A 121,896-nucleotide genomic window follows, 5' to 3' on the forward strand; every position below is an offset into this window, starting at 1 on the left:
GGTGTACCTTCCATATACACACTACTGTATGTAAAATAGATAACTAATAAGAACGTACTGTATATAGCACAGGGAACTCTATTTCATACTCTGTAATGACCTATATGGGAATGGAATCTAAAAAAGAGTGGATATATGTATAACTGATTCACTTTGATGTACAGCAGAAACTAACAAAACATTGTAAATCAACTATACTCCAATAAAAATTAATTTAAAAAATAAAAATAAGATTTACAGTAAAAAGAAAGAAAGAAAGAAAGAAATTCCTGACGGAACCGTGCATCACTGGCATGATTTCTTTAAAAATTGTTTTAATATGTTACTTGCTATTTAATAAAGATTAATTTCTGATGTGAAAAGGAAAGTGTGTATGTTTCTGCCTCAAACACGTATTTTTGAAATTTTGCCTCCTTTGAAAATCTCCACCTGACCAAGCTGTCTTTTCCACTATCCCTGCCCACCTCTGCCTGCCTAGTGCCCTCATCTTTGTCACAGGGCACCCTGGCTGCCATCCAACATAATATTTCCCACATTGTATTGAAATTACTTGTTTCTAGGACAACCTGTCCCTTGAGATGAAAATTTCCTTGCAGAGAAGGGACTATTCTATCTCATTTACCTTCATATCTTCATACCTCCAGCACTTAACCTCACTACTTAGCATATAGTAATGATTATATTAAACCTGGTGTTGTAAATACATACCCACCATTTTTTTTTATCACCACCTCATGATGAAGGGTTTAAATTACTCTTTGGAACATATCAGTTAAATATGGAAGTGGAAATTACAATACTAAAGTAACTAATTATACCACAATCACTGTTTAGCTGACTCAATTAGAATAAAATTCTCAAAAATGGAATTGCTGAAAGGTTTTTAAAGCAAAATCATTCCCAATTAGCAGGCCAATGCCTTTACTTTTAAATACATCTTAACAAAGATCAAATCATAGGAATATACTTTGACAGACAAGGCTTAATTTATCATTGTAAAATTCATATTGCATCAAAGGATTTTTTTTTAAATTTGGTTCATTTTTGCATGAAAATGGTTTGAGGTCAGTAATTTCCAGAAGTTTCTCTCCTTGAGATGAAAAGCAAGGTCTGGTGCAAACACAGAGCCTAAGCAACCAATTATTCCAACTGGCTGTGTTTCAGCATCAAAAAATAAGTTTGCCTTCTGGGACATAAGTAGATATTAAATCAAATATAAATTTTTCCAGTTTGCAAAGAGAAAAACATGCAACTTAAAGCATTGCAAGCAGGTGCCATTTGCAAGTACTGTAGGAGAATATTTTCATTTCCTCAAATCCCTAACATCCATGATTCTCCCTCCCACTCCTCAACTCTTTGCATGCATACTTGTGAAATTTCCAATTCCAAGTCTTCTCTAACAAAAGCCTCCCACCCTGCATACTACTAACCTTCTTCCTCTCCTACTTTATGATCCCACGTATTGACAAAGCCTTCTCTAGCTCTTCCTTATAATTGTCTTTGCCATCTGACAGGCATGTTTCTCTTATCACCCCTCCCCTTTTAATAATGGCTTTATTGAAATATATTCATATATTTCACCCATTTAAAGAGTAAGATTCAATAGTTTTTAGTATATTCAGAATTGTGCAACCAGCATCACCATCAGTTCTGAATATTTTCATCACTACAAAGGAAACCCTGCACCCATTAACAGTGACTCATCTCCCCCACTTCCCAACCCAGCCCTAGGCAACCACTAATCAACTTTCTTTATATATATAGATGTGCCTATTCTGGACATTTAATTTAAATGGCCTCTTTCATTTGGCATGATGTTTTCAATGTTCACAATCCTTTTCATTTCTGGAATCTTGGTAGTAATAGCTCCTCTTTATAGTTTATTTTAGTAATCTGAGTTTTTTCCCCCTTGGTCAATCTAGCTAAAGACTTGTTAAATTTGTTGATGTTTTCAAAGAACCAACTTTTAATTTTGTTGATTTTCTCTATTGTTTTTCTATTTTCCACTTCATTTATTGATGCTCCAGTCTTTACTATTCCTTCCTTATGCTTGATTTGGGTTTAGAAGGTGATTATTGATATGAGATCTTTCTTCTTTTTTTATGTAGACATTTACAGATATAAATTTTCCCCTAAGCAATGTTTAGCTGTATCCCATAAGTTTTGGTATGTGAGCCTCCATTTTCATTCAACACACAGTATTTTCTGAATTTTGGTTATTTAGGAGTTTGTTAATTTCCACCTAATTGTGATTTTTCCAAATTTCTTTGTGTTTACTGATTTCTAATTTTACTTCACTGTGTTCAGAAAACATTGTATGAATTCCATCCCTACAAATTTACAGTGACTGTTTCATGGTTGAACATATGGTCTATCCTGGAAAATGTTCCATGTGCACTTGAGAAGAATATGTATTCTGCTTTTGTTGAGTGGAGTATTCCAAGGATGGCCATTACATCTAGATGGTTTATAGCATTGTTCAAGTCTTTTTTTTTTAATTTTATTTTGCGGTACGCGGGCCTCTCACTGTTGTGGCCTCTCCCATTGCGGAGCACAGACTCCATACGCCCAGGCTCAGTGGCCATGGCTCACGGGCCCAGCCGCTCCGCGGCATGTGGGATCTTCCCGGACCGGGGCACGAACCCGTGTCCCCTGCATCGGCAGGAGGACTCTCAACCACTGCACCTCCAGGGAAGCCCCTGTTCAAGTCTTTTATTTACTTCCTGATCTTTTGCCTAGTGGCTCCATGCATTATTGAGAGTGGATATTTACATCTCCAGCTATTACCATTGAATTGTCTGTTTCTCCCTTCAGTTTTTCCATTTTTGCTTCATGTATCTTGGAGCTCTGTTGTTAGGTACATATATAGTTATAACTGTTATATCTTCCTGATGGATTGAGCCCTTTATCGTTATAAAATGTCCCTCTCTATCTCTAATAACAGACTTTTGTTTTAAAATCTTTTTTACCTAATATTTGTATAGCCACTCAGCTTTTTAAATTGACTACAGCTTTTTCATCCTTTGCAGGATATATTTTTATCCATCCTTTTACTTTCAACCCATTTCTATCTTTGAACCTAAACTGTGTCTCCTATAGGCAGTATATAGTTGGATCTTGTTTTTTATTTTTTAAGCCAGTTTGACATCTCTGCCTTTTGATTGGATTGTTTAATGCATTCACATTTAGTTTTGTTATTGATATAGTTGGATGTACATCTGCCATTTTATTTTGTGTTTTCTATATGTCTCATGTCTTTTTTTTCCTTCTTTATTCCTCCTTTATGGCTTTCTTTTGCATTAAGTGTAACATTTTATTTCCTTTAATTGTTTTCTCTATATTTTTATGAGTTATTTTCTTAGTGGTTGCTCTAGGGTTTACCATATACACCTTAACTTATCAAAACCTAGGTTGATTTATATTAACTTAATTTCAATGAGATATAGAAACATTACTCTTACACATATCTATTTCCTATTCCCCTTTTTTGTGCTATTGTTGTTATATATATTACATCTCTATATATTACAAAACCAACAATATATTGTTACAAATGTGGCATAATATAATCTTACGTCTATTAAAGAAATTGAGAAATGAAAGAAAATATTATTTATAGAGTTTGATATAGTAACATTTTTATATACCACTTCTGGTTCTCTTCATTTTTCTCTTGTGGATTCAAATTATGATCTGGTGTCATTTCCTTACTTCAATACAGCTTTATTCTCACCTACTTTCATTGTGCTGTTATGTTAGATGTATTACATTTCTACATGTTTTAGGTCCAACAATTGCTTTTTAGATCAGTTAAGAGTAGAAGGAGGGGAACTATGCATTTATATTGTCTTTTATAATTACACAATTACTTTTACCAGTGTTGTTTTTTTCATGAGGGTTTATATTACCATCTGCAGTCACTTGCTTTCAGCCTTAAGAACTCCCTTTATTATTTCTAGTAAGGTGGGTCTGCTAGCAATAAAATCTCTCAGCTTTTATCGAGATCTATCTTTATTTGCCTTCATTTGTGAAATATAGCTTTGGTGAATGTAAGATTACTGGTTGATAGTTTTTCTCTTCAACACTCCAAATATGTCATTCCACTGCCTTCTTGCCTCCATTGTTTCTGAGAAGTCAGATATTAGTCTTAGAGGGATTCCTTTATATGTGATGAGTCCTTTTTCTCCTGCTGCTTTCAGAATTTTCTCTTTGTCTTTGTATTTTAACATTTTTACTGTGATGTGTCTCTTTGTGGATCTCTTTGTGTTTTTCCTGCTTACAATTTATTGAATCTCTGAGATATGTAGACTGACTTTCATCAAATTTGGGGTGTTGTTTCTAGCCATTATTTCTTGTGATGTTATTTTCTGTTCCCTTCTCTCCTCTTCTTCTGGTACTCCCATTATGTGCATGTTTATGCATAAAGGTGTTGCACATTTCTCTGAGGCTCTGTTCATTTTTCTTCATCCTTTTTGTTTTCTGTCCTTTGGACTGCAAAATCTCTATCCATCTAACTTCCACTTCACTGATTCTTTCAAACTTGTTGGTCCCTCTAGTGAATTTTTCATTTCAGTTATACTTTCAACTCCAGAGTTTCCATTTGCTTCTTTTTTATAATTTCTTTCTCTTTATTGATATTCTTTGATGAGATATTGTCATCATACCTTCACTTATTCCTTAAGTATAGTGTCTTTAGTTCTTTGAATATATTTATAATGGCTGCTTAGAAGGCTTTGTCTATTACATTTGAGATCTAGCCCCTCAGTTTATATTGACTGCTTTTCTTGTATGTATGGGTCATACTTTCCTGTTTCTTTCCATGTCTTGTCTTTTTTTTTTTTTTTAATGGGACATTTTAGGTAACATATAGCAACAATTCTGGATACTGATTTTTCTCCTCTCCTTCTGGGGCTTCTTGTGTGTGCATGTGCGTGCACTTATTTATTTGTTTAGTGGCTTGGCTATACTGCTTTAATGAAATCTAATTCTCCTTTCCCACCCCCCATAATGTGAAGGCTTGGCATGAACACAGTCATCCTGGGATGACAATGGTTTTAGCAGGGCTCTCTTTGACCTTCTTTTCCTCTGATCTCTCTGTCTAGTTGTCTATCTCTTTTGTACCACACTTGGCTGTTAGGCTCCACTAATTACATGAGATTGTCCTATTCTTTTTGACAATGCCCTGGGACATAAACTGCTCCTCAGTTTTATCTAATTAAATTCACGCATGGGTAGTTTGAGGCAAGTCTTTGAGGCTTTTTTTCTCAGATCAGGAAGGCTCTTAGAAGCTGTCTCTTTTCCTGATTCTAACAAACTACCTGGCCTATGGTTTAACTTGATGCTCTCAGAGCTACCAGCCTCTCTTAATTTCTTACCACCAAGCCTCCATTGTTTTAGAGAATGCCTTTAGGCTTGAACTTCCCCTCACTCTGTTTCAAATAAAGTCAACTCTTTTCAGGGACAGGCTCAGAGCTCTTTGTTCTTATTGGCTGCATCTTCCCCCCTGGGCAAAATCTCTGAACCACTGTTCCAGGTGCTGGACAGTGACTGTGGCCTGCTTCTCTTGGAGTGACACCTCTGCTTTATGAGCAGAGATCTGGGGAGGGGTAGTAGCCACTGGCCTTCTCAGCTTGCCCCTTCTGGCATGGAATCTTCATCCTATGAGTTGGCTGGGGTGGCAATAATTGGTGCTGCATTATTCTCCTACTGCCATGCTTAGGGTAAGCTTCCACCCTTTACTCTGTGGGGGAGGGAGTGGGGAGGAAAGGTTGGCAGACAGAGGTAGCCAAATTTGTGGATGCACTTACCAGGAACTTAGCCTCTGTGACGTGAAGTTGGATGGGATTAGAAATGTTGTTGGCCTGTTCCTTCTGGTAAAATACTGCATCCCTTGAATGGGAACTGAGGGAATGGGAATTCTGTCTTTTTGGCCACACCTGCCTAGACTAGAGTTTTCTTCAAGCTCAGCTAGTGGGGAGACAGAGTGAGGGAGAGGGTTATGATTCAAGTGCCACTGATTCTCACTAGTCTTACATATTTGATAGATTTTGCCGAATAAATATTTCTCCATTTGCTATATGCTCCTAGGACAATTTCCAGAGACTTTAAAAAATAATAAATTTATTTATTTATTTTTGGCTGCATTGGATCTTCATTGCTGTGCACGAGCTTTCTCTAGTTGTAGCGAGCTGGGGCTACTCTTTGTTGCAGTGCACAGGCTTCTCGTTGCGGTGGCTTCTCGTTGCGGAGCGTGGGCTCTAGGCGCAGGGGCCTCAGTAGTTGTGGCTCACGGGGTCTAGAGCGCAGGCTCAGTAGTTGTGGCGCACGGGCTTAGTTGCTCCGCGGCATGTGGGATCTTCCCGGACCAGGGCTCGAACCCGTGGCCCCTGCATTGGCAGGCGGATTCTTAACCACTGTGCCACCAGGGAAGTCCCTCCAGAGACTTTAAATGGTTGTGTTTTTTTATCATTTTCACCAGCTATGGTTGTTTCACTAAAGAATGGGTCTGTAGATCTCTTCATACCTTTCCAGAAGTTTTAGCCCCTTTTTAAAAATAGAATTCTGTAAGCTAACATTATAATTGCCAGTTTTTGTTGTCACTGTTGTTGACTGTTTCATTTTTAAGTTGTAATGATAATTGCTAGTAAGGTAGATGCTATTTTTTCCTGATCAAGTTGACTTGACTCCTCTCAAATAAATTTATATGCAAATCTGAAAACAGAAATGGGGAGAGGGAACCAAGTGGGAATGACATTTTATAATCTGTCAAGTTAAGAGTACAGTTTTTTTTTCTTTGTAGTGTTAAAAGGCAAATACCAAGACTTAAAGTGAATTTATATTTTACAAAAGAAAGCAAGCATGTAGGAACCGGCTACCAAGCTAAGACTCCCAAGTTTTTATTCTGATCCTATTATATTTGAATGTGGGTAAGTCACCATGAATCCACACTTAAATTTCTGCATCTACTACAGGAGAATCTTGTTTTCAACATGGCTTAATTAATTGGAGCCACTTTTGGCAGGGCACATATAGATTAATAAAAATAATTAATAGTTGTAAAAGCTAACATCTGTTGAGTGCATATACCAGGGCTTTACAAAAATTGTTTTAATTGTATGATTTCAATTAATTCTAACAACATTACTATGAGGCAATTTGGATTATTATTATCCCTTTCTTACAGATAAAGCAACTAAGGCACAGAGAGATTCAGTGATTTACCTAAGGTCACACAGCTCATCAGTCAGTGGTGGAGGCTGGATTTGAACCGAGACAGACTAGTTTCTAGAACTTTTACTGAACTTTTGTACTATACTGATACCAAAAATGTATACAGTAACCTCCTAAGCGTGGTACTTGAGAATTTTCTTAAAGAGAATTATTCCTTCACTCATTCAACAAACTTACTGAGCATCTACTATAGTCATGAAACTAGATTGTTCAGTTAAGCACGGAAACAAAATACTGACCTTGCAGGATAAAAGCTGACTCCTCTCTGAATGGAAAATAACTTCATCAAAATCTAAACCTGAGAATTATGTTGTTAGGCGTTAACAAGGAGCTGTGGTTTGGGGAAAAGTCTTAACACTTTAATGAGCATGTACTACAAGCTGGGCACAACACTTTAATGAGCATGTACTACAAGCTGGGGCACCATGCTAAGCTAAAATGCTTTATATAAGTAATTTCATTTCATTCCTCCGCAAACCATAAGGTAAGTGGTTAAGAGCTCAGGCTCTAAATTCAGCCTTGTGGGGTCTGAATTCCAGTTCCATCAATGACTAGCTATGTAAAGCAGACAAATTATTCAACATATCTGGGCCTCAGTTTCCTCTGAGATAAGAATGGTACTTCCTGTAGCAGTTAGGAATGTATTCAACTTCAAGCAAAGGACTATATGAATATCATGGCTTAAACAAATAACGGTTTATTCTTCTACATAATTGACAATCTGGAATATGGTGAATGCAGAAGTTGGATTAGCTTTTCAACAATGTCAGGGGGCTGGTATCTGTGACTCTTTCAGCCTTTTCTACAGAAGCACATGATAGCTGCTGCAGTTCCAGACATCATGTCAATGTTTAAGGCAGAAGAGGGTATGAGCCATAAGCGTCCTCTTTTTATCAGGAAAGCTGTGACAGAACCCCAGCAGATGGCCAGGGTTCTGTCATATAGGGCCCCTTGAGCTGAAGTGAAGCTTGAAAGGAAAATAAGTAGGAGACACATTTTCACGCACACACAATTAAGGTTCTGTAAGCAAGAGGACAGAACGCATACGACTGGGTGGGCACCTAACCAGTGTTTTACATCACAGAGGCAAGATTCAAAGGCAGCCTTGTGGACTCCAAAGCCTAAGCAGTAACAATGTAAAGAGTCATTAGGACAACTGGGTAGAGGTTTTTAACCGGTTCCATTGCTCCTGAATTACTTTTTGTACTCTACTTAAGATTCACATTTTTTCCCCCTTATAGACATGCGAAGGCACGCCTCAGCTAGAGCCCCTGCAGGAATAATTGGAAAAAGAAGTGAAGAAGTAGCCAGCTCTTGCGTTAAGTCTTCTGAAACACCAGGCAATCACCTAAGATGCAACAGAAGGACATCTGTTTTAACAACAACAAAAAAAACCCCTCTGTATTTAATAGAAAAACTGTCATGAAGCTCGATTGCTTGATTAAGCATGGAAACCAAATACTGACCTTTTAGGATAATAGTTGGCTCCTCCTGGAATGGAAAACAACTGCATGAGAATGAAAACCTGATGTGTGAAGTGTCCCCTCAAAGCAAGATATTCAAAAGATGTTAGAAGTTTTCGCCAGGAAAATAGACATCTCCATTTTTCAGTTAAAAAAACCCCTTACCATTACTAATTAAAACCACAGTATTTAGAGAATGATGCCTCCCTACCGCATGAAAGGACTTGGTCCCATATTTGCAAGGTGTAAGGGACATGTGAGGTCTGGTGACCTCATATATAACTCTATGCATATAATGACTATGTACAGAGGTGTCTGGAGAGCAGATTTTTAATCAATGCCAGGACAAGCCTGTATTACATTAATAGAAAATGTAGAACACATGGTTCCAACTCTGTTTGTTCAACCATAAAATGAGCAGAGTATTACTGGCTTTACTTCCTCAGATAGGGTGAAAGAGCAGAAGATAAGTTCCATGGAGACATAAGCTAAGTCTTCATAGCACTGACAGCAGTGGTTACTACACTTGGGGAATTCAAGGATTATCAACTTTGACCTTGCCAAGTAGGAACATTAAAACGACAATCATAACAATCTACCAGCCAACCAAACAAACCACCTACCACTGTCATCATTTCAGAAAAGGACTTTTTAACACAAACAACTAGGATGGACATACTTATCCTCCAAGTAAAAGGAATGAGTTTTATTAAAATTTCACTCCCTCATCCTATTTTTTTTTACTTGATATGCACAGATTAACAGTGAAGAGTCATAGGATCTGTCCTGGCATTGTTCTCTCAGTCCTGGATAGACTTCCTAGACACTGGATTTCAAGGGTAAGAGGGCTCTCTGGTATAGAATTACAGGCAGGGCCCAAGAATTTTAGAAAGTATGCAATTAAAAATCTTCACCAGGAATTTTTAGAGCATATCTGTAATTGGAGAAGAGAACTTGGCAAGGTTTCCCCTACTCCCTTCATGGCCTGCCTTAAAGTACTGAAGGTCCCCAACTTTCAATGGTTCACTCTATGATTTTTTGACTTTATTATGGTGCACAAGTCATATGTGGTCAGTAGAAATCGTACTTCGATTTTTGAATTTTGACCTTTTCTCGGGCTAGTGATATGCAGTATGATACTCTTGTGATACTGGGCAGGAGTAGGGAGCCCCAGCTCAGCCATGTGACCACGAGGGTAAAGAACCCATACATTTACAACCATTCTGGACCCAAACATTCTGTTTTTCACTTTCAGTTCAGTATTTAATAAATTATATGAGCTATTCAATACTTTATTATAAAATAGGCTTGTGTTAAGATGATTTTGCCCAACGGTAGGCTAATGTAAGTGTTCTGAGCATGTTTAAGGTTGGCTGGGCTATGATGTTTTAGTAGGTTACATTCATTTTCTATCTACAATATTTTCAACTTAATGATGGGTTTATTGGGATATAGCCCATAACAAATCGAGGAAGGTCTATCTATATCTCAATAGTTGAAGCTTAGACTCCAGGTTCAAGTTCCTATTACTGCTACTTATGTATTGATTTTAACTCTACTACTAGAACCTAGCCACCTTGAAGGCAGGGGCTTTATATTCTCCATGGAATCTCTCACTCAGCAGGCATTCAATGACACCTACTGACCTGGTGTGGGTTTGATGACTGTGGAGTCTGTAAAAGTTCTAAAAACGAATCATAGCAGCTGATGAGCATCACTGGGAGCCGGTCTTGGGAAAAAGATGAGTCTCTCCAAAAAGACAAGAAAAAATAGTTTACGGTCATTTGAAAACTTTCATGTTCACATATCTAACTACAAAATGTCTTAGGCATATGCTCCTAGCATTTGCAGACAGTCTGAAGTGGAAATATAAGTCCTTTTTAGAAAGTTCAAATAAAACCCATCAAGGCTACCTATATTTAAAAATGGAAATAAGGACTCTACAACCTAGATTTCTTACCCAATGTGTAAATTTCCCTACGCATTTACTCTAGAGTGGTAACAGAATAATCACAGGATTTTGGAAACTTTGAGCCAATCTTATCCAGTCTTCTCATTTTTCAAGAAAACTGGCCCCAGTGAGGTTGGGTGATATATTTGAGGGCACAACACTAGATATTCCAGTTGGGACATAGAATCCAGGTTTCCTGTTTTCCAGAACCATGATCTCTCAATATTATTCAGAAGGTGATGAAATCACCTTCTGCTCTCATAGTCAATTCAATACAATCTGAGCCCATGTGAAGTTCCAACAGTGACTTGCAGTGATACTAGATGGTTAAGGGAGAATAAGCATCATAAACAGGATAGTGACATGACCTCTACCCTCAGTGACTCATAATCAAATGGGAAGGACTTCACATAGCCAAGGAACATGTTTTAGGGGTAAAAGTTTATCTTGAGAAATTAAAAATTTTTTAACCTTTCTGACCCATCCCGTTTGCCGAGTCCTTTCCTCTGTCTCTACTATATGCATAATAACTAATATGTGCATGTTACATAGAACATCTGATATAGGCAACTAGCTGAAAAAACAAAGCCCTCTAGAGCCTACTCCTCTATGTCTGAAAGTAAGAAAATGAAATAATATATTCTATGCAATTCTCCTTTGTACCAAACCCTGCACATCAGCCTATACACTGGCATACAAACTTGCAGCTATCATGCCAATCAAAATAAGAAAGTCACGTAAGTGAATGCCCATCAGTGTTACTCTAATCAATGTTCCAAACAAATGCCATCATAGTAAAGTACTGAAGGGCACACTAGTACCTAATAAACTATGCAGCACTATATGAGTTATACACACGATGAGAAAGGTGGGAGTGGAAAGACTAGTTCTGAGAGGTGTGACCTTTGAGGATAGGACTGTCTATCTTATTGACACTATGATCACAGTGTAGTGGGCATTCAAAAATACTCGTATGCATGAGTGAAAGGAAGGAAGGAAGGACGGATGGAAGGGAGGGAGAGAGGCAGGTTGGTTGATTAGAACATGAAAAACCTATGGGTCAGAGGAGGTATTTTAGTGGAGTCTCAATACAAGGTACAACTTCCTTAGTCAGGAAAGCATTGTATAGGAAAGGGGAAAGTATCCCAGGCAGAGATGTCTCTTGCTCATTTACAGCCGTGCAGGCTGTACACTGCACTACCCTCAAGAGGGCTGTTCACATGGACCCCAGCAACCCTAAGGAGGAGAAAGAACGGAAAGCTTACTGCCGAGTGCTGTTTGTCACCTACATAGATTTACAGTTCATCAGTTACAATGACTCTGGCTGACTAAATTCTTCTTCAGGAAGACAATTGGGGTAGAGGTAGTGGTAGAAATAGGAGACAGTTTTAGAAATGACAGATCTGGGTTAAAATCTTCATGCTTCTTATTGAGCTGTGTAAACTCAGGGCAAGTTCATTGAGGGCAAAATGTGTCTATCTTGTTCATGAATTTATCTCAGTGCTTAGTACGTAGAATGTACTTAACAAATATTGGATGATAAATTTTAATCACATATTATGCATTTAATAATTGTTTCCTCATCCATCTGTAAAATGAGAATACTGCCGCTCATGTCACATGTTACAATGAGTATGAAACAAGAAGATGCACATAAGGTATGTAGCACAGTGCCAGGCTCATGGTAGATGCTTAATGAGTAAGAGCTATTGTTAGAAATTATAAGGCTTTGTTTTGTTTTGTTTTTTATGAATGGAAATTTTTATTCAATTTTAACTAGAGATTTGTCGTAATATTCTCTCCCTTAAGCTGAGAGACAGTAATGAGAGTCTGGAGAAAATACTGATAGCCAGACAGTCCACAACCCGAGCAGCACCCACTCCAGGGGAGGCATTTGAAGATAGGTAAGAAAGTTCTGACTGTTGCAATGACTGGGCCTGTTATCGGGCTGGGACCAGAGTGTTAAATGTCCAGTAACACGTGGGACAGTCCTTCACAAAATACCCCAGCTGCCTAATCGTGCTCCCATTGAGAAGCACAGTGTATTCTCAAGAGATAATGAAGTCTACTAGTTTCATGTCACCTTTCACTTTAAAACACTACACAGACAACTGTTTGACAAGTATTAGCAAAGCTCAACTACTGAGCCCGCATGCTGCAACTACTGAAGCCGCACACCTAGAGCCCGTGTGCCGCAACAAGAGAAGCCACTGCAATGAGAAGCCCGCGCACCGCAACAAAGAGTACCCCCGCTCGTCGCAACTAGAGAAAGCCTGCGGGCAGCAACGAAGACCCAACACAGCCAAAAAAAAAAAAGTATTGGCAAAGGAATTACATTAATCCCAATTTTATTGTCTCATACACATTAAAAAAACAAATATCAGGCCCTATCAATTGTGAAATAAATTCAATTAAAATGTCATATTTTTTATGATTGCATGGAGGAATTTCTAGTGAAATGGTAAATAAACAGAAAATGTGACACTAAGTTTAATACAAAGAAAGAAACAAGACTCAGACATAGAGAACAAATTGGTCATTATCAGCAGATAGAGGGAAGAGGGGAGAGGCAACATAGAGGTAGGGGATTAAGAGGTACAAACTATTATGTATAAAAGTTACAAGGATATATTGTACAACACAGGGAAAATAGCCAATATTCTATAATAACTATAAATGGAGTATAACCTTTAAAAATTGTGAATCACTATATTGTACACCTGTAACATAAAATATTGTACATTAACTATACTTCAATTAAAAAGAAGTTCAAAAAAAATTATCCACCAAAAAAAAAAAAAAGAGTGGTGCTAAAAGAAGAAAATGTGTTTGCAAGAAATGTTAAGAAGAAAGGATTTTTATCTTGCCAAAGAAGCAACCACAATTTTTCTTAAAAGAATCAAAGAAAGCAACTTTGAAGAACTCTTATTTTTATCCTTTTATTTATTGTCTCCTTCTGGCCCTGTATCCCACATAGTAAACATCTGTGTCCTGTTAAGATTTCAGTTCCCCTGCTGAGCAAATCCTGCTGGTCTCAAGCCCTAAGGTTTGCTTATTCTTTTGCAAAGCACAGGCCAGAGGAACAATGATTTAAAAAGCGAGGCACTGAAGAAGGATAAACAGGTCAAAAGTGTAAGGTCAAAGATCTACAGTAGGGACCTTACAAGTAGGGTGCCTATGTACTACAAGGAGCATGCAAGAGATCTAAGAAGACTGTTTAGAACATCTGCTTATATGGATCTATCTACATACAAATGACATTGAGATTCTCACTTGAATCCTGTGTCAGACAATATGTGAGGTATTTCACAACAGCAAGGGGTTGGGGACAGTGGTATCCTCGCTCGTTCCTGTATTTTGACATATTGCAGTTTATATGTGCCCAGTTAAATGGACTTATGGGTTATATCCTCTAGGTTTAACTAAACCAAACACAACAAAGTAGACAACTGTCTTGCAAAGATTCCTATAAAAAAAAAAAAACACACTGGATTGAAGACAATACCAATCATATAAGCACAGACAAACAACTGAAAAAGAGCTACGCCCATGCTTGTTTCATAGCATGAGCTCTTCCAAAGCCACGCTGCAAGATAAAAACATGGTGACCGATCGTGTAAGTCAGTGCTGTCCAATACAACTTACTGCGATGATGGAAATGCTCTTGATGGGCGCTGTCCAACATGGTAGTCACTAACATATGGTTATTGAACAGTTGAAATGCAGCTAGTGCAACTGAGGAACTACATTTTTATTTTTCAAATATAATTTAAATTTAAATAGCCACATGTGGCTAGTGGCTACTACATGGACAGTGCTAGTGTAAGAGATAACAACTCTTAGGTTTGAGTCCAAATGCTTTCCCTCACAAGGTGTGACTTTTGGCTTAACGTTTCTACGCCTCAATTTCTTTATCATAATCACAACGCCTATCTCATATGGTTGTTGTTAAGATTAAATTAGTTAATGCATAAAAAGTACTTAGACTAGTGCATAGTACATAGAAAGTTTTTTTATTATCTCCTAATCAAATCAGAGAAGAAAAAAATAAATTATTAATTTGAAAGATGGAGGGACAAATACATGTTACTAATGAAACTTGAACAAAGTTTATACTGGGCTTTGAGATATTAAGTAGTTAGTACAAGGCTATCACAAATTGCAGGACATATACAAAAAATTTATTTCATCTTTATCTGATGCTTTCTTGTATACTTTTTTTTTTTTTTAACGGTACGGGGGCCTCTCACTGTTGTGGTCTCTCCCGTTCTGGAGCACAGGCTCCGGACGCACAGGCTCAGCGGCCATGGCTCACGAGCCCAGCCGCTCCGTGGCATGTGGGATCCTCCTGCACCGGGGAACGAACCCTTGTCCCCTGCATCGGCAGGCGGACTCTCAACCACTGCGCCACCAGGGAAGCCCCTCTTCTATACTTTTTATAATGAATATGGTAGATATTAATACAGCTATAAACTATATAATTACTTTAAATGTGAATGATATGAATACACTATTGAAAAGACAAAGCTTGTCAGCATGGATTAAAGAAAAAAACCACCACCCAGACTGAACTGTTATGTATTACTACATACTTATAAACAAATGTACGTACATCTGATATATGCACTTAATTTCTTTTTAAACTAATGGAGTGAATAACAAAAATATTTGGAGATCACTGGGCTAAACCAGAGGAAATACATTTATTTTAGCAAAAAAATAAATAAATGTGGTGTGTATAGTCATTCAATTATTGTGCTTAAGTGACATAGATAATTATTAAGTTAAAAAATTAAAAAAATAAGAATGAAATAATGCCATTTGCAGCAACATGGATGGACCTAGAGATTATCATACTAAGTGAAGTGAGCCAGACAGAGAAAGACAAATATCATATCGTTATGTGGAATGTAAAAAAAAAAAAGACACAAATGAACTTATTTCCAGAAAGAGACTCACAGACACAGAAAACAAACTTATGGTTACCAAAGAGGAAAGGGGGGTGGGAAATAAATTAGAAGGCTGGGCTTAACATATACACACTACTATGTATAAAATAGGTAACCAACAAGGACCTACTATAGAGCACAGGGACCTATACTCAATATTTTGTAACAACCTGAAGGGAAAAGAATCTGAAAAAATATATACTTATATATATGTATAACTGAATTGCTGTGCTGTGTACACCTGAAATTTATACAATATTGTAAATCAACTATACTTCAATAAAATTTTTTTTTAATAAAAAATAAAAAATATAGACCACTGTTTGCCAAGAAACTTTAAAAGTCACAGTACTCCACCAGTGTGATAAACAAAGAAGGATCTCAATAATTAGGTTTTGTTTTATTAAACAGTAAGGATATTTTTAAGTAAAGCCTGATTATTCAATGACAATAAATTTTCTAGAATAGTTGGTTGAGAAATCCCTATTTTGGTGATAAAATAGTCAACACAGTATAAATATCAGGGTAACACTGAAAATCATACCTATGGAATAGAATTTTCCAAAATTCTAACAGGAAAAAGGTCCACAGTCCAGTAAGTTTGGGAAAATGTTGTGTTAAACATGTTTCTTTACTACAAGAATTCTTGGAACTGAGACTCAGAATCAGAAAGTCCTCATTTTCTTACAGCATCTTAATTGGAAACTTTAAAATTCTTTTTTTTTTTAAAGCTTCTCAGCCTTTTCTTCTCTTCTTTAGAAAAAATTATTTTTTTAATATTTCTCCTCCTAAGTTTCACAATTTTCAACCTTCGGGTCTTTATCCTTTGACCTCTCTTCAAATATTCCTCCATTAAGTACATACATTTTCTTCTAAAATCATGAGGTGAGGAAAATGAATTTTTATATCTCTTCATGAAGTAAATAAGGTTACAGAAATGATCAAAATACACTCATAGCTTAGAAGGATTACAACTGCATTAGTAAATTTTCCCTCTTAGCAAGTATTCCTATCTATCTTTCATCCGGTTACCCCTATTGTTAGCATTCTACGTTACCACCAAACATTGGTCAAAGCTAAGAAATCATCATTGGTACATTAACAAAACTCCAGAATGTATTTAGATTTCACTAGCTTTTTCACTAATGTCCTTTTTCTGTTGCAGGATCCAATCCAGGAAAACCCATTATACTCTTGTCATACCTCCTTAGTCTTCTCTGATCTGTGACAGTCTCTCACATAATTGTTTTTCAGAACTCCAATCGTTCTGAGGAATAATAATCAGGTATTTTGTTGTGTGTCCCTCAGTTTGGGTTTGTCTGATTTTTTTCCCTCACGATTAGACTGGGTAGACTAGGATTGTGGGCTTTTATACCCACAGAGAAGTATATCTATAGAGGTACCCTTCTCATCACATCAGAACATGAGGTGGACATGACTTATCACTGGTGATGTTTACCATGATCACTTGGTTAAGGCAGTGTCCTAACACCTTTCTTTGCTGTAAAGCTACTATTGTCCCCTTTCCATACTCTATTCTTTAGAAGTGAGTCAGTAAGTCCAGTCCAGTCCTCAAGCGCTTGGGGCTTGGGCTGGAGCACATTTGACATGAAGAGTTGCATTTATTTACAGTAAGTTGGAAACAGAAGAAATGAGTCAGGAGAAGAGGATGGGAAAACTAAGAAGCTTTCCAGCTATTTACCAGACAAGGATTTCAATAATTTTTATCAAAATGTCTTTTTAAGGAGTTTACAAGGCTTGTGTAGTAAAGTAGCTTTTCCATTTCCTCCTTAAGAATCATCCAAAAGAAATAAGAACATGAAACAAAAATTGTAAACTTCGACTTCTAAGAAATTAGAAATGCAAACCCACAACACATGAGGAAGGGCTATCAAATGCAGAGTGAAGATGTTGAGGAAAGATGCCCATCCCTGCAGCTCTCAGGCAAACTTAGCAAGAAAAAGAAGTCAGACAAAAGAAGAAATCGGAAAATGAAATGCACAAACCTTAGAAAAGAGGTAATAAAATTACCCATCATTTCGGCTTCCCTGGTGGCGCAGTGGTTGAGAGTCCGCCTGCCGAGGCAGGGGACACGGGTTCGTGCCCCGGTCCGGGAAGATCCCACATGCCGCGGAGTGGCTGGGCCCGTGAGCCATGGCCGCTGAGCCTGTGCATCCGGAGCCTGTGCTCTGCAACGGGAGAGGCCACAACAGTGAGAGGCCCGTGTACCGTAAAAAATAAATAAATAAATAAAAATTACCCATCATTTATAGATGTGATTATTTTCAAGTAAAACCCAAGAAACGCATTTAAAATATTGAGAATTTAGTAACGTGGCTGTGATGGTTAATTTTACATGTCAACTTGACTAGGTCAAGAGATGTGGGAATAGCTGGTTAAACATCATTTCTGGTTGTGTCTGGAGGGTGTTTCAGGAAGAGATTAGCATTTGAATTGCTGGACTAAGTAAAGCAGAAGGCCCTTCCCAACGTGGGTGAGCAATCGTCCAATCGCTGAGGGCCTGAACAGAACAAAAAGGTGGAGGAAGGTTAAATCCCCTCTCTGCCTGACTGTATGAAGGCTGGGACGCTGATCTTCCTCTGCCCTCGCAGTCTTGGTTCTTAGGCCTTCAGACTGGACTGGACTCTACACTGCGGACTCTTGCTCTCAGGCCTTTGGACTACACCACTAGCTTTCCTGGGTCTCTAGCTTGCAGGTAACAGATTGTAGAACTTCTCAGCCTCCATAATCATCTGAGTCAATACTTTTTAACAAATATATATTACGTTTCTCTGGAATTGATGAATACAGTAACAAAAGCACAAAATTAGCATAAAGGACTATATAACCTTATAATGAAAAGACATCATTTATAGAATACTAAATGAAAAAAAATAAGCTACTTTATAAAACTAAAAAGAAATATTATATTAATAGTTATACTGACATCCCTAATAAGAATAATCAACACCAAGATATTAATTCTAAGTTAACTCCTGACTTAACACACAGCCAATATCAACCTACAGATACAATTTCAGGGAAAGGCTAGAAAGATTGATTCTAATATTAATATAGAAAGATAAATCCACAAAAAATGGCAAAATAACAGGAGTGGAAAATCAATTCGTGGAAGCCAGGGGTTGGGTGTTGGGGGAGTTGACTACAAAAGAGCAACATGAGGGAGTTTTGGAGTGATGGACTGTGCTGGTTGGATACACAAGTTCAAGAATTTGCCAAAATCCAGAGAAATGTACATCACAAAGAATAAGTTCTACTGTATATGAATAAGTGTGCCAGAAAAAGAATATAACCCACAAGAATAGTCAAAAAGTTCTGTAAGAGAAAAGTAACGAGGAGAAACTAGCTCTACCATATCAAAACATACCACAGTGCTAAAATAATCTAAACAGTGTGGTGCTGGCAGATGAGTAGGCAGATCCATGAAACCGACAACAAAGTCCAGAAATGAACCCAAATATATAAGGGAATTTAGTACAGAACACTTGCAGTCAAGAGAGAAAAGATGGAGTTTTAAACACATTAGGTAGCATCTTGGAAGGAAAAAAAAACGTTGGATCCTTACCTCCTACCTTCTATCAAAATAAATTCCAGATGGATTCTAGTTAGATAAAGGATATAAATCTGAAACATAAAACTTTAAAACCAATAGAAAAAAAATGGCAGAATTATTTTACAATCATGGAATAAGAAAAACCTTTGTTGGTATGACACAAAATGTGGTCATCAGAAATGACTATTAAAAAAACTACATAAAACTATACAAAAATAAAAAATTTCTGCAAGTATCATTTGTTAAAAAAATGCATACACTGTATAGATATATGTATAGACTAGATCTAAACATGTAATACTGGCAACAGTGACTACCTCTGGGGGAGGAGACTGAGAAAACTAACACTAGAGCTTGTATTACTTATGTGTAGTTATCTACAAAAATATGAATATTTTTCGTTGTTTACTTCTATGCAGCAACTTAAATAACTGAAAGCTCCCCATAAAAAAATGTTCCTCGTAAGAAACATCCAATATAAATATCCAATTTAGAAATACCATGCATACCATACAGTTCCTAGTACAATGCTTGATATACAAGAGGTGCTTAAATTATGTAGGTAGCTATTATTCGTCCCTGTCTTCAGACAATACATAATTATTTTGAAATTTATCCTTACTATTTTCAAAGTTGAGAATTCTATAGATGGTATCACTAAACACTGTAATAAAAAATATTCCTTTTTCCAGAAATAATTTCAGTTGGCCAACACTCAGTTAATGGGAATATTTAAACAACTGCCATTTAGGCTCTTCAACGTCTGATCACACACCCTTTGCACTTACACTCTCGGCCAACTGCACTGCTTTACAATTCCTGACTATGTCCTTGCTTTCCTCCATACTTTTGAAAATACTGTTTCTTCTGCTGAGAGAACTTTACCCCATCTGCCTACTGAAATCACTCTTCCTAACAGGGCCAGCTCAAATCCTGCTTATCCACAAAGCTCTCCTCAAACTTTGTGAACAGGTGTATTACATACACACACAAAGAGAAAGGCAACAAAAGATATAAGAAAATACAAAGGCAGAATGATCAATTTAAAAAGTTATTTATTAAACAAGTATATTCAAAAGTCCAACTTTACTGGATCCCTTTGAAACATCTATTCTGGGAAGAAGTATTTTGTCCAACTTTCTAATGATAAGGGAAATGATAAAAATAGAACAGGTATGAATAACATTTTAAAACAAACAAACAATAAAGCACATGGTAAATTTAGAAATAAAAATAAAAACACACAAACATACAAACTACTGAAGTATGAAAGCAAAACATTTCGTATGTTTTTAAATGCTTCTGGTATACTCACATGAGAGCCAAACTGTCTGTGTCCAAGTTAATAAACAGTATATAAACACCTTTTTAAGGTACCATACTTAGAGAAATAATTTTAGAATATGTATTGGGCATTTAAATTGTCCACATTTGGCAAACATATTCTACACATGAATGTATTCACTCATACTTAGTGAAAAAAGGAACTTAAAATTTAAACATCTTGATTTGAGAACTGTGGATTTGATAGTTCTGTTAAATTCCAACATCATAATCACCAAATGTGCTATCAAAAAAGTGATTCAAATTTCTTTTTAAAGCTGCTTCTGAAAATTCCAGTATTTTAGAGCAAAAGAAAACATCATGTATTCTTGCTTATGAATTCTGATGCTTAGTTTCTATGGTTAACACGCAAAAAAATATGTAATAGAGAAGATTCCTATAGAAAAGCCTCTGTCTTTCAGTAGTTCCAAATGGTGTTATACAATATTTCACTGGAAATAGTGGTTTTACCACAGATTTGGCTGTAGCTTCTGTTTAAAACATAACTTTGCCCCATAACATCCATCAAAGGCTTTAAAACATAATTGACTTTGGCAGTACACATGGAGATCATGATGTGAATGGGGACTGCCAGTGGATATAAGGGCCTTATGAAAGGGTTTGCTGTGTGTGTGTGTGTGTGTGTGTGTGTGTGTGTGTGTGTGTGTGTGTGTGTGTGTGTGTGTGTGTGTGTGTGTGTGTGTGTGTGTGTGTGTGTGTGTATTTTAAGGAGGAAACAGGATGAAATGGTTTATTCAGAACTATAAAACACATTTTCCTAATTAGATTTCAATTGTATAAATAATGTAAATCAAATGTTTAGAACTTGAATCTCTATGGGAGGCAACTATTTTTTTTTCCTTTTATCATTCTTTATAGCTGACAAAGCTTTAGTTACATATATTCTTCTGAACACTGAGGAAAAGGTCTCCTTTGTCCCCTTCTCAGTCTGAAAGAGAAGGAGAACGAATAGACCTGCCACTGGCGGGGCTGGAAAAAGTGAAAGGCTCCTTGTCCTTTTCTTTGCTATCATGCTTATGCTTGTGCTTATGCTTATGTTTGTGCTTCTTCTTCTTTTTCTTGTGCTCATGGTGATGGTGGTGATGGTGGTCGCTGTGTTTGGAGGACGTAGATTCTTTAGTAAATACTGAGAGTGGAGCTGCTGCAACTGGATGCATACTCATCTCCAAAGGTGATTGTTCTTTACCTTCAAGATTAAAAACACCCAAATGAATTCCTGTTAATAACAAGGAAAGTGAAATGAAAGTAAGAGGGAGTTGGTGACAGTACAGAAAAGACAATGGATTCCCAAGCGTTTATATCACTTCCATGAAAAAAATCAGGAATGGGAGAAGTATCCAAGTAAGACATCCAATTAGTTACACACAGGTAAGTTTTCAGCATTGTGACCAGGAAGTGAGTATTTCAATTCCTTGTAGTCTATACAGATTATGATATATACCAGTGTGTTATCCAACCATCTTCTAAAAATTAATATTCAATATTTTAAAGTACTATGAAGTGACAATGACTAGATGTGTGTGTTAGAGATTAAGACTGACATCGGTCAATGAAAACATAGCTCCTTAACCACAGTTCTGCTCTATGGTATTCGGGTGGGGGGGAGATTAGCACTACAGGCATAGTTCGTTTCATTGCACTTTGCAGATACTGCGCTTTTTACAAATGAAGGTTTGTGGCAACCCTGCCTCGAGCAAATCTATTGGAACCATTTTTCCACCAGCATTTGCTCACCTCTAGTCACTCTGTCACATTTTGGTAATTTTTGCAATATTTCAAAATACTTCCACCAGCAAAAAGATTATGACTTGCTGAAGGTTCAGATGATAGTTAGCATTTTTAAACTGAGGTATGTACATTTTTTTAGACACAACACTACTGCACACTTAGTAGACTACAGTATAGTATAAATATAACTTAGATGCAATGTCAAACCAAAAACTTCAGCATGTATTTTATCTCACCTAGAAATGGATCAAATGTCTTTGAAGGTTCTTTCCATTTCCAATGTTCTATCAGCCTAGGAATCTATAATAGTGAGTAGTTCTCAGACTCTAGTGTACGGGAATTTCTTGCTTCCTCCATACCCTACAATTCTTGGGCCATACCCAGAGAATTCTCTCTCTCTATTACTCTAGGTTAATGACACTGCTTTACATGCAGCCAAGTAAGAAAAAAACTTAATCATCTCAGGTGCCCTCCCTTCCAGATCTAGCTGCTTACCAAATCTTGTTTATTCTTACTTACAAGAATCTCTTTAATCTGCCTCTCTATCCCGCCTGCAACTGTACTAATTCAGACCACCTCATCTCATTTGGATCACAGTACTAGTCTCCTATGAACTGGTTTCTTTGCCTGAAGTGTCTTACACTTGAATCCACACTTTACATAGCTTCACAGCAGCGGTTCTCAAACAGGGGCAACTTTTCTCCCCAGGGGTTGTTTGACAATGTCTGGAGACGTTTTTGTTGTCACGATTAGGGTGGGATGGGGGGAGGAAGTGTTAGCCTGACTGTGCGTAGAGGCTAGGGATGCTGCCAAACATTCAAAACACAGGACAGCCTCCTAGAGCAAAGAATTCTCATGGCCAAAAATGTCAACAGTGTTGAAGTTCAGAGGCCCTAGTGCATAGTTATCTTCCTAAAAACAAAGCTATCATGATTACTTGTTTAAAAACTCAGGTAGTTCTACTGGCAGAACAAAATCCTTAGACTTCAATGCAGCAATTTCTGAAAAAAAATATATTTTTTATTCAGAGTAGTCAAAAAACCAAGCTTTTCACTAAAATGGACTTTAATGCAGTAGTTTCTTTTCCTTTTTAAAACGTAAATTCTCAGTGCTGATTTTGATCCAATCCGGCCCCAAGCCATGTTTTTACCAAAACAAGCATCACCATAGAAGTTTTCTAAAAATCACTTTCACCACTAATTTTAAGGACAGTTTACAATCTCTCTTGAATTTATCTTATCTTCCACTATTCCTTTCTATATATTCCAGACTAGCCCTTTCATAATTCTGTGTATTTGTAAATGCTATTCCTATGCTTGGAACGCCCTTCCCTTATTTCTTTTCTGACTTGCACATTCATTTACAAATATCAGGAACTACATGGGAACTGGAAAAACAGGGATAAACTGGACAGATCTCAGTTCTCCTGGAGCTTACAAAGTAGCAAAGAAGAACGAAATTGAATAAGTACTCCCGATTAATAAAAAGACAAAACACAGAGTGAAACAGGAGCATAACAGGAGACTTAAATTAGTGGGGCAGTGGGAATCAAAGACAAACTTCTCCAAGGAAGTTATGTTTAAACTGTAACCTAAAGGAGGAGAAAGGAAAAGAAAAAAACATTTTAGGTTCTTATTAATTTAAAACAGCTTAAATGTCATTTTTGAGGGAAGTTTTCCCCAAACTGCCCAAAAAAATTAGTTCCCACAACATAATACAGACGAGGAAATTAAGACACAGAGAAATTAAGTGACTTGCCCAAGGTGGTACTGGCAAATCTGAGCTACGAAACCAAAGAGGCTGGACTCCAGAGTCTGTGCCCGCAGCCACTCTGCTCATCTGCACATGGCATGGTGCACACTGTCGCACACCTTTTTATCTTGGGGTCTCTTTCATTAGACTCATAGCTCCTTGAGGATAGGGCATCATCTCTGTATCCCAGTGTATTGCACAGCATCTAGCATCCTCATACCTCCACCTCCCCAAAACTTGCTAAATGAATGAATGAATATAACAGAATTATGCAACTGTTGTGTTTCTTTTTAAATAGGATGTCAGGTGAACTTAGTCAAACTAAATGCATTCTGAAGGTCACTGATTTTGAAGAGAGAGGAATAAAGTAGAGAAACTATTATAGACCATTCATTAAACTGGTATGGACTACTGTACCTTCTTTGTGTCGGGCACTGTTCCAATATTTTAGAACAAGCTAATGTGTTACAGTTCCTGTTCGCAAGAATTATTCAGATTTTACTACCGCAAAATTACATTTTTTTTTTTTTTGCGGTACGCGGGCCTCTCACTGTTATGGCCTCTCCCGTTGCAGAGCACAGACTCGGTACGCGCAGGCTCAGCGGCCATGGCTCACGGGCCCAGCCGCTCCGCGGCATGTTGGATCCTCCCGGACCGGGGCACGAACCCGTGTCCCCTGCATCGGCAGGCGGACTCTCAACCACTGCGCCACTAGAGAAGCCCCCCCCCTTTTTTTTACATTACTGTTAGTGTTAGCTTTACCAAAAAATCATGAATATAAAAAATGTAATTTGCTCTGCAACGGGAGAGGCCACAACAGTGAGAGGCCCGCGTACCGCAAAAAAAAAAAAAAAAGAGAGAGAGCGAGCTTATATATATAAGCTAGTTTGGGGACTCTATCTTTTGCAATAATTGGTGCCCAGATATTCTTCAGAAAAAGAAAAAATTTGAGAGATATCTGATTTATAGTTAAGTTAAATATGCCACTATATAATTTTAATTTATATTTTAAATGAACTATATAAATATATTCTCGATTCTATAAATACGGGAATATAGGTCCCTACCTAACAGAGTATAGCCAAGTGACAAGAAGGAGTAATAGAGCTTCATAAACAAATTCCTTTAACTCCTATCTCATTATTTAGTCAGTCTACATCAAGAGATTTTGCAGCTTTCCAATTGGCTGTCTGCACTACTGGGAGTCTGAGGTCCTTTTCTGCACTGAGAGAAGTTTCATCATCTAATCCTAAACACCTACTTGGATTGCAGAAAAGCCAACGATTATACTAGAAACTGTACTTCCCAGTAGAGGCAACTGCCAAGTATACAACTGAGTGTACTCTTTTCCAAGGAATACTAATAGCCACTTCAAAAGTAAATTCAATCTCTTGTCTAGCAATCTTACACTTTGCATTCAAGATATACTGATTAGAATTCTTGCATTTCTCTTGATTTGTATGAAGTCTATTAAGAAGACAATGGATTAGCTAGATCCAAGGATAAAGGTGTTAGAAACCAGGACTCCTAGGACAAATGGCTGATTCCAGGTCTGGCTAGAATATTTACAAGATGAGCCTGAAACATCTGGTATAATAATAGAAAGGAAGTTTAAAGCCTTCTCAAGAACTCAAGAGTCAAGAGTTCTCACCAATCAAAGCTGGGAAAATCTGAATATTGATAATATTCTGTAATTGATAATTGATAATTGATAATATTCTGTAATGGACTAGAACTAATTGATCACCATTGGAGGATGCTAGCCAAATTATTATTTTGAAAATTATTAAATACATAGAGAGAATCAAGTCTTTATCTTTCTTTTGCTATATGATCTATACCAATGGCTAACAGCAGGTGAGGGGCAAGTTAGCTTTATAGAAATAATCAGCTTATAAATAAAAACAGAAAGATGAATTAGAATATCACCATCTTGTAACCCTTAATGAATTAATGGATCCAGGCCTTGAACACCTTAGTGGCTAACCTCACAAAAAATCAACCAGACATTGTATGCTTCCAGATGGAAGAACACACTACCATCTATAACCCTGAATCCAATTAAGTTTCTAGATATAATTACAAATTTAAAGGAAATACAGAGGACTCTAACATGTTAATTACACCACAGGTATACAATTAGCAAAATACAGACTTGAAAACTACAGATCAAAACCCTGGAGTTTATAACACTGTAAAGGGGAAAAAACAATGGACTGGAAACTTTTAATTTTAAAAGATGTAAAGGATATATCAGCCAACTGCAATGTGTAGACCCTATGTGGACAGTGATCCAAACAAATAAATTGTTAAAAATTAAAATAAAAATAATGGCATTTATGATTCAACTGAAATGTAAACAGTGACTGTATATTTAATGATATGAAAAAGTCATTTATTTTTTAAAGTACAAGAATATTATTGTGGTTATGACTTTTTAAAGTCCTTATCTTTTAGAGATACACACAAAATTACCTATGCATAAAATGATATGTGGGATTTGTTTCAAAATAATTCAGAAAGGTGGAAATGGGAAAGGGTATAGATAAAAAACAAAGCTGACCATGAACTGATTGATCATTTCTGCATCTGAGTAATGGATACATGGGGGTTCATTATACTAGTCTGACTACTTCACAGTTTTCTATAATAAAAGTGTTTTTTAAAAAGGAGAAGTTAAGGCAAATTGGCACTATTCGTGAAAATGTTCAATGCTCATATTTTTTAAATTAGAAAGCTCATTTCTAGAAACATATCCCACAAACGTGCTCATGCATAAGTGCAAAGAAATATATACAGAAATATTCATTAGAATAGTGTTTCTAACAACAGAACATCTAATAAAACCTAATGTTACCCTAGCATCACCACTAACCTTTAGCTCGTAAGTTTTCATTTATTATAGACAATATATATTTTTTATTTGTTTAATTTCTTTCCTGAATAATTTTTACCAGGTCTAATTCAAGGTGATAAGAAAGTACAATTTCCCTCTCATGTGGACCTGTATAACAGTAAGATTTGGGACACATACGAGCTTACTTTCACACTAGCATAATGAGGTCAACTATAGAATCTCTATTGAGAAAAATGCATACATTACCATCCCTGTGACACAATGCATAATCCCACATATCATTTTAGGGGTTTACAAGATGCCTGGGAACTTGAGGCCCACCCAAGGTTAGGTGCCACTCATTTTAAGGCTAATGAAAGCCCTTTTATAATTAAACCGCTTTGCTGTACACCTGAAACTAACACCGTAAATCAACTAAACTCCAATATAAAACAAAATTTTAAAAATATTAAAAATAAAACTAATGAAAGCACTTTTAGTGACACAAAATATATGTCTCTATTGCAGATAGGAGATATACCAAGAAAAGGAGATAAAAATAATTCACAATATTATGATTTGCCTATTTCATGTTATAGGGAAAGAAAAAAACATGTTCAGTTTTGTTGTTCTATCTAACATAAAATCTTTCCTAGAGACCTACTGAATTCACTATGGATAAGGGTTAGCTGCAGTCAATTTAACAAATGCAAAACAAACAGAAAGGGGTACTTAATACACACCTAAGGTGGAAGCTTTCGGGCCCATCTGATAAAAGTGCTGGTAACAGTGAGTAACCTGCTAATTCTATTAAATTTATCGCACTAGGTATACATTTAAATTTAACACAAAACCTGCAGTTTCTATTAGGAAATGTGTGAAGTCTGTTCTTCAGTTTCTTTAGATCAAAAAAGTAAAGTGTAGAATTATATCATTATAATTTAAAGAAAAATATCAAAGTCTTTTTCATATTAGACTTTCAAAAGAAAGAACTCTAGCTTTTTTTTTTTTTTAAACGGATTTCTATACCAGAATAGTGCTTTTCTGACTTAGGCAAGAATTTGTCACATAGTACAGCAGCCCTGGCTAGGCAACTGCAGCAACTCTTCTTTTCTTCCCTACAGAAACCACCAGGGACTTCCCTCCGCTCCTCATCACTGCAATCCCCGCAGCAACCTGGGAGACAGACCAGCGGCCTCAGGCGCTGCAGCGGTGGGAGAGGAGAGGACGTGGTATGCTCAACCCATCACACCATGCGACCCACGCAGCCCTTTCCCCGGATTCCCTTCCTTAACTCAGGAGAAGGAGAAAGTTAAGCAATGAAGGAAAACATCCCTGCCGCTTCTCCTTTCTTACCCCAAATGGCTTAACCTACCAAACACATATCATCCCTACCCTAAAATATGCCCCTCACTATCATATGCAAGGAAAGAGAAAACTGGTGGGGTGTTAGAAAGTAAACCACGACCTATCCTCTACTTAACAGTGTCCACCCCTTCCAGATGACGTCTGCAACACATTCCAGTTCTCAACTGCCATCTGGCACGCTGGCTCTGAGGCAGCCATCTCGAACTTCATCTCAGCACATGAAAAAAAACACCAGGGGTCTCAAACTCAAAAGCCTTCAACCTAAGTAGACAGCATAAATGAGTAAGCAGACTACCGGGTGCAAACACAGAAGGAATCAATGGAATGGAAAGCACATCCCTGCCTAAGAGGGCCTCTCAGTTAACTTTTTCAAGAGAAGCTGGAAATCCAAATCTTTATTTGCAGTCTCTTCATTTTTAGTCAACTACTTCAAAAATGTTTGTAAGAATTCTATAGCCAAATAAAAGATGCCTCAGTTGGATAAGCTTCAATAAGGCCCCTCAAACCCACCTGTTAACTTTAATCTAGAATCCCTAGAGATTTAAGAGAGATCACAGCTTCCCTTACCACTATTCTGTGCCTCTTCTCCAGAACCCCCAACTCTCAACCCCAGGCCAAGGCAGCTACCACAGTAGGAGATCCCAGCTTCTGTTCCTGTTTTACTGCCAACTTTACCTGGGTTAGGTTAAAGTTGTGCTTCCAACAGCCCAAAATATAGAGCTCTTAGTACCCTTTCTCTTAGAAATACTGTGACACACAGTGGTTAGGTTTGATACTTCTATTCTTCAGTATAAGTTAAAAAGGGTTTTTGTTGGCTAGTTCAGGAAAGCTACTTATCAAATATAACAATATGTCTACGGGAAAACTGTTTTTAGAATTCCAAAATAAATACATGTATAAATAAACTTTTGGAACACTACCATTGGTAAAACAAATGTTTTCTAAATTCTAATAATGACACTGTTGAATTTTAAGACTTGCTCAGTGGTCGTAGGGTACTGGACAGCATAATTACATTTAAGGGAAATTACAAAGGCACATTAAAGAATATATTCAAAATTAAGTTTTACAGATCAGTCTATATAATATACTGGTATACAATTTACTTCGTGACATAAAAGGGCCCTACACTGAAGCAACCAAAGCTAAAATGTTAATGTTTTCCTATTCCCTACCACTACCCCTTTATCTCCTCTCCAGTCTTCCCATAAGATGCCATGAGAAATATAAGACTGTAAAGAGATTCCAAAAAAAGTAAAAATGTAATTTTTAAAGCAATATGAAACAAAGGCACACTGGTGGGCACAAAAAGGTGTTAAGATTTGTTTCTATTCATATGTTAGCATGCCACATCACTAGGATAAACCAAACAAACATACTCAGAATTTTTACTGGAACAAGAATTTATCTGACTGCTGGAATTTAGACAGAATTTACTTTTTTTTAAAGGCATGGAAGATAGGCAGAAGCATCACTCTCAAACTATATCAAGAGGTTTGATATGCCCTACGCTTCATAATTTTAAAAGATGTAGAAAACTTTTCGTGTCTGAAAAAGTTTTAATAAGTATAATGATAATAAAGCAAATTTATACCAAATCCCAAAGCAAAAACAGAGAATACAAAATCGGCAAGGGCCGAGAAATGTCAAAATTCACTTATTAAAGTTAAGTGCTAAAGTCTCCAGCTGACTTCTTTCTGAAATATATTTTGTGAGAATCTGTTACAATAAATGCATAAAACACACAAAGAGATACAAGCAACCAACAGTCTGGGGTCTCGATACCAAAATATTTTGAGGTGTTGCTTTTGTTCAGTCTCCTACTAATCACAGCTGATCCCTAAGCTCCTCAAATCATTAAACAGTTACTCTTTTGTTTATATGATAAAAACATGGTTTATATAAACAAAATCCATCAGTTGGAATTTTAAAGCCTGACTAATGACTTCTGGAAGAAGTATTCTTTAAAAATGATTTTGCTTATGTATCTTGTTTTTCACTCCCTGTCCCTCCAAAACTTGAAAACTGAATCTTTGTTCATCAGCATCACAAGTTTACTCTTTATTTGGATTATAGTCTTCTAAGCAAAAGAAGAACAGGGTAAGTAGAAGACAATGTACAATAGTAAAACAGGTAATAGCCACATCTGAACTGAATTATCTTTCATAAACTTAAGTCCAATTAGTATGAAATAAATTTAAAAGACAAAATATGTTAGTTTTCTAGTTATATATAGCATCAAGTCTTCATGATTGACCATGAATGACCAATTGTAAACCTGTCAGGGGGAGGCTGAGAGGGAAGTAAGTAGTTGATTTTTATATTTTATAAAAGTATGAAGCTTTAGATTTCACACTTGCTACTGAGGCTGACATTTTCATATTACAGTATTCTTAGAAAAAGCACTGCAAGAAAAGATCAAAATGTTAATATAATGAGTATCTTTAAATGGCATTAAATACGGGATGCTTTTTTTCTCTCCTTTCTACTTTTCTGTTATTTCAAAGTTTTATACAATAGGAGTATATTACTTTTGAAATAGCAAAACGCCTAATTTAAAAGTCTTTAAGCCAAAGCAATATTAAGAAAGAAAAACGAAGCTGGAGGAATCAGGCTCTGTGACTTCAGGCCACACTTCAAAGCTATAGTCATCAAAACAGTATGGTACTGACACAAAAACAGAAACATAGACCAATGGAACAGGACAGAAAGCCCAGAAACAAACCCATGCACCTATGGTCAATTAATCTGTGACAAATGAGGAAAGAATACGCAATGGAGAAAAGACAGTCTCTTCAATAAATGGTGCTGGAAAAACTGGACAGCTACATGTAAAAGAATGAAATCAGAACATTCTCTAACACCATATACAAAAATAAACTCAAAATGGATTAAAGACCTAAATGTAAGACTGGATACTATAAAACTCCTAGAAGAAAACATAGGCAGAACACTCTCTGATATAAATCGTAGCAATATCTTTTTGGATCTGTCTCCTAGAGTAATGGAAATAAAAACAAAAACAAACAAATGGGACCTAATGAAACTTAAAAGCTTTTGCACAGCAAAGGAAACCATAAACAAAATGAAAAGACAACCTACAGAATGGGAGAAAATATTTGCAAACTATGAGACTGACAAGGGATTAAGTTCCAAAATACACAAACAGCTCATACAGCTCAATGTCAAAAACGTAAACAACCCAATCAAAAAATGGGCAGAAGATCTAAATAGACACTTCCCCCAAGAAACATACAGATGGCCAACAGGCACATGAAAAGATGCTTAACATCACTAATTATTAGAGAAATGTAAATCAAAACTACAATGAGGTATCACTTCACTCCAGTCAGAATGGCCATCATCAAAAAGTCTACAAATAATAAATGCTGGAGGGTGTGGAGAAAAAGGAACCCTCCTACACTGCTGATAAGAATGTAAATTGGTGCAGCCACTAAGGAATACACTATGAACATTCCTTAGAAAACTAAAAATATCAAGTTACCATATGATCCAGCCATCCCACTCCTGGGCCTTTATCCAGAGAAAAACATAATTCAAAAAGATACATGCACTCCAATGTTCATAGTGGCACTATTTAAATACAATAGCCAAGACATGGAAGCAACCTAAATGACCAGCGACAGATGAATGGATAAAGAAGGTGTGGTGTATATATACAATGGAATACTGTATATATTCATCCATAAAAAAGAATGAAATGATGCCATTTGCAGCAACATGGATGGACCTAGAGATTATCATACTAAGTGAAGGAGGCCAGACAAAGAAAGACAAATATCATATGATATTTGTTTATATGTGGAATCTAAAAAAAAAAAAACAAATTAACTTACTTACAAAACAGAAATAGACCCACAAAGAAAACAAACTTACAGTTACCAAAGGGGAAAAGGGGGGAAGGCATAAATTAGGAGTTTGGGATTAACATATACACATTATAATACATAAAATAGATAACCGGCAAGGACCTACTGTATAGCACAGGGAACTATACTCAATATTTTGTAATAACCTATAAAGGAAAAGGATCTGAAAAAGAATATATATACACATATGTATAACTGAATCACTGTGTTGTAATATCAGAAACTAACACACTGTAAATCAACTATACTTCAATAAAAAATAATAATATATGTAGCTTACATTTGAAAAAAAGGTCTTTATGTCAGATAATATAGAGTCAATGTGTTACAAGAAAAGCAAGTCCTGAGATCTGTCGTTTTTAATGTATTCTTTAAGTTGATAAAGAAACTTTATGAAGTTAATAGATTCGTTCTTGAGCAAAACAACAGCAATGATAATAATAATTTCACCTGTTCCCTTTCGTGCAAGTTCCATATTCCACTGGGGTTTTGTGATGGGTGTGCCATCAGAACCTGATGAGTGCTGGGGGATTAAAGCAGATCGGGAGCTGGCTGGCCGGTATTTAGAGAGCCCTAAAATGCCAAAGAAGAGCGAAAACAGGGATTTATTTCTTTGTTTCCCCAAAGAAGAAAACAGTCTGAAGGTTTTTATAAATTAACCTTAAAGCCAGAATCAGTTCAACAGTAAAATTCCAATAATAAAAAGAATACTACTTTTTTAAAGTACTGAAGATCCCCCATTTGATTTACTTCTTTGTCATGGTTCCAATATACTTAAGTCTGAGAAAAATACACATTCAAGAAAGACAGTATACCTGACTGGACTGCTGAACATCTAACTTGGAGTCTACATTCTGGGGCAGAACCATGTCATGTTTTTTATTATTTATGTGGAACTTTGCATATAGTAAAGCATGCCTGCTCCCCCCAAAACTTATTAATAAATTCTATTATAATATTTACTCAACAAATAGATCAAAATAATTTAGGGATTACAAAAGATATTTAAAACAGGAACATTTTAATGGTATAACGTGAACAGCACTGTAGTATCAGGAGACCCAGGTTCTAATTCCAAATTATCCACAAATTAGATATACAGTCTAGGTAAGACATTTATTTTTTTGTGCCTCAATTTCATTTGTCACATGGAAGAGTTCAAGGATTTGGGTCTAGCACTGAGTTGGCTATTACTTGGGTGTGTCGTTTAGGGTAAATCATTTAATATCTCTCTGCTTAAATTTCCTTGTCTGTAAAATTGACAGAATAGATAAATAACTGTTAAGACCTCTTACAAGTATAAAAGCCAAAGAATTCACGACCTGTCAGTTTTCAAAGATAATTAGGTTCATATTCTACCTGATGCCAGTTTTCTACTAGCTCATCCTAGATTACTAGATAGTAAAAAGTACCTTAGGTCTCACAAATAAAATTAAACAAAAAGCCAAACAAACAAAAAGCAGACCAAGGTAGGTAAGGGAGACTTGCACAAATACAGCATGTTAAAAAAAAAAAACAAACCTCATTCAAATGTAAAGATCATAAATTATAACCACAAGCAGCATGAAGTATAAATAGGATTTTCCAGTAAAAAGAAACAGGAACAGGACCTCCCCCGCAAAAAAGAAAAATAGTCATATTCATAATAAAAGAAATGCATTATAAACTTAATGATCATTTTATAGTTAATAAATATCTTTTAAGTTATTACACTGACAATAAAATAGTACCATGAGATACAAAAATGATAAATATTAATGAATTACACCTATGGATCAAGATGGATGAATTTGGGCAGCAAAAGGTTGAGTGAAGAAGACCAAGTCATACTGAGCATCATACCATTTTCATATAATTCAAAAACTAAGGGCAAGTAAACATATAGATCATATATATATGTGGTATACTGTAAAGAAAAGCAGCAGAATGATTAAAAAAAAGAAAAAAAATTCAAGACAGTATTTATTTACTTGTAATGCAAAGACAGGTGAACAGAATCAGGGAAGAAGCATAAAGGGAATGGCCACGGCATGGAGTATAATATACATGTTAAGGTGGGTGGCAGGTTCACCAATATTTGTTTTATTACTGTATTTCACAACTTACATGCAAGTTACATCAAAGCTTTATTCCTGAAAATTTTAAAATGCTGATGACATGAACTAGGTATAATCTCTTCAAAGGGCATTATGGCAATAATATCAAGAGCTATGAAAATCTTCTAAAGATAAGTATCTTACAATAAAGCTAAAAAATCACCAAAAATATATTTTGGGGAATTTATCCTAAGAGCATAATTTGACAAAAACAAAACCTTTTGTATGAAGATATTCAGAGAGAATTATTTGCAAAAAATTAAAATTGGAAACAAATGCCTGCCCACAGGGAAATAATAAGGTAAATTCAAGTGTATCAACTCAATACCGCCTCAGGTAACATTTTCAAAAGAAATGATTATGATGTTTGAGAGATGCATGCAAAAATCTATGATATGATATAATATTATGTGGAACAGGCAGTCAAGAAGAGAAAGTAGTTGTGTTACAGGCTGCATTTACTGTAGTCAAGAAGTTTTGTATATAATTATGGTTACATTATTTATAAAAAAACAAATTTAGTATTTTATTTTGAGGTTAAGCCTACTACAAAAAACAAAACAAAAAAAAGAAATGAAAGCTATTGGAAGGAATCTGATGCATGGATTTTTGAAAAAACAAATCTAGAAGTAAGCCGAATATTTAAAAAGGACCATAATAAAGTAAAAATCAAATGAAATACTTTGAAAAACTCTATTCCTTTGCTGACATGTGTTATAATCTGATAGAATCTAGTATTTTATACTGGCTACTTCTAAACTTTATAGTTGTTCTCTTCAAAATAAAGCAACACACCTTAAAATAGTGATATCGCGTGAACTTTCTCCATCAACCCGAGTGAATGCAATATATCTTACCTGGAGTTGACGGCCTTTCAAGCATGTTTAAATGATGGGAAATGAACGCCTGGCTATCATGAACAGTATCCATATCAATCTCCTCCTCATCTTGAGAGCTTGAAAACTAAAACACACACATACAAAACAAAGGAGCAAAAGAGCCATTATATCACTTTATGTTTGGATTTTTGCTCTTAAGAAAGGTAGCAGAAAGGCCACAGGATATACCCCCAAAAAATCTTAAAAGAAAAAGTAGTTTTTTTCTCAAAAAGTATTAAGAGAAAGAAAAGATTATTTGGTTCAGCCTCTAAAAGAAGCTGATTGGAAATTACAGGAAATATAATAGCAACTAAAATCTGTTCCTATGTTGTGGGAAGAAATAGTGAGCTGTGGTAGATTGTGCACACACAGTTCCTCCTCCAAACAGAGAAGTATGTGATAATAGAAGTTTAACAATCAGTTGGAATGTCTTAGATGGACATTTGAGTTCTTTTATGGTTCAGTCTGTCCCAACTGTTCCTGCTAAGGAAAAACCATTGCAAGTATTCAAAAAGATTTACAAGAAGGTGAATATCCTACACTGTTAATACAGGTTTAACCTGTATTTCTTACTCTGATTTTGAGTTTGACTTTACTGCTATCCTCATTCTTCTCCAGTATTTGACCAGGTTCTAGTGGGGACCCCAGTGGTGTATCAGCCTTCCTCTTCACTCCCTGCTGATGAGCTGATATATTACATGATGCTTCCTTGGCAAGGTGATCATCTTCCTGTGGCAATATTCAAGATCAAAATTAGATTTCTGAAGACAAGTAGCTCATGTTATAGCTGAAAACTAATACCTATAGCAACCATGCAGATTAGAGCATGCCCAGTGCCTAAAAGTAATCAGCAATGGGCTTAAAATAAATCTCACCTTTTCCTATCTGCTGGTCTTTTTGGGGGGGAGAAGGGAGACAGTAAAGTGAACTTTTAAAGCTTTCCCCAAAGCATATATCTTTTGGTGTCATTTTCTTCTTTTATCCTAAAGACTCCAAGTATGAAAGTGGATAACTTAATATACATGGGCAAGAATTATAAACATATTCATTTCCACTGGTTTCTAAATATTCAGATATAAAAGAGCTCTTTAATGAGACTCTTTTTTTTTTCTATTAAAAGATGTGTCTTACTTCTTCATAACCCAAACTCTAGGATATATTTTAAATTTATAACAAATAAGTATGGTTATATTTCAGAAAATCTAGGTGGATAAGTACTTTTAAATGACTATTACTAACTAGCATAAAGAGAAATTTGAGTTTTAAAGTGTCAAAACACCAGCAGGGAATTGCCAGGCAAGTAATCTGGTCTAAATATTGGTGAAAAATGAAGCTTCAAGTACTGGGGACGTTTTGTCATCAATAAGAAAATCATTTCTGGAAAACTTTCTTTAAATTACAGTAAAATAACTGATATGACCCTAAAGGTCTTTCTACAAAAAGTTTGGTAATTTCATAATGCATAGTTGGAAATAAAAGCTTTTCTAAAAGCACACATACACATATATGTAAATTAAAAAATATAATGCATACTCTCCTCCCAAAATCAGCAGATTACGCTTTTACCTGACCATTCATTGTTATTTATTTGATTCAATAAGCATTTTCCAGGCACCCTTCATATGTTTAGAATTGTGCTATTATGCAAAGTAGCAAAAAAAAAAGTCAAGGCCCTGTGTTCAAACAGCTTGCCATTACAATATATGGACAAGATAGGTTAATATGTAATAGGTTAAATATTCATTTCAGTATTCTACTACTCAAAGTAGAAATTCTATGCTCAAGTACAAAAAAATCATTGTCATCACAAAAAAAGGAGTAAATGGACTAGCAGCACATCATTTGTTATGTGCAGCTCTGTATCAATAGCTGTCAGTAGCACTTTATAAATTGTGAGTGCTAAACTAATGTCAGCTAGCAGTTTTCTAAATGGCACAAGAAGCTGTTAGTGGCTTTAAAATTCACCAGTTCAAAAGAAACAATTCTCTTCTTCAGAGCTCTACATAATAAAACTACACCTTCTATAACACATGTGATTCTTACAGGGTTCTGAAATCCAACTAGCTGTGTGTGACTACTTGGATTAACCGCAGCTTCTTGGTTGCCTGCTGTGGCCTCTGGAATTATGGTTGGATTCAAGACAGCTTTTTTCTCTTTCAGATTAAGGACCAAGCCAAGTTCTGGCAAGGGTAAGCAGGAAGGTCTACTGAGGCCAAACAGTGTGAAGTACAAGTCCACAGCACCACACCGTAACCGCCAGTCATGTGAAGTACCTAGGAAGTAAATAACAGTAATAATAAAAAGTCAACATACACGTTTATCCATACATTTTTTTTTTTTTTTTTTGCGGTACGCGGGCCTCTCACTGCTGTGGCCCCTCCCGTTGCGGAGCACAAGCTCCGGACGCGCAGGCTCAGCGGCCATGGCTCACGGGCCCAGCCGCTCTGCGGCATGTGGGATCTTCCCGGACCGGGGCACGAACCCGCGTCCCCTGCATCGGCAGGCGGACTCTCAACCACTGCGCCACCAGGGAAGCCCCTTATCCATACATTTTTCAAATGCTCCAGAACCTGTACAGAGGGAAGGGATGAGAGGGTTATGATACCTAAAGGAGCCACCTATTGACCTAGGCCCCAATGGCAAACCCTCCACTCTAAAGACACTTCTTATAACACGGGAACCTACAACTGCTACAGAAACAATAAATGTTCAAATGCAATCATGAATCTTACAACTGGAAATATTTTATTCTTTCATTCTTCCTACAAAATAAAAATCAGACACCTAGCATAAATCTAATATTCCCAAAACAGTGTTTTTTCTGGCTCTAAATCCTCCTTTTATTTATTTTTTTTTTGCTATACACGGGCCTCTCACTGTTGTGGCCTCTCTCGTTGCGGAGCACAGGCTCCGGACGCGCAGGCTCAGCGGCCGTGGCTCACGGGTCCAACCGCTCCACAGCATGTGGGATCTTCCCGGACCGGGGTACGAACCTGTGTCCCCTACATCGGCAGGCGGACTCTCAACCACTGTGCCGCCAGGGAAGCCCTAAATCCTCCTTTTAGTTCCTCCTCCTTGGTAACTGCTCCACATTCATTCAGTTTATCTTGTCTGATTTTCTTCTTGAATAGCTTGTTAGGAAGACAGCACACCAAGAGCCTTCATGAACCCTACCACTGGAAACAAATTCTCCTAACCCTCAAATTTATTACTTTCAGGTTTTAAATACAGTAAGAAACCCTACAACTATTTGAAATAACACAATTCTAAACTTTGACTTATTTTAGAGAAGTAAACTATTTTGCTAAACACCTTCATATTTGTGTTGTTCTAGTAGGTATTTATTTTAAAAAACCAAAAAACAAAAATAAGCAAACCCCGGAGATGGCAACAGGTCATAAAACATGTATTAACCAGAAGAAAACTGCATCTGTAGAAATTCAGTTTAAAGTAGAGACACTTTCCAAGTTCTCTGATGAGTCTCAGTGTCTTCATCTCCAAAATAAGGGTTTTGGTCTCAGATTATACCTTACCCTATAGCAATAAAAGACCAGAGCACAGTGACATCAGAACTCTTCCTCACTTGCCTTCTTTTCCCCAGTGGAACACGCCAGGTAGATACTGCCACCAAACAGAACTGTCAAGGTGAAATTTTCATCTAGGTTTAGATAATTTCTATGGTTTCTAGGCAGAATCTAAAATGACCTAGAGAATTTAAAACATGTGAGAATAAGAAATATTCTTCTGGATAAGAAAAATAAACCATATAAATACTTAATTTCGGCCAAGAAATGTGGTTTCAAACAGGTACCATAATGTTTTAAAAAGGAGAAACAAAAAGGAAAGAAGTTGCTACAGCAAACTTTAGACAGCATAAATATTAAGCTCTGTGGTTTTCAACAACAAATATTAGAATAAGTAAATACATTGTAAGCAAGTACGATTTTGATAAGATTTACTCTGACAGATAGGTAACTATTATATTAACTATGTGCAAAGAACATCCACATGGATTTATAATTTTAAGTTACAGAGTTCTTACTATATACTACACACTTGCTTGGCAATATGCATGCCATTAAACAGCTATCAATCCTATTTGAGACATCTTCAGTTTTGCTACTGTGTGATAAGGTAACAGATACATAACACTGCTGAAAGCAAGAGAAAGAGGCAGGAGCTCGAGAAGTATGAGTTTTTATATCATAAAAACTGCAGAGAAACCAGAAATCGGAAGAACAGTACAGAGTGAAAGTCAGGATTTTATACTGGAAATCCATTTCCTTCTCTGGAATATCCATATTTGGATACTTTAATGGACTGACATTGCCTAGTTTTTTGTAGGCACTCATTATTCTTCTCAAAGAATTTTACATATGTAAATGTTCCACAAAGGATAGGTATCAGATTCCTGGGCCTTTTATTACAAAGGCTGGAGGGGCTCAACCCTCTCAGGAGGGAATCCGGCCAGAGCAGCTAGCCCTGTATCTATCTATTTATTCATGGCTATAGCAAGAAAAGAAGTGAATCTCAGGCACTTTATCAGTAAAGAAGCTAGAATGGCTTAGGGTGCATTTACACTGGAATAAAACTTAACCTTGAAGAGCAGTATTGCCCAATTATGTCCACTGCAAATAATGATCCTGGAATCTTTATACAATGTAGATGACATTGAAACAAGTCAGGCAACTGAGTATGAATTACTAAAAGTTTCTTAAAAAATTAATTTTAAAAAGCAAGTAGATAATGTATATTTTGATGAGCTAGGGTGTTGTTTTGTTTTTTAAAAGTCAGCTAAGGATGGTTAGGCAGCACAGTGAATGAAAGCTGCTAAAAGCACTGAACCTCTAGAATATGGTTTTTGTTACTTTTTATTTCTATGTGGGCTTTTTGGTTTTGGATCTGTAAAGGTTTTGGTAGACCTTCAATTTGTAGGGAGGAATGAGCATTATTCTTCTGTTCCTGGGGGAAGTCCTTGATTAAATGTTTTTTTCCCACAAAAAACTGACTTATAAATATTACAATTTAAGGCTGATAAGAGGGAGCTAAAAAAATAAGCAGCGCTTCTGTTAAAATCATAAGACAGAAAAAAAATGAGAACATCATGTTTCAAAATCATGGCATAACATCTTAAAATGGTTGTCACTTTATAGTGGAATACAGTCGGAAAAAACACTTCTGCTTACTTACTAGTCAGCTCTGTGATTTTGGGCAATTCAGCTGCCCAGGCCATAAAATGAGAACAATTAACTTAATCTTTAAGGTCCTCTCAGGTCTAAAATTCCATGATTCCAAATCAACCAATTCTATGAGAAATAAGCCCTGGAAGAGCTCCTGATTTCTACCCTCAGTGATAGCATTCTGAAGACCCTTCTTTAATCTTCTAGCTACCCCTCCCAACACAATCACTTATATGGCAAGGAATGCCCATATATATGGAAAAACAAGTCATTATTTTTTCCTCTCAGGTAAAAATGCTGTCCATTCTGGTCTCATTAGCAGTTATACTTTGGGACAAGCCCTGCTTACCTGAATCAGAAGAACAATGCTCAGTGTTGATGTTCTCTATTCAAATCAGAAAGTATCTAAAGACAAATCCTCAAAATAACAAATCTGATCTTAAAAAAGATCATCACTTCATTTTCTGAAGTAATTGACGTTAAAGCTGATCAAGCCAAAAAGCTGCTAAGAAGAAAGCTCACTTTAAAAGCCACCATTTTCAGGACATTTTTCTTTTTCTGGCTGCGCCCTGTGGCTTGTGGGATCCTAGTTCCCCAACCAGGGATCAAACCCGTGCCCCCTGCAGTGGAAGTGCAGAGTCCTAAGCATTGGACTGCCCGGGAATTCCCCAGGACATTTTTCAATAAACGCAGCACTCCTTATTGATGACAGAAGCTTAAAAATTTGTACAGCTAGGCCACACAAGTATGACTGCCATATGGTAGTTCTGTCCTGATCTTTCTGTCTATCTTACACTAAAGTAAAAAAACACAGCAAATTTCATATATATTCATGTGTGCATTTACATATATAATTTCTGACAAAAAAATGAATTACGTCTAATAAAAATGTTTTAATTTTCTTCCACCATTCCTATTTCTAAGAGGAAGGGTTTGGGGGAGAGAGAAACAGAGGGGCGGAACTTTGAAATCTGATGTTAATATCAAAATTGTTTATTTTCTTATTCCGAAACCTGGCAAATCCTACCGAACTGAATTTTAAGTAGTCCTTCATTCTACCCTCTAGAGCACAGCCGTAAACTTTCAAACATTAAAAGTTCTGATGTAAATAAACAGCCTTCAATGTTCTGAATAATTACATAAATGTTTTTATGTCATTCTTACAGTGAAATGCCAAACAATGAAGAGCAGCTTGTGAGTAAGGGCTAAAATTTCCTTCATGATGATATAGTATCTCTTCAATGAATGCTTATTATCTTAAGGGGAAAAAAAGCATTGTTAAGCAGGCAAGACCAGAGAAAGTAGTTACATTTTAAAATATAGTATTTTAGACATTGTGGGCCTTTTGGTCTCTGTTCAATTACTCAGCTGTGATGCTGTAGTGTAAAAGTTGCCATAGACAATACGTAAGCAAATGAGTAGGACTGTGTTCCAATAAAATTTTATTGGTGGATGCTGACATTTTAATTTCATAAAACTTTCAGGTGTCATGAGACACTATTAACATTTTTTCCAATCATTTAAAAATGTAAAAGCCATTCTTAACTTATGGGCTGTACAAAAACAGACGGTGCGTCAGATCTGGCCCTAGAGCCACTGTTAGCTGACCTCTGCTCTAGATGACATATATACTTTGAAATCTGTAGAAATGAATTAGTACAAGTACATAAAAATTTACAACTGAAATTTACTGATGAACATGCTAATGAATAACATATTGATGGGACATCATCATGCAGCATTAATTTACTGCACACAGTTCCAAACACTTATCTGGCTGTCAGTTTACATGTAACTCTGTCAATATCAGCGCCAGTGGAGAATTTATTCTCAAACTGAAAATTTATTAAACATGATTTAAGGTCTACAGTATTACAAAAAATGTAGTCTAGTCCAGTGGCCATTTCTATAGAATAAGACACAGTTACAAATAAATACTGGAATTGCTGTAATAAATTTATTTGCCATGGAAAAATGATGTGTAATTATTTTAAACAAATTACTATATTATAATTAGTTAACATTTTTGATTACTGTGATTACAATTTTGTATTTTATGTTCAGTAATTTGATTTGTGCATTTTATAAAGAATGACTTTACACCTGTTGCAGTTGTTATAACTGGGAAATAAACACTATACTGACTTAAAAAAAAAGCACCAATAAAAATTTCTGATTCTTAGGTTTTTATTTTTTAAATGAATTTTTTAAATTACTGTCATGTTGAGCTATAATCCAGTACTTTACCTAAAAGCTACAAAAAGTAGGATCTCATATATTTTGAATTTTGAAACATTTTTCTTTGGGAAAGGAAAACGATTTCTTTCAGTGTGCAAAAAAATACATACAGCTAACAGAAGTCAGACAGGTCATAATTCCACCTGCTCCTCACTGCCTACAGGATAAAACACAAATTCCTGAGGCCCTTTGCTTTTGGATCCTAATCTATCTTTCCAGATTAACACTCACTATTTTCCAAATATCCTTTCAGAACTCAAAGGTTTTACATATACTTAATTCTCTTACCTAAAATGTCTTTCTCCTGATAAACTCTTTTCCATTCCTCAAGAGCTGGCTCAAATATCACCACTCCATGAATAGTCCAGCATTCCAGGCAGGGCTCACGGTTCTGTTCTTCAGGTTACCAGGGTATTTTGCTCTTCTCTTTATTTTAGCAACTACCTGTTTGTATTATGGTCTATCTGTTCCTATGTCTCTCTTTCCATTATACTAAGTTAATGGAAAAGGCATCTTTGTATGCAAAAACATAGCACAGGGGCTTCCCTGGTGGCACAGTGGTTGGGAGTCCGCCTGCCGATGCGGGGGATGCGGGTTCGTGCCCCGGTCTGGGAAGATCCCACATGCCGCGGAGCGGCTGGGCCCATGAGCCATGGCCGCTGAGCCTGCGCGTCCGGAACCTGTGCTCCGCAACAGGAGAGGCCACAGCAGTGAGAGGCCCGCGTACCGCACAAAAAAACAAAAAACATAGCACAATGGCAAACAGGAGGTGCTCAAGAAATAACTGATGAATAAATTAATACTTGAAACCCTTAAAAAGAATTGCCCCTGGACAATGTAATATTTTTAACTAAAAATAAAACTATTTAAGATTCTTAAGCAACGAGGGATGAAGACTATATAATGTGAAAGATGTTTCTCTTTAAAAATGTGTTACTTTCTGTGGAGGATTATTACTTTAAAAGCTGTATGGGAACTATAAGGACATTTTTGGGGACAACTGAGGAAACCTGAATATGGGATATATATGATAATGGTATTGTGTAGATGCAGGAGAATGTCCTTATTCTTAGGAATATATGCTTAGTATTTTGGGAAAAGTATCATGAGGCAACTTATTTTCAAATGATTCAGAAAAAGAGGGTTTGTAACATATACACAGAGAGTGAAAAGAGAGAAAGTAAATATGGTAAAATGTTAACAACTAGTTAACAGAGCTGAAAATATTCAATATATGGTTATTCTTTATACCATTTTTTAAATTTTTCTAAGCTTTGAAAATTTTAGAAACAAAATGGTGGGGAAAAAATGTTATATGGGAAAATTAAACCAGTGAATGAGTTAAGATATCTAATATGAGTATGCACGTATACATACATCTATAGTTGTGTGTGTGTGTGTGTGTGTGTGTGTGTGTGTATTTTCACAGCAAAAACTGTTAGGAAGATACTTGAGTAGCGCCAAAACTCAAGGATAAGTGGAGCTACCACACAGCAGGCAGAGTGCAGATACCAGGCAGTCCTGGCATCTTGAGAGTAGAAGTCTGAGAACACTCCTTCTGGCACAGAGCCATTAAAATCCCCCCGGTACATTTCTAAAAAGAGTATTACTAATAGTCATTGAATGATATATCAATTTTTTAAAAAGCACAAATGTGATTTCTTAGTTCATCTTACTTTCAAACTAATTTCAATTTTCTAAATCCTGTTTCTATGTATCCTACTGCAATTAATCTCTTATTGAAAAGTTTCTGAAACCAGCTAAGCAAAGAAACTTTGATTCCTCAGGAGTACTTGATGACCATCTCATAAGATGATCCTTCCTTAACTGCCATGATACGTCTCCATATATTTCAAATGAGTTCAAAAATTTTATAACTAAGCAAAGTCAACACCTTTCAAATCCACCTTGGAACAGGACAAAAATAAATGAATTAAATATAATTAAATCCCTATCGCCCACAATTTATTTGTTCTCCATATGTAAATCAAGATAATGCTTATCTCAAGTGACGTGATAACCCAGGAACCCCAATAAAGAGTAAGGGGCAGGCAGAGTTCCAAAGGATTTAGGGACTTAGATGATGCTCTAGCTCCTTTTGTTACAAGTGAGTTCTCATTAACATTTCTTAAAACAGTAACTGTTAAGAAGATAATATAGCAATGTGAAAAATTCTCATGATAAAATGCAATTTAAAAACTTCACTACAACTATGTCCATACACATATACACAAAAAGCAATTTTTTTCCCTAAAGACCAAATACACTCAAATCTGAACAGTGGAGATATAATGAAATTATATGGTATTTTCCTTTTATGTTATTTTGTGCAGACAAACTCTGCAACATGATACTACTTATTATTGGAAAAAAAAACTTTAAAGGAATTTCTTCGATCAGATTCATTTATGTATCCCAGAGGCCCAGGCTTGGAAGGGAAATGGGCAACCTTCTAATCAATCTTCCCTAATGCCCAATGTTCTCCAAAAACATTAAAAAGAAAAACAAAACCAAAAAACCCTCCCAATTATTTGTGCCACTCCCACTGTTCATATTGCTCCCAGTTATTTATCTGAAGAACCAAGCAAAAAACTGCTTATGACCATGGCCTCACTGATCTGTTCTGTTTAGATTATTGGCACAGAGAATTCCAAACTGAAGCAGTAACTGTACTTTATACTGAACACTATCAAAAATAAATACTAAACATCAATCAGACCTTGAGTTTGTATAACCACAATCTTCCAATGGGCTTCAAATGTTTTACAGAGATTGTCTCATTAATCTTAAACACACATTTATTTTGTCCATGAAATCTTCCCTAGAAGGCGATATGAGAATTCTTTGTACTTCATTATGCCTTCCTCAAAGTTGTAATCCATCACAACAATGGAATCATGCATTCTTACTAAGAATATATTCAACACAGTACAGTTTGTGCCACATATTAACTGCTGAATGATCCTTTACAAGTTTGTGAACTTGTATGCTCATCCCCTGGATCTAAATGACAGTAATCACAACATTCTTTAAGGTAACCACCAGTAGCAAAATATAAAACATGTAAACAGTAGCACTTATTCTTCTAGGTATTAGGGAAAATATGAGAATAATAATTTGGCAATATCGACATAAACTGGATTATGTGTTGTTTTCTGAATATTTTGAGGACAAGGGCCATTCTATTTTCAATTTTATTAAATTTCAATGAAATATCTACTATGGTGCCTTTACTTGGGGTTATTGGACTATGACTATGAAACTGAGGGACAGAAGTTATACAACCACAACATCTCAGTGATAGTAAATTAAATAATTTTTGAAAAAGAATCAGAACTTGGTATTTAGTTGTGATTCAGTGAAGCAGTCACTAATAAGATAGGCAGGGCAAGTTATTTTCCAATATTCTAGAAAGAAGGTAAAGTGACATATTTATTAGAACGAATACCCACTGCTCCCTCACCGTCTATCTGTAACAACTTGTCTTTAAGCAAAACACTTTTCAGCCTAGCTTTTGATTGAATTTTAAATCAAAACCAGTGAATTTTAAATCAAAACCAGTATTACAATTTCAACATATCAGAGACATAAGGCAAATTTTTTTTACATATATACTACAGTTAGAAGTCAATAGGAAAAGACCAATAATTCAATTAAATAAAAATGGCAAAGAATATGAATGACTTACATAAAAGGAACTACAAATAGCTGACATATATGAGAAGTATAATGATATCATTACTATGTTAGTATAACAACATTTTTGAGCACATAATATGAACTAGTTACTGTGCTTTACAAATATGAACTCATTTAATTTTCAGTTTGCAGAAGTAGGTACTATCATCACCTGCACTTGAAAAATGAAAAACGATAGGCTTAGACAAGTCACATTGAGAGTAAGTCATCCAGCTGAGACTTAACCCTCAGCAAACTAGCTCCAGAGCTCATGCTTGGGAGCACTAACCGCCTCTTGACTTCACTTAAATAATGGAAATTAAAACTGTGATGAGATACCATGATCTCCAAGGTGCAGAACAGTAACAATATGCACTGCTCTGGAAAGGATACACAAGAAATTGGTTACCTCTGGGAAAGGCCACTAGGAGGCTAGGGAAAAGAGGTGAGAAGCCATTTTTTCAACCCTCTGTAACCTTCTGAAATAAAAATAATAATATTTGCAAATTCATGTCTACAGCTCTTTAAACATTTGGGACACTTTCCCATAAATTAATATTTTTGTTTCCTCAACCACCCTGTGGGGCAAAGTGAGTGTCTATGTCCTTAGCAAATATAATCACAGCCACTACTGTGAAGGTAAGTATTCTCCTTAAAAAAAAAAATAAAATAAAGGACAAATTAACCACAGTTCTTTAGTATGGATAACCTGTTATAAAATGAAAATACCCCAATAATAAAAAAAATTTTTAAAGCCATTGCTGTCTTACCAGAATTCATAAGTTTCCAAAGTTGATCTACCAAAGCTTCATTGCATAAGGGAGACTCCATGTTCTTAGTAAATGGTGGGTTCTTAGTTAACATGTTTAGAATCTTATGTCTGAAAGATAAAGAAAAATTAAATTTTTGCTAACCATTAAATAAAAACTTTTGAAAATTATCTGCAGTTCCTCCTTCCTATTTTATCGTCTCTCTTCTGAGATCTAGCTTTGCGTTTTAGTTCCATTTCAAAAGACATTATGTTGCATTCTAAACATTTACTATTGCTTTTTTACTAAAAAATTCTGGTGGATTTGTTCTCTCTAAAAGTGCCTTAGGGTACAATGACGTCTTCTAAAACCTGACTCTATATATTCCTAACCAACATTTCCTATCCCACTTCTAAAATGAACATTTTACTCTTCTTAGAAAAGTTTACAAAAAAGACTGGTTAGCAAATATAAAAATCTTAAAATGAGGCAAAAAAAAAATCACATGTAGGCCAAGAAGTCTACATTTGAGACAATATAAACTTTATTATTATAGTAACTTTGCAAAGCATAAAAATGTGCAGCACTATTTTAAATATGGAGATTGCAAAAAAGTTTCCTCAAAATAAGCGGAAGCTTAAGAGAGTCAATTAAGAAAAGTATCCTCACAGAGGATAGGAGTTAAACTCCACTATTGGAAGTTTTTATCTTACATGAAAGGCTACCCAAACACATTATGGAGTCTTCTGAAAAATAGGACAATGTGACCAATACAAAATTTGAAAAACAAATGCTCAATGCTACGAGCAGGAGACACCATAAAAAAAGAATAGAGAAAGAAAAGGAGAAGCAAGGAAGCCACGGCAGTAGTCTAGCATTCAGGATAAAAGCCAGGTCTAGGACTAGGTCTGAGAAATTCAAGATCTCAGAATAATGGAAGGCTTGGGTATAACTAAGGAAGAAAGAAACTTAGGTCATTATATTTGTTGAGGTTAGCAAGACCTTAAAGAAGTTGAACCTGGGAAATTTTTACGTTTAGTGGCAACAGATCAAATTGGATTTGTACTTGAAAAAAAGATGGGAGGAAAGTAGAACTGCAAGGCTGTAGTTTAAGTCACTTAACCCCTTTTGGCTTCAATATCTTGTCTGTAAAACTGAAAGATGTGACTTTCACTGTTAACATACTTTTGTGATTTGACATTTTAAGACTGAAGACTATTGAAAGGCTACGAGAACCAAACGTGAAATGTGATTATAGATGCAATTTATACATATGTAATACGAAAGGGGATACATACCTTATGGATATTTCATATCCATATTTTCATATCTTTATGAGTAAAGATATTTTCATATCTTTAGGAGCAATTTCTGTTTGTAAGAATAGATCGGTATTACAGGTAAATAACACCGTTTAAAACGTGGATGGATTTTTCTTTAGAAGATGTTAATGTTAATACTTTTAATTTGCATGAAGAAGAAAAGTTAAGTTTCTATCCGGCTGCTTCCCCAATTACCCCAAATACCCTAGGGCCCAACAAATAAAACTTCATGGTATTTACTCAGATCATTACAAACTCTTTACAGCCATGCCAATGAATTGTAAATGGTACTCTGGGGATAGCTCTGAAATTATAATTAAAAGAGCAATAATGATTATTATGTGTACTACTTTTAGTAAATTAAGCATTTTTTCAAAAGTTATTTTTCTTTAAAGTTTAGATGATAGAAGAAAGGCTTTCACAAGGAAGTATTTATAACTGACTAAACACTCAACGCAATACTCAGAGGAGATAAAGTTTAAGGGCAGAAAATGAGAATCTTATGCTTAATTTTTAAGAGATTAAACAAAATTCACAATAAGCATACACTTCAGATATACGAAACAGACCTGAAGCAAATCCTGAGAAAATCATGGGTTTATGCCATGTTCATGGTAGCAAAAACAACACATTATTTCCCTAAACAACTGACAAATTTCTTGGTGGACTAGTCCAATCCCATTGCCAATCACTATCTATAAGAAATGCAGTCAAATCGAAACCAGAAAAATGTTCAAAATCTCTCTGGAGAAAAGGCATTCAGTGTAAGTGTGTCCCTTGAGGAAATGATATATTGTGATCATATATGCATGCTTGATTCCAACATGAGAAGATAATTCCATGTCATCTTTAAAATAATCCTACCCAAATCTAAAGTAAATATATTTAATAAGTTCTTCTTATTAATGTAAAAAGTAATATACATGCATAGAAATGACTGGAAAGGAATAATCCAAAATGTTAAGAATTATTGCTCTGGTTGAAATAATTATACGCTATTTTTAAGTTGTCTTCTTAATGTGAGTTTATATTTTTGCAAATCTGAATGAGCATTTTAAGTTATTCCCATTGAAAGGAAACTGTAATTTTCAAAAATGTAAATTTGTTTTAAAAACAATGCACCAAAGCACACTTACTTAAATTCTTAAGATATCCTAATAAAGAACTGATTTACAATCTGAAAATCTTTCATTTATTTATTTATTTTTGGCTGCATTGGGTCTTTGTTGCTGCGCACAGGTTTTCTCTATTTGTGGTGAGCAGGGTCTACTCTTCGTTGCGGTGCAAGGGATTCTCATTGTGGTGGCTCCTCTTGTTGTGGAGCATGGGCTCTAGAGCTCAGACTCAGTAGTTGTGGTGCACAGGCTTAGTTGCTCCGCGGCATGTGGGATCTTCCCGGACCAGGGCTCGAACCCGTGTCTCTCGCATTGGCAGACGGATTCTTAACCACTGGCTACCAGGGAAGTCCTGAAAATCTTCTATTGAGAGAAGACTATACAAGGAAAGCCAACAACCCTATTATTACATTTAAAACATCAAACCCAAATAAAAGACCAAGAACTTTCCCAAACATTTAAAAATAATTAAACAGCTTAAGGTTTTTTTTTTACATACAGTTGTCACTACAGAGATAAAATCACTTTTCTTTAACATATGAATTAAGTTAAACATATATATGATTAGAGGGGGAAAAATTATATTCAACCACTTGTTTAACATGTATTTAATTACCTATATGCAAAGCATCATGCTATGTGCCAGACATACAGTGGCAAAAGGAGACAAGGTCCCTGTCTTTTTAAAACTTATACTCTCATGGGGGAGACAGCAGTAACAAAAAAAATCAAACTATAATAATACACATACATAGGAACTATGTATGTACTTGAGTAAAGGAACAACTGTAGGATTTTATGGGCAATTATGACTTGAGGGACATGACCTAGTGCAGGTAGTCAAGAAAGTATCCTTGTAGAAATGGTGTTCAAATTTAGCTTTAAAGCATACAGGAGTAATTACAAGTAACTAATTTCTTTCCTCTAAATTTTAAGGTTTCAGCCCCCAAATTCTTCAGAGCTTTATCTAACTCTCAAAAAATCAGCAATTGTGATATACATAATAATACAGAAATTTTTTAAATCAACAGCTAAAAAAAATTTCTTATTAATGACCATCTTACTATTAGGAGTTTAAAAATCAACCAAAAGCCATAAAAATAAAACGCTCTTTTGGGGGCAGGAGAGACGAATGTCACTGATTTTAAGACAGACAGAAACAGAAACGTTTACCTACCTTTAAGATTAAGAATTCTATCCAATTAACACAGCAGAATATAGCAGTTCTATATGATGGCTACTCAACGAGTTTAAGAAAAAGTAACAGAACAGACTGGTGGTTGCCAGAAGCAGGAGCTGGGTGGTGGTGAAATGGGTGAATGGGGTCAAAGGGTACAAACTTCCAAGTTGTAAGATAAATAAGTCATGGGGAGGTAATATATAGCATGGTGACTATGGTTAGTAATACTGTGTTGCATATTTGAAAGTTGCTAAGAGAATAGATCTTAGAAGTTCTTATCAAAAGAAAATAATCTGTAACTATGTATGGTAATGGATGTTAACCAGACTTACAGTGGTGATCATTTTCTAAAACATAGAAATATGGAATCAATATGCTACACACCTGAAACTAATATGTCAATTACACCTCAATATAAATAGATAGGAAGGGAGGAAGGAAAAGAAAAGGTAATGATGGGGACAAAGAGAAAAGGACAGAGTTCCTATTCAAAGCATAAAAAATAGAGGAAAAAAACCCCCCACAAAAATAGAGACAGATATCCCAAGACACCAAATAATACACACATACAATAACCGTTGATGTGGTAATAACACTCCTATCCTGTGACCATTCACTGCCATTAAAGACTTTCTTTAAGATGTGTTGAACTTTTTTTAACTATAACTATGGGCTAGATGACATTAAGTAAAGCCTAAGAGGTTCCCTATTCGTGATATAAATGAATCACATCACTTATGAAGTAAACACATCAAATATAATCATGAAATATATCTTTATACAGATTTTCAGTTTAGAATGTAAATAACAGTGCTCTTAAAATTTGAATGACATTAACAGCTCCACATTTCAAAAGCAATCATTTAGACTGTACAGTATATAATTTAGAAACATAACTACAAGTATTATATAATATTATAATCTGCTGAAAATGATCCTCAAAACACAATTTTAAGATCTCAGAAATATATGCCTTGGGGCTTCCCTGGTGACGCAGTAGTTAAGAATCTGTCTGCCAATGCAGGGGATGCGGGTTTGAGCCCTGGTCCGGAAAGATCCCACATGCCACGGAGCAACTAACCCTGTGCGCCACAACTATTGAGCCTGCGTTCTAGAGCCCGTGAGTCACAACTACTGAGCCCACGCACCACAACTACAGAAGCCCACGTGCCTAGAGCCTGTGTTCCACAGCAAGAAGCCTGTGCACCACAGAGAAGAGTAGCCCTTGCTCGCCTCAACTACAGAAAGCCCATGCATAACAACAAAGACCCAATGCAGCCAAAAATAAGTTAAAAGTAAATTAATTAAAAAAAAAGAAATATGTGACTTGATGTTAGTTCTTGATGTGAATTGAAAACATAAATGAATACATGATAAGCTTTATTTATACTGTATTTATACTTTCTGTCCCTACTTGTCATCAGCAGCATCTTATTATAAACTTTCAAATGCATGAGCTCTGGCAGATAAAGAGATGAGGCTGGTTTCCTGCCTATTCTCTTTTATATGAGTATTTACTTCAGAATGGGTGATTATGAGATTTTTGTCCATGTCAACCTTACCCCTGGTACACATCAATACAAGGACAAATTATTTAAAATACAATTCAGATCACAAATCAAGAACTATGAAATACAAAGAGAAGAACTTTGTACAAAGAATATTTATTTAATAAGCATCATTTAAAACACTTGAAATATAGATTTCAGTTAGCTGAAATCCCTTACATGGATTCTTCATGCTCAGATGCATTTCAGTGAAGTTAAAAGGCAGAGTTTAAAAAAAAAAAAAAAAAAGGCAGAGTTTATTTGTATGCTTTTTTAGATGAAAAATATCTGCCAACTGATGTGTAAAGTTGAAGAAGACAATGTCTCTGTGTTCTTATTTCTAGTTGGAATAGCTAAAATCTAAATTATCTTCCAGCTTTCAAATTTCATTTTATGAGACTGAATTATTACAACATGTGAACACAAATTTGAGTCTACTAGGTGTAAAGAAAGGACGGCAGAAATGGTAAAAATTTTAATACTGCACGAATACACTATAAATATCCTACTTTGCAAAAGAAAGCAGCAGAAATGAAAGAAATGAAGAAGAAAATACAAAAATGAAAATAGTTACCACGTCAGGACCAGGATTTTCTTTTATTATCCCTTATTTTCTAAATTTTTAACAATGTCATATTACATTTTAAAATCCTAAGTCCATTTATTAAAAATTAAGATTCTATATAAGATAGAAAGGAACAAATGGGATACATCAAAACACTGCTTTTATTTACTTTTAAAATAGATTAAATCAATCGATACAGAGGTTTTAGGATAAGGGCTTTCTTCCTCCATGTGCACTAAAAACGGATACACAAGCTTTTCTTTAAGTTACAATAGAAATCACATGTAAAATTCAGGGAATTACCCTTAGTAACAATGTATTTTTAAAAATGTCTTTCCAAAGGCAAATAAAATAAATAAGGACATGAGTAAATGGATAACATATTCCTATATTTTCAAAAATTATATACATGTTCCATATACATGGAACAAGTATAATGCTCTGAAATTATTTACTTTAGGACTTACAAAAACAAAATATTACAGCATAAAAAAACTAACCTTACGTAGGGTACAGGGTCATTCTGAATCATATTAAGTAGCCATTGCAATTCTTCATAACTCCTGTCCACTGAAAATAAAAATAAAGAAATACTTTTGTTGTTAATTATAACAAATTTAAACAAGTGACAAATAGGGAATTTATACTTAATATTTAGGATTCTGCCTTTAATATTTAGGATTCTGCCTTAGCCGTATTTCCAACCAGAGTTGAAGGATGTAGGTGATTTCTTACATGTTTTAATGCAACAGGCCACTTGGCAAATTTTACAAGTACTGTGCTATATATGTAGCCAAAACATAAAACAGGACCAAGAGTATATTTTCCACTAAGGCGCAAATCAACAGTAAATACAACATAAAACAAATTGTAATTTATTAAGAGCTCTAAATTAGAGATGATTAACTCTAAATGGAAATGTGTTTAAATTGTTTTTCTAGATGCTTAAATCAAATTATAGAGAGGTTCGATACTCAATGGTATCTCAACTATATCATACAGTATGGTAAACTGTTTCTGCCCAAGTGGTTTCTTTCATTTAAGACAAAAGAGCAGCCTTAACTTTTCACTATAACATAAGAAACAACTGCAAAACTAGTACTATAAATATAAATAACTTTAACAAAATAACTTATTAGCTATTTCCATTTACCTTTTCAAAAAGTATTGCTTTTATGATTTGAAAAGCTTTATTTTTAGAATTTTATTTCTAATATTTTCCACTTTTTCATTTTCTAATGAACTGGATTTATGGTTCACACTTAAATATCTCTCAATTAAATTACACTTATTAATTTAGCATTCTTTTTGGAAATCATAATATTAGCATTCTATTTGATTTCAGGTAGTACTAATTCATGAATTCTTCATATTATATGATTTATGTGAGTGAACATCATTCATATAACTTGGCTGGGAATAATGGCATATTTGGTAGACCTCAAGATTTCCATATTTCACAAATTGGTAAAAGGCAAAATAAAACTGAAAACTGACATAAGATTACATTTTTTTTCTTGCCAAGAAATACGTGAAAAAACGTTCTTATTTTAACCAGCATTTTTTAAAAGAAAGACTACTTTAACCCTCAACAAAAAGGAAGAACAAATGACAGTCCTTTCTGAACTTGGGCCAACACATATAACACACACACTATATTGTTCTTACTCTTTTATAATGTCTTTCTAGAAGCAGTATTTCTACTGAAATTTACAAAAAATTATAAGGATTTGAGTATATTTTCCTCTACTTAACATGAGAAACTTAACCAGTATCTACTAAAGAATTTCCCTCACCCATTCCTCTCTTTCTACATTCAGATGAGAATGTTATCATAACTTCTTTATTCTTCCCATATTTTAGTATAATCTGGAATTTTAGATTAATTTACATAGTTCTTATACTGACATGTTATTTTTTAAGAATTTCTTTGAAATTTGCATTAAATTTTACAACCATGTTAACAAATATTTAAGCTTAGCTCTTTATTTTATAGGCATAGTTGCTTGTCACTGGGCCTTTCATATCACACTTTCATCAATCTTGAGTTATTATTTTGATTCCTTTACAGGTCAGCTGAAAATTATCTTTCAGACTTTTGTTTTTTAAAATGTTACATAGGAAATGTACTTCTAAGTCTTCAAGGCTATAGGAACAACAACTTGGCAAAGTAGAAAATCTTAGGTCATAATTTTCCCTAAGCATTATGTTAGCCTGTGTTCACTGTCTTTTGAACTCTTCTTATTCTGAAGAAGTTACAGGCCACAGTATTTTTTCACCTTGTACAATAACTGGGTTCTGATATTCCTAGGAACTTATACATTTTTTTCCTTAACCTTAAAATTTTAAATTTCATCAGACTCTAGCTTAGGTCAGTCTCATTTACACTCTTTCAAAGTATTCTATTATTTCTGGGATTATTGCTTTTCTTCCACCTGCTCTATTCTTTATGACAATTTTTTTTTTTTTTTTTTTTTTTTGCAGTACTAGGGCCTCTCACTGTTGTGGCCTCTCCCGTTGCGGAGCACAGGCTCCGGACGCGCAGGCTCAGCGGCCATGGCTCACGGGCCCAGCCGCCCCGCGGCATGTGGGATCTTCCTGGACCAGGGCACGAACCTGTGTCCCCTGCATCAGCAGGCGGACTCTCAACCACTGTGCCACCAGGGAAGCCCGTTATGACAATTTTTAAAAATATTTTCATCTCCTTAACTTTCTTCTATTTCTGAAAATGTTTTGAATATGTAGTGTTCTCTTATTGATATTTTTCCTTATGTTTTTTTTCAACTTCACAAAGCCTTGCCTAATCCCCCTCCTGAAGTTCCTACTTGTATCTCTTGCTCTACTTTCACAGATAACAGTTTTGACAGGTACAAAATGTTTTCTTTTTTTTTTTTTTTTTTTTGCAGTACGAGGGCCTCTCACTGCCATGGCCTCCCTCATTGCAGAGCACAGGCTCCGGACGCACAGGCCCAGCGGCCATGGCTCACAGGCCCAGCCACTCCACAGCATGTGGGATCCTCCCAGACCGGGGCACAAACCTGCGTCCCCTGCATCGGCAGGCGGACTCCCAACCACTGCGCCACCAGGGAAGCCCCAAAATGTTTTCTTGAAACCTTATGTAATTAGAAATTTCTCCCCAACCTTCTATTTCTTAAAATAACATGTAATTAAAGCTATAAAATGATACACTAACTTTTCAGAAAGACCAAAGATATCTATCTATAACTCTTTTCTTTTCCCTCATTTACTAATTTTTATATGAATTCTACATTTACCAAAAACTCTCAATCAGTGAGTCAAGAATTTAAAATCAAAATATCTGTATTGTACATAATATGAAAACCCTAATAACTAAATAGTAAATGGTAAACAATTCTTTCTATTGATAAAATGATTATGGGCATATATTTCTAAAGCATTACCTTTAGTATAGTCAACAACTGCTTCCAAAGCTGCTATCCTGATGTCCACAAAGTGGCCATATTCTGCGTAAGATTTAAAAAGAGCTGGATCACTTGGCACATGGCCATTCTTCTGAAGCACTCGTATGGCTCTCAAACAACTAGGAAAATGTATTTATAGTTAAATACTCTTTTAAACTTGTTTCCAAGGCATTAGAAATTAATCCGTAACAGTAAGCTGAAAAATGAATGTAATTTGAATCCACTTTTTAATTTTTTAACATTCAATTTTTGCAATGACAATAAAAAACCCTATTAAAAGAAAACTAATTTCAAAACTTTGGAAATTCAGTTTCAGGTATTTTAACTGGAACACACTTCAGAAAAATGTATTTAGCATAAAACATAACTTAAATAAAGTATTCTCTCCAAAAGTTTTAGTAATACATATATAGTTTATTCACTAGTATATATGGAAAGTTGAAACTGTTCATAATGTTGAATGGGTAAATCAACTTTTTTTTAGCGAACTCCTCATGAAATAGACAGAACTTGTCGACAGTCATACATACAAAGTTGACAGAAGCCATAAAAGAAGCCTAACAATAAACTAATAATATAATATAATAATATTATATTATAATTATTATATAACTATTATAATTATACAATAATAAACAATAAACTATAACAGAGTTTAAATTATATCCAATGGGATAAAAGATTATGCAGACATCAAATACAATGCTTATGAAGAATTTCTGATGACATGAGAAAGTGTTTATGATATAAGCAGAATATAAAAACTATATATACAATATGGCAAATAATTTAAAATTTATATAGTTACCAGAGGAAAAAATTTAGAAGGCCATTCTCCAAAATAGCAATAATTTATCCATGGGTGGTAGAATCATATAGGATTTTCTTTTACTTTACTATATTTCCCAATTCTCTATGCAAATAAATTTCTCTTATAATTATGAAAGCAAATAACTTTAAGAAACAAATACGAAGAATCATCATACCTGACAGTGATGGTGTGTCTATAACTCGGAAGAAGTTTTTCCATATTCAAAAACCTAGTGATTTCTTCAAGAATGAGTCGCACATCCGGATTTAAATTATCCAAAGTTCGAACTTCATTATTCACACTGACTGCAGGCGTAACAGAGTTGGCAAGGGCATCAATCATTTCTGCACGATAATAGTTATCTGAAAACTAAGCCAAAAAATAATTACGAGAAGACAACAGAATTTACATGTCTATTCAAAAGTTAATAAAATAAAATATGATAACTTAAAAACATAATTCATCTGAAAACATAAGCAAGTTTTCAGGTTAGTATTCAATTCCGTCCTTTGTATAGAGTCACACAGTGGAAAAAAGAGTGAAAGAGGTCTACTAATTAGAAATACATTACTTTACTTGACAAATGTTTACTACATGTAAGACACTCTCATAGTAATCTAGCCAGATTCCTCTAAAAGGAAGACCACAGTCCACAAATCCTGCTGGTAATACAGAGCTTCAAATCAGCTATTTCAGTGCTCTATTCTCATCTAAAACATCCAACCAAGGGTCACCAGATAGTTGAAGAAAGCATTAACATAAAGAGAGACCAGAACAAAGTGGGAAAAGTGACTTGGAGGAAATAAGAGTATACAAGGAAAAGAAAACCAGTAGAGGGAAAAAAATTCAAAAGTGACCATTAATATTGTCTGAGAAGTAACCAATGATATCCCTTCCAACAGGATAATACATTTTTTAAAAAAAGAAATATGCAGAGAATCAGAATAAAAATTAAATTGGAATATAAAATTGAAAAAAACTCCAAAAATTTTGAGCAAAAAAAAAAAAGATAAAAAATAGGAAAGAAAGCACAAGGAAGTTGGAAGGCTGGTGTAGAACACATGACATACAAATAATAGGAGTTCTAGCAAGAGAAGCAGAGAAAAGGGAGGAAACCATCCAAAAAAACAAATAAAAATTCCTAAATCCATATCCCAGTCAATTCCCAGAGAAGCAATTTATTGAAAGCAATCTGGGTGTGGTTTGATTTAAACTCAGCAACTCAGATGCTCTAGCCTAGAAATCTGAACATGGAGCAAGCAAATTAATTACTTCTATCAGCAGTGTTGGGATTATGCTGTGGCAAAACAAACTGCTAGGAGACAAAGGAAGAAGACCTGGCCCCTTCTGACTTCCACCATGGAGCCAGAACCTCCAACTGACACACATAATGGCACAGTCCCTAAACATTCCTATGTTCGAATACCAGGTAGGAAAAAAAACAAGGCACATAAAAACAAACAAAACCAAAGAAAAAATACTCCACAAGTATTCACCATGGACGAGTTTTGTTTTCAAACTGTTCTAATGATTAAAAAAATTAATCTCTATAACTTCAGTCAACCTTTTCTCTACGGTTTCTAAGTTTTGTTTCACACTCAGAAAGGCCATTTGCATTCAGAGATCATTTAAATAATGTTCATAGGTTTTCTCCAAGTATTTTTATAGTTTCATTGTTACCTCTGATAACTACTTTGCTAACAAAGCAAAAGACCATTTACTTAACCATTGTTTCTGAACTAAGTATTCAGAGCACAGAATAAATTCAGAAATTAAAAATGAGACAGGGATGTGGATGAAGTACAAAAACCAAAATATTTAACATTTACCCCTCAGACCATATCCAATTCTCACAGACACTATACTCCTAATCGAACAGGCTAGATTATCTGATCACCCCAAAGTCAAGTGAAGAATAAATAATTTGTGAAACACAACTGGGGGGGTGTGGGGGCATTTAGTACATACAGCAAAACTTCCCACAAAAAAAAAACAACTGAAGGCATCAACGTCAACGTACTGCAGCAAAGGCTGACTGAAGTTTTTTTTTTTTTTTTGCGGTACGCAGGCCTCTCCCTGTTGTGGCCTCCCGCTCTTGTGGCCTCTCGCGTTGCGGAGCACAGGCTCCAGATGCGCAGGCTCAGCGGCCATGGCCCACGGGCCCACGGGCCCAGCCGCTCCGCGGCATGTGGGATCTTCCCAGACCGGGGCACGAACCCGTGTCCCCTGCATCGGCAGGCGGACTCTCAATCACTGCGCCACCAGGGAAGCCCTGACTGAAGTTTTTAACAATGATCGTTTGGTATCAGGAATAGTTCAACCCATGTTCTGCATACTTATTTAAGAAGACAAATTTCATAAATGTATATATGATTTATTAGAAATATGTTAGAAATTCATGTGTATATATAAAAGATTTTCATATAAAATGACTAATAACCAGGCTTGAAAGGGATTTAATTTTAGTCTTCTTGAAAACTAAGTTATCTAGAATATTGAATTTAACGCTCCTGCCCAATTCATGAGATGTTAAAATTTTAAAAAATATCTTCCCACCCCCAAATCCCAACTTCTTTTTGGCATTTAATGTTCTGTATTTCTAATTTAATCTTAATCCCAGAAAAATCTTTCATTTCTTCTCATGCACTTTATATAGTGAACCTTTTTTAAAAAATATGCTTAACCAAAGCCCTCAGAGACAAATCATTAGTGGTTGGAAGTGAAGTACTTTAAAAACAAACATAAGAAAATCAATGAACTATTCTTAGGCACCATCCAATCACATCTTTTCTTCCAGTTTTAATCCATTAATCTGCAAATCTTTAAATAACAACAAAATCTTTTTCTCTCAACAATAATTTTTAACTTTTGACATCAGACAAATCTAGGTTTTGCTCCTGGCCCTACTGCATATATGACCTTGAGTAAATCTGTTAGCTTTTATTAGCTTCTATCTCCTCAAATGGAAACTGAGATAATTATAGTGTCTATCTCAGAGGTCTGATGAAGATCATATTAATCAAGTTTTGGTACAGGTCATGGAACATACAAAAAACTAGCTATTATTACTGTTGTTATTATTTGCATTTATTCTGTCCTTAATATCTTCAGGGATTAAGATGTATGCTAGTCTTAATTGAAGACAATTATATCTTCAAAAAAAGAAATTCACGTGTAGGTGAAGAAAGCAATACTATAAGTGAAAGTCAAAACAAACCAGCAGATTAGGAAGGAAAGAATCTTACAAAATCTTTTTTAACAATATTCAAAAATGGAAAGAAAGTGTATCAGCTATAATGCATTCTTTAAAGAAATAATTTTTTTAAGGACTCTCAAATCATTTGAATGTTACTCTACTGACTTAAAGAGGAAAATTTTGCCTTCTTGATTTTTCACTATAAATCACCATTTGTAAATAAAACACTTGTGACTTTTTAAAATTTAATTAATTAATTTATTTATTTATTTTTGGCTGCGTTGGCTCTTCGTTGCTGCGCATGGGCTTTCTCTAGTTGCGGCAAGTGGGGGCTAATCTTCGTCATGGTGAGTGGGCTTCTCACTGCACTGGCTTCTCTTGTCATGGAGCACGGGCTCTAGGCACGCAGGCTCAGTAGCTGTAGCTCGCGGGCTCTAGAGCGCAGGCTCAGTAGTTGTGGTGCACAGGCTTAGTTGCTCCGCGGCGTGTGGGATCTTCCTGGACAAGGGCTTGAACCCATGTCCCCTGCACTGGCAGGGAGATTCTTAACCACTGCACCACCAGGGAGGTCCACTTGTGACTTTTTTTTACTGTTGTAATGTTTTATTAAACTTCTCATGAATTCAACTTATCCTACAAGTTACATGTGTCATTATATGTGCTGTTCCTTCTGCTCAGAGTAACCTTCCTAGACTGGCCCTACTCAGACTGGGAAAATCCTATTGTTTATGACTCAGTTCGAGGGTCACATCTTATGTACAAAACTTCCCTGAGTGTCTCTCTATACCCTTGGAAGAAGGCACTACTTCCTCTGAATCTCCCTAGAAATTTGTGTATACATACCTCCACTTTAGCAGTTATGAATAACCTGTTTACCTATCTGATTTCCCCATTAGGCTGAATCCTTGAGGCCCCAGAATCAGACTGTGATATGCAGCAGTTCTTCAATAGACGTTTAATTTAAATGAAATTCCAGACGGCAACTACCATGCATTCTTTCTATGTAACGTGGTATACCGCCTAGCATAGCATATATTCTCAAAAACACTTGCTGATGGTTAGAATGATAACAAGTAAGGTGAAATAACTTTTGAAGCATGGCATTCAATAGCAATTTACTAAATAAATGAATAAAACACACATAATGGTAAAAAAGAAAAAAGTCAAATTCATCAATGAACAAGTTATCCCAAGAGGAACTGTTTTCTGGGTATCACTTGATAAAAGAAAAAAGGAATAAAAATAAAATTGAGCTGTCAGACGTCACCAAAACAAAAGTTAGCTGAGTTCCCAAAATTTGATGTACTTCTATCTCCACGTTATAACAGCATACAGAACATTTAAAAACCAAGTAATCTTGGTTTTCATGTACTGATTATAATAAATCATGTTTGTATATTTCTTTCTCTATAAATTTCAAGTACAATGGACACAACAATGATTTCACAGTCTAAATATTTCTTTAAAAACAAAATATCACTGGCTACTTTTATAATACTAAGGTATCTTACCTTATTTTTTCTGTTGTCATTGTACTTGATTAAGTCTAAAATAAATGTTAAGACTTCTTTGGGACAAAGGTTATGAACATCTCTCAATAAAGCCATCGCAACTGGCATAGTCTACAAAAAAAAAATTTTGTTTAATTTTCATTACTACAATTCAATGAAGTATATGCTGAAACAGGGTTACTCTGGGGCTGACACAGGTATCTGGATGGACTCCAACCCCCACCGATTCCTACCCCTCCCACTGGGAACATGTCTCAAACATGCTAACAAAGGAACTGAGTAGGAAACCAAGGGGAAAGCTGCATAACTGGATACACTCTGTAGCCCATTTGTCAGAAGAGGTATGTGTAATGTAAATTCAGTTCCGTGTTGTACAAGGGACAAGGTATGGGCTTTAACATTAGATAAGACCATTGTTCAACTTCTACACCACTGCCTATTAAGATGGATTATTATAGCTAGTTGCTTACTGGGCAGGAGTCTAGTTTCCTCACAACCATTTTCAGGATTAATGGATACAGTGGCTGGAGGCATGTGGCAGGCAGACAGTAGAGTTCAATCACCAGTCTGAGAAGATACTGATTCTCCAGTACCACTGCCCCATTCTCAGCCTAAGGAAAAATGGTAAATTATCTAAAATCCAGCTTAACTTTCTCCTCTCCAAATTTTCATAGGCAACTTTTCTAAGGAAGTAGAAGCCTGACTCACAGTGGTAACCTCTACCAGTAAAACCAAGCTATTCAAACTCGAGGCAGAACTACAGACAAATAGACATCACAGTCCCCAGTACACAGAGAGATTTGGACTACCCCGTCTTCTGATTCAAAATAACTATTCCCTCTAAGCTGGGGGACAGAAAGTAGCAGGACTCCTTTGCTTGCTTGAAGGACCAGAAGCAAGGGGACGGTCAGTGCTACAATAGTTACTATTAATGCTGTAAGAACTGAGGGAAAGTTTTTTTCCCATAGAAATAGGACTTAAATTTGATTTAAGCACTAATCCTCTCTCTCTCTTTTCTGCCACTAGAAGTATTATGTGAAAGGTGAACTAGTCTAAAAGCACTGCTTTTCCAATTTTTTTGACTGTAACCCACAGTAAGAAATACATTTACATCCCAGCCTCACACACACACACACGTCATGTATACAAAGTAAAAAATAAAACAAAAAAAACCCTACACCTACCCTTATTTCATGTGTCGCATTCTGATACTGCCTATTGTTTTCTTTTATTTAAAAAAAAAAACTTCCAAATTGATTTCATGACCCCCCTCATTAATGGATCACAACTCCCAATCTGAATATTGATCTCAGGTATATGGAAGTACAATGGCATAATGAAGGGGACACATTCGGTAGTCAAAGAAATTAACTTGCTTTCAGACCATACATTAGTGAAATGGCAATAGAGAGCTGAGCAACATGTTCAAGTACTATGAAATGCTCGGTTCTTTAAAATAACAGGATGCCTCAGACTTCTTTGATCACACCAATATTGGCTTTTCCCAAACCCGATCTCCTGAATCTGTTCTGCTGATGAAATTCACTATCAATATGTCATGACTTCCACTCTCAGCATGTGGCTGGGTAATTCTTTTCACATTTCTCTCCATCACATACAAATCTCACCTTGCTTAACATTCCCCTCAACATCTATCATTTCATTTACTTTTAATCTGCTTTCTACCTGCCTCAGAAAAAGGAATGTTCTTATCTTTTCTAAAATTAACCTCACAACTATGTCCCCACCCACTACTAATAACTTCAGAATTTGCTCTATCTTATGTTTTTTATATTTACTTGCTCCCAAGAGATGAATATTTCATCTCTGCTTCTCCACTGGTTCCTTTCTCTGTGCCAAACATGCCTCAAGCTTTTTCTCCCTCTATACAAAACAAAACCTGAAATGTCCTTTCTCAGCCTTGCTTTATCCTCAACCTGTCACCTTTCTCACACTCTTCAACACCAAATCATGAAAGAATAGGCTTCACTAGTTTTTTTCTACTTCAACTTTACTCCTCCTTGTAGTTAATCCAGTTAATCTAATCTGGGCCTTCATTACTAACTTACTCAAAATATTTTACAAATGACTTCCAAATTGCCCAAATGCTGACCACCCTGCCATTCCCACATCACTTCCTAAAACAGTGGCTCTATCACACCACCACTTTCTAAATTACCATTTGTAAAAAACTTGCTATTTGATAAGAATATAGTACGAAACACTTCACATGCTTGATATTATTTAATTTTAAAAAAAGATAAATTTACAGTTGAGTAAACTGAGGCTTAGAGAGTTAAGAAACTTGTCCTCTTGCAAACTGCTAGTGAGCAGCAGAGCTGGGACTGAAACTAGAGCTGTGTGCTGTATTGTCTCTGACTCAGAAATGCTGTCCACATCCTACAAGGATGGCCATCAGAAGGACCCACCCATACCTCCATCCCCCATGTAACCAACCAAAAAGTCAAATTATCCATTTCTACTTACTTTAGTATTAATATGGACAGTGACTTACTCGCACACAGTTCATAAAATCAATGAACAACTGAAACTTTGGAAAACATTTTAGGAGCAAAAAGAGAACACAGACAAAATCATTTATAAGAAAGTAAATAATATTTGAAGAGTCCCCAGGTTAAAATGAGATATACAGATATTGGCAAAAAACAATCATAAGAAAACTAGAAGGGAGACTGTACCTTCTGTAGAAAGTAACTTTGAAAGCTCATAAAGTTGTTTGTTTTCACAATGTTTGGACAAGTTTTACAACAAAACATCCTAGTGAAGAGTGACTTCATGGCTGGTGGTCCTGTCCATGTGCTCACCATTGAATTTGCAATCTGCAAGTAATTAGAAAATGAAGTAATTTGACCACCATGGAAAACATATTTTTAAATAAATAAAATAGCTTTCTAAAAGTTATCAATACAATCGGATTCATTTTTAACAATTTCAGTTCTTAGAAATTTAATACATTTTAGCTTCTCATGATCATTTCCAAGAAAATGTATATAAATACATTTATATATTTATAAATATATATAAACTCTACCTCCCCTAAAATTCTTATGTACACTTGTAACTGTTTTCAACAAGTTAGTTTCTAAACTGGAGCACTCTTCTTATGTTTTAAGAAAACTTGTTTGCAAAGACTTTATTCTGAGTAAGTTTTGTCCATTTAGGCAGATGCAGTTCTAAAGTTTTAAATTTATCAGATAGAAACATCACCATGGATTTTAAATAAGGCTTTTAAATCTACCCTAATTTAAAAATAAGCAAGTACAGTGCTACCACCTAAGTCTGTAAGAACACTTTACAAAAAAATCCACATCTTGCTATTGATACTTTTAGTGTATATAAAAATCATGTCTGAAAAGAATGAAATTATAATTAACTTCAAATAAGTCTATAATTTTACAGATCTGCTAAGAATTTTGCATGTGAGAATCACGAAGAACTTTATAGGAGCAATGAAATTACATCCTTAGCAGATGATTATCAAAGAAAATCACATTTTCCCTCATATATCTGAGTAGATGTAGGAATCAAACTGCTCACTAGTTACCATTAGAGATAAAACAAATCTAAACCATTATGATCTGTTGAAATGCTGGACAAGTGGATTTAGCAGGGAGGAAGGCAAGAGAGTTACTATATGGGAATGAACCTAGTACCAATATGCTTTTTAAATACCTGGAACCCAGTATTTCTGGCCAAATATTTGTCTGCATTTTCTGGCTTTCATTTGTTCTACCTTCAGGGGTTTTTTTGTATCTAAAGAAAAATATGTAGTTTTCTTAATAAATTAACTTTTCTATTACGTTAAATAATAGAACCTATCATTTTAAATTCCATATCCCTAATATTGATTACTAAGCTCAAACCAACAAGAAATCACCACCACAGTGGGATAATTAAGATGAACTGATTTCATGTACTACAATATAAAATATCACTCAAACCAAGGAATTTCTTACATTCTTTGCTTTAACAATTCTTTGGTCGGCAATCCAGTAAAATGGGAAAATTCTCTTTGGTTTTAAACTCAGTTTAACAACTATAAAATTTTAGTGCATTATTTATTTTCAGGTCAAAACGTGTTTCTTCAAATCAGCCTTGTTAAAAGCATTTGGCAAAAGCTTTCAAGAGACCAACCACCAAGTAAAATTAAAGACTACGGTGAATTTTAATTCACCTTTAGAGATAATTTTGTTTTTTTAAAATACGCATCAGCCATCTTGTTTTCTTTCTACTGTACATAATCTCACCTTTGCAAGGCAGAAGCAAGCTGACATTCTCACGCGGTAGAAACACTGCTCCTGTTCTAATATGTCAGTTAGGGCAAGCCGAGATGCTGGAGTGGGGAACTTTTCCAAGGCCAAAATGGACTCTTGCTGTGCCACAACATCCCTCTCATAGCGGAGCTGATACTGCCACATAAAATCTGCTTGCTCAAATTCTACTTTCCTCAATACCGACATGTCTGGGTCTATCCTTATCCACAGCAAAGGAGAATCAGCACTGAAAGAAAATATAATTTTCTTTTTTATTTATTTTTTCAATTTCACATGTTTATAAAAAACAGCATTTATTAACCAGATTCCCTTCTCCATGCAGTTTTACTGCGTTCATGTTTTTAAAGATCACGTTGACAATTTTCTCATTATGTTTAATATGAATTTCAAGTTTCTCACAATGTCCATCTATATGGATCCTTTTTTTTATAAATTTATTTATATATTTGTTTTTTTTTTGGCTGTGTTGGGTCTTCGGTGCTGCACGTGGGCTTTCTCTAGTTGCAGCAAGCGGGGGCTACTCTTCGTTACGGTGTGCAGGCTTCTCTTATCACGGTGGCTTCTCTTGTTGCAGAGCGCGGGCTCTAGGTGCGGGCTTCAATAGTTGTGGCTCGCAGGCTCTAGGCGCGGGCTTCAGTAGTTGTGGCTCACGGGCTCTAGAGCTCAGGCTCAGTAGTTGTGGCGCATGGGCTTAGTTGCTCCACGGCATGTGGGATCTTCCTAGACCAGGGCTCGAACCCGTGTCCCTGCATTGGCAGGCGGATTCTTAACCACTGCGCTACCAGGGTAGCCCTATATTGATCTTGTTGAAACAAAAAAATCCATCTGAAAATATTAATTTGGGGATTTTGATTAGTGATTGTATGATGTGAAAAGGGGAAATTGGACCAAATTTCTTCATTTTACTTCCTAAAGTCTAATACTTGCCAATGGCTATAAATGCCACTCTTTATGAGACAACAATCTGTAACTAAAATAAACATTTCTTTTTTTTCTTAATTAACTAATTTATTTATTTGGCTGCATCCAGTCTTAGCTGTGGCACACGGGATCTTCGTTGCGGCATGCGGGATCTTTACTTGCGGCATGCAAACTCTTAGTTCCAGCATGCGAACTCTTAGTTGTGGCATGTGGGATCTAGTTCTCTGACCAGGGATCGAACCCAGGCCTCCAGCATTGGAAGTGCAGAGTCTTAGCCACTGGACCACCAGGGAAGTCCCAGATAAACTTATTTCTTATTAATTTATTAAATTAATTTGTTTAGCTGACTTATTTTTTAAAAAATGCTAGACTCATGATCATTTTTATCAAACAAAGTTCTGAAATCATAGTTCAGAGGTATAGCATAAATTTATCCTCATGTACCTCTCAAAGTAACAAGAACAGTTTTAAAAATCTAGTCTAGAGACTTCCCTGGTGGTCCAGTGGTTAAGACTCCACACTTCCACTGCACAGGGCTCGGGTTTGATCCCTGGTTGGGGAACTAAGATTTCTCATGCCGCCTGGGGCGTGGCCAAAAAAGAGAAAAGCAACCAGCCTAAAAATCTAGTCTAACACTCTTATCAAAGAACACCACCTGAAATATAAACTCAATTCAACAAATACTACTGGGTACTTACTACAGGCAAGGACTTAATATGGAAAGATTATATAAACTGTGTAATAAATAGAAGTGATATTTGGTAACCAAGTTAGTAAATAATTACAGATGTTTTATAAAAACTACACAGGCACAATATGGATGGGCGAAATAAACTCTGAGCTACATTATATTTAAAAATAAAATGCCTGTCAATCAATAAATATTACCACAAAATTTTTACAATGATATTTAAATTGTTTTTTGCAAACATAGCAAGTCTCAAAGTGCCCTGGGGCTTTGTCCAAAGACAAAGAAAACCAATAACATCTAAGAACTCACTGGAAATGCAAACTATCACGACCCACTAGTGAAGAGCTGGGTCAGAAACTGAATTTTAAGAAGATTCCCCAAGTGACTTACACGCACTTCAGTTTGAGAAGCAATGCTCTAGAGGCCACGAGGGAAGCAAGAAAACTAATTCAAGGCTACTTCCTCTGAATTTCACCTGGGCCAGGCTAGATTCACTTTTCTCTCTTTGATTAATTATAATTTTATGTTAAAATTTGTTTTCAACATAAGGTTTTTATTGCCTTCTAAAAGTATTAAATGTACTAATTTCAGGACATTTACATACTTTTAGATGTAAATATATTACAAGACAAATGAGAATGCAGAAAATGTTATATCCTTAAACTTAAGTAACTAACTTACTCCATTGCAGAAAGATCCATGTCAACTTCTTCTCCATTCATCAGTGGAATTTTTTTCTTCTTATTCCTACATTTAAGGAAAAGTAAGTCTGAAAATTGTGACATTTCCAATTCTGAAAACAGATAAAGAGCAGCTGAAGTTCAAATTAAGAATTTCACATAGTGTTGAAAGATATCCTAAGGAGGAAGAGATAGAAAATGTAATGGAATTTAAACACCACAAAACCTGTCTATTTTGAAACTGAAGGGAATGAAGTAAATGATATTAAAATGTCTTCCTGATCAAAGTTTAACAAAAATCAGAAATATACAACTAAATGTTAACTTAAAACATATATATATTCCCAAAAACTGGTACCTGGAAGTTTTATACAGAAAGATAAGAGATCTACCAAATAAGGAAATCCTTTATAAAAAACGAAAAAATAACCAGGCCTGAAATGAGACATGAATAATTCTGAACATGTTATGTACATGCAAGGTGCTGTCCTATATGAAATAAAGCAAGTGGTAAACCACAAAACATCTTAACAGTACTAATTAATATGTATAATTAATTAATATGCACAAGATTTAAGATAAGCCAAAACAAAAGCAACTGCTTCCATGCAAATTACTCCTGAATCATAAAATCTACTGGACACTACACTAAATGCATGGTCACATGAGGACAAAATAGGAAAAGAGAGCACAGTCTTTTTATGTTCCTCACACCAAAGGATACATAAATGATGTGCTATTACTACAGAGAAAACAAAACAAAGGAAATATTATGAAAAGGGTAGCAATCAGATGTTCTCAATTTCAAAGGTGCACAGGACAAAAAGAAGAAGAATTTCACTTTGAACTAAGAAAGAATTTTCACAGAGAATGATTACAGAGATTTCAGAATCAAGTTCTCTAAACGCCTTCAAAATCAACTGACATTCTTGTCTGTGTGAGATAACCTAAGTATAGTCATAAGTATAAGACTTCTGTCCCTGAAATTTTGATATTACTACACATTCCTTTCACTATTCAGAGCATATGCTAATAGCTGAATTAAAAAACAAAAAAAGTGGTAAAGAAAAAATATATTAAACAAAAGATGAACCATTGGACATTTTTTAAGTAAACTGGTAACGTGCCTTTGAAAGACATCAAGAATGTTCTTTCAGGGCATGGTGATACAGAGAAAAGGGAGAGTAAAGGAGACGTAGTAAAGAAGATGCAGGGGCTTTTCGTGACATATGTATTCAGCTACTCTCCTTATAGTCAATGATCATTTCCCCAATATTTTCTATAGACATTAATCAAATGAGACTAATAAGAATGAACCTAAGAGATTTGTCTTGAAGTTTTCCTGGCTCCAAAAACTCGAACTTCCATTCCACTTCCCCCTGTCCCTACAAAATAAGGATTCCCAAACCTAAATTTTAAAATTAATTATTTAATTCTAAGGATACAAATGTTGTCAAGAACAGAAAGCAAATAAAGAATGTTTGGGGACTTCCCTGGTGGCACAGCAGTTAAGAATCTGCCTGCCAATGCAGGGGACACGAGTTTAAGCCCTGGTCCGGGAAGATCCCACATGCCACACAGCAACTAAGCCCGTGCACCACAACTATTGAGCCTGTGCTCTACAGCCCACAGGCCACAACTTCTGAGCCCGTGTGCTACAACTAATGAAGCCTGCACACCTAGAGTCCACGCTCCGCAACAAGAGAAGCCACTGCAATGAGAAGCCCGCGCACAGCAACGAAGACCCAACGCAGCCAAAAATAAATAAATTAAAAAAAAAAAAAAAGAACGTTTGGTAATACTAACTTGAAGTAAAAGGGGGGGGGAAATACTAGATAACATGTTCTCTACTTAAAAATTAGGTATACATTCGCGTTTTTATTTTGGCATTTTAATCTGTGAGACTGAAGTTTATAGTTATGATCCAATGCCTACCTTCTGCTTTTGGAATGGCAGGGTATATCATGTTTAAGACTGTTTTCTTCAATTTGCAATGTATGATTGAAGGATCCATCTAACTCCTGTACTGTCACTTTAAGTGGTCCCTTTAAAAAGAAACATACTGTTCAAAGATAGTACTAGAAAAAAAACCAATGTGTGTTCTTATGTGTACAGGTATATATGTCAAGATATAATATAACACTATACAAGACCTCCATGTGGAGACACAGAAAGGCAGCTGGTACCAGAGCTGGGGATAATTGGGAGAATTTGTTTCCTCCAAGATCTGTATCAGCAACCCTCTTCTCCCTTCCCTGACGGTGTTTTCTCAATTTCATTCTTTGCAAACAAAATCTCACTATGAAACTTCCAACCAGCTCCCCAACCATAAACCCTTCCTTTATTTAAACTGGCGAGAAAGCAGTGCAGGAGGCCATTTTGGAAAAAAACCTTACCACATATTTCTGAGTTCCAGGAGATGTATAATCTTGTTTTATTTCCAATTCCAAGACATTTCGTTTTCTATTAAAGGCAAAACTTCCATAAAATTTTACCACTCCGCTCTGGTCTCTGAAGAATTGTAAAGGAATTTTTGCATACTAAAATAAATACGTACTAAACAAAATAAATTATTCATTAGGGTAGTAATAATTTTCAAATGCATTCCCCCCGGTTCAAAGCTTAAGAGCGTACTCCACTCTAAACCAGGTGGCAAAGTATTCAAAATTCTTGTGAAAAATGTTTCCCTAGATTTAAAAAGAAATTCTGAAACATTAAGAAATTAGTTTTTTTGAAAGAAGCAAAACCACTCTACTGGGTTATTAATATAGTGCCTTGAAATGAAAAAAATGTAACAATTGAAAAGTTCCAAGATACCACTCAAATTGTGCCAACCTCTAACCACATCTAGAAGTCACCAGACCACTGCATCTTACAAGTAATCCTACAGGCCTGTCTGGTGGATTATTTACCTCCCTCACCATCAAACCTATTGCTATACTCACACATTAAAAGGTACTTTAAAATTATGCCAAATTTTACAAATACAGATGTGTATGTATGTGTGTCTCAATACTTAGTAGGCACCTTAGAGGAAATGATTTACAGTTCCTGGTTATTTCTACTATTACTTACCTCCTTTCATCCCGCAAAGCCCTTTTCTTCCTCCTTCCCCTTATACACATAACCTTCCCTCCTTTGCTGAACTGCTATTGAAAAGGATACACCCACTGCTTTATTAAAGGCTGGATGTCTTTGCCAGAGACATTCGAGATGGATTTCAAAAATCCAGATGTGGAAACCAACATCTGACTCCACATATGTGACTGGAACTTCTGAGATGAAGCAGTACTAGCCAAACTTAGCAGTTTATTGAAAACCTGCAAGAATCAAAGTATCATTTAGTTTGTATAAGATAATATACATTGCTTGCAATTCTGTACTATTCCCACTTTGCACTATAACTTTATTACAGACAATTACAAAAGACAATTTCACATTTACTTCATTGATTGTTTTAATTAAAGACTATTAGCAGTGGAAGCATGAAAAGATTTAAACAGCCAGACTATAAAATCATTCTTCCTCTAAATATAATTGAATTTTAATGACATCCTGGCCAGACAATGAATACTGTGTTTTTAAGAGCTATAATACTATACAACACCTATAACATATTGTGCTATGAGCTTTACATAGGAACCATACGTTCTTTAAGAAGTTGAGAACACTCATTTGCATTTATACCACTCTAAGAAGTGAACCGGCTCTTTGCAGACCACATCTCATTTAATATTTCTGTTCTTTAAAGGCAAGATAAAGGACAGAAGGATTCAAGAAACTTAACTTTAAGGCAAATTTAAAATGCTTTTTAAAAAAAGATTACTAAAAAGTTATTTTCCACTTACCTCTAAGAATATTATCAATGGAAAAAGAATAGCTGAACATTTATAATACAACTGGCTTTCTATTACCTCAACTAGTACATATCAACTATTTCCACCAAGCTTAAGACATATGGCAGAATTTAGCGATAGCAAAAATAACCATCTTTTAGATAAATGTGCTTTTTTCTATTGAAAATATTTGTAAATGGCACTTCATCCTTAATATTCTAAATAATGCCAAACACAAAATCATAGCATAAACAGGTTTTACTTTTAACCTCACATTTTAGTTTTATCTTCATAAAAATCCTGCATTAAGTGGGTCAAGTATTCATACCCACTCTACATCTGAGGAAACACAAACAAAAAGAACAGGTTACTTACTGGGCAAACGGCTAATTGGATGCCCTGACTCCTATTCTACAGAATAGTATTCAGATTATATACATATAGAACAGATCTTTCTTTACAATTGTTAAGTTCTTTAATACTTACTTGTAACATAAATTCCATACTGATCCTGTTTTCAATCAATCTCATTACAAGGTGAGCTTTACACTGAAACATAGTGTAGTATTCCCAGGAAAGCGTATGTGGATGCTTTATGGAAAAGTGTAGATGGGATGCTGGACTAAAAAAATAAACAGATTTAATATAACAAATTTGAATTAAATAAACAATAAATTTCATAGCTACATCAAGACAATAAATCAAAAACCTCATGGGAATACCTTAGCAGTTTCCTTAATATGAGAGCAACGAAGACTAGGAAACATCTAAAAATAACTTAACTAGACATAAAGGAAAATCTGAATGAACAGAAACACATGCCAACCTCCTGGTAGGAAGACACAATAGTGTAAATATTTCAATGCTTTCCAAATTCATCCATACAATCAATGCAATTCCAATCAACAGCCCCAGGTTAAAGCATATACAAAAAACATTCAAGATGGATTATATATCTTAAACAAAAACAACTATAAAAGTACTAGAAGAAAATAAAGGAAAAAAATTTCTTTCATAATTTTGGGGTGGGAAAAATCTTCACAAGGAAAAATATAAAATCCAGAGGACATATAGACCAGACTATGTAAAAATTAAAAATTCTGACATGAGATCATCAGTAAATTAAAAGATAGGTACAGTCTGTAGAAAATATTTACAACATACATGAACATTTAAGGTGTTTATACTTTATTATTTCAAATAATGCTACAGTGATTATCTTTTCATACATGTGCAGTATTTCTGTATGGCAAATATCTAGGAGAATAATTTCTATATGATAACATACTCAGAAGTTGAATTGCTGAATCTAAAAATTACCCATTTTAAAATTCTGATCGGTACTAACAAATTACCCTTCAAAATCAGTGTACCAAATTATACTCTCACAATCAACATGTAAGAATAGTCATTACACTTCCTTAAAAAAGCATGGCATACTGAAATATAAAATTTTGTAATTTGATATTTGAAAAATTACTTTTTTTTTTTTGCAGTACACGGGCCTCTCACTGTTGTGGCCTCTCCCGTTGCGGAGCACAGGCTCCGGACGCCCAGGCTCAGCGGCCATGGCTCAAGGGCCCAGCCGCTCCGCGGCATGTGGGATCTTCCCGGACTGAGGCACGAACCTGTGTCCCCTGCATCAGCAGGCGGACTCTCAACCACTGCACCACCAGGGAAGCCCGAAAAATTACTTTTATACTCCACTATTACTTCTGGGCTTATGGACAGCAATATGAAAAAGGTTAAATAAATTCCAAGGTATAATGGAATACTATATAGCATATAAATAGAACAAAGTAAATTCACATACAGTCACACAGAATGCTTGCCAAAATACAGATACGGTTAATTTTTTAAAAAAAGAGAAGTACACAGTAACACGCATGACTAAATTGTATTTTGTAACTGCCATATACACATAAATAAAGACCAGAAAAAAAAAGAGGTCTGGAATATACCAAATTTATAATCAGGTTATCTCCAAGGAGAGGAAGTGATGGGAGTGAGAAGTGGTAAGAGGGCTAAAAAAGATCTTTTACTTTTTACTCCACATGCTTCTGAACTGTCTTGTTTTGAATCTCTTCAAAGAGCATGCGTTCATGTGTTGCTTTTATACATAAATTTTGAAAATCAAACATACAAAAGGAACTAAATAAATGGACAGAACAAAGGTAAAAGCATTTAGTGTAAATAATTATTTACACACAATGGGAATGCTCTAATTATATGCTGGGAAACTGCCATATAGCAGGCAGTCAAGAGAAGAAAGTGAAAGGAACTAACATTTTAATGAGTGCATACTATGTATAAAGCTTTACCTCAAGTAATCCTGGCAACCAACATGGTTAAGATGGATAATCGTTGTTTTACACGTTAAAACGCACACACTCACAAAGGTTATACAATTTTCTAGGCTCACAAAAATCAGTAACTACAAAAATCCAAGTCGGTCTAACTCCAAATTCCTATGCCTTGCCACTGACCTAATCTTGTCTCAGTGACCATACTTCCACCAAAGAAAAGACTACTGATTATACAACTTGCAGTTTCTTAACCTTTGTTGTACTTTTAGACACTTGGGTAGTCTGGTTAATCCTATGGACCACAGAAAAAACTGCTTTTAAATGTGCACAATAAAATACACAGGTTTACAAAGGAAACCAATTATAATGAAATACAGTTATCAAAATATTTTTTAAAACTATGACATTACCAACATATGTGCTAGTTTATTAATGCATTAAATAACAAGACCTAGCAGTGGTCTACTGTACTAATTTTAAGGTAATGAGTGCAAAGAATATTTCAAGATACTTGCTAACAATTAAAATGTGACAAGAAAACATCCACGATTTCTACTGTTGACAAAGTCACAGCACTGTCTGTTACCTACAGTCATAATTAAAAGAAATATAAAATTTCAGTTAATGGTGAGTAAAAAATACAGAAAAACTTTCTCATCCAATTCAATCCATATTCCCTTAGGGAATTAATGGACCCTAGAACAAATAAGAATCCCTGCTAGTACCATTATGTTGTTATAAGTGGTTGTCTCAGTGACTTGCTAAAAAATAGAAAGGGAAAGAAAAGAAGGAAAGTGAGAAAAAGGGAAATAAAAGGAAAGGGGGGGGGCTTCCCTGGTGGCGCAGTGGTTGAGTCCGCCTGCCGATGCAGGGGACATGGGTTCGTGCCCCGGTCCGGGAAGATCCCGCATGCCGCGGAGTGGCTGGGCCCGTGAGCCATGGCCGCTGAGCCTGCGCGTCCGGAGCCTGTGCTCCGCAACAGGAGAGGCCACAACAGTAAGAGGCCCGTGTACCGCCAAAAAAAAAAAAAAAAAAAAGAAAAGGAAATAGTAAATAAGTGTCTAGGTAGCTGACCATTCAGATAAACAGGTATAGGTAGGATGTGTTGATGCTGAAATCATCTACTTAGCCTTTTCTATTATTTTTAAACATTTATGAGAATAGTACAATATATTAGCATTAGGAAATTAACATGAAAAAAGAAAAAAGCTTTATTATTTTTAGTCTTTTTTTAATGCTTAAATCCATTTACAGTCATCACATGCAATAGTAATGAAAGGAGTAATTAGAATACTACCGATGTCTATGGGCTCAGTATTATTACGGACCATTATTAACACTTCTTTGGCCTGTGTGGGCCTCGATACACATACAAGTGATCCTAAAAGATTAATCCCATAAAACAAGATTTGTAGTATCTCTGAACAATAAACATACTTATCCTTCTCTTTTCCTCCACCAAATATGGGATGTAATAAAACTCCACCAGTTTTTAGTTCATATGCCACTATTTTGTCCAGCTCCTTAAAAAAGACATAAAAATAGGGGTCAGTGAAAATTATTTTACATATCAAATTTTAGAATTCAACTGTGGTTTCCAATTTCCTGGAATCAGAATGTAAATTTCTGAAAATAAATGAAATGTATTTGAAGGGTAGTTTATGTTATAAACAAAGCAGACTACACAACTGGCCGAATGATAGAGCCAAAAAACCTTCTCTACTTTGTGACTTTAGGGCTGGCCAGTAGCCTGGCAAGTTTTCCTAATGGCTCTCCCCAGCCTCTCTGACCTGTTCTCCAAGTTTATTTCTTCCTTCTCTGTATTTTGCTTCTGGTGGAGGATTTAAGCAAGTAAAAACAAATAGGGATAAAATTATGACAGGATCTATAATTTTAAAACTTCTCTAGTTTTCTTTAATATGACAGATCAAAATGAAAAAATAAAAGTTTAAGTGGAAAAAGACAACACAACTGTGCTGGAAATTCATGACTAGTTTAGGTAACATACAAGCAGTACAGAGAAGTGGGAAAAATCATAATGAAGTGGTTAAAAGCCGGGTTTGAATCCTGGCTCTACTACTTACTAGCTGTGTAACTTTAGCCAAATAACTTAACCTCTCTGTGCCTCAGTTTCCTTATCTGTAAAATGCAAATAATAAGAGTAGTTAGGAGGATTAAGATAGTTACTATTTATAAAATGTTTGTAACAGTGCCTGAAACACTTTAAGTTTTTGAAATTAAAAATGGACTCTTCAGTTCTAGATGTATGAATCTTTCATAGTTCTCAATATTTGAAATATTTTGCAATTACTTTTTGGTTTACTTAAGTTTAGGTTTAGATGGTGAAGGTATATAAAATGAGAAAAGGAGGATAGAGGGGGTCTATTTAATGAGGCTATTAAAGGCTGAAATTTTTCCCCCTGAGAGGTGAGAAGACAAACATGATATGATTAAAATGTATATGAACAGAATGGGCTAGGCAAAATACAACTGACTTTCTCTTTTTGGCCAAATCTTTAAATAATGGGAAAAGATGTGAAAATGACAGAGAACATAAATACACTGAAGGACTAGCCAACATACAATAAGTACTTATTATGACGTAGGCACTATGCACATTACACGTATAACGTCTCACAATCCCTGTCCATACTAGTAGTAGCAGTAGATACTACTAGTAGTAGTAGATACTACTACTACTTTACTCTCCTTATACAAAAGACGCTTGGAAAGATTAAGCAAAATCATAAATAAAGCTTGTGAATGTCTGAAGCAAAATGAAAAGCAAACTGACTCCAGAATCTAGGTTCTCAGCCTAAACAAATTTAGAAAGCACAAAATTACATTAAAAATGACTACTATGAGGAGCTGGAATATACCTAACAACTAACTTGATGTTTAAGGAGCTTAAATATTCTCGTCCTTAGCAAAAAAGTCTTTGGAGGCCAACACTGACAATGGAAAGCAGATAAAATAGACCATTAGTCTTTCTCTGTAAAATGCTTCTCATTTTGCTGGAAAAACTCAAGGACTTTCAAATGACAGTAAGTATTTTATAGTTACTAAAAAATAAAGGACACACGACTTGAAAATCTGGAGAACACTAACATGTCTTATTGACTTCTAAGTGGAAAATGGATCTAGTTGCTTTTACCTCTTTAATCCAATGGCGATATTCATTAACACCAAAAGTTTTTTTCATCCAGAGACCATAAATATAGCCTGAAATTCCCTTCAATACCCATTCATCAGACCTAAACAAAAAGTCAAATAATAATACATTATTTTATATATTTTTAATATAAATAAAATATAATAAATTTTATTATTTTAATAATAAAAATTCTTCAGATATTTTTGGCCAAAGGCCAAAGAGGGTAACAGAACAAGCATTAGCATGTACTTCTCTGCCTTCTTAAAGAAAATGAAAGTTATCAAACCATTTGGTTTTCCCACTTCCTCTGACTGAATTCTGCCTATCCATTCATTGTACCTTCTTCACATCTGGCATCAACTTAATTATAAGACCACTTTATACTCTTGGTTCAAGGTACCTATGTTTGTGCTTTGCTCTGGCAGTGCTGCTTCCCTTATACCCAAGTCTGCCCATACTGTCTGCCTCTAAGGAAAGAGGTGCCCATAGCCAGGACCATACTGCTCAATTCTTTCTCTTTTTTTTTTGATTGATTGATTTGATTGATTGATTTATGGCTGCGTTGGGTCTTCGTTGCTGTGCGCGGGCTTTCTCTAGTTGCAGCAACCGAGGGCTACTCTTCATTGCGGTGCCTGGGCTTCTCACTGTGGTGGCTTCTCTTGCTGCAGAGCACGGGCTCTAGGCACGCAGGCTTCAGCAGTTGTGGCTTGCGGGCTCTAGAGCGCAGGCTCAGAAGTTGTCGCGCACGGGCTCAGCTTCTCTGCGGCATGTGGGATCTTCCCGGAACAGGGCTCAAACCCGGGTCCCCTGCATTGGCAGGCAGATCCTTAACCATTGTGCCACCAGGGAAGCCCCAATACTGCTCAATTCTTAAAAGTCCACATTCTTTTATTACCAATCCCATGCATAATTATCAGTGAGATTCTAAGACCTCAAGTTTAATTACTTATTTTTTAGTTTCTTAAGTGGAAAAGCAATGACACCTTTCATTCATTTATTCTTATGTTTATCCATTCATTCATTCGTTCATTAAAACATTTTGTCTATCATGTTCCAGATACTATCCTTTAATGAAACTATGTCTTAGGAAAATTACAAATCAAGAGGCCTTACCCTCCACCCTTTCCCCTCCAGAAAGAAAGAAAAAGACACCAAGACTTACATACTATATATTATAATCATAAGTTATAGTCTTAAGGGAATTTTGTCTATTTCTTCAAATTCACCTCAAGTTTAAAAAAGAAAATAAAGTGTTGTATTTCTCACATCTTTCAAGTAAATTAGTACAAATCTAGGAACTAACAGGAAAATCCCTACAGCATCATCACTATTGTAGAGGACCATTATTTTACCTTAAGTATTACCAATTGCACTGAATACTGACATCAGAATTCTAACTATAGTTCTCTGTACACTGAAGTCCTTGTATCTACAGTATTTATTTAGTTCTTTAAGAAACTGATGTTATCAAAATTCTTACCTTATTCTTATTGCATATTACAAAATTAACTCTATTGATATACTGAGGACACGGCCAAAAATTTAGGATGAAATTTATACTGATTACTTTTCTTTAAATATATATAATAGTGTCTGTTAATTATCTGCAGTTAGGACAAAGTTCAACTTACACTGCAGGAAAAGAAAATAAAAATAAACTTTCCTGATTCTTCTCAGTAGTTGTAAACTTTGAAATTACTCACCAAGACATTCTGGATATGAAACATCCAAAAAACTGCTGGGCCAAGGACTGGGCTAAACACCTTCTAGTCAAAGGTGTCTCATCTATAATCATGGCACTGTGTAACAGATTTGTGCTGGAATTTAAAAGAAGAGACAGCTCATTATAACCAAGAATAAATAATTATTCAATCAAAATAAAATAATCACACTTTTAAAATAACAGAATTCAATTAACACATAAAAGAGAAAAACCAGAATACTGTCCCCAACAGCTTTTACAATTTTAGTTGAAATTCATAATCTTAATAACTTTTGTTTAAAGCAAGGACTGTAATGTTTCCCACTTATTTCCATGAAAAATATAAATACCCTTTTAGGAGGGTAGGGGGTTGTAGCATCAATCAGAAACTGATATGTTAAGCAGAGACTAATCTTTTTATGAAGGGTTCTTCTAATTTCAAAAATCTTTTCCTAATAATACTTTAATGTTTTGTGCTATATTATTTACTTTCAAATGCACTGACCCATCAGATTGTCTAAACAACTCGGAAGAATGCAAGAACACTATTACTATGTCCATTTTACAGAAGAGAAAATAGACCCCCCCAAAAAAATGACTGACCCTGAGACATACAACTTCTAAATTTGGCACTTTTCAAGGAATGAAAGAAGGGAGGGAGGTAAAGAGGGTAAAAGAAAAAAGAAATAAAACTTTCTTTTTTTTTTTTGCATACAAATTTCTGATGATATCAATAAATTTTTAAATAGTGCTAGGACAAAAACCTCACTAGATACCCATATAGTAACTTGCATCATTTTTGTCTTTAATGCATAAGCCAAAAAGAGACTAAAACACATATGTAAAAATTAGTTAATTCTGGATAAAGATACTATGAATCTTTTGGGTTATTTTGAAATGTTCCTCTTTATGCTTTTCTACATTTTTCAATTTTGAAAACACTGGATTTTCTACAAAGCCAACCATAACTAAATTGAAGGGAAAAGGTTCAAACTGCATCTTAAAATTGATCACAGGGGCTTCCCTGGTGGTGCAGTGGTTAAGGATCTGCCTGCCAATGCAGGGGACCCGGGTTCAAGCCCTGGTCTGGGAAGATCCTACATGTCGCGGAGCAACTAAGCCCGTGTGCCACAACTACTGAGCCTATGCTCTAGAGCCCGCGAGCCACAACTACTGAAGCCCGTGCACCTAGAGCCCATGCTCTGCAACAAGAGAAGCCACCACAATGAGAAGCCTGCACACCACAACGAAGAGTAGCCTCCGCTCCCACAACTAGAGAAAGCCCGCGCACAGCAACAAAGACCCAACGCAGCCAAAAATAAATAAATTAAATAAATAAATAATTTTAAAAATTGATCACAAAATAAATAACCTATCTTCACATCATTAACCTAATTTAGGCCTTTTGAATTTGGATACAAACCTAAAAATGCTCATGGAAGCATAAGCAGCCACTTCAACATAAGCCTCATCGATGAATACAGTCTTAAAACAAGAATATGGGTATCGACATGTAAGAATTTCTTCATAAAATTCAAAAACTTCATGAAGATACGACGTGGTATGTTTAAGCAATGGAAGAAGCTGAGGTAAACAAAAATGAGTAACCTAAAAATAAAAAGCAGGGAACAAGATCATTAAATAAAAGAGTTAACTGAAATCTTAAATTTCCTAAATATCTCAGTTATAAATGAAGCTGCATATAAATCCCTCCCCCCCCACCTTTTTTTTTTTTTAACAAATCCATGGCACTGAGAGAAAATACTGGTATGAAATTAGTGACTATTTACTATGCTTACAAAATATTCATTACACTTAAGACTTAAATTCATGATGGATTATAAGTCTGAAATGCTTAGACCCAATGAAAATAATAACTTTGGTTCCAAATTGAAGTTTCTTTTGCATATGCATACAAAACAATCTAAATTTCCAAGGTTTATTGTAAACCTGCCTTTGATTCATAAATATCTAATCTAGTGAATACTGCACATCATAGTACTATCTTAAATAATTAACAGTTATTATACTATCTTCAGTACATATAAAAAACAATATGAAAACTGCAAGGAAGCTTACTGGTAGTGAGGAGATAAGAAATATCAGCAACAGAAATAATTACATCTTACATTACATCCCACTTTGGACACAGACACTCAAATATCACATACTGTCTCACTGTCTCTTATTATGATTCTGTGCCAAATGAACAACATCAATAATGACATATCACTCTGACTAGAATGACTCAGCAAGGTTTCATGAAGACTACATTTGTGCTAATCTTTATGAATTGAACAAAAGTTTCATAGGTAAGGAGAGGAGGAAAAGAGGACATCCCAAACAGTCAAAGACGGGAAAAAATATGGTCTGGTCAGAAAAAAATCTAAGTAAACTATATTGAATATAACAACCATAAATAGAAAAGTAATGAGGAAAAAGCTAGAAAGGAATATTAGGGTCAAATTCTAGAAGCTCTTGAAAGCCATGCTAAAGAAATTTGATTACTGCAGGATATGGAGGCAAGGAAAGTTTTTAATATACAATAAAAAAACTATCCTTCTGACAACATTATAAAAGAACAGATTAGAGACTACCATAAGTGAACAGTGAGCATTTATTTAACATTAGTGGTCAGGACCCAAACTGCATGTCATTATATATTTCAGATAAAGAAACCTTTTCTCTCTAGTGATAGTTCTAACAGTTGAAAGAACAATTAAGAAAAACTTAGTATTTAATTAATATTCTTCTGATTAGGCATGAAAGAGTGGGAGGGAAAGAAGCAAGAAGCTATGATTTACCTCATGCATATATGGATCTACAAGTATTTCAAAAGGTCCAATGGCCAAGGAGATATTCGACGCAGCTGTTGGAATGGTAAGCATGTAATGGAAGGTTTTCTTCCTCATATCATGGGTATACACTGTCTCCACCAAATCTCCATTGGAAACAGCCACCATTGCAGCATCCACTGTAAATTCTAATTTCCATGTACATAATTCAGAGTATGAATCAACACATGGGAACCAAAATCTAGAAAAAAGATCAACAGTGCAGAAAACATGTTGAAAGTATAACCTACATTGTTTCTGCCACATATAAGTTATTTTAACATTTACAGAACATGCACAAGAAGAAATTTTAGCTATCTGCCCACTGATGTTTTTTACTGAGCAACCTGAAAGAATGTGATTAAAGATAAAGTTCTGTCTCCAAATATTATTGGCAATATTAATAAAATATATCATGTAGTACCCTCCAGTTTAAACCCTGAAAAGAGGTAAGCAATTCTTAGTTTCCAATTTTTTAATTAAAAATAATTTTTACTTGTATATTCATAGTCAGTTTTTACGTAGCATTCATTTTTGGAAACTAAAAATGCTTACAAAAAAGTTTTTAAAAGTACAATATTCAGAATCTATTCCATAATGTCAGGAAACTGCTTTTCTGGAGTATGTGATGCATTGCATAAATTCAAACAATGCTGGTAAAGCCAGACATAAAATTTCTATTCAATGTTCTATTCAGATCAGGTTTTACTATGTGCCAGGGTCTGTATTTGTTACTGAAACACAGAGAAACATAAGACATCATCCCTGGCTTGGAGGAGTTAATAATCTGAGGAGACTACACATAACATAATATTTCAATAACATGGTTAACTGCAGAGCTATGAGAATGAACTACAATTACATGCAACAATAAAGGTACATCTCACTACCACAATGTTACACAAGAAAGGCAGATATAAAGAGCATAAGGCATATGCTTCCATTTAATAAAGTTCAAAGATAGGTGTAATCAATCTACAGTATTTTAGATATCAGGATGGTGGTTGCCCTAGGGCAGGAGGCTATCAGGTGGGCAAGAGTGAATGGAGGTGGGTAGAAGGGGTACTCTGCGATGCTGGTAATGTTAATGTTCTTTTTCTTGATGTGAGTGTGAATTACACGAGTTTGTTCACTTGTGAAAATGTATTGAGCTTTCTATTTACAATTCGTGTAATTTTCTGTATGTTTTACTTCAATACGAAAGTTTAAAAAATGAAAGAATTGAGACAACTTTAGAACAGTAGACTTGAAAAGGAAAGGAGGGAAGACAGGATTGAAGAGGAACAAGATTCAGAAGAGGTTCAAGTAGTTGGGGATCAAGCTCATACTTCTCATTTTACACTAAATACATGTATTGCATATTCATAGAAAAAAATGCAATTGAAAAAATGAAATCAACTGAAATACGTAAGAATTAGTAATCTACCTTGTGGAATTTTGATACCCACAAGAGAAAACATGAGCACCTCTCTCTGCCATACTTCCCTCTACACTGGGTACCACAAAATGAAGACCTCCTTTTGGCTGATCCAAAGAAAAATTGATGTGTATCTTTAGCACCTTTAATTCTGCAACAAATAAATACATACATACATTGATATATAAAAATATAATTAGGTAACAGTGGTCGATATAATAAGGGCAAAGACTTGCACTGAACATAAAGTGGGAATCAAAGGCTGAGCTTTACATAAAAGATCACACTACTTAACCTAGTTTAGGCTTTTACCATCTCTTTGCCTATAAGGAACTCAACAGTCTGCTTCCACTGGTGTTCTTACCTCCACTCAATTCTAGTCACTGCTACTTGTGTTCTCCCAAAATACTGGTGAGACCACATCCCCCTCTCAACATTTCTGACAATGCTATACTGCCTAAAGAAAAGAGTTTAAAACTACCACATAGCTAAGGCCTTCCAGATCCAATTCAAAACTTACTTTTCAAGTTTGTTCTCTTAGTACATTCTCGCACAGATTGTTAACCCTACTTGTGACTTTAAGGAGTACGGAGTGGGGTAGGAGGGAAGGACTATCCGAAAATTTACATCATGCAGCATTATTTACTATGTTTGATTTCTAAGTAATAAATACGTGTTGCTTCCGTAAGATTAAAGAAAGATGTTCCTTTTAATTTCCCTCAAAACATTAAACCATATGGATTTTCTCCAACCCGTGAACATGTAGCGATGACCTTCCACGCCTGCACCCTAAACTAGGCAACCCCCCTGCAAGGTAAACCCCTCCCCCCACCATATACACATACAAACTATCCAAAAAGAGCAAAAACAAAACAAAGTCTTTTACCTCCTTATCTTGATTAATTTTATAAAGCAAAATAAAGGTAGGCAGAAGGTTATGAATGATAATTATAATGGCTGTAACTTTATACAAGGAAATAAAGAAGATTCAGAAATAATAAGACAAAGTAAAAGTATGCAGAGTGGGTGTTAGCAGCCCTACATTCTAGCCTTGGCTCTACTACTAATTAGTGACATCCAGCAGGTCACTTACTCTCTTTAAACCTCAGATTAATCTTCCATAAAAGGAAAGAATTGAATCAGATGACTTTTTAGGATCCTTCCTTTTATAAAATGCTGTAATTCTAAACTGAGTTAATACTGTGTGGGTTCTCAAATCTTGACAAATTGTTCCAACCATCTAATTTTTGTTTTATAACTTTCGCTTTAAAAGCAACAGTGAAATGAGTTGCTTTTTGTCATAGCCCTTGATTGCTATTTTCCTGTTAGCCAATTATCTTTAAGGAAAAAAAGAGCTTCCAACTCCTGTGTATTTCAACTGATTAATTTATAATTTAGGTACCATTAATTTTCATGAAAAGTTTCTAGTCACTGAATCCAACATGATTTTACTGTATACTCAACATGTTCTTGGTATTTTACCATCAACGTGCTTCCATAATTCTGATGGAACCTTAATGCAAAGTTCTCCATTTCCTGCATCAGGATCCACAGCACTAACCGCAGCTGCGTAAGCATTGGAAAAATAATTGAGATTTCTCCTGGGGGAAAAAAAAAGAGAAAGCCAGCTTTAACAATAAGCCATATATTTCACCAAGCATTTTCTTAAATACTTGGCACCATTTGTCTGTAACCATTATATCATCTTACATAACTCATAGGAATGCTCTTTAGCCAAGTAACTGTTGCTCTATTTCCCAAGACTAAAACTATTAAACTATAAATGCGGGCTTCCCTGGTGGCGCAGTGGTTTAGAGTCCGCCTGCCAATGCAGGGGACACGGGTTCGTGCCCCGGTCCGGGAAGATCCCACAAGCCGCGGAGCGGCTGGGCCCATGAGCCATGGCCGCTGAGCCTGCACGCCCAGAGCCTGTGCTCCGCAACGGGAGAGACCACAACAGTGAGATGCCCACATACTGCAAAAAAAGAAAAGAAAAACAAAAAAAAAACTATAAATGCAATGGCATATATAGTCTACTCGCCAATGCTATGTGATCATTATGACTATCACATCCTTCATTAATTTTAGAATGCCAAAGCCACTACACTTTCCTAATACAAATGTAAAGAATATACGTAGAATTGAAAAAATAATTATTTTTTATCAATCTGGCAAAAATTTGAATGGATTCAACAAGCTTTATAATCTGATAGAAATTAAGGTGTTTAAAACAAATCAGAATGGGAATTAATTCCTCAAAATTTAATACTGCTCCCCTCCACTCCCCAGTACATGACAATGTAACCTTAATGAAGGAGAGGAACTTTCGGATGGTTCACTGTTATATCCCCTAAATGCCAGGGGACACTCAAAAAATATTTGTTCAATAGGTACTTGGCCTTATTTCCTACTGAATGAAAACAATACACAGAAGCCTTATGAAAATATGAAAATACTGTTCTCATATGATTTTCTAATTTTATTCCATAAAAATAACTCATATATATATATGTATATACATACACACACATACCGCATTTCCTCACTGAAATCAGTTAAAGTAATATGGAAGAAGTGGAAGAAAGAAAAAAGACAAGGAATGGCAAGAGCGAGAAAACAAGATTAGACACAATACTGTGAGCCACATTCTTGCTGTGCACCTTTATGTCTATCATCTTGCCATTAGATAACTCCATAAAGTCAAGTCAGTGATATTTCACTAGCTTAATAAATTTTTAACCTAGTTAAAAGACAAGTTTCATATACTCTACAGAGTAATTATAGGGAAAATAAAAGAGGAAAAGCCATGAAAGAAAACATTAAACTTACACACTGTCAATATGATGGAGGCCATTCCTCCCCCATCTCCAACTCTCTCCTAACTAGTAAGGATGTAATATTAACTATGACTTTTAACAACTACAAAACACAAGGTTCTAAAAGTAGTTAAGCAGACTTCTCAATAATTTTAACACTTTCTTTCTCTTAGGTAAATATGTAAAATAAAGGTATTAAAAACTCCAGGACCACAATAAAAAAACAAATGACTGTTTTTTCACATACCATCTTTTTTTTTTTTTAATTATCATACAGTAAAAGTAACTTTTTTCCTTTGGTATATAATTCTATAAATTTTAACATGTGCAACCATCACCACAATCAGGATATAGAACAGTTCTGCCATCCACAAAGCCCCTTGTGCAATGCCCTGTGTCAAATAAATGGAATCATACAGAATGCAACCTTTTGAGGCTGGCTTATCTCACTCAGTATGTCTTTGAAATTCATCTAAGGTGTTACATGTATCTATTGTTTGTCCCTTTTTATAATGAATAGTATTACATTGAATAGACTGTACCACAGATTGTTTATTCGTTCGTCCACTGAAAGACATCTGGGTTGCTTCCAGCTTTTGGCTATCAGGAATAAAGCTGCTACAAATAACTGTGTAACAGTTTTTATGTGAATTTAATGTTCATTTCTGTAGTACAAACACCCAAGAGTGGGACTGCTGAGTCATATGGTAAACATAAGTTTAGCTTTATAAGAATCTGCTAAACTGTTTTCCAGAATAGCTATACCATTCTGCATTCTCATCAGCAATATATGAACATGCCAGTTGCTCTGCATCCTTACCAGTACTTAGTTAACATACTATCTAATTTTAAAAACTACTTTGTACATTTACAGGTTGCAATTTCTTTTCAGTAAGGTTTCAAAAACATGAAATCTGAAAGGTAGCTGAAGAACTTGTAATGTCCCCCAGTTATCTGTGAAATTCAAAAATAAAAAAATCTTTGTTACACAAAAGGCCAAATTTAAACATTACATATTAAACCACTCATTTTTTTTTAATGGAAAATTATTCTCAATCTCCTTATTTCCTGAGAAAAGGTAAAGTGGTCCAAATAAAATGGTGAGTCATTATAAATGGAATCTATTGGAAAGTCAGTTATGAGGAACAATCTTCTCATGGCTTGGATTTCAGTGTTTCTTTTCATAATATGAATCAAAAATGTTTCCTTTCATAATAACCTAATAAAAGCCAAAAATTACAAGACAAGATTATAAATGTTTTCAATTTTCAGAATAATAATGATTGCAAAATATTAATATGCCCCTGCCCTATAACCACCACCCATTCTTCCTTAAGGAAACAAAGCTTAAAGATGAGTAATGTTGTAGGGGATACTTAAAAACTAGTAAATTAAGGTAATCAAAAGAATTTTCTCCAAGAACCTATTATAAACATCTATATTAAATTAAAATAATCTGTTAATTCTTTATCAGATAAAGAACGTGTGCTTCTTAAGACTGTGTGTGCAGATTTTGCAAAACTTAAGATTTAATTATTTGTAAACTTTTTCTCCGTTTAAAAACATTTCATGGAAGCACAATATACATCAGAAATATATATATACACTCTAAGTATACAGTTCGATGAATTTTCACAAAACCAAAGTAACCAGCATGCAGAGCAAGAACAGAACTTTACCAGCCTCCCAGAAGCCCTCTTGTAATCACTAACCTAGCCCTGCTTCCTACCACCAAGGGTAACCTATTATTGACATCTAATGAGATAGATTAACAACTTAATACACATTCTTTTGTGTCTGACCTGTTTTATTCAACATTAAGTTTGTGAAATCCATCCATATCATTGCATCTAGCTGTTGGTCATTCAGTCTCATTACTTTTAGAATTCCAACAGTGTAAGAATATACCACAATCTACCATTCTACCATTGATGGGTTTTCAGGTAATTTACAGTTTTGACTATTACAAATGCTGCTGTGAACAGTTCTGCACTTTTTTCTTGGTGAACATATTGGATATACACGTAGGAGTGAGACCACCAATCATAGACTATGTATACTTTCGATCTCAATTTACATTTCTATTAGCTGTGTTTGAGAGTTCTGCTCTATATCCTTGTCACACTCAGTTTTTTCTTCTGTCTTATAATTCACATACAGAATAAAATAAATAAATAAATAAGTAAAAGCCAACAGAAAAATCCATTTTCCAGAAATGGAACCAATATCAAAATTAATAAAAATGACTTTTCAAAAATAATTGAAACAACATTTGATAATGATGCCATGAAATAAGGTTGCTTAGAGAAAATTCTACCTTAACAAGTTTTTCTATGAAAAAGCCTATGGTATTTCACTGATAACAAGCTCAAACGTGAATCAATTACTTTAAAGTAGCTATTTGTGAAAAGCTAATGAATTTCAAGCCACTAGAAACAATGAGTATAGATAAGAACAAAATGGCTTTACTGCTATGCATGTGTGATTACAAGTCCAAATAAGAAGAACCCTATCTAGTTGTAGGGTTACCACATTCAAGAAAACACAATGCCAAACCAGAGAGTATTCAGAGCAGGGCAAAGAGAAAGGTTAACAAATTTGGAAAGAGTTTTAAATGAGGAATAGTTGAAAGTATTGAGATACTACAGACTGGAAAAGAAAACTTACAGGAAAATAATTTTTAACTAGCATAAGTTTGTGAACATTATAGCAAAACAGACTGTGGCTCGATGTAATAAAGAACTTCCTAGCATTCAGAAATGAAAGGGGTGCTTTAAAATATAATAAGCTCTCCTGAGCTGGACATATTCAAGCAGAAGGTAGAATAATATAGGAAAAATTCCTGCTGAAGTTTTGACTAAACAAACCCCAAAGTTCTTCCAATTATGACAACTCAATTCCAAGCAATACTACTAAAACAACTGCCAGTGAGGCACTGTGGGCTGAGTTAAAATATAAAACTAGTATCCATATTACTTAACCATAATCAAAAAAGGAATCAACCACTTCTACCATATGATATCAGTAAAATAACATTTAAAATCCCTTTGTAGACGTCTGTATTAAAATAAAGGACCTAGAAAATCTTTTTCTAAAAGAAGCAATTTAAAAAATCAATTCTAGTCACTCTAAAAATTGCTCCAATCACTCAAAGTTACTTCATTTATATCTTAAGTTAGCTTCATTTCTACTGCCACTCCTTAATGGAAATGAAGACAGGAGACAGGAATTAAACTGATTCTTGAAACTCAGGAAAGTGGAGACTTTTCAAGTAAAATAAAAAAGGTCTTCTCAAAGCAGCAAAGCCTATCCAGGGAAGGAAAAGAAACAAGGAGGAAAGATATGTCAGCCACTGTAGGCTACTCATGCACAGAAACAGTCTCTCTGGTAAAATCTACATTTACTTTATTCTAAGAAGAGAGAACTATAGCAAAAAAAAAAAAAAAAAAGAAAGAAAAAAGAAAAACAGAAAAACCACCAAAGAGACATAGCTTCTATGGAGGCAAACTATACCTACAATATGTAAGATTCAAACAGAAAATATATTTAGAGAAACTTCAAGTGCTTAAATTATTTTCCTGGCAGACAATAAGCTAGAGAGAGAGACAGAGAGACAGAGACAGAGACATGGAGAGAAAGAGAAGCCTTATAGATGTTACATAACCAACAGGTATTTTATTTGCTAGTACAGGTAATTTAACAACTCAGCTAACGTTTAGTTGGATCAAATAGGTAGCAATGCCTCTTAGTCCCTTATCTTAATGTTTCCCTTCCTTACATTCCCCCTGCAGTTTAAAGGTGCTGAATCTCAACCAAGGTAAGCACACTCTTGCCATTAAAAATAGGAAGGCCTGGCACCTTAACTTTAAAACAAATAAGGAGAAAGTGTGATGAAGTAGCATATTACTTCTTTGAATGTTAGGACATTCTTGTACATATTCAAGACCAAATTTAACCACTGAGTTTTAAGTTTAACTTTCAAATCAAATCTGCTACATTTAATTTGTTTCAGCTTTAGCAGAAATTTTACTGCTTCATTAGAGAAAGAAAGTTACTTTAGAAACAAGAAAAGTAACAGAAGTATCTAGGGACATGCTAAAGACCTTAACTATCTGCCTTTGCCAAAGTTCTCTTTAAAAATAAATAACATCATTCACACGAGATACCTTTCACATCTAACTGCTAAGCAGCATTTCTTCTGAATAACTGGTAGGTTTCTGTCTTTTGCCTTACAAATCTTATAAACAATAGTGTTTCCCTCTTTCGTATGGCAACCAGAAATATCAAAACCAAATCTACAGTTTTCCTCTAGTAACTTAACAGTGTGGTACCCACCATCCTATACTTTTTTACCCTTTGGGCTAATTTCATTAGCTACTTTAAAAAACTGTTGTCTAATAAAATTCTAAAACCACTCTCAAATCCTCTTTTGAACAAGTCAGAGAATAAACAAACACCGGCAAAAATAACTGTCATCTCTCTTAAAAAGTAATCAGGATTCTAGAGCCAGGCAGAAAATACTAAGTGACCATGGCTAAGAGAGCTCTGGTGCTACCTGAAAAGTTTAAATATATTCTATTGTTCCCAATTTCCTAACCTAACCTTCGACACTATTCTCCTTTATGACTTCCTTTTCTTTCTTTATAATACTAAAAGTGATGAGGTATCTTCCCTATCACTAGAGAAAAGTTTTAGGGGATATCATCACCTCAAAATTAACATAGCAAAGCTTGCTTTCTCAACAGATTTGAAGTCCACTGTTGCTGTCATTGCACTGTCACAGATCCTCTTCTTTGAGACCTGAGCGGCCACAACTGGTAAAGCAGCTGTGCAAACACTGTTTTGTGACTGGCAGATGGAGAAGCTTCTTACCCTGTCATCAATGCAGAGTTCTAGGCTCGACAGGGTGGCTATTTTGGCCTCTGGCAAGGTAATGGCTCCCCTACCTGCTCTTTTACACATGACTTTTCCATCCATTAGTGGTACATACTTACTGCTCCAAAGGCAAATGATTGCTTTTTTCTGGGGGAAAGAGGATGCAGATGATTTTGTAATAAGTCTTTTCATGTCAGTTCCACAAGTGTGGCTGTAAAAGCATGTAATTTCAACCACTCACCTTTATAGAATGGGAAGTCACATGAGCAATTCAGAGACTCCCTGAATTTTCCCAACACCGTTTTCTCTTCTGAGTTTCAAAGATTTTAAACCAATGATTATTGGGATGATAAATATGTCTATTGATAAGTGTCCTTTCTCAACCCTCCCAATCCCTTAAAGCAGTGGTTCCTGCTCAAGCTTTACCTTTTATCAGAATCACCTGGCAGGCTAGTTGAAACACAAATTGCAAGACCCTATCCCCAGTTTCTGAACCAGTAGGTGTGGGGTACTGCTTGGAAATCTGCATTTCTAACAAGTTCCCAGGTGATGCTGATGCTGCTTGTCTAGGTGTTACACTTTGAGAACTGCTGCCATAATCAAATATTATACATACAGACTAGTTAAAATATCACCTTGACTAAACAGAGTTTACAGTTTGGGGCATTCTAACCCAAAATACTAAGAATCACAGAAATGATATAATGCAATGCTATCAAAACGGAAAAAACAAGTGCCTCCAAATGTAGTTGACAGTATTTAAATCAGTACAAATCTTCCCAGGGCACAATCAAGTGAAATGCTAAAAAGAGCCATAAAAGAATAATAAGTAATCCTATTTTCCTAAGGAAATAATTCAAAGTAAAAGAAAAAAAAAGATCTAGAAAATAATCATGTAATCCACAGTATACTGAATAAATGCAATATTACCTGACCATAAAAACAATAAAAAAACGAAGCCTATCATATTATACGTGGAAAGGTGAAAACAAAGTATTTAAATGAAAAATGCAGAACATAAAGCTGATCACAAAGATATAAGTTTACTGATAAAAATCAGAAGTAGCCTCAACAGATGCAATATTTAAGGTGAAGGAATGAGATATTTCAGACTATTTTTATATGATATTCGAAAGCTGTCAAATATTTTATAGAATATTTTAAAGTAGTTTCTGATCTACAGATTACAGTATCATCTAATTCACTGAAGATTACATTAATATCTATGAAACTAATATTTTTTTAAAACTTTAAAAGTAGAAAAATGGCTAAGAAAATGTATTTAAAGTTCTCTGATAGTACTTCTTTAAAACTGCAGTCTGAAGAAAGGAAACTTAGTAACTTACTATGTTCGCCAGAGCTAGTAAAATTTTTTGAACCAAATGTGTGTAGTGGTAGAAGCAACAGAAATTATAATTAGAAAAAATAAATTGGGAACCAAAATCTAATAATAATCTAAGAAAAATCTGTTGAAAAAAATTAATCCAATCAATGAAAAAAAAAACTGTTAGAAATATCGACTTTTAAAGTATGTAACTTACTGTTTTGATTCATTGTGACAAACTTCCAAGGTTGGATCATTATAAATAAAAGCAGCTTCTAAATCGTTGATCCTTACTCGGTATATTCTACACTGTTTGCTGTTCAACTTGATTCTATTTAAGTTTGCAACTGTGGGAAATATAGTCAGTTCCACAAATCCCTGTAAAGATAAAGAATAATAATTTCATTAAAATGAACACAGGTATGTTTTAGAACATATTTCTTTGATTTCTACTTCTTATACACATACTACAATCCAGAGAAAGAATCCCAAATAGCTACACACATACAATCTCTCCAAGGATCCTCACTTCAAGTATGGCTGTCCTAGTGACTGAATGGGTCTGAATTATGTTACTTTATCATCCTGGTGGTTCACATTCACTATCAGTGAAAAGTACACCATCTGCCAGAAAAGAAAATAAAAGGACTACTCACAAATATAAGAATTTATAGACAGACTGGAATCCAAACAGAAAGGAAGGGAAAAAAAAAAAACAACAGAGCAAAAAGAGAATCAAAACCACTTCAGTGAGTAAAAGAACAAGGCCCCTCAAAATAGGGTAAAAAACCATACCACCAAAGCTAACAAGTATGAGCCTCTGCTCATGGGAGGTAAATCAGGATGTGAGGTGGCAAGAGTTACAAGAAACATTTAGGCAAGTAGGGAAAAATCTACTGCCACCTCCAAGAGCAGCAGACACTTCAAAGCACTGCATGATTTCCTACCAAGCAGTCCCAAGGCCATATACAGTTCTACCACCTTAGCTGTGTGGCAAGCCATCTATCTGAAGCAGGTACATAAGACATGAGAGACAGCTATATATACCGACTGTCCACCACCCTCTTGCATTGAATCAAATGGGAAAGATGGACCATTGAAACAATGAATGTATGTCCAGTGAGTTTAATATTCTGGGTTGGAAACATAAAATATGGAGGACATGAAATAGTAACATTTCAGGGGCTGCAACAGGAATATCTAAGATGAAATTCAGGCAATAACCGTACAGAAGTAGATTATAACAACTGCAATGGCTACTATTTAATGAGCCCTACTATATGCCAGACATTACACTACTTTCATATGTTCTAATCCCATTAACAACTTTAAGAGACAAGTACTACTTTATACTTTTTACAGATTAAGAGTTAAGAAAATCATACCAAAAAAAAAAGAAAAAAAAAAAAGAAAATCATACCATTAATAAGTGGAGAACTGAGATTCAAACCCACATCTAAATGATCCCAACTGATTCCCATTATGCCATAATGTCTCTCAGTACAATGCTTTTAAATAACATGCAAGAACATAAGAATATTTTTTAGAGAACATTCAGCCCAACTGCTCAAAAGCCTATTGATTCTACAGCCCTTTTTCCCCCAATTCCCAAATAAGAGAGTCATACATCCTTAAATTAGACCATCTGGACAGATTTATGTGGAAGCAAATAAGAACAGAAAAAAGCAGAAGCAAAAATACTGCTGATGAAGTCTCTGAGTTGAAAGGTGTTAAACTGTGAGCAATTGTATGAAGATCCAAATTCCCTTAATTAGCATACCAGCAATCCAATGACCAATCTACATAAATGAGCTAGGATCAGCTGAAAGACAGCAAGGAGAACCAAGATAATGTCAAAAGTGAACTAGAAAAGATTATGTAAAGTGCTGTCATGAAGTGGTTACAGGAGTGAGACATAAGAATAGGCTTTTGCTTTCTAAACTAAGTTTAACAATAATAAAACAGTGAACGGAGTATACTTCATGAAGATAGGGAAAGCCCAGTCTCCTTGAATCATCAGGTCTCTGACACCACCTACAGCCCTAACCTACACCTGCCTGCAACATACAGGCCCACTGACTGGCCTCCAATCCCTGTCAACCTTGGCTACTAGCATAACTGCAAGCCACCAGGTCACCTAACCTCTCACTTACTCTCTCTTCTTGCTCCTGCTCTCTCCCCACCACCTGACAGCGGACCATCCTCCTAGAGTCCCTACCCCATTTGAAGTAACTCCCCTGTGCTATTCAGCCCTTTCAAAAACTCCTCTACCTGTCAGCCTTAGATGAAACATCTCTTGAATCCCCTTTGAAAAGAAGCTACTTATTCTTTCACTCACTATAAATTAGAAGAAGGGAAAACAGGAAACCTCCTACTTTCCACTATTTCTAGATCATTTATAGGCTTTTATACAGCATATGCTATAAGAGCAAGGGCAGAATAGTGTCACTGTCTTCTTGAGGTAGACTGCCCACATTCAAGTCCAGCTCCACTACTCAGTAAGTATATGATCTTGAGCTAAGTTACTCTAGCTCTCTGTACCTCAGTTTCCTCATCTGTAAAACAAGAATATTGACACTACCTACCTATTGGTGTTATTATAATTGAGCAATTTAATACAAGGAATGCACTTAAAATCATAGCTGGCATCAGTAAATGTTTTTATTATTGTCCTTTTCTACTTCTTTTCCTATGTGTTCAAGCCATACAGGTACACCATCCTCTGTTCCTTTCATTAATGTTGCCCAAACTCCCCAATACTCATTGAAGGTTCATTCTTTACCTTTCTAACCCATCTCAGCCATCACTCTACATGACATGAATGCAGATATAGCTGATCCATGCAGTATCACTGCTTCAAAGTTCCTTGATTTCAATTCCTACAATCTTCCCTGCCATTCCAAGATAGCAATCAAGACCACACTCTGAAAGACACCTCATCACTCCTCAGGACTGCTCTGACGTTGACATTTTAAACTGGAACGTCCACAATGCCCGTACTTCTCTGCCAGTCCTCCTGTTCAACCACATGAAATTCTCCTGTCCCTTGGCCTCCTCCAGTTTCTCACTACAATCCTCCCTGGTATTTTTAGCGCTACATTCTTCCTCATCCATCCAAGATCCTTAACTTGAACCACTCAACTGCCAACTATCAATTCTCTTGCCCTTCTGCTGCACATACCTATCTTTCCCTCCTGTTTAGGAATGATCCTTCCACTACTGCACTAGAGGCCATCCTCTGTAGTATTCTCAGAAATCCTGCTCTATTAATTACCCTCTCCTATAATTACAATCTCTCCTCTTTATAGGACTTTTTTCCATGCCTACAAACATGTTCGACTCTCACTTATCTTTCTTTTAAAATCTTGACATTTATGTCACCTCAAATAAATTAATTTTTGCCCTTTTCCTGGGGTTACTATATCTTGGTTCTGAACTGACACTAATCCCTGGAGTCCCAAAACATTACAGTAGTCCACTAGTCAGACTGGAAGTCTTTGGGGTCTTTTTTGTTTGTTTGTTTGTTTTTGCCTGTGCAGTGCGGCTTGTGGGATCTTAGTTCCCCAACCAGGGACTGAACCCGGGCCCTTGGCAGTGAAAGAGTGAAGTCCTAACCACTGGACTGCCAGGGTATTCCCTAGACTGGCGGCCTTTGGAGGTCAAGTAATAAAGGGGTTCCCACGTCTAACGCAGAGTAGGACTGGAGATTATCTCCCCAGTCCAGAACATACAGTATACATTTTAGTAATTGGCAAATCCCCATATTCATTCTCTGACCTCACTCTCTGAGTGAAGACTACAGTGGAAGGACTAAGTGGACACCACTGGAACACCCATCCCCCTTCTCCAAGGTAGTAAATCAATGCAACTAGACATCTTTGGGGAATTGCAGAGATTAGTGCCACCACAGAGACTTGAATGATGCCTACTACGTCTTCATTTAACTCAATTATTTGGCGAGTGCAAAAGTCAAGTAGGTTTTCGAGAATGATAGTGATTTATCGCAAACTTGCCAATCACAACCATGTTTGCAGATGCAGTACTTTGACCGCAGCAAATCAACACAATTCTTGGTAGCTAATATTGCGACTAATTATCAGGCAAATTTTTTTTCCCCCAATGCCTATCAGAAAAAAAAAAAAATCAATCAGAAGCAGGTTGTCTTCCAGATGTCAGAAACCCCTCACTGTCATCTAGTAACTAATAACTCTATCAACTCTCCTGCTCAGTCAAGACATAGTCCAAAAGTCCCCTGATAGCCCAGAGGACAGGACAGCCCAGAGAATTACACTGGCATGTTATATTGACAACATTATGCTATCTGGACCTGGTAAGAAAGGAAGAGTAAGTTCTCTAAATGCCTTAGTAGAAAACACGTGGATAGCAGAGGCTGCGAGTTAAACCCCATGAAAGTTCAGGGGCCTGTCACATCAATAAAGCTTCTAAGGTTCCAGTGGTCTGAGGCACATAAAAATAAACCTTCTAAAGTGAAAGACAAGTTGCTTCACTTTGCACTGCCCACCAAGAGGGGGGAAAAAAGGAGGCACAAAAATTGGTAGGCTTCTTTGGATCCTGAAAGCAATATACACATTTAGGCATACTACTTACTAAGCAACCTATAAGGCTATCAGCTTTGAGAGGGGTCCAGAGCAAGGAAGGGTTCTGCAGTAGGTCCAGGCTGTGGTTCAAGCTGCCCTGCCACTTGGGCATTATGACTCAGCATATCCAACGGTATTGGGAACGTCCACAGCAGACAAAGATACTTTACTGACTCTGGCTTTCTTCAACAGAATGACAGTACACCATCATTCCTGGGGTTTCAGAGGAAACCCAAGACTTCTTCTGCCAACAACTGTTTTCCATTTGCAAAGCAACTACTGGTTTGCTACAAGACCCTGCAGTAGAGACTGCACAGATGATCACGGAACTCCCCAAAATTTCATGTAATTTTTGTTACCTAAAATGGCCATTACGAACTCAGTATGTGCAGTAGCTTTCCATTTTTAAATGGAAACAACACCTCTGGACCAGGCCCAAGCAAGTTCACAGGCACAAAGAGCAAACAGCATGAGCAGGTGACTCAGAATCCAACGGGACTTGTTCCCATTGCATCTCCACCGCTCCCTCAATCCACACCCATGGCCTCATGGAGAGGTCCCCATGCTCACTTAAAAGAATAGGACAAAGCACAAGCCTGAATTATGAATAAGTCTGCACAGCATGCCAGCGCAGTTGGAAGTGGATGGTAGCTACCATCAGAACCCACTGAAGTGTGGTCCTGAAAGACAACGGAAGAAAAGCCTACTGTGGGCAGAACGTTGAATACAACTGACTGTACACTGTTTATAGAAGTAGAGATGACCTGAAGTATACATCTACACTGATCCATGGCAACTGCTGGGTTAGCCAGCTGGTTAGGAATATGGAAAGAACAAGACAAGAAAACTGAAAAGAAGAGGACGGTGGGAGAAGTAAATGTAAAAATGAATTTCTCAGAGTAGCTATAATATGAAAATATTTATATCATCACATGAATGACCAACAGAGGCATCCTCAGAGACTGCAGAGGGAGCCCTCAAAAATCAACTGGCAAGATTATCTATCCAGTAGATGTCCAGACTCCTTCCCTAGCCACCCTGCTCAATATACAAAGTGGTCATTGGGGCAAGACCCCAAGGCTATGCATGAACCCAGCAACAAGGTCTTCCCCCAACGAAGCTTGATCTGGCTACCACCAGTGCTGAGTGCTCACCTCCCAACAGCAGAGGGTCAAAATGAGCTTCTAATACGGGACCTTCCCAGGAAGGATCAGTTAGTCACTCAGTAGTAAAATGACTACATTAGACAGCTGGTATCATGGAGGGAGACAGTAATTTGTCCTTATATAAAAATAGACACATATTCTAGATTTTCCTTCCCTATAATATACGTGCAAAAAGCCATACATGTCAACATGCTATCCCATACATGCCTCCATGTGTATAGAAAAGTGTGGCAGTGGGCTCTTACACACAAAATTTACTCGTTTTACCTTTTGTCCTATCATCCAGAGCAGCTGACACGATCAACTACTGAAGGCTCAGTTACAGCACCAATTGAGACCTCCAACAGGATGCCATCTTAAACTAGTGGACAATATATCAGGTCATCTCTTCATAGCCAAAATAGATCTGGGAACCAAGGGACAAAAGTTGGAGTGACTATGTTCACCATTCCTCCAAAAAGCCACTGAACAATTTTTGCTTCTTGTCTTCATGACCTCAGGGTCAGTATGTTTGGAGGTCTTAGTAGCTAAGGGAGGAATGCATCCACCTGGGCACAGAGTCATGGTTCTATTAAACTGGAAGCTGAGACTTGACCACTTTGGGCTCCTCATGCCTGAACTAACAGGCAGAGAAAGGGGTCACTGTACTGGCTGGAATGACTAGCAGCAGCTGAGATTCTACTACACAATAAAAGCAAGAATTCCATCTGCAATCCAGGGGATTCACTGGAATGCCTCTTAGGTCCACTTGACCAACAGTCCTAACCAATGGAAAACTGCAACAACTCAATGAAGTCAAAACAAGCAAGGATGTAGATCCTACAGGAATGAACGTCTAGGGCGGACCAAAAGAAATGCTGTCAAAAGGAAAGAGAAAAATGAATGGGTGGAGGAATAAGGAAGCTGTGTATATCAACCCTGACCTTGACACCAGCTAAAGAAAGCAGAGGCTGTAGCAATTAATTTTCACATCCTTTCAACCACTTTTCTTCTACTGTCTTATATGAAAGATACTGGTGATAGCTAATATCTTAGATGGGAATAATGCTGAACTGCCATTTCTTCACACCAATAGATTAGTCCAGGTATCAGCAAACTTTTTTTTAAAGGGCCAGATAGTAAACAGACATAACGGGCCACACAGTTTCTGTCGCAGCTATTCCACTTTGCCATTGTAGCTCCAAAGCAACCATAGACAGTGTATAAATAAGTGGCTGTGGCTGTGATCAAATAAAACTTGACTCACAAAAACGGGAAATTAGCTAATGCCAACGCCTACAATAGCTGATAGGGCTTCATTAAGTTGGGAACACTTTTGTCATAACAAAAGACAAGAGAGGATGATCTGGGGCAAAAGGGGTAGACTGTTCTAGATATTCTCCTTTTGCCCCTCCTAATCTACCCTCTCTGCTTTATTCTGCGCCCCAGGAGTAGCATTAACTAGGCACTAGCCCTCTGGCTGCCTGTTGGGGTGATCAACTGGGAGGCACAAAGAGAAAACTGAAAGCAGAAAATCGAGCTCCGTATATTTATTCCCCCAGGATCCTCCCTGCCAGGCTGAAGGAGGCAGTAGCCCCACTCTTCTATCAAAGACCATAGCTCCTGTAAGCTAAGTCTTTCCTACAGGTACAGTAGGTTCTTGTAACCTCTCTCTTCCTTTGTTCTTTCAGGTTTAGAAGTGATAACTATTTGTCATTGCTAACCTAGGGTGCTCCTCCAACTTTTGTTGGTTTCTCTTAACCCTAAGTAGTCCCTTCATTACTTCCCTCAATTAATCTGTAGAATGTGCCTTCTGGGACCCTAGCCCATAGGCCATCTAACCAATCTTTCCAACGGGAGATGTAAAAATCATCCACAACTCCTTTCTAGCATTCCTAGTTAAGAGTCATCTGCAATTCCTTTCTACCTATCATTGTGCCAGGGGTAGAGGATGTGGAAAGGGGAATGTCTGATTAAAAATGGCTCAATCACTTGCTATCTTCATGCCCTTAAGAAATTTACTTATCCTCCATTCTTTCAGCTGCTTTACTTATAAAAATAAGGATGAAAATAGTATCCATCTAAAAAAAAAAATAGCATCTACCTCATGGGGTTACTGTGAAGATTAAGTGAGGTCATACACACAAAACCTTAGAAGATGGTCTTACATGTAGTATGTACATAATAAATGTTCACTATCAGTCAATCATGTCAACTCTATTTCTATGCCATTCTACTAATGATACCTCCATTCAGGGCTAAATCATTTCTACCCTAGATTATTACAGTAACCTTTTAACGAGACTCTTTAATCCTCATAACTTCCATACCCAGTTCACACAACCCAACATACCTAAAGTATCATTCCATGAAGTATAAGGTAAATAATCATATGTAAGGGATTTTGAAAGAGAAGTTCCTTAAATGAGGATATGGGACTTAATAAACCTTTAAGGATCCTTATAAATCTAAGATTCTGTGATTCTAATGAAAAGGTTACATTTTTAAACAGCTCATCTTAAGTAAACAAGTTTGAGAGGGAAGTTGATGTCCTCACTCAAAGAAAACCGGCTCTCACTGAGATTTTGATCTAGTTAATACAGATCTCCCTGAAAGAATAAATTATTTGGGTTATCAAGGACTTTTCCTAGAACAGATATATCAACAATCCATACATCTAAACTGGGGCGGGGCGGGCAGTTTACTAGGTTTTAAACACCTTATCTAGAGCTTCAGTGTAAAGCACTGCCACCTCAACAAGGTCAGCCGAGAATCAGAAAACACAAGTGGCCTCTTAACAGCCAAGTTAAAAAGTCAGTGCACGTACCAACCTTAACTTTTTTCATAGAAAAAATCTCGCTGTGGACTTATTCTTCTTTCATACGCGATTCTAAAATGTTTGGTAATACGGACTTTCATATTCCGCAACAGATTAAAAGAAATAAAACTTTAATCAGGAAACAGGAAGAAAAAGAAAAGAGAGAACTGAGGTGGCAGCCAATACAGCACAGCCATGGCCCTTGGAGTCATATAGACTTCTGAGTTCTAATTATTACCTATTCTCGAAACCAGTTACCTGAACAGAAAAGTTTCTAAGTACTGTAAAGGATGGACTGTTATTGCTTATAACCGCTGAGGATATACTTACCACAACAGATTTTCTCTGGAAGTTTATGTTGTTTATGCAGACGACCTGATGAGTTGTACATTAAAGAATAAAGAAAATGTTTCAGTTATTAAATAATGCGTAACTCTATCCAAGTACAAACAAGAACTGTGTTCTAGGCAGCTCAGAATCACACTTATCTTTCATGCTAAAACCCTACAAATTAGGGTAACTTGCTCATTTTAAATTTAGCAACAGCCACGAAAATAAATTTCTTTGGGCAAAAATGCAACTTAGTACTTTAAGAAAAAGGTTTATTAACCTGCAAGAAGCAGATCTGCTGAATCACACTGTCATTCAAACCAGTTTCGCCCTACAAACACCATTCCCATCACCGTGAGTGGCTCCCAGTTTCCCACTAGGCCTCCCAGGCCCACGATATCAGTTTCAAGCAATCACAAAATATAATTAATGAAAACCAAACGTAGAAGAAAGGGAGATGAAAAAATACTTATAATTTATAGGGCCTTGGGCTTTCAAAGCCCTTGTCTCCTTTCTTCCTGTTCATTCTGGCGGGCTCTAAACCAGTCGGCGGCATGAAGAGACCCCGCGGAGCTCGGCTTCCCGGCTTTCCGAGGGGCGGCGGGGCATTACCGGTCTCCGGCACCTGACACTCCCCGCTCCCCCGCGCACCCAACAGTCACACCCCGCGGCCGGGGCTCCCTCGGCACCCACTCCCGGCCCTGCCCGATCTGCCGCCGCCAACGCCTCCAACTCTCTCCCGCGATTCGGCTCCGTCAGCTGTCTCCGCCGAGCTTCTGTCACGGAGATGCTCCTCACACCAAGCACCGACGGCGCCAGCCAGCCGACATCTTGCCGGTCACCTCTGACCTCCGACGTCAGCGGAAGTGGGACAGCCGTGAGGGCAGGAGTCGGAAGTTACGTGTAAGTGGGCGGGGCTTGCCCGAGCGCCGGAGTTTTTGTTTTCGTCTATTCGTAGACGGACGGTGGGTGAGAACTATTAAAATTTCGGAAAGCAGCCAGAGATATTTTGTGGGTGAGGCGAACACAGCGAGAAGGAAAAAAGGAAACACTAAATTTTAGAGGACTAAAGATCTAGCGCAAACATATTGAACAGCATGGGGAAAAGGTTTTCGAAGAGCCAGGGTCTGGCGACTAGGAAGCCGGGAAATAGGAAACCAGGAGAGGTGTGCCTCTGGTCCGCTGTGTGAAAAAACACCATAAACTCACTGGAGCTCAGTGATTTAGGCTGTAAAATACGTGATTAGACCTCAAGGAGTCTAAATCGAATTCCGGAGTCCTCACTAGGTACTGCTGCCTCAGTGTTTATTGAGAAAAACATGAAATTAGTGGATTATATAGATGCAGAATTTATTGAAAAACCGGACAAATATTTTAAAGCCATCGTATTTGCATTTTATGCATGAGAATAAAAGTTGTCAATTCCAATAAGTTAAATCTTGGTTAATTGTGGATTATGCAGTTAAAAAAAAATTAACTTCGGACCAGATTTAACCTTGGCCTACCCCTTCCAACTGTCTTGGTGACAAGTTCATTAGCTAAGTTAAAATTTGAACTTTGGTCTAAACGAAAACACACTAGGAAAGTAAAGATGTAAAGGAACTTTATCAAGCATTCCAAAACCAGCCAGAGATTACTTGTAGTTTTCAAGTATTACCTGTGTCAGTATCCTTTATTATAGGATTATAAACTACTGTTAGCATTCTTCATTTAGGATTAGTATTGAAATGGGTCTTCTTGAATTATAAACTTTAACACCATTTGCCATGGAAGATGGGGGGGGATATTTAGGGAGATAGATGCAATTGGTTTAAAGAGAGGTCACTGGATTAAGGAAAGAATGGGAGACAAAGAAGCAGAGAGGGAGTACGCAAACTTTCATCCCAGAGTGCTTATCTGAGGTGGGAAGTAGATGGGTCCCTGGGCTGGACACCTGGTGTCTGTCAAGTGAAGTAAAATTGAAGCTTTGTTTTCCCCCCCATACGCCAAGGATAAAGCTAGTGGCAGAAGCTGACCTCTGCTGATGTAAAGAGATGAGGTGACCACTCCTGAGGTCAAGAAAATTTCCCTGACTGCACAGGCACAGGAAGGCTCCTTGGAGTTCAAAAAAGAGAGGGGTGCCACCCATGGTACGTGTGGACACATCCCCACAAGCCTCTGCGGTGGAATCCACCTTAGCAAAAAGTTGGGCACGCATGTTAGGGAGTGTCCTAGGACAGGTTAGATGTGGGAAAAGAAACAATTGGCCAAAGATAAACAAAGACCCAGAAAAACTGTCTTATGTAAGTGATTTAAATCACCTCTTTCCTGCGCTCCTCAGTAGGGAGGACACCCACACCCTATCTCTCTGAGTGTGTATTTCTGCCTTGCTTCTGTCTTAAACAATCTGTTTCTCTGTGTGCTCTCCCACTTGCGCCATGTCTCTAATAATAAACTTTGTACCTGTTTTTACAGTTTTTGCCTTCTAGAAACATTCTTGCTTTCAAACCGGGCAAGAGCCAGGGGAACTTTGCTTCTCGCCTCTAGCCCCTGGTGGACTAGTGGCTAGGATCCCTGGTTTTCATCCAGGTACCCAGGTTCAATTCCTGGGCAGGGAACTAAGATCTCTCTTTAGAACCTCTCACTGCTGTCTCTCTGAAATCATATCTACATCAGCCAGGTGAACAGAAGCAGCTGTCAAGCCAATTTCATCAATATAAACAACTAATTTAGATAAATGATATAGTATCAGGTGACCTCCTGTTTGGGTAGAAAGTCAAAAGTAGAGGGGAACTGACTTGAGAAATGACATTTAAGTGAATAAATAATTCTAGGAAACTATTTAGCTCTCTGAAAACTTTTAAATGTATTAATAATTAGAATGTCAAATCCTAATTAAAGAAATGCAATTTTAAATATAAAAAAAGCAAAACTGTTATTCTATAAATAAACCCACAAAAACTACTAAGAGACACTAAATATAGGAAATAACTTTCTTTTGTGTTTGTTTTCACTGTGTACATAATACAAATATAACCCTGAAAGATATAAAATACCCTATTACATTTAAGGAAAAAAAGAGCAGTAGTTTTTAAATGCTTAAGATGAGGAGAAAAATGCCTCAAAAGGGCTTCCCTGGTGGCGCAGTGGTTGAGAGTCCGCCTGCCGATGCAGGGGACACGGGTTCGTGCCCTGGTCCAGGAGGATCCCACATGCCGCGGAGCGGCTGGGCCCGTGAGCCATGGCCGCTGAGCCTGTGCGTCCAGAGCCTGTGCTCTGCAACGGGAGAGGCCACAACAGTGAGAGGCCCGCGTACTGCCAAAAAAAAAATGCCTCAAAGAATTAGGTTTTTAAAAGTCTGGAACACAAATACATAAAAAATTTTCTTATAACCAGCAACTTTACAAAGCAACTTTAGTTGCAAAGACAAGACTGTTGTTCTTTTTAAGAAATGGGTCTTCTTGAGTTATAAACTTTAACACCGTTTTGAATCGAAGATCGAGAATATTTAGTGAGTAATGCACCAATGGTTTGCTTCTCTCCACACAAATCTCTGTGGGAACAGTAAAGAAATTAATCAACATCATAAATATTCTAGGGAACATAGCACAATTTTCACAGCACTAGCTATTTATATCTCTCTCCCCCAAATCCATCTTTCCAACAAACATAAGGGTGTGTATTTGTGGGAGAGAGAGGGTAGGGAGAGATTACTAAGCCATAACTGAACGAGGTACATCACATGCATGTATGATCTCCAACCTGCACGGTAAGAGTAATGTATTATTTAACCCCACGTTAGATATAAGGAAACTGAGGTTCAGGTGGTAAAGGATGGAGCCAAGTTTTGCAGCCGGCTCTGCAGGTCTCCAAAGTCTGGGTTTTTTCCATTATATCACACAGGCTTCCAAATCAGACATAAAAGCAATGTGATACAGTGGGGTCTAGACTCAGAGAACCTGGATACCCGGTTACCTGTGTGAGCTTATCTAGGTTACCTACCCTACCTGAATTTTAGCTTCCTCTTCTGTACCTCAAAGGAGAGAAGACTTTGACTGGAACATCATGAGGGAAGGGAAGATATGGGAGGACCTGAGCTGGAGAAGGGATCAAGGGAAGATCACACAGGGCCTTGAAGAACATGAGAGGGAGTTGTAATTTAATTGTACATATAATGGGAAGCCAGTGGAGGGTTTTATTTCATAGAAAAGCATAATGTGATCTAAGTTTTAAATAATGGAGGCAATGAGTTGATGATTATGGAAGCTAGGTAGTAAGTACATGGAGTCCGGTTCCTTATATTTTACTGTTACTTTTGAATGTTTAAAATTTTCCAGAAGTTTAAAAGGGGGGGAGAGGAGAAGGGAGCAAAAACTAAAATAGGGAGACCAATCAGAGGCAGGTATGAGATGATCCATCAGGATTTGCTCAAAGTTTGAAACAGGAGGCAAGAGAAAAAAAGACAAGGAAGATTTCTAGACATTTTGCTTGGGTAACTGGATTAATGGTAGTGCTGGTAGCTGAGATGAGGGTGATGGGGTTAGGACAGGGGGAATCAACAGTTGCATTATGAGCATGTTTGAAATTCCTATTAGATATCCAAGCAGAAATTTAGATTAGGTAACTAGATGTAAGAATCTGGAGCTCAGGAAAAAGGTCAAGTATGAAGATAAAATTAGGAAGTCACTGGGCTTACATGAGGGCACCAAAAGAAAAAATACAAAATGAAGAGAAGATAGCCAATAATAGAATGCTAGAGCACTCCGACATTTAAAGAATGGGAAAACAAGGAGACATCAGCAAGAGATGGAAAAGGAGCTGCCTTGTGGGAGAAGGGAGAAGGCTGGTGTGTTTCAAGCAGGAAGTGGTCCACTGCGTCAAATAGTGTTAAGAGGCCAAGTAAACAAGGACAATTGACCACTGAATGTAAAAAAAGATAGATGCCATTAGGTTAAGGATCTGTCATTGGGTTAAGGAAAGCATGGGAGACAAAGAAGCAGAGACTGGGTACACAAACTTTTAAAGGGAGCTTTGTTGTGAAGGAGAGCAGAGGACGTGGGGTACCATAGACTGTTTTTTTTTTTTTTTAAGATGAACAGTACTACAGAATACTGTTCATAGTGATACATGTGTTGCTGGCCATAATCCAGTTGGTGGGAGACATTGATAACACAACACGGGAAGGGACAACTAGAGGATCCTTTTAATAAGGCCAGAGGGGATGGATCTAGTGCAGAAGGAGGGTTGGCCTTAGGAGCAAGGACAGTTCATGCATCACACAGGATGGACGGCAGAGCAGGTGTGTGCCCACACAGGAGGCCGGCAGACTAGGCCATGGGAAAGGAGGTAGTTGTCTTGTCTTGTCTGCTTCTGTTTTCTCAAGAAATATGGTCGTGGGCTTCCCTGGTGGTAGAGTGGTTAAGAATCTGCCTGCCAATGCAGGGGACACAGGTTCGAGCTCTGGTCTAGGAAGATCCCACATGCCGCGGAGCAACTAAGCCATGTGCCACAACTACTGAGCCTGCGTTCTAGAGCGCGAGCCACAACTACTGAGACCATGTGCCACAACTACTAAAGCCCGCGTGCCTATAGCCCGTGCTCTGCAACTGCAACAAGGGAAGACACTGCAATGAGAAGCCCGCGCACTGCAATGAAGAGGAGACCCTGATCGCCTCAACTAGAGAAAGCCCATGCACGGCAATGAAGACCCAATGCAGCCAAAAAAGAAAATACGGTCATAAGCTGAGGATGAAGAGGAAACAGGGTATTGCTGCTATGAAAAGAGAAAAAAAGATGTAAAGTAAGTTCCAATGGTTGAAAAGTTTCATGAGGAAATGGTGCCTTGCCAGGGGCCCTGCTAATTACCACTTAAATTTTTAAGTAAGACTAGCAAGCCACACTGTGTCATTTCTCTCCAGGAAATTTCAGCTGCCCTGGTGCAGGTACAGAGTAAACAGAAAGTTGGGTTTAATCTTTGCAGATTTTTGCCAATGAGGTATGACAAGACACAGAGATAGGGTGCAAGGAGTAGCGCGGGTACAGTAAGAGTTAGAAAGGCTGACCCTGGAAAGCAAGCCGGGGAAAGAGAAGAGAGAGACCCTGAGAGGTGGGAGATGCAGTGAGGAAGTGGTAGTGTTTATTAGTGGCTTTGAGATTGGTTCTACAAGCAGTGGCTTCAGGGCTAACTTGTTCTTCCACAGTCTGGCTTCTACCAGAATGTTAAAGTAAGGGAGTGGGAAAGAAAGAAGGTGGCCATCAGAGAGGGGTGCTTGCCTTAGAGTCATAGGAGGGTATACAGTTGACTGTCCCTCTATAAGCTGCAGTTTGAAAGGAGAAGAGCAACGAAGTGATTCTAGAAGTAGTAAGGAAGAGAGATGACACATACCCCACCTCCCCAGATCAGCAGTTGTGAAGAATGATAGAGAAGACAGCCACCACTGGAGAAAGTTTGGAAGGAAGCAGTGTCTTCCAGGAATACTCAAAAAAAAAAAAAAAATTCTGATAATCTAAAACCCTATGCCACTCATCATAAGAACAGTCAAAATCCACTTGTGGGCTTCCCTGGTGGCGCAGTGGTTGACAGTCTGCCTGCCGATGCAGGGGACACAGGTTCGTGCCCCGGTCTGGGAGGATCCCACATGCTGCGGAGCGGCTGAGCCCGTGAGCCGTGGCCGCTGAGCCTGCGCGTCCAGAGTCTGTGCTCTGCCAGTGGGAGGGGCCACATCGGTGAGAGGCCCGCGTACCGTTAAAAAAAAAAAAAAATCAATTTGTAAGAAATTACTTACTCAATATATGGAGCAATATCTTCTTCTGTCCACTTCTCCCTCAGAGAGAAGAGACTATTAAAACGTTCCTGATTATCCTCAGGCAAATCATCTACTTTCAGCAAAAATATGATTTCTGGTCTTGAGTGTCTATCCACCAAGGCTAAACCCTATAAGAAATGAGAAAAAGGACAGTTCAAGTAATGGTCTGATGTTTAAAAATGACTCATTTACCTTACATTTAGCTTAGCCCAAGGTATTTAAAACATCATCCACATGAAACTTACACAAACTACCCAGAAACTTACACTAGTCTTTTTCATAAAAGAGCTCCTCTAAGCAGTGACTTACTTGTAATCTGGCTTTTACTACCACCAATATCTTGAGATGGCTCTAGCTCTAAAGGTCACTGATGACCTGTCGTTGCCAAATCCAGTGGGCCCTTTTCTTGGATTCATCTCTCTAGACCCGTTTATTTTGTTAGTGTTGATCACTCCTTCCTCTAAGCCTTTAAGCCTGCATCACGATCTCATTATTTTTCTCCTAACTTGATGTTGTAGTTCCCTGGCCCCCTACTCCATCCCGCTACTTGTTTCACCGTCACTGTCCTAGGTAACCTCTCTAAACCCATGACTTCAACCACCACTTACTTACAAATATTACAGTCATCAGCAAGTATCTTCAACTCAAATCCCTCTTCCAAGCACCAGACCTCTATATCCAAACCTATATATGCACTCATTGTGTTTGTCATCCAAACCTGTTCTCATCCTGCTAATCCTAGGAAACCAAGGCATCATCCTAGATCCCATTATTCAAACCCCACATGTAAGTGGTCACTAAATCATATAGATTTTAAGGCGTTAACATTTCTCTATCCTTTCCCCATCACCTATTTCTTTGGCCAATACTCTCTTAGTTAGGAGTAAACTGTTGGAAACCTAAATTTTTCATAATCTAGCCAACTTTCCATCAATCCATCCTCATTACTGTCACAGTGTTCTTTCCAAAAGGCAAAACTCATCAGGTAGCATTTCTAACTGATGCCACTCAATGGCCCCAAAGAGCTTTCTAGATAGAGTTGAAATTCCTTAGCACAGTCCATAGTGTCCTTCACCAACTCACCAGCACCCTTCTCTCAAGTCATGCATCCCTACTGTGTGTCCCAATTTTTATCCCTCCATGCTCTCCTGGAACCTTGTCTCTGCCCTTCCGTCTAGAGTAACACATGATCCTTTCATACTCGGCAGCTAGAACATTCATTCCTTCAGAAAATCATCCCTGATTGACCGGTCAGATGGACAAGCCCCTTCATGTGCTCCCATAACACCTTGTGCATGCTTTTCCCATGGCACAGATCACTCTACATTGTCAGAAGAGATATATACGTGTAACGTGCACCCCCACTGCCGGACCCCAGGCTGAGGACCTAGATGGCACCTTGTGTGACGTTTTCTGCTCAGCATCTAGCAAGGTGTTTAGACATAAAAGGAACTCTGTAAATATTGAGCAAATACTTTCACTTATTTAATAAATTCTCATTGAGCATATACTACATGCCAGGCAGTATGCTATATATTGGCAAGCAACAGTGAAAAAAATTCTATTAAAGTGGAGAGCAGGGAACCACATAGTGAAACATTTTTCTGAAGCTAAGTGAGAGTACCATGAAGGAGAAATCCGGGCTGCCATGGAGAGTAAAACAGGAAGTATTTTTTTTTAGAGTAAAGGAAGGCCTCCTTGATGAAGTGACTCAAAGATGTGTAGGAGGTGGCCAGGTGAAACTGGGGAGAAGTTTATTCTAGAACAAAAAGCTTTGTGTAAAAGTCCTAAGGTAGGAAAGAGCTTGATGATCTTAAAAATCTGAAAGAAGGCTGGTATGCAGCAGACAGGAGAGAAAGTATCAAGAGATGAAGCTTACAGGGGATGGTATGAAGAGCCTTGTAGACCAAGATTTTACATATTTTATTGTAAAATATTATTTTATATTATAATACTCTGGATTTTATATCTTAAATGCAATGGGAAATCATTAAAGTGATTTAAGCAAGAAGTTCATCTAATCTGATGGACATTTTTGAAAGATCGTTTTAGTAGCACCGCAGAGAATGGATTGGAGGTGGGCAGTTAAAAGTACAGAAGGCCCACTTCGGGATGCTATTGTGAGCCAAACATGACAGTTTCAGCTAAGACAATGCTGATGGAAATGGAGAGAAAAGGAACAAAATGAGATACACCAGGTGGGAACCAGGATAAACTGTAAATGGGCCTGAGTGATCTCACTGAGTTGACAAATGTTCTAAAACTAGACTGTGGTGGCTGGTAACTCATTAAATTTACTACAAAATCACCCTTTTCAAAAGGGTGAACTGTGATATGTAAATTACACTTCAATAAAGTGGGATTGGGGGTTTTTTTTTTAAGGATTTTTGTGATGTAGAATGCACTGCTAATGGGGGGCTAGGAAAATAAACAGGCTCCAAATTCAGTTCCAATACAGGCTTCATTTCACCTGCTGAGTTATGGAGGTAATCACCATCGCTACCTTACCTTAAGCTGATCGAGCCTAGTTATCACTCCTTCGGGAACACTCTGTTGCCACACTTCTTGGAACTCAGCGAGATTGAACTTCACTGCATTCTGAAGTAGCATTTCTGCTGTAGCTCTGCAGATTTTATCTGCGCTCAATTCAAAATAAACTTCACCTAAGGAAAACGTATCAAAGAGAGTTTCATATGGTCCTCTGACAATTAATTATACTACTCATTTTTATACACAACTCATCTCCCATCACCCTATGGAGTTCTTATTTTTAACAGGAAGACACTTGAAAAAGGCATACCAATTTTAACACCTAAGAGTTAAAATACCCATTAAAATACTTTCCCAATCTTACCTTCCTCTGTATATCTCTTTCCATAACATTTAAGACAGTGTCCGATCATTTCCCTGAAAAATTTTAAACACTTATTTGGAAAGTTTTTCACATATTTATACGTTATCTTTTAAACACCATTGCTAACTAGAAACTAAGATATAAATTTGAAATAACTAAAGGATTTTGGTTGCCAAGTATAAAACTTTACATTAGAAACTAACTAAAATACACTGGACAGTTACTATATACCAGGTCCCACGCTAAATATCTTTACACAAATTATATGAGCATACCTTTATTATAAAATAGCTTAAATTATTCCTTTATATTTTTTATGGCAGAGAAAAAAAAGATACACATTTATTCACCAGAATGACCAAAATTCCCAAGTCCTTCTTGGTTGTATATTCTTTAGATTTCTATAAGATATCAAAATATAAATAGTCTATGCCCTGGGTTTAGTACTACCCTGAAAATAATTTTCTTCCCCTTAAGGAAATCTGGAAGGACAATGAATAACATACTTACTCTGTCTCTAATGGTCCAAGTTCCTGAAGGCATGTATTCAAGGGAACTTTACTAAAAGACCAAGATTCAGAATCCACAAGCTGAGTTATGTGATTCAGAAGTTTCATCTCATAATCAAATTCAAGAATCCTCCAATAACCTACAAATTCCAAAAGTTATATTTACCAAAGGACATTTTAAACAAATGAATTGGCTGATAGACCGATAAAGCAGCAGTAAACTCTTGCCCACTGCAAAAAAGAGACATGAAAAGCCTTAGCTTTCTTTATAAACAATGCTTCTGTTTATGCTTGTCTCCTGATCATTACAAATTGTGTCTTATGGGAGATCAGATGGTTTTTAAAGAGTACTTTTCATATGACTAACATTTTAATTTTTTTTTCAAGTGCTTTAATACTCAATTATCTCACAATAATCTTGTCGTTCTAAATGGAAATGTGGAAACCTGTAGCTGGTACAGTCATTTCACTAGAACGTCATACAAATGAGGTGAAGGTCATAGGTTGGATATCCCACACAGTGATCTCTGCTATGGGGCACTGCCATGGTTACAACCCTCATCTCAGCGATCTTGGAGAGGTGTTCTCATGCTCATAAAGAAGTCCAGCTCATTTAAGAGATAACAGACTCAGAAGTACAATGTGGACCAGCGGCAAAATAAAAGCTGAGCCTCAAGACACATTTCCCTATTCCTGTGAAAGACTATGAAATGCCATCTTATAACCAAAGGCACTACCACCACCCCTGGAGAAACAAATCACATACACACCCACCAATTCAAGTACACTCACACCAAGGGAGAATGTTCCTATTCTTACTCTGAAAAAATAAAGGCAATGTTAAAAAATGGAATGCGTGATGTAAAACTGAAAAAGAAAACTAGGAAAAAATAATCTTTGCATCCCCACACACACATACCCCCCAAAATGTTATCCATTCCCATGCAATAAGTGAATAATACAGAGGGCTGCATTAAGCCCATTGGTTCTTCTTTTTTTTTTTTTTAACCTTAACATTCATGGTACCCCCTATACCATAGTAATTAGCAGCAGGCATCCACAATTAGAAACTTTATGCCTGATGATTAGGACCAAATGTGTCTCAAGGAACCACAACAAAGAGCTAAGTGTTTCCAGTTAGTTATAAAGTCATCTGCAGCTGCTTCACTCAGCAGAATTCACCACATTTGAGAGTTACAGTCTCACAAAAGCTAATCTTGCTTAAAAGATTTAGGAGTGCATCCACCAAACCATGCCAATTTCCTCCTTTCCAACACATGGGTGCAGAATTAAGCTGCTTCTCTGGGCAAGCTTAAGAGGGCTGAAAAAGGGCTTCCCTGGTGGCACAGTGGTTGAGAGTCTGCCTGCCGATGCAGGGGACACAGGTTCGTGCCCTGGTCCGGGAAGATCCCACGTGCCGCGGAGCGGCTGGGCCCGTGAGCCATGGCCGCTGGGCCTGTGCATCCGGAGCCTGTGCTCCGCAACCGGAGAGGCCACAACAGTGAGAGGCCCGCGTACCACAAAAAAAAAAAAAAAAAAGAGGGCTGATAAATGCACACAAACATCTACTCAAGTATTACTGCAGGTCCAGATGCCAGAAAAAAAATAGCTCCCACTCTACCACTCCAGACCAGGAGATCATCAAAATACAAGATAGTACTGGGCTTCTCCATCAACCCGAGACCAACACTTACCACTACAACTTTTATACAGGTTTCTTACATAAACTGCTTAACACATTTAAAAGTATGTTGAGTTATCACAAGAAGAAACACATCTTCCAAGCAATTTGGAAATACAGTGAGTTAATTCTGAACCAGGAGTTCAAGTACCTGGGTTTTATGCCTTATCCTGTCACTAACTCAATATGGAACCCTGGACAGGTCCGTTTCCCTTCCTAGGCCTTAGTTTCCTCACCTATAGAAAACAATGAAGGGATTAGACTACCTGCTATCTAAGACCTTTCCTGATCTAATATGGTTCTTCTATTACCACTCAGTCCAAAGAAAAAGGCCTGTAAGGAGTAGAAAAAGTCACTGGTCAGAGACTGTAAAGGTGATCACACGTAGTCTCTACCCCACACCCCAAAATACAAATATCATCTCTGAGCCCAAAAGAAGGTTAAATAAATAGCATGGAACAGCAATAAACAGGTGAAGATGTCCAAAAATGTCTCTCATATGATGCCCAATTCCATCATTATTAACAATAGTAAGTCATGTTACCTCCAATCTCACAGGCATTTAGAACTTGTAACTGGGCCATTATTTCTTCCTCACTTGCCTGAATTAGATTAAGCAAATCTTCAGTTGTATACTGAAACAAGAAAACAGGAAAAAAAAAAAAAAGCAAGCACATTTTAAGTTTAGACTTATTGAATAAATACATAGAAGAGATTAAGGCAAGGTACCCTAGTTTAGTTTCTTTTGTTAATCTGTAATGATTACTACAACAGAGGATAACTCTTTGTGATGTTGGATGTGGCAATGGTTTTAGATATGATGCCAAAAACACAAGCAACAAAAGACAGATAATGTGGACTTCATCAAAATGAAAACTTGTGCATTTCAAAACATCATCAACACAAAAGGACAAATACTGTATGATTCCACTTACATGGGAGATTTGGCATAGACAAATTCACAGAGACATAAAGTGGAATAGTGGTTGCCGGAGGGTGAGAGGCAGGGGAAACTGGGGAGTTAGTGTTTAATAGGTACAGAGTTTCAGGTTGGGAAGATGAAAATTTTCTGTAGATGGATACTGGTGATGGTTGCAGAGCAATGTGAGTGTATGTAATGCCACAGAGCTGTACAGGTCAAAATGGTTAAAGTGGTAAATTTTATTTTCTGTTTATTTACCTCAATTTTAAAAAATCAAGAAAAGATGACTCATAAAATAGGAGAAAATATTTGCATATCATGTATCTGTCAAGGAGCTTGTATTTAGATTATATAAAGAACTCTCCTACAATTTAGTAATAAATAGATAAATAACCCAATTAAAAATTGGGCAAAGGGGTTTCTGTATAGGCATTCTCCAAAGATACAGAAATAGTCAACAAGCACATGAAAAGATGCTCGACATCATTAGTCATCAGGGAAATGCACATCAAAACCACAGTGATACCACTTCAAACCCATTAGGATGGATACAGAAAAGACAGATAGAAACAACTGTTGTCTAGGATGTGGAGAAACTGGAACCCTCACACAATGGAAATGTCAAATAGTGCAGCCACTTTGGAAAACAGTCCGGGAGTTCCCCAAAAGGTTATACAGGGTAAGCACAGGGCCCATCAGTTTCACTCTTTGTGTGTGTGTGTGTGTGTGTGTGTGTGTGTGTGTACACATATATATATATATCTCCAAGAAAAATGAAAACATAGGTTCCCTAGAAACTTGTACATGAACGTTCACAACAGTGTTATCCATAATTATCAAATAATCAATAATATTCAAAAAGTAGAAACTACCCAAATGTCCATCAACTGATGAATGGATGAATAAACTATGGTATATCCACAAGATGGGGTACTATTCAGCAATAAAAAGGAATGAACTACTGATGCATGCTACAACATGAACGAACCTTGAAAACAGCATGCTAAGTCAAAGAAGCCTGTTGGAAAAGGCCACTTATTGATTCTATTCATATGAAAGGTCCAGAAGAGGCAAATCAATAGAGGCAGAAAGTAGATTAGTGGCTGCCTAGGGTTGAGGTGGGAGAGAGAAGGAGGGAAAGGTAGGATTAGAAATTAACAGCTAAGGGGTACAGGGTTTCTTTTGGGGGTGGTGAAAATATTCTAAGCTTCATTGTTGTGATGATCGCACAACTCTGTTAATGTACTAAAAACCGTTGAATTATATAGTTTAAAATGAGTAGATTGCTTGGTATATGAATTATATCTCAATAAAGCTGTTACAAAGAAAAAAATTCAATCAGTCAGTCAAACTTCTAATACAAATATGGTCTTCAGAATACCAGGAGAATTCTATAACTTTGAATTACATTTAAAACTTAAATTTTTTTTTACCTGGTTTATAAATATTTTTCCATACTTCCAGGAATTAGTCCATTCTGACTTTCCATTTTCATAATGTCTTTTCTCAAGAGTCCCTAATTATAACTTTTAATTAAATAAATTATCTTAACCTCTAAACAACTACTATTTCTTAGTTAGGAACATGAGAAGCTTTCAGCTACATAAATGTCACCATGATATCTAGGACTTGCTTTAAAATACTCCAGAAAAAGACAAAAAAACAAAAAAGGTGGAAGGCAGCAGGTGGACAGAATAAATGAGATTGACAAAATATTGACAGATGTTCAAGAGAGTGATGAATATATGGAGATCTTTCCGTTTTGGGGTATGTTTGAAATTTTCATAATATGAACTTTAAAAAAAAGTCAGCATTAAGTGACTCTATAGCTCTATTTTTTAAATTCCAAATTAAAAAATGAAAATACTAGTCTTACTTTTGAGTGATTTGAATCCTTTTCTTTTTGACTGTCAGGTCCTTCATAGGTATTTTCCATCAAAAGTTTCTTTAGCTTCTTTAATTTAGGTCTACATCTTCTTAATTCCCAGTAATTATTAGAAAAACCAAAGATCTAGAAATTACAAATACATCATAATCATTTAGGGGCCATTCTAAAAGAAATCTTCATATAAAATTTCAACCAACCCATCTGCCCTCCACAAGAAGCAAGAAAAGGGAGCCAAAGTATTCTTTCTGTTGAGAAGGCCCCCGTCCAGCCATCTCAAGCAGATGGATGGGTATCTTCAGGTAACATCTTTTCAATCCCCAGTTAAGAAGAGACTGCCAACATAGTGAGAATGGATAATTAAGCTCCGTATCTCAAGTATACGCTGGAAACTAGAGTATGCCCAGAAAAGAATGACCAGGATGCTGAGAATTCTGCAAGCCAGGTAGAAACACAGAAGAAGAATATCTTTAGGCTGACAAACAGAAAATAAAGAAAAAGCATTACCACTGTCTTCAAACAATTAATATATGATAAAGGGAAGGGGGGGAACCATTGTTCTGTGTTGCTCATTATGTTAAGGAAGAAAGACTCCTATTCAATATAAGAACTTCCCACTAGTTAGAATTGCAACTAATTCCTTATGGACTTGGGAAACAGTGAGAGGCTTATCACTTAAAGAAATCCAGGTGACAGTGGCTAAATGATGGATAAATATTTCTTATCTCTCTCTGTATCTCCAGGATTTGCCCAATGTCTAGCACTTAGTAGGTGCCCAATAACTGTTTCACATGAAAGAAGGGAAAAAGGCAGAAATGGACTGTCTCCTTCCAGCTCTAACATGGAAGGTCAGGGAATGCATCTACTCTAAAACTAGTAGAAGCCTTGATTGACAAGACAAGGCCCAGAGCCTAATGGAGATGCTGCTGAATCTGAGAAAAGTTTAAGGACCAAAACACAAAGGTTGATTTCATCCACAGTTCACAAATGGGCAGCCTGCTGGCTGTATCCAACGCACAGATGTTGGTGTGTACTTTTGTGTTGGGGAAAAAGGGAGGTTTAGTATAGAGTTTTCATTAGTTGCCAACATTGAAAAATAAGATGTTGCCCCCCAAAATCTAAATTTTAAGCTTCACTTGGACAAAGGAAATCAGAAGATCTGGCAATGCTGGGCCTGCTTTCCCACAAGGCCAAGAAGTGCCCATGCACTTACTTGGGGCTTGTGTGCTGCAATCTGCCATAGAGCCCCCATTCCCTATTACTCCTGAGACTGGGTATCCACTCCCATTTATCAACACCAGTCTGCTTTGCTCACGTGCATTCCTTACCCAGCCTTTTTAGGCATCTAAAGTGTAACCACAGATTTAAAAACTCTGGTTAGTAGAGCTTTGTTAAGTTTTACTCAGTCTCAGAACACAGAATTCCCATAAGAGCTCAAAGATACTCACAGGTGTTGTTATACCCTCCCCCAAACACCTACAAAACAGCTACATGATAAGAAAAATAACACCTTTTCCAAAAGGTTGAACTGTCAATATTTCTAGTTAATTACAATGAAAGACACAACCCTACAAAAACCAAAATACAATATTTACTGGCAGCTCTTCTGTTCTAGCAACATATATGAATCACTGAAATGTCCCAGTATTTTCCCTTATTTCTATTCCAATTCTGTTTTTAGGAAGTAGCTGGCCTAAAGTTTAATAGATTTAAGGGCTGTGCTTTGATTGTGTATATGTAACAATCTAGCCAGGATGGAGACTTTGGTTTGGTATCTGCCAACAGCAGTCTCCAAAATAATTAAAAATTTGTTATACATGGCTGTGAATAGTAATGAACTAAACTAATTTCAAAGGTGAAAAACACACTTCCCTCAGAAACAAATTTCTTCATTTCTCTACCTCATCTAATGCACTAGTTATGGTTTGAGGGAGTCCTTTCAAAACCTATCCATGGTAAAACTTTTTTTTTTTTTTGCGGTACGCAGGCCTCTCACTGTTGTGGCGTCTCCCGTTGCGGAGCACAGGCTCTGGACGCGCAGGCTCAGCTGCCATGGCTCCCGGGCCCAGCCGCTCCGCGGCAATGTGGGATCCTCCCGGACCGGGGCACGAACCCGTGTCCCCTGCATCGGCAGGCGGACTCTCAACCACTGCGCCACCAGGGAAGCCCCACGGTAAAACTTTTAAAATGAGTCACCTAATAGCAGATTTTCTATATTACAGAAAATGGTCAGCTTATCTGGGACTTAAAAATCAGATTGGGATAAGAAAGACAACTTTACGTGACTCTGAACAAACAAAAATAATGCTGAGAAATTTCAAATTTCATTAGGGAACTTTTCAGATTCTCTATGATTGTACATTTCACACCTCAAGTTTGTTTGTTTGCTTTTTTTGGCCACCCTGTGCGGCATGCAGGATCTTAGTTCCCCCGACCAGGGATCCAACCCTTGCCCCCTGTATTGGGAGCACGGAATTTTAACCACTGGTCGGCTAGGGAAGTCCCACACCTCGAGTTTTTAATTAAACGCAAGATTGGCACATGTGTTGTCATTCTCACATAAATCAGGAGACCGTACCTCAGTGTGAATAATGTTACAGTGTGTCCCTTCCATCTTCATCTGGTCTGGAGTTTTACAACCAGGAATAAAAAGCAACATATTGGAAGTGTCTGCTATTTTCAAGTCATATGTTTTGTCTTTACTGCACAGAACGGCCTTCTCATCCTTATCACCACGAATCACAAGACTGCAGGAAAGTGGGAAAAGAAAATACTTGGTTTACTGAGACACCAATGGACATCTTCATTATAAACAGTTCCAAAATTGCCTAGGCTTCTAGAATTTAAAGCTAAGTCTTAAGGCTGTGTCTGGCCCCTGCTCTCACAGCCCTCCCATGAGCTCCACAGAGCAAGGCCTGGGCCAACTGAGACCCAGAGGGGCAGCCGGTGCCCTCACTAAGGAAAAATAATTCCACATGGGCAAAAAAGATCCAAGGAGGCCAAGAGGCCAAATGTTACTACGTGGCATCTTTGTGCAAACTGCTGGGAAAAGCTTCCAAAAGCTTCAGTCAAGATTTCACAACTTTCTAAAATTACTGAAGCAATACTTCTCAAACTTATGTGTAGGCACGTTAGGGAACCCTGTTAAAAAGCAGATCAGGATGCAGTATGCCTGGGATGGGACCTAGGACTCTGCACTACTAATAAGCTCCCAGATGATGACCATGCTGCTGGTCCTGGTACCCACCCAAGAGTTGTCCTTGTTTTGGCCTGCGTATCCCCTAACAATCAAAGGAGCACAACCTGGCCTAATCGTCACCTATGCTGCAAAGAAATCGGGACCCTGAGAAAAGAAAGCTGCAATGTTGAATGAAAAATACGAAAATGGTATGTTTACAAACTAGACTAAATGATGTCTCTGACAAAGGGTCACAGGTGGAAAAAAGCAAGAAGAAGGAAGAGGGGAAGGACAAAAGTGAGGAGGTGGAAGAAGAAAAATGATAAAGATAATGGAGATGACAAAAAAGGAGCTGATTCTAGTAGTTTTCCTTGTCTATAAAGTATTTAAACCTCCTGTACACAATTTATTTCTTTTAAATAAATAATAAAAAACCTGAAATAGAAGACTGAAAATATTTTTTTAAAACCAATCCTTTGGGGCTTCCCTGGTGGCGCAATGGTTGAGAGTCCGCCTGCCAATGCAAGGGGACACGGGTTCGTGCCCCGGTCCGGGAAGATCCCACATGCCGCGGAGCGGCTGGGCCCGTGAGCCATGGCCGCTGGGCCTGCGCGTCCGGAGCCTGTGCTCCGCAACGGGAGAGGCCGCACCAGTGAGAGGCCCACGTACCGCAAAAAAACAAAAAACAAAAAAAACTAATCCTTAAGTGAAAATAAAAGGTTTTTTAAAGCTTCTTGGTGCTAACAACATTTAATAGTCCCAAGTACCTACTCTTAACATTTATTTCCACGTGGCACTATCCCTGCTTTCAAATATTTCGTTTAAAACAACTACCCCTTCCCTCTACAAAAAAAAAAAAATTAAAACACACATTTTCATTCTGGTTTTTGTCAGCTAGATTAACTATAACTGTACAAAGAAGGTCCTCGCACCTGAAGTCTTTTCTCAAATTCCTGCCAACTCAGCTGGGATGAAAACCCATGAGTGACGTTCTCCTTCAGTTCCCTTAAAGATACGTTATTGCTAGCATCTGAAGACTGGCCAGTTAACTATAACACGGCTAGATGAGTAAAGTAGGCAAAGTGAAAGCCTGAAGGATTCAATTAAAAAAACATAAAAGAGAACAAACGATACCTAATAAAATACAGGTGTGGGAGGAACAACAGAGCAGAACAGAATTAAACCAGAGCCCCTAACTCCTCATTTCCCTCATTTCCAGGGACTGCACAAAGTTGAGAGAACGGACTTCTGTTTTTGCTTTGTTTTGTTTTGTTTTTGCGGTACGCGGGCCTCTCACTGCCGTGGCCTCCCCCGTTTCAGAGCACAGGCTCCGGACGCGCAGACCCAGCGGCCATGGCTCACGGGCCCAGCCGCTCCGCGGCATGTGGGATCCTCCCGGACCGGGGCACGAACCCGTGTCCCCTGCATCAGCAAGCAGACCCTCAACCACTGCGCCACCAGGGAAGCCCTCCTCTGTTTTTCAACCCATGTTCTTGCAGCAAATGCGTAGCTGACCTAGAATTAGAAAACAGCTTCCGATCCCCACTGAGTGACCCCAAGCAAGTTTGTTTTTTGAGAGCCTTCCACAATTACCAAGTCTGTAAAAACAGCTTTGCACTTATTCCCCCGCAGTCCTATCTACTGAGTAAAATACATATAAGTAGCAGGCAAGAGGGACTCCATAAATACTGGATATTACCAATGGACTTTAAGATAGAATGGCAAAGCGTTCTGTGTAGTGCCTGGCCTCACTGTTAACATCTCCAAAACTTCCCCGAGACTCTATTTCCGGACTTGTTTTCGCTGACAGAGGCCTCCAAGACCAGCCGGACTAGTCCAGCTAACTGGACGGATTAACAGTGGCGCGGACTCCTCGGGAAAAGGCAGCCAGCTGGGGATCAGGTCACCGGCCTGCTGCGAGGGACCTGGTCAAATCAATGCACCTCTCTGGCCCAGTTTCCCCATCCTGTGTTTCCCCGCAGGAAAATCAGAAGGTGGATAGCACGAGGCTGGAGGCGGCAGGTCCCAGGCCCGGCTCACCTGTGTCCTGCCTCAAGCTGCTGGCACAGCGCGGGCTCCAACTCGAGCAGGCAGAAGTCGCCGGCGGCTGCGCTGGCCCCGGGGCCGAAGCCCAGGCAGTGCACGGTGGGCAGCAGCTCGGCCGCGTTCAGCTTGGCGATCTGCAGGGTCGCGTCCACCTCTTCGCGGGTCCTCCTCATCGCTGCGCGGGGTCAGGGGGGTCCCGCGGTGCGCGAGGGGCCGCAGCTTTAAGACAGGAGAACAAAGCTCCCCGGGAGGCCGCGACCCGGCGAAACAAAAAATAGAACAGTGCCTGTTTTAAAAGCGCGCCTAGGCGGCTGGGGGCGGGGCGGAGCGTGCCGCGGGGGCGTCCCCGAGAGAGTCCGACAGCTTCCCGGACTCGTGCTCCGCCGAGGACTGCCGGGTCACCCCAGGCCGAGCAGCGGCTGCTGGAAGGAAACCCGGCCTCCGCGGAGAGCTCTCGGTGGAAGCTGGCGGGAGCTGAGCTGCGACCCCGCGGGGCGCCACGTGGAACCTTCCTCCACCGCTTCCGCTGCCCTCCTCCCCGCCCTGTTTCCTGCCAATACCCCCATTTCCTCGCCATCAAAATAGTCGCGTCTTCCGCCAGTGGCAGGTCTTGCAAAAAGCACTTTGCATGCATAATTTCATGAATCCTTCACCACAGCCCTGTGAAGTGGACCCTTTTAAATACCGTTCTGCAAACGAG

At 36.9% G+C, this 121,896-nt stretch overlaps 2 protein-coding genes across 5 annotated transcripts; both read right to left on the reverse strand.

The window, feature by feature from the left end:
- Positions 1 to 21,181: 21,181 nt before the first annotated feature.
- On the reverse strand, positions 21,182 to 102,181 carry TAF2 (TATA-box binding protein associated factor 2). Of its 4 annotated transcripts, none has more exons than XM_070043982.1 (26): positions 101,809 to 102,181; positions 101,337 to 101,390; positions 92,663 to 92,823; positions 84,913 to 85,031; positions 83,440 to 83,581; positions 81,984 to 82,215; positions 80,603 to 80,787; positions 79,181 to 79,294; positions 77,478 to 77,577; positions 75,761 to 75,846; positions 72,504 to 72,639; positions 71,347 to 71,501; positions 70,578 to 70,692; positions 70,117 to 70,226; positions 68,183 to 68,248; positions 65,863 to 66,115; positions 64,294 to 64,434; positions 61,595 to 61,705; positions 57,063 to 57,256; positions 56,056 to 56,195; positions 53,134 to 53,203; positions 46,926 to 47,035; positions 37,103 to 37,332; positions 35,039 to 35,144; positions 32,536 to 32,658; positions 21,182 to 21,727 (listed from the first exon to the last, which is right to left on the reverse strand). In XM_070043982.1, exons 1-26 carry the CDS (start codon positions 101,890 to 101,892, stop codon positions 21,435 to 21,437), a joined length of 3,630 nt encoding a protein of 1,209 aa, XP_069900083.1. In that variant the 5' UTR covers positions 101,893 to 102,181; the 3' UTR covers positions 21,182 to 21,434. The 4 variants fall into 4 exon arrangements, with proteins under 4 accessions (XP_069900083.1, XP_060143164.1, XP_069900084.1 ...); XM_060287181.2 differs by having other exon boundaries at positions 21,182 to 21,697; positions 101,809 to 102,180; XM_070043983.1 differs by lacking the exon at positions 101,809 to 102,181 and adding an exon at positions 98,477 to 98,615 and having other exon boundaries at positions 101,337 to 101,805.
- Positions 102,182 to 103,075: 894 nt separating this feature from the next.
- On the reverse strand, positions 103,076 to 121,647 carry DSCC1 (DNA replication and sister chromatid cohesion 1). Its single transcript, XM_030875682.3, has 9 exons — positions 121,191 to 121,647; positions 118,551 to 118,719; positions 115,964 to 116,098; positions 113,710 to 113,800; positions 111,486 to 111,624; positions 110,976 to 111,028; positions 110,630 to 110,784; positions 108,101 to 108,249; positions 103,076 to 104,868 (listed from the first exon to the last, which is right to left on the reverse strand). The coding sequence occupies exons 1-9, from the start codon at positions 121,367 to 121,369 to the stop codon at positions 104,760 to 104,762; spliced, it is 1,179 nt and encodes a 392-aa protein (XP_030731542.1). The 5' UTR covers positions 121,370 to 121,647; the 3' UTR covers positions 103,076 to 104,759.
- Positions 121,648 to 121,896: the final 249 nt, after the last annotated feature.

Source organism: Globicephala melas, chromosome 17 (assembly GCF_963455315.2).
Source record: "Globicephala melas chromosome 17, mGloMel1.2, whole genome shotgun sequence".
In the NCBI taxonomy this organism is placed as follows: domain Eukaryota; kingdom Metazoa; phylum Chordata; class Mammalia; order Artiodactyla; family Delphinidae; genus Globicephala; species Globicephala melas.

Coding starts and splice junctions, on each gene's coding strand:
- TAF2 (XM_070043982.1), bottom strand. CDS start 101,892: ATGCCGCCGACTGGTTTAGAGCCCGCCAGAATGAACAGGAAGAAAGGA. Junction 82,216..83,439: donor GGGTATCAAAATTCCACAAG/GTAGATTACTAA, acceptor TCTTTTTTCTAG/ATTTTGGTTCCCATGTGTTG. Junction 47,036..53,133: donor GACCCTGTACCCTACGTAAG/GTTAGTTTTTTT, acceptor TTTATCTTTCAG/ACATAAGATTCTAAACATGT.
- DSCC1 (XM_030875682.3), bottom strand. CDS start 121,369: ATGAGGAGGACCCGCGAAGAGGTGGACGCGACCCTGCAGATCGCCAAG. Junction 111,029..111,485: donor CTTGGACCATTAGAGACAGA/GTAAGTATGTTA, acceptor AAAATTTTTCAG/GGAAATGATCGGACACTGTC. Junction 104,869..108,100: donor GATATTGCTCCATATATTGA/GTAAGTAATTTC, acceptor CTGTTCCCACAG/AGATTTGTGTGGAGAGAAGC.